This window comes from Echeneis naucrates, chromosome 24, assembly GCF_900963305.1.
Source record: "Echeneis naucrates chromosome 24, fEcheNa1.1, whole genome shotgun sequence".
Taxonomy (NCBI): Eukaryota; Metazoa; Chordata; class Actinopteri; order Carangiformes; family Echeneidae; genus Echeneis; species Echeneis naucrates.
The window spans coordinates 3,476,801-3,598,696 of NC_042534.1; the positions used below are offsets into that span (position 1 = coordinate 3,476,801).

The 121,896-nt window shown below is 43.3% G+C and overlaps 6 protein-coding genes across 8 annotated transcripts; 2 read left to right on the forward strand and 4 right to left on the reverse strand.

Annotated features, from left to right (window-relative positions):
- Window positions 1–20,715: 20,715 nt before the first annotated feature.
- On the reverse strand, window positions 20,716–27,135 carry hadhb (hydroxyacyl-CoA dehydrogenase trifunctional multienzyme complex subunit beta). Its single transcript, XM_029496528.1, has 16 exons — window positions 27,050–27,135; window positions 26,083–26,155; window positions 25,684–25,725; window positions 25,384–25,480; window positions 25,247–25,291; window positions 24,571–24,670; window positions 24,355–24,442; window positions 24,047–24,234; window positions 23,749–23,929; window positions 23,254–23,375; window positions 22,751–22,830; window positions 22,607–22,654; window positions 22,220–22,307; window positions 21,857–21,931; window positions 21,228–21,392; window positions 20,716–21,139 (listed from the first exon to the last, which is right to left on the reverse strand). Exons 2-16 carry the CDS (start codon window positions 26,147–26,149, stop codon window positions 21,104–21,106), a joined length of 1,422 nt encoding a protein of 473 aa, XP_029352388.1. The 5' UTR covers window positions 26,150–26,155; window positions 27,050–27,135; the 3' UTR covers window positions 20,716–21,103.
- A 232-nt stretch (window positions 27,136–27,367) lies between these two features.
- On the forward strand, window positions 27,368–30,188 carry fhit (fragile histidine triad diadenosine triphosphatase). Of its 2 annotated transcripts, XM_029497093.1 has the most exons (2): window positions 27,368–27,800; window positions 27,867–30,188. In XM_029497093.1, the coding sequence occupies exons 1-2, from the start codon at window positions 27,516–27,518 to the stop codon at window positions 27,972–27,974; spliced, it is 393 nt and encodes a 130-aa protein (XP_029352953.1). In that variant the 5' UTR covers window positions 27,368–27,515; the 3' UTR covers window positions 27,975–30,188. The 2 variants fall into 2 exon arrangements, with proteins under 2 accessions (XP_029352953.1, XP_029352952.1); XM_029497092.1 differs by having other exon boundaries at window positions 27,368–30,188.
- Window positions 29,503–41,553, reverse strand: gareml (GRB2 associated, regulator of MAPK1-like). Its single transcript, XM_029496223.1, has 7 exons — window positions 41,231–41,553; window positions 38,643–38,783; window positions 35,011–35,141; window positions 34,692–34,857; window positions 33,654–34,504; window positions 32,054–32,223; window positions 29,503–31,606 (listed from the first exon to the last, which is right to left on the reverse strand). The coding sequence occupies exons 1-7, from the start codon at window positions 41,340–41,342 to the stop codon at window positions 31,006–31,008; spliced, it is 2,172 nt and encodes a 723-aa protein (XP_029352083.1). The 5' UTR covers window positions 41,343–41,553; the 3' UTR covers window positions 29,503–31,005.
- Window positions 41,554–43,147: 1,594 nt separating this feature from the next.
- On the reverse strand, window positions 43,148–45,247 carry atp5mj (ATP synthase membrane subunit j). The gene is made up of 4 exons (XM_029496764.1): window positions 45,131–45,247; window positions 44,108–44,231; window positions 43,687–43,710; window positions 43,148–43,283 (listed from the first exon to the last, which is right to left on the reverse strand). The coding sequence occupies exons 2-4, from the start codon at window positions 44,229–44,231 to the stop codon at window positions 43,270–43,272; spliced, it is 162 nt and encodes a 53-aa protein (XP_029352624.1). The 5' UTR covers window positions 45,131–45,247; the 3' UTR covers window positions 43,148–43,269.
- A 987-nt stretch (window positions 45,248–46,234) lies between these two features.
- Window positions 46,235–105,896, forward strand: syne2a (spectrin repeat containing, nuclear envelope 2a). Of its 2 annotated transcripts, XM_029495805.1 has the most exons (112): window positions 46,235–46,264; window positions 46,476–46,611; window positions 46,842–46,984; window positions 48,756–48,817; window positions 50,151–50,246; window positions 50,377–50,454; window positions 50,551–50,643; window positions 50,823–51,019; window positions 51,112–51,311; window positions 51,771–51,871; window positions 52,468–52,581; window positions 52,666–52,803; window positions 53,064–53,228; window positions 53,401–53,513; window positions 53,598–53,766; window positions 53,961–54,057; window positions 54,166–54,353; window positions 54,454–54,597; window positions 54,803–54,940; window positions 55,043–55,144; window positions 55,257–55,424; window positions 55,606–55,764; window positions 55,847–56,545; window positions 56,890–57,024; window positions 57,294–57,449; window positions 57,567–57,727; window positions 58,119–58,446; window positions 59,082–59,197; window positions 59,503–59,623; window positions 59,735–59,901; window positions 59,975–60,149; window positions 60,233–61,092; window positions 61,276–61,428; window positions 61,533–61,683; window positions 61,765–61,923; window positions 62,039–62,206; window positions 62,307–62,408; window positions 62,486–62,689; window positions 62,957–63,162; window positions 63,795–63,875; window positions 64,109–64,406; window positions 64,722–64,900; window positions 65,002–65,314; window positions 65,451–65,615; window positions 65,780–66,109; window positions 66,219–66,355; window positions 66,704–66,833; window positions 67,713–67,883; window positions 67,974–69,008; window positions 71,456–71,620; window positions 72,195–72,350; window positions 72,468–72,709; window positions 72,831–74,868; window positions 74,948–75,282; window positions 75,408–75,552; window positions 75,642–75,842; window positions 75,942–76,201; window positions 76,279–76,438; window positions 76,590–76,733; window positions 76,862–76,993; window positions 77,306–77,488; window positions 77,608–77,745; window positions 78,015–78,200; window positions 78,343–78,465; window positions 78,610–78,792; window positions 79,070–79,174; window positions 79,926–80,027; window positions 80,468–80,545; window positions 80,659–81,150; window positions 81,559–81,645; window positions 81,921–82,079; window positions 82,198–82,377; window positions 82,543–82,629; window positions 83,015–83,200; window positions 83,441–83,611; window positions 83,719–83,856; window positions 84,583–84,782; window positions 85,345–85,477; window positions 85,660–85,842; window positions 86,421–86,570; window positions 86,814–86,990; window positions 87,327–87,482; window positions 87,580–87,729; window positions 88,255–88,428; window positions 88,750–88,883; window positions 89,205–89,400; window positions 89,943–90,125; window positions 90,208–90,321; window positions 90,411–90,565; window positions 90,716–90,863; window positions 91,149–91,243; window positions 92,072–92,303; window positions 92,817–93,014; window positions 93,662–93,769; window positions 94,179–94,334; window positions 96,438–96,599; window positions 97,262–97,428; window positions 99,821–99,983; window positions 100,304–100,494; window positions 100,670–100,820; window positions 101,079–101,261; window positions 101,658–101,795; window positions 101,899–102,090; window positions 102,307–102,580; window positions 103,344–103,459; window positions 103,548–103,674; window positions 104,032–104,225; window positions 104,313–104,489; window positions 104,585–104,713; window positions 104,815–105,006; window positions 105,085–105,146; window positions 105,226–105,896. In XM_029495805.1, exons 3-112 carry the CDS (start codon window positions 46,909–46,911, stop codon window positions 105,434–105,436), a joined length of 21,945 nt encoding a protein of 7,314 aa, XP_029351665.1. In that variant the 5' UTR covers window positions 46,235–46,264; window positions 46,476–46,611; window positions 46,842–46,908; the 3' UTR covers window positions 105,437–105,896. The 2 variants fall into 2 exon arrangements, with proteins under 2 accessions (XP_029351665.1, XP_029351666.1); XM_029495806.1 differs by lacking the exons at window positions 46,235–46,264; window positions 46,476–46,611; window positions 46,842–46,984 and adding an exon at window positions 48,228–48,256.
- A 99-nt stretch (window positions 105,897–105,995) lies between these two features.
- esr2a (estrogen receptor 2a) lies at window positions 105,996–119,150 on the reverse strand. The gene is made up of 9 exons (XM_029495807.1): window positions 119,037–119,150; window positions 113,363–114,153; window positions 113,042–113,208; window positions 112,702–112,818; window positions 112,079–112,387; window positions 111,120–111,258; window positions 110,067–110,200; window positions 108,618–108,801; window positions 105,996–108,534 (listed from the first exon to the last, which is right to left on the reverse strand). Exons 2-9 carry the CDS (start codon window positions 113,824–113,826, stop codon window positions 108,336–108,338), a joined length of 1,713 nt encoding a protein of 570 aa, XP_029351667.1. The 5' UTR covers window positions 113,827–114,153; window positions 119,037–119,150; the 3' UTR covers window positions 105,996–108,335.
- Between the last annotated feature and the right edge of the window lie 2,746 nt (window positions 119,151–121,896).

The following is a 121,896-nucleotide window of genomic DNA, read 5'->3' on the forward strand; positions in this document are numbered from 1 at the left end:
CACTCTTCCTATGATAAATTGTGAAACTGTGACTCTTTAATCACAATCTTATTGCGCGATTAACTCCCACTGACAAGTAATCCCCCATCACCGACACAAGGCTCTACACTCCTTCGCAGATTTTCTCCTACAAGAATAAGGCGTGCTTCAACGCTGAAAAACTTTTCAGCTCACTCAACTAATCAAATCAGTGAAGAGGAAAAACTAAAACCTATTGCTGCTTTCGCACACTGCATAAATATACATTATATTTTTCTACAAACAAATGCCACAACATGCTATTGTGATGAAGCCGCGGGTGGAGTGTGAATGAGAGACAGTGTGAACTTGGTTCAGACTCAAATGACCCCCCGTGTACTGTTTATTTTATTATGCAAAACAAAGCAAGAGATAAATATGAATGTGTGCGCTCTTCAGCAGCTGGGTTTCAAACAGCATGTGTGCCCCAGAAAAATTTAAGCCTTTTGGAAAAAAAAAAAAGCACATTAAACATGTATGTATATATGTTGAAAGTTTCATTCGGGGTGTGATTTTACAGATCTGATTCTCAAGCAAAGTTAAACCAATTTCACACAAATAAGACCAGTCTAATTGTGTTGTTAAGACTTTTCATAATAAATGTGCTGTTAGTAATTACAATATTCTGAGCTGTTGTGTCTCATTACTGTTTAAATGCTGTTTGAAATTCACGTGACTGGACGAGTTAAACTAACGTAATGTTTCTCTAAAGCTCGGACCAGCCCGTTTGTAATGTCTCCAGCACTACCCTTGTACAAATACACAAAATAAACAAAAGAGCCAAAGGAAATTAGCATAAACCCCAATGACAATCTGATCCCCCTTAAAAAGGTTACTATTCTGTGCAAATATTCAGCAAGTTTTTGATCATTTTGAAAATAGCTGCACTCTTCTCCTGGTGCATGCCTCATCAAAAATACTGTGTGTAGCTGGATAAAAATGGTCATAACACACTATATCTGCAGATTAAACCAAAAAATAATTAGGAGCAGTGCAGTGAGATGTGAAACGCTGTCTAACCCCCGAACCCCCCACCGTCCCCCGGATCAGCACAGGGGGCTGGTGTGTAAACAAAATCCAAATCGACCATCGACCCCAGTCACCGCCGCTGCAGAAAGGAAATGAAAGAGATGATCGGTCAAAGTGGCGGAACGTGATGTGTCGCCGGTAGGATGTGGAGTCGGGGGCTGAGCTGAGTGCGGTGTTATTGGTGCAGTTGCCAATGAGGTCTGACACATGGCTTCAGGACAGGAAACGCCAGGGGTTATGGGTAAAATGGGTGTTAGCGAGAGTGTGCAGGAAACCAGAAAGCACACCCACACCTATGCACATCGCTCGCACGCAAAGTCATAAGATGAGGCAGGAATGTGAGAGAGCACAGACCCGCACACACACACACACACACACACACTTTCCATATATTCTGTGGGCATCTCGGCCTCATTAAGGGAAAGTGAAGGGCTCCCTGCTCATCTTTTAAAGATAAAACAAAGTGCTGTGATGTCATACCTCATCAGCCTTCGCCAAGGAGACGAGGAGCACTTTAGCAGAAAGAGCAGAGTGTGTGATCGCCTGAACGCACAGACCTCCCTCTGACACTCAGCCTCTTGCTTTCTTTCTCACACACACTCAATTGTAGTGGCAGTGGATGGTGGATGAGGGATGCATGTTGGTTTGGGGCTAAACATGATATCTCCTTTCCCCAGGGTCAGCCAATCAGAACAGCCTGCCAGGGAAAAACAGCAAAAGCACTCAAGACCAGCCAGGAGGAAACACACTTAAACACACACATAAACATGGACGTGCACACGCTCCATCATGCACCCAAAACTGCCCCCCCCCCCCCCCCCCGAACCACACAAAGAAATGCTTCGGCACACATGCACCTGAACGGCAGCTTCATCTTCGTCATGGAGGGGTTCAGCAGCTACCATTGGAACATCTAAGCCAAACCCCAACGTCACCGCCGCCGATGTTCTTAGAGTTGCACCAGCGCCTGCAGGAGGTGGCACCTTAGGGTGGATGCTAGGGGGAATGGGGCACAGGAAGGAGGTACCTGGGGGGCAGCAGTCAGGGGAAGTGCCTTGAGGTCCAGGGCTCAGGAAAGACGGAGTCACCGCTGTCGGCTCCAGTAAGGAGGGAAGGATCGGGGCTAAGTGTTTCCAGGGGAAGTGAAACAGCACAGCAAACGCTGTTAGGAGGGGGGTACAAGAAGAAGGAAGGGTGATACTGAGCCTCCGATGTTTTTTCACCGTTGATCTGAAACAAATGATCTGAGCATAGAAACAGACCGATAAATGCTGAAGCACAACACTGAAGATTAACATTCAAAGGTGTTGTATATTTCCCGTTACATTACAGTGCCATCTTCCATCTTCATAGTTCTCATCAAAGTTCAAAAGAAAATATTTGGATATTTGTTATAAACTGTATGTTTAAACATGTAATATACGCATCAGTAAAATAATATTCAACGATAAAATTCACTTTAGTTATTAAGGATTTTTTTTTTTTTTTTTTTACACTACTTCTTTTTTTGTTTTTTGTCAGTATTTATAGTTCAGCCGTCCACTCGTGAGCATAAACAATGTTCGGAGAACTGTCTAAATACAGATAAAAGAGCATCAGTCATATAAAGTCTGGCAGCAACAAGTCCAACCAAGAGCTGCAGCCTTTGCTCTCGGTTGTGTGACTTTTATTTGAACCTGTCTGCCTGTGTTGTAAACTCTCAAAACTGTCCTGTGATGAAACCTCAGCTGTCACAGACACACAGAGAGAAGACCAGCTTTCTTTCATTTAGCCTTGTAATGCAACACCAGGGCCACAGCTACTGTGCGCTTAGCTCCAGCTACTTGCTGGGAAAAATGATCAGATTGTGACTATGGCAGTCTGGGAAACTGCAGATTTGTGAATCTGCGAGCGCCGTCCGAGTCAAATCATCAAACTGCAGCTCAGGTGCAGCTCGCCGACGGAGGATTAGAGCGAGGAGACTCCCGGGTTTGTTTGAGAAGTCAACTTCATTGCTCCTCGGTTTGCCTGTGGGTCTCGCTTGGTTGTTGATCCCTCATAGAGCTTGACACGACTTTTCTCTCACTTTCTATTACATCATGTGAGCACACCAACAAGCGAATAAATAAGTGAATGGTGCGGGTCGTTGGCGGAGATATTCTCCCTGCTTTTCTTTTTTCTGCGCAGAATCCTCTCAAGACAATCACACCATAATTAGTCCCCACATCAAAAAAACAAAAAAGAAGATGAATTAAGCAGAAGTGACCCAGGAGAGCGCACAGACATGGGGTGAGGAACTGGGGTGTGTGGCTGAGGTGGGGTGGGGTTAGGGGTATTTGGCGGTGGCAGGGTCATTATAGGGTGTAGAACAGTGTGGAAGAGGGGGCATCGGGGGCAGGGAGGACGGACGGTGGGGGTGACAGTTGAGGGGATTTGCGTAGGTCGAAGGCTGGGTGTGATGAGGGGAGGGGAGGGGGGGGGGCAGCTTGGAGGCTGGTGTGCGGTGGGGAAGGAGGGGGGTATCAGTGGGGAATGGTGTCAGCTGCAGAGGCAGCAGGGAAAGCCGACATCTTAATAAAACAGCCTCGGGCTAAATCCCATTAAAGGCCTCAGAGCCTGTTACCACTGCTGGCCAGGTAGCGCACACACGTAACACACAAAACACACTCCACACATACACACACATCATATAGTTGTGCCTGCACGTACACACAATCACACACACGAATATATTATATATGGATCCATGTGTCCGTCTCTCTGTCTGTTCATGTCTGTCCATGTGTGGGGGTCTTTCTTTGTGCTTGTTTGTGTGTGTGTGTGTGTGTGTGTGTGTGTGTGTAAGGTTTCACCATCTGACCGTTGTGCAATTATACCCTCTGGATTGCACTATACTGCACATACACACCAGTGAGCACACCTACTCCTGCCTATTGTTGATGAGGGTGTCCAGCCAGCGGGCTCCGTCGTTCTCCGTCGTTCTGCCTCCATCTTTCCTGTTCTTCTTACAAATCAGGACCTACCTGTCGCGAGCGCTCTGAGGACGACGTTATTGTGTCGTCCCCTGAACTCACGTTGTTGTAGTTTCCCACCTCACCGCTGTACGTCTGAGGTCAGCAGGCCCAGATGTGGCACACAGCCTCACAAACAGGAAGTTGACGTGCGGCTCATATGTAGACATCCTGTCCTCTGCCGCTGAACTTATTGCACGACGTGCATGCTTTAAATCATTTCTACAGGTGGTTGGTCGTAGTTGGGCAGTCTCATGGTAATTACAAACACTGTCCATGAACGCCCTTGAGCTCCTTCCAGTTCACTCACAGTAACTGTAACTGGGAAGCGTCATCGGTGCTTAAAACGTCAGCGGAGGAACGAGGCCACCGGGCCACTTCCTCAAAATCAACTAATGAACATGCCTGAGAGCTTCTGCTGGGCTTTACTGTTTTCAGTTTCTTTTGAACCAGGCTGAGGGGTGTTTACTAAGGGGGGGTGGGGGACCCTCTGCTCCTGTGCACCCCGCCCTGTGGCGCCCCCTGGTGGCTGCACACAGGCCTGGCCTGTCTGAGGTTGAACCAGCATCGGCTCCAATAGTTCAAAATATCTGTACTGTCCTTTACAGAGCCAGGCTCCACGAAAATCACCCTGCATGTCTTGTTTATGAATATTAAAGTGATTTTGGCCCTCTATTACATCACACTGAAGCAGCTCTCGGTTGTGATATACACACAAATTGAACTGCACAAATAAAAAGCTTCCGAGCGATCACAACACAATTACATGCAGGAAAAAAGGAGAAAGAAAGAGTACCACATGGTGCATTAAAACAAGAACAAAAACACTGATGAAAAATAAATGTAACATCTACACATTTATCTCCCAAATTTATTGTTTTGCAGTCCAGATTTCTCTGTAATCAACAATCCAAGCTGGTGGAAAATATTCAGTCTGGGATGAGGGCGTAACAAGTGGAATTGTTTACTGTTTTTTCAGGGAAGCGGTGCTCTCCTCCACACACCTACATACAGGTACCTTCAGCTGCACCACAGGGTATAACGCAGAAATGGGAAGTCATATCTTTTTAAAAGCCTGACAGGAAACGGCAGAGAGATCTTCAGCAGAGAAGATGAGCTCTGGAGGAGATTTGTCAACGATGGCAATTCCTCCCTGGAGCACTACAGACGCTCGTATGATGAACAGCATCTAAACTGTCCTCTGAGTTTTTATCTGCACACACACCCTCTGATTCTGGGCTGGGCTCCAAGTATGCTGGCCCAAATGAAACACATCCTCGCACATACACACACGGGGGTGGGGGGACATGGGAGGGAGGAGGAGGAGGAGGAGGGGGGGGGGGGGGGATCAATATGAAAAGGAGAATCTATATGTCCCAAAGTTGAAGTTCAGCCTCTGTCTGACAGAACACACAAGTTCCTGTTGTAGTAAACTATTGTTTTGACAGGATGTCACTTCAGTTCTGCAGAGTGTGTGTGAGTGCGCCGAGCGCCGCGCGCCTCCTCTTTATCTCAGGCCTAAGGCTACTGTCACTGAGCCGGGGGGAGAGTGGGAGACCGAGGCAGACAGACAGAGGAGGAGAGAGAGAGAGAGAGGGAGACAGGGAGGAAAAAGGGAGAGATAATTCACTTGTCAGCTGCCTGATGAAATGCCATTTTAACTGAAGCTGCTAATAGGAGCATTACGGGGGTTCAGCAAGCCGGAGACAACTTGCTGATAGGGAACTCTGTGTGTGTGTGTGTGTGTGTGTGTGTGTGTGTGTGTGTGGTATTGCTAATACCGGCCTACTTTTTTTTTTTTTTTTTTTTTTTTTTTTTTTCCCCCCCTTCCTTTTTATAAAATCTCTTGCTGCCAGCCGTCATCACATCAGCTCTGTGCCTCCACGCTGCCTGGGTCAATGCAGATTTTTGTTTTCCTTCATCACCCCCGTCACCAAACCTGCTGCATCCAGCTCACTGTCTGATGACTGCCAGTCAGCCCCTCATGTGAGGAGATGTTAAAGGAGCTTAAATGGCATTTGAACCACGATGCGCGGTGGTCTAAGGGTGTTTTAATATTTCACATTTTCGATGTTTTAGAGGACGTTCTGCTCAAGGTTAAAAGCATTAGAACTTACCAGCTGCAGTTTAAATATGCAGTTTATAGACAGAGGAGCAAAGTTACAGCATTTACAATAACAGTCATGGTGTAAAGGAACAATGATGAAATGAGTATAAACTACACACCTGTTTTCAGATAATATTTTAAATTGAAGTGATTGAGCAGCCTGGCAGTTTGTGTAGGTATTGAATTAGTGAGACTCCCTGTAAAGACTCCCACACTGTTGGAGAATCTCTGTGTAGCAGGTTATTTATAATAGTGAATATGATGAACTCATATGAACGCGAAACATAAGTGAAACTTCCACATGAAGCTTAAATGGTAAATTTAATTTCAGAAGAATATTGTGTTGATAAAAACTCAGATATTCCTTCCTTTGTGTTTATTATATATATATATATATATATTTTTTTTTTTTTTTTTTTTTTTTTTTTGTGCATATAATTTTTAAATTCAATCCTTTGTTAAACCTGCATCACTTTGATTATACATCTGCTCAGGAAACTGCTCACTCTGTAGCTCTCCGATACGATTTTAGCTCTTTGTTTGGGAGTTTTGCACTGCATGCTTTTCATTTGTACTTTTAGTTACTGATGACGTCCAGCTGTTCTTCCTCATGAGCTGCTTGTGTGATACTTCAATCTTAAAGATCTTAAAGATTTCTAAGATGAAAAATACTCATATTGGATTGCTAGTAAAAGATATATATACACTTCACTAAAATCAAAATTATTTATATTAAGATGATATTGAGTTTTGCTGCTGAAAACTAACGTCCCTCTGATGTTTTAGTTTTTTTTTTTCATGTGTGTATTGAATACTGTTGATGGTTCATTAGATTTCACGCAGACACAGAAGGAGCGTATATGCAGCATCATCACAGCAACCAGTTATACTGTCCACCAGCATTAGTGTTTTCAAAGGGACATCTAACACACACACACACACACACACACACACACACACACACACACACACACTCTCACTCACTCACATAGAGAAAGGGTTAAGAGAGCCCTGAGGCCAAGTGATTTACGCAAGAATGGGCTGAATAGTTTCTGTCTCTCTCTCTCTCTGTCTGCATGCATGAATGTCTGTGCAAATGTGTGTCTGTAAGTCTGTGTGCGTGTGCGTGTGCATGTGTGTGTGTGTGTGGGCACTCAAGTAAGCACTGTATTTAAATCTATGCTCCACTTCAGAATTGCAACACCCCTCCCCTGCTGTGGAATATAACGGGTAGGTTGATGTCTTTCTTATTCATCTTCTCTTTCTCATACTGGACTACGCACACACACACACACACACACACACACACACACACACACACACACACAGACACACGTAGTGAGAGTCAGGCCTATTGACATAAATAATGACAGTCAAGCATATAATCTGAAATTCACACTACAAGATGGCTTCATTTTGACCTTCAGGTAACATACCTCCCTTTTAAAAATGACAGTCAACAGAGAATTAAATGCAATTTATTGACATGCATCACGTACGAATGCCTGAACTATCCAATGCCAGCCATAAGAGGAATCAGCCATGTTCTCCCGATGATAACAAATTAGTGTCACCATTGGAAAGTATTATTTACAATGTAGGGCTCAAAAAGGTTGCCTGACCTAAAGTCTGCAGCCACTGAAGGCCGGAGTGTCAGCAAGAGGTGAACTGAGTCTGTGGCTGCTGCTGATCAATTAAAACAACAATATCCCAAACAGAGAAAACAGCCAGCCAGTCTGTGAAGAGCCTGAATGCCATCTAGTGGCTGCGGCAGTACGCCATGCTGGAGCGGAGCATCCAGCAGCAGGATCAGAGGTCACAGGCGGAGCCACTTCAATGTCAACAGCACCCCCTGCAGGGCCAGAGCGGCTCCGTCCTCCTCTCATCACACACCGGATCAGGTGCAGTGCTTGTGCTGTCAGTTTGACAGAAGCAGAGAAGAGCTCGGTTAAATATTGTGGAGCTGCAGTCGGCTGAGATTTGAACTTCTGCGAGAGCTGTGCGAGGAATATGTGACGAGCCCTCCCAATTCCTGCACAAACTTCTTAAAAAAAGAAAGGAAAAACCCAACACACTCAGGTTTCATGTCTCCATTCAGGCTGCAGAAAATGATGCATCATCTGCCGATCTATTTCTATTTGACCGATCAAGTATTTCCCACCTTTGAACATGTCCATCCATAGTCGGTGTCACCCTGAGAGGATAAATAGCTCTTCTTTTTATTCAACATGAAAAACTCAGCAGACTGAGAGCTTCTCTTTTTGCATATAGCCGAGTTTTACTGAAATCCTAAATAGTAAATTGTGTTTCCATGTACAGCGTGTAAAGCCGTCAGCCAAATGCACACACAGCTAGGCCGGTCCCGTATTTTGGTCTGGTTTGGTGGAAGTAACATTCAGAGTGTAAGGGGACGTAATTAAAATGCAGCCAAGCGTCGAGGGTGGTCTTTCTGCTGTAGATGTGCAGTTTCCCCTCCACATTTAATGTCCCAGTGGCCATCAACATTCAGCTGGTGAGGGGAAAACAGGGACGCTGGATCGGCCTTCAGTCTGCAGAGACTAGGAGGACATGTATGCACACACACTCACACACATGTTCATACAAGCATGCGCTGTCTGTGCACGCACCTTCCAAAAGTGTGAGGATGTGTATTCTCTCAGGTGTTTTCAGTGTGTGTGTGAGGAGCTGTGGATCTCCTAATTTAGCCACTAGAGAGCTGAGACGTTGGGGTGTCAATCTCACCGTGCTGGTTTTTTTCCCCACTTAACTTTTTAACTGAGTTTCCTCCTCTTTGCAATCCTCAGTATTTATAGCTGCCAAGCCTGGAGCAGCCACAAATATGTGTGTGTGTGTGTGTGTGTGTGTGTTTGTGCGTGCGGTATTTACCAACATTAAACTCTTTGTGCTGTGTGTGTGTCTATAGCTGCACAGCTGTTGATATTGTGGGGTTAGGGGTTTGGTATTTCAGTCAATTTCCACCGAGACGAAAGATGAAGCGCAACGTTAGAGAGACAGAGGAAGTGTGGAAATCGCTGGAGGAAAAAGAGAGAGCAGAGGAAGAAAGAGAAGGAGGTGAAAGGGATAAGGAGGGAGGGATGGTGGTGGTGGAGGGGTTCTGGGGGGGTAGAGGGAGGGATGGATGGAGGGATGAGGCAGACTTCTGGCCGTGCGAGCTGCTCTGAGACTAATTAAGGTGAGGGCAGTGGCAGAGACAAGGTAATGATGAAGAAAAGGATTTGCTCCCTCCGTCTAAGACTCACAGCACCACCACCTCTCCATCCGTCACTCAGGCCTCCCCTCCCCTTCTGCTCCTCCCTCACCCCCTGTCCACCTCCTCGTCATGTGTTCCAGTGTCCAAGCACACAGCAGAGATTTGGCAGCAAATAACTAATCCGAATGAAGTCGGATATCTAGTTTGCACCCAGTCGGCTTATCGGTTAGGAGGCAAACTGCGGAGTGCGATAATTTAAAGACAAAAGGTCAGAAAACGGAAGCTCACAATGCTCGATGTTGGGCAGCTTTTAGAGAAAAATAACAGGAAGCCTCCATCTGCACGCTACGTTGAATACACCACGTTCCCATCACCACTTCAGGGTTTGCTGTCTGAACTTACTTGTGGAAATTTTCAGCTCCTCTGATTTTACAAAAATCATCCTTGTCTGCAATTGATTTGATTGATTGGCTCCAAATCTGATAAGATAAAAAAAAAAAAAAAGATGATTTAAGTAGAATATTTCCTGGTACACTCATGTTGTGTTCATCGCCTGTACAGCAGGGAATTCAACATTTTCACCGTCTCAATTTTGATTCAAAAATGTCACACTAGATGGCAGTTATTAAATTATCTCTATTTCTAAACGCTCCAACTCTTCTGACCCCACAAAAACATGCAGCACATGGAAGAAGACACACAAAAGCATCAGCACAGAGTAAAATACTTAATACACAGTTTGCACTGAAAAGTTAATACTGAACATTTTATTTCTTTATTGTTACAAAAATATGTTTGATGATTTATTATATGTAAAGAAAGCTGCTGGTGTCCAACTCGTATTGTCCATCCCTCCCTCTTCAGTTGTTTTGCCCCCTCCTCCTCCTCCTCTTCTCTTTCTTATGCAGGAGTTTGTCTGCTCTCTCGCTCCAGCTGTGACTCTTCCATTCCCCCCCACCTCCTCGCTCTTGCTCCTTAGGCATCATCTGTGGGCAAACAGGAAGTCACGGCGGCTTGTCATGAGGCCTCCTGTTCCAACCCCGCCAACTGTGTTCCTGTCAACCGACGGCAATACACACCTTTTGCAAACATTCACTTCCACCCACACGTATCCTACATCTGCTTCTCGCCGTGTTTTGGCGTCTTCTTGTTGCACATTTGCATACAGTTTGCAGAAACAGTCATATCCTCTCCTGTTGTCTGCGCCTGTCACTCCCTGGCTGGAGCAGGGAACGGTGAGGGGAAGTGTCTCCTCTGTTGAGTTTGAACAAACGCACGACAAAATGATTCACACCACAAACGTGTCGTGGGTGTTTTTGTCTTCACCTTCGCTACATGTGTGACCTGCACTAAAATTTCAGAACGAGGTGATTGGAATATCTACAGTCTAAACAAAAACAACCCAGAAATATCTGACAAAAAACTGTAAGAAGGATGAAAGATGGAAAGAGCTACTGAGTCCCTGAAAGTCTGGGCTGAGGAGTTAACGGAGAAGACGGTGATGATGGAGGAAATCAAATTGTCAAACTTTTTCCCCACTCAGCTTTTCGTTGGGACGTTACTGGTCAGTGGGTTAGGGTTCTGAACCGGGAGCCTTTCTGCGGGGACTCCTTTCAGGTTCTCCATCTTTCTCCTGTAGTCCATAAATATAACTATGCGTCGTATTAAGTTAAAAGGTGATTCTGAAGTGGTCATAGGTGGTTGTTTGTCCATGCGATGGAGCGGCGTCCCTTTGAGGACAAGCCAGTGTGGCTGGTCTTTTCGATCTTTTTTTCCCGTTCTCTGGAGACTAACCGATGGATTTCTACTTAAGGTTGATTCCTCTGCTTTTTCAAGATGAATCATTGAACATTTTATTTGGGGCGAACGTATTTTCACCTCAGTTTGCAGCGCCTAGAGCGAGGATGCATCTGTCTCCTTGAGTTTACTTCCCTCTTTAGACATTGCTTGCGCTCATTTTCCCCCTTCTCTTCATTTATTATTTTTGTTTTGAGCCTGATGCTGATGGTAGAAGTACTGAGCTGCAGAAAGACACTGGTGAGCAGGACGCCATGGGTCCAAATACCCAGAGTGGCAGAGAAAATCTGTGCAAATTAAATATTATAATAACTGTCAAAGAGGGCTTTGTGGACTTTGAGTCTTTAACAATTCTTGATGAAATAAATGTAATTTTGGATTCTTTCCTTATTTTTATTTTATTTTTTATGAATTTCAGATTTCTCTCCATTTTACAAGCTGTTTGCAGCCTATATGTCGGGGATAACTCATCTTTCTGCATAAACATTTAAAACAAAGGGATTAAAAAAACATGCCAGACAAACGCCACTGTGGTAGCTGGTACATGTGTCATGTTAGCACTTGGTGTCGCAGCACAAGGACAGAAGAACAAGCTCACAGGGAGGGAGAGGGAAGATGAAAAGGAGCTGGGTGGTGATTTTAATGGCGCAATTAATGTTTCAAGTATGATGTCACTTTAACACTTTAACACCAGGCAGTTAACTAATACGCAGCATTTATGATTGTGAGCACATGATGCTTCCTAAAGTACACACAGCACATACAGAGACTCACAATCTCACACTTCGCCCCTGATAAACACTTATGATGAAGATAAATGTAGGCTCACATGCAGAATATATAGATAGACAGATAATTGCAAAAGTACAAAACAGTCAGTTTGGAGAGCGATGAAGCTTTAATATGTCATTTATCTGAAAACTCAAGAGCAAATTCAAACAGTTGTTGTTTAAAGACTTCCTGAGCAATGTCAGATTTTAATGAGGCTGCAAAGTGCACATAGAGCATGAAGAGCGCTGTTAAAAAGCAATCCTACTCTTTGTTTTCCCGCATTTGTGCCCCTTTTTGTAGATTGTCTTTTAATCAGATCTTTTGGGCTGAGAGAAAGGGGGGAAAAAAGACATTAAAGTTAGTTGTCTTGCTTGTGCAAACATGCGATCCACTTTTAAGATAGTTAAGTTGGCCAGAATTCAGGCTAATTTCTGATGAATATCCTGGAAAATCGCTTCAAATCTATTCGTTTCTGTCAAGAAGCTCATCCTACAGCGCAGCTGGTCTCAGCAAGATGATGGGAAGTGTGATGTCTTGTGCCTCCCAATGAGAAAAACCATCACTAATGGATGACTTTTAATTTCTGGGCTTTCCATGAAAATATACATTCCTCTTGCTTTAGCAGAGCTGATAGTATTTTCTTCACAGTTTTTTTTTTTTTTTTTTTTTTTTTCTTTTGCCAAGAAAGCCGACGAAATAATTAGACAAAAGAAAGCAGCTTCTACAAAGCGCACCCTCTGTAGTTTCACATGCAATGACGGGAGGAAGCAGCATGGAGATAGCATGTTTGATCACGGCACACATCACGCGAAGAAGAAAAGCAACACAGAGCAACTTTGGCACCAGTTTATCTCACACACACACACGCACTGTAAAGTACAACAATACAACAGAATCAATAGGAAAAAATGTGCAAATGGTAATAATAACACTGTGCACTACAAGAGCACAGATAATAGACTAAACTTATGGGATTTTTTTTTTTTTAAGGTCTCTTATCTAAGTGGTTCATTCAGTATTTTAGCTCCACAATCAGCGAGAAAGGATTCTAGTATTCACACAAAAAGGGCTTTTTGTTTTGATGGCACAGAAAAATTTTAAGTTATCCAACTCAAAATGGCTCATATGCAATAACAACTGGAGCACGAGTTAAGTAGGAAACAAGATCATGTCGAGGGGTGAAAAGTAGCTGCTTCATTCATCGTTTCAGCAGGCTGCAGTAACCCTGCCAATGAGCCAGTGGGATCGCTGCACAGCTACACAACTTTACCTTAAACCCCAGTTCAAATCCCAAACTTTCCAGCAATGCCAATAAATAAAGAAAGGAATAGAATAAACCAAAAACCTGGTTGAATTTTGTAAAAATTTTCCACCAGGTATAACTTTTGCTGCCACAAAAACATTGTGTCCTTTATCACAACACCGAGAAGAGCTGGAGATTAAAAAAAAAAAAATCACAATTTTCAACATTAAACGTATTCAATGGAGATCTGTAAGAAGAGTTTAAGTGCTCTTTTGGCATTTTATCTCTTGAACCTTTTGGCTTGTAGACTTAAAGATGATCTAAATTTGAGAACTTTTTTCCTTTTGCTGTTTATCTTTTGTTTGATGAGCTGAATAGGAAACACGTTTCACGGTGCTACAGATTTTATTCAGGCTCAATATCTGAACTAGAAGACCATAAAAAAAACTCAACCTGAAACAATAAAAAGAGCTAGTGTGCGATATGTGTAAACTGTGGAGTTGCTGAGATATTAATCTCATCAACTGTCACGCTAATAAACTTTTCTACTTAAGTAATAAGTAAACTTTCTTGTCCATCTAACCTGAGCAGACTGAACTCAGCAGTAAGATATGAATGAAGGAGTGAGTCAATTGACTCCGTAGCAATCTGGCCTCTGATTCTGGTGGACAGTGTTGTATGAGTGTATCACTTTGTGTTGTTGTGCAGTATTTTTTGTGTCTGTACACATTTTAAATGGGGTTCTACACAAAAACCTCCAGTATTCCTGAAGGACCTTGATGATTTGTGCGTTGGTCAGCAATCTGTCACGCCAACTCCTTCCCGCCTCCCGCCTCTTTCTACACAGCGGTGGTGCTGTGTTGATGCCCATTTGGAGCAGTCACTCTTCGCTGTGTTTGACCTGATAATGGAATTGAAATGACTGTCGACACAGGCGAAGCTGCAGGTGCAATGCCAATCCTTCAACGCGTAAAGGAACGGTTGGATGCAGACTTTAAAATCGGTCACATTCATCAGCTAACCTTCACCTACGTCCTAGCTTTTAATGTAACTGGTCCTGATTCTAAAATTAACTCTTGTAAGAGCTTGAAAAGAACAGAGCAGACAAAAAAAGGCCTCCCTGTCCAAAGAAAATCCTCATTCCAAACATCAAAAACACAAAGAGGATAGAAGCACAAGGACACACTGAGGAAGTAGCGATGAAGTCCTCATTTCAGCTACGTCAAACACCGTTTTTTGTGAAAGGAGGGGCAAAAACAAACCCTTGACAAACTGAGTTTTTGTCATCAAAATGGCAGGACGACAACCCTTGACCCCCTCTGGATTCCGGCGCCTAAGAGGCGGGGCCCGCAGCCCAGCAGGTGCTCTCATTGGACAAGGTCGTTGGACATTTGAGCCCTGTGGGGGGACGTGATTGGAGCACAAGCCTTATGCAGAGCGCAGGATGCAGGCGAGAACAAGAGACACCAACACAGCATGAGACACGTACAGAGAGAGGAGGCTGAGACGAGAGAGAGATGGATGGATGGGGAGGAAGGTGTGTGTGCGTGTGTGTGTGTGTGTGTGTGTGTAACAGAAAAGCCCAGATAGCAGTGTGTCAAGAGTGCTGTCAGTCACTCATCCATCCAGCTGGCTAATTGGCTCCTTACCCTCTCTCTCCCTCTTTCTGTCTCCCTCTATTTCCCTTACTCTCTCTCTCTCTCTCTCACTCTCTCTCTACCTCCCTCCATCCCTCCCTCCCTCGCTTGCCCTCTCTCTCCCTCCATCAGGCGTTGCTCCTAACTGCGCGCCGGAGGCCAAAATGCAGATGAGCTCTGCCTCGCGTCAGGGGGAGCTTCTGCTCTGCTTAATTATCTGTGTGTGTGTGTGTGTGTGTGTGTGTGTGTGTGTGAGAGAGAGAGAGAAAGTGAGTAAGAGAGAGAGCAAGCAAGAGAGTTAGCTTATCAGCTTACCAGCCCACACACACACACACACACACACACACACACACACACACACACGCACACACACTGTTCATGCTGCTGCTGTTGCTGCTATGCTAAACAGCAAGGCATCCTGGGAATTGCAGTGACAGCTCATTTTGGTTTTTTCACAGTCTATGTATGAAAGCTACTGAGAGACAACCTTTCCCTCCCCCTTGCCTCCCCCCATACCTCTCCCCTTTACACCACACACACACACACACACATACTGACACATGCGAACACACACTGACATATACACGCAGTCACTCACACAAACCCTCTCTTTCCCTGGTGCTCATGGGAATGAGTCCAGGGCCTGTCACTAACCCACCCTCACTCTCTCACTCCCTCCTACCTGCCCCCCCCTCCCCTCTGCCACTCCACCCACCCCTCATCGCAGCAGTGACAGGGCTTGTTGACAAACGCCAGCAGTCATCAGGGCACCATGGGAAATCTTCTGCCACCATTTTGTCAGCAGAATGACAGAAGTTGTTAATGTCTCGCCTCTCGCCCTGACACGAGACGCCGGGGCTGACAGACTCTGACACGAGCCATACACACTCTCACGCGCACACGCCCGTGCACGCTCTCACACAAGCGCACTCCTGGAGATACACACAGCCCCACGCTGACACAAATGTCACGCTCGACGCAGACACAAACACGCACGACCGTACACACTGACGTGCTGTACACACAACAACTCGTGTCCACATTTCATGCCCTCCATCCTTCACTCTGCCCCATCTCACTCAACTAAATCACTTAGTGTGTGTTTGTGTGTGTTGTCTGACAACTAGATGTGTATGGATGTTTAGTGTGTACGACCAGGAAGTGTTAACGAGGATATATCTATGATTGTGTTCGGCCCCTAATGAGTCTCACTCTAGTGTGTGTGTGTGTGAAAATACTGTGTCTCAGCTCTCATTATGGATGCTGCGTATGCGTCTGATCAATACTATTTACAATCCCAACAGGAGTTTGAGCCTGGCGGACAACCCTAACTGACCGTTATGAGAACATGATGAACTGTGGACAGAGCCACATGCACAAACTCACACATTCACACACAGACACACACAAACATACAAACAAATAGGTATGGGCAGCTTCTCTGGACAGCCAATTACCGTTCCTCATAATCCACTTGCTGCACACACACCCCATAATCCCCTTTCCTGTGTGCAGTTGGTGTACAACTGACAGACGTCCAGATGTATTTGTGCGTATGTGTGAAATTGCAGAGGATGCCAAAGATCCCTCCAGAATCAACAAGCATTCACCATCTTCAGGCACGCAGGCGCCTGATCACATCAACACGGTTAGTTTAGTACGTTTCGCTGCACTGACTGCACCTGATAGGAGGTGAAGCAACTATGTGATGTCTCTGGATCTCAGCGAGTCGTTCCTGCAGGGACAGACTCTTCACAACCTGCCGAGGGAAGGGGAAAGGTCTGTTTGTTCTCCGTTTCAAAGAGGGAAGCTTGGTTGTTTCCAGAGGCAGCACATGGTTCTGTGGCTGAACTGAGCATACGGACATGCCTCCGAATTCACCGGACAACAAACACGCAGTTCGTTTTGGGTGTCAGTGTTTGTGAGGTACCGACGGCAGCCGAGGCACCCGGCTCTTAACCCCATCGGTTCAAATTCAATTCAACACAACTTTATTGACCATTACAAACACAGCAACTCGCCGCCCTGATCAGCAAATATACCTGCAATTATTTCGTCATTGTGAATCACAAACTCATTTATTAGTAATGAAGTTCTCCAAAGCTTTTGAGGCAGTGCGTACTGTACACAAATCTCTTTATCAATTCAAACATCTTTTGTTTTTATTCCTCTAAAATCATATTAAAACAAAAGACACTGGAAGCATTTATTTTATACATGTTGACATGACAAAATCTGTTAACCCAGAGTGAAAAACCGTGAAAGCTGAAAGGTCACTCCCCGGAGTATGAGGCACCAGTAGCCTTAGGGTCACCTTTCTTACATCTAAGAAATACCGATGTTTTACCTCAAATATGAATATTAATTGTGAACGGGCTTTAGACCAGCATGTCGAGTCAAAGAGGATTCCCTGCTCTCCTCAGTTTTGTGTCATTGTGAAGTGAATTTCTTTATCCATGTCCATATGTAGGTGTGTCACAGCAACTATGATGCCTCTGAAATCTCGTGCACTGTCACTACGTGAACTAGTGATTAGTGATTTCATTGCCTTTTTTGTGTGGCTTGGTATTTCACTTGTTCTCTGCTGCACATCAATGTCTATAAAAAGTCAAATGATGTAAAGGGCTAAATTTCTCCACGTCTTTGTGCAGGTCCACTGTTCCTCGTCCTCCAGTCTGCAGGACTCACAGTCACCAAAAAAGTAAGTATTGTGTTTGCATGTTTGTGCTACACACACCAATGATGGTCATTTCTTTTGTAAGTTGTAGCTGTGTTGACTTTTGTCATCTACACAGACTTGAATTCCTTACTTGTAGACTTACCAGCCTGGTTTAGTAATACAACGCACACACACACACGCACAAAAGTTGTGCACGCACACTAGCAGAGTTCTGTCACTTATATCGTAGCCACCAAAACTTTTAATATCACCTACACCCACTCACACAGTAAGTAGGCTATATTCTGTTTCAGTGACATTTTGAATTATTACACGTTCACTATGAAGCGTCTACAAATTACTCTGGTGATGGTAATAAGTGTAGTCATGCCAGCAAAGCATGTGAAAAAGTACCAACTTAAGAAAAAACTGAACTCTGCAGATGAACAACATGTCATCCTAAACTAGAGATGGGCCAATCAATGTACTTAATGTAACCAATGAAATGGTGTAAAACTACCATTCTTAACAAAACACAGGCCAAACGCATTCTGAGGACAAAGACTCTCTGCCAAAGCTGAACTTTTAGGAACTTCTCCCAGCCAAAATCACGTTCACCGCCTTACACCCTCGTTTAAAAACTTACTTGAGCAAAAGTAAAAAGTAAAGTGTCCCTCGAAGTCGTCATTGTGCAGAATGCCCCTTCTCAAAGTAATGTACAGTTGAATTGACCTTCTGACTTTAACACCTAATACCTGCGTGACTTCAATGCTGCAGCACAAACTGAAATAGTTCACCTCTGTAGAATACAGCAGGTGGAGTCGTTGTTTCTTTAAAAAAATAAAAAGTAAACGTGACAAAGTTGGAGAAAGTTAACAGGATTGCCGTTGATCCTGGCTGTCTCAGGATAATTCTGTGTGATTTATATGTTCTTTCTGTTCAGCGATTTCAATGAGTTTAATAAATAATAAATAATGAGTTTAATAAATAAATGGATTAATAATCGCGTATCAATTAAGATAAACACACACACACACACACTTACAATTCGCGCACGCGCGCACAAACTAAAGTCGCACACCGGCCGGGTGCGCGCGGAGAGAGAAGGCGGAGGAAGCTCTCAGCAGGTGCCGCCCCGCGTGAGCCGGAGAGGACGAGATGAAAGACGCCGACTCCCCCCTCCTCTCTCTCTCCCGTTCCCTCACCCTTCCTCCCCCTTCCTCCCTCTCTCTCTCTCTCTCTCTCTCTCTCTCTCTCCTCCCCGCGCGCTCGCTGAGGCAGATTTGTAGTGACAGCAGCGGGTGCACGCGCCAGTCATCCCCCATAAAAGCTTCCGCCTGATCAAAGGCCCGCTGCGGCGGGGAGAGGCCCGCCATGTCGGTGTGTGTCGTCGTGTCTCCGGTGTCTCGCAGTGCTGAGTCGGGTTTGAAGCTTTAAAAACACACACACACACACACACACACACACACACACACACACACACATTTAAAAAAAAAAAAAAACCTTCTGTGTCTCTCTCCCATCTATTTACATTTGAGCTCCGTTTTGCCGCGGCAGTAAAACATTGGTTTATATTCCTGCCGCCTGCAGCCGTGACAGGCTCCGCTGCATTAATCAGCTCCTTCCGCTCACACTCAAACATTTCTTAACCTGGAAGAATTAAATCTTTAAATACATTTTAAACGCGACTGACTGACTGAGGTTGTGTTAACAAGCCCCGCAAACCCGAGGTGTGTGTGTGTGTGTGTGTGTGTGTCAGGCTCCCCAGTGATCGCTGAGGGGATTGTGTACACACACACACACACACACACACACACACACACACACACACACACACACACACACAGTAAAAGCAGGAAAAGAGGCAAATGTGTTGATATAAATTTACCAACCCGCCATCAATTAGACAAACACTTTAGCAGGTGTAAAACTTGAACACCCAAATATCAGGAAGCGACTGAACTTCTCCATCACCTGCCACTCACACTCCCAATCTTCCATATTCATGTTGTTTAAAATCACCGGGAAGCCCGAGCATCCCTCTTTACCTTCCTCATTACCATCCGGAGCCTCTTCAGAGGCAGACAGCATTTTTCACCATCAATTAGGAGCAGGCGAATCCAAAGATAGACTGCTGACACATCTTAGTCTAAGGCCAGGATGCAAATGGAATTTTTTTTATTTATTTTTTATTTTATTAGGGGGGGAGGGGGGTAATGCAAATTTGTCAATCTGTTAAAAAGCAGACCCCCACCAAGTCTCCACTATCTCCAAATTCACTGTTGTTGTCTGCAACACAAAGCTTTCTATACATTGATGCATTTTTTGTTTTTTGTTTTTTGCAGTCCCTGCTGAATTAAACATGGCCTATCAACAGTACTTCAAGTTGTTGTCCGCACATCAAGGACTTCTATCAACACAGACACGCAGAGAAGCTGCAATAAACAACAAAAAGAAACCAAAAGCTGGTAAGGAGTTATTTTATATACTCTAATATTTAAATTCTGTGAATGCTTTGGTGTAATTTTATTTATTGGTATTGGATAATGGTCAATCTAACTACGTATGTCAAATACTTGGATTTGTTAAAATGAAAACATGCGACTTTAGATATTAATATACAAATTTTGAAGCCAGTGAAAGATTCTTTATGAGGGTTTTGCAGTTTGACGTGTGTTGGGATCAACTAGAGTAACAGCACCAGTAACGATTTACCAACAGAATCTGTGGCAGTTATGTTGTTGTTGCTGTTGTCTTGCCAGGCCAGTAATTTAACAACAAACCTTTCAAACTTTATTAACTTCCAACCTGACACAGTTTGGACCTGAGGCGTCGTAGCGCTTAATGTTGCTTCTGTCCCACTTCCTCACAAAAGTGTCTGCAAAATGACAAATGTTAATTCACCTTTTGTGGGTTGCATGTTTTGTCTGATAAGCTCAAAGCGCCAAAATGTCCCCCTTACTTTCATGAAAGGACAAAGAAAACTAGAAAATATTCACATTTTCAAGGTAGAAAAAAAACCCCCTACAATTTAGAGGATTATTAGAATTGCACAAATGATAAAGGCAGCAATTAAAAATACTGAGTTAAATTGCTCCAAATAATCCTTGTGCATATACAGCTAACAGGACATTTTAATGAATGATGGCTAGATCCCATTTAGCTGCCTCAGTTTCAGGGTACAGTTACAATATGTGCTGGCCATAAACAGAACGCTATTTCAGAGGTAGGAAAGAAGAAGAAACACAGAAAGTGCCAGTGTGGTTATCATCAGATCGTTTAATTTCCACAGTTTATAAGAAAAAAAAAATATCACAACGTATATAAACCTTAGCATTGTAGCTCCTCTGAGTGCTTAAACTTCGCTATGTTACATTCCACCCAGCGACAATTCTGCAATGATGCGTCTCAAAGTCTACAAAATCAAAAGGCAGAAGATCCTCGGCTCCATCCTGCTATAATTTAACAGCCTTTAAACAACGTTTAATTTACATGAGCTTCTTTTCGCACATTCACATACAGTTTTAGACTCCTCTCCGATCAAGGCAAAGTGGTGCTAGTTAGTACACTGATGACTGCATGTTAGTGTGTGTGTGTAGCCGTCGTGATGAGATCACGTTACAGATGGTGCTTTAATTGCTTTACTGGGGGTAGGCCTCGATCACCATGGCGTGACCCTGGAAAACACACAAATTGAACGGAGAGATTAGTTGCGTGAGTCAGTGTCATTTTGCTGCTCGGATGAATGTCTCTGCGTTGGTTTACCTGTCCTCCGGCAGCACAAGCCGCCACCAGTCCGTACTGTCCTCCCTCTTTCTTGAGCCGATGTGCCACCGTGGTTACCAGCCTGCAGCCTGTGGCGCCGAACGGATGACCCAAAGACAGAGAGCCTCCCCACAGGTTGAACTTCTCCATGGGGGGAGTGCCCACCTAGAAAGGAAAAAAAAAAAAAAAAAAAAAAAAAGACAAATTTGGTCAGGATCGATATTTGCTCAGAGAAGGAGGGAACACACCAGCTGCCATGGTTAAAGCTCAGGTAAGGGCTTTTCCATTTTATTGAGGAGACGAAATAGTGATTCTTGTGCCATAAACGATCTCAGTGTAATTTTAATCAAAAAAAAAAAAAAAAAAAAGGAATCTCACTTTATATTAAATAAAAATACTTATGTCTGCTTCATCACTTTTTATTATTTAGTCACAGTACTTTTTAAAACATTATGTATCCAAAAATAAACAAAAGCTTCTCATTTTGAAACCATTTTCACTGAGACCAAAGTGAAGTTTTCCAATTTTTGTATTACACTACAAATGTTTACCCATACCAAAATCCAATGTAAAATCGTTTCCTCAGTAGATCTGTTCTAATCTATTGATCCAACATTAGCCATCTTTACCTTTGATTTCCTTCCCATGTATGTCTGGGCAAACCAATCTGAGTCCATAGCCTTCAGATTTGCCATAATCTGGCCCTGGAAAAACACAGAAATATAGATCCAGAGCGTTAGCACACATACAAGGCTGAAATAACTGATTTTTGATGATTCAAAGTGTGAGCTATGAAAAAGGCCAATCAAATCTTTCTCCAACATTGATGTCCATGAATAACACACACTACAGCTGGCTTCATAGATTCGAGTTCAGTTATGTAGAAAATACACCACCTACCTAAGACTTAAAACACCTAGGAGACTGGCATTAATGAAGTAAAGCAACGAAAACCTGTACATCAGCTCACGGTGCTTTTTGTGATCACTTACTGCAAATGCCTCGTGGAACTCGAAGACATCGATGTCACTCATTGATAAGCCGGCCCGTTCGAGGACTTTGGGCGAAGCGTATGTTGGCCTGCAAGTGTCAAACAGAAAGCAGAATAACTTGTTCAGACTAACTTTGTTGTTCTGAATTTTTTGGATTCAAATGAGCAAAACACCTCAAAATGAGATTTCTCTTAACCTACAAAACACACACGGTTAGGTATCACAGTGCAATTAGAGAAAACAGCTCCTTGTTTTTGCAAATGTTTAAGATGTTCTCATTAAACCTGTGATAAATATAAAAACTTTAAACTCACTTAAGTTAAAACTCCATCAGGAGACTTTTTAAACTGCAAATCAGTGAAAACTTAAGAACACAGTGAGCCTCACCCCAAAAGCAGCTGATCTTTGGGGTCCTGGGACACGTAGACAAAGTCTCTGCCAGGATAAAAACATAACATGATTAGCACGTCATCTGAAATAGCAGCACCGGGGAAATTGAGGCTGTCATAGCTAATGGAGAGGGTGAGATACCTGAGGTAGGCTTTAGGCTTGTAACCCATAGCCAAAGCTTTCTCTTCAGACATGATAAGCACAGCAGAGGCACCGTCAGTCTGATGACACACACACACACACACAAACAACAGTTCACTTACAGCCAGGGCAGGTTGTTTCTGCTTGTTGGAAGAAATCTGGGGAGATCGTTTGGGCTGGGGCAATACATGTTATTTTACTGTTGTCAGAAAGCATGACCGTAAAGCCCAAAAGAGTGCTTCAGCTGACTGTAAACACAAAGCCAAAGTGTGGCTGTCTGAACTGAAGAGACTCACCATCCTCAGCCAAATTTTAACAGTATCTTGCTTCAGGTAAATTGCAGCTTTGTTTTTGTGGCTTGAAGTGTGCATAGCTTTGTGTGTTTCTTTTACACACAGAGACAGATGCTGATGTCTATGCTGAAGGCGGTTTTGAAGCAGGAAGGAGGAATTAACAACACTGAGATTATGTGTGTGTGTGTGTGTGTGTGTGTGTTCATTTACCAAGAAAGAAGAGTTAGCGGCGGTGACTGTGCCGTGAGGTTTAATGAAGGCAGGCTTTAGTTTGGCCATTTGCTGCATGGAGGATGGACGGATGCCGTTGTCCTTGAAAACAATGTCGCGACCTTGGAGACAAAAATCTCAATTAAAAAACTCAAGAGCATCTTTGACATGCTAGAGTTTGTTTCATTCCTGTCATGTATATTTTTTCAAGGTCAGAAAAAAATTGACTGAATTAAATGTTTGCTGCGTAAATGTAATTATTGGTTATTTTAAAATACCCCAATAGCCTCTGTTGTAACAGCTGCCAATCTTTCTAAGGTAGACACACAAAAAAAAGTAAATTATATAGATATATTTTTTTAGTATCCCCCACGACCCGAATATGGATAAGCGGTACAAGATGAATGGATGAATTATTTCAGCTATACACAGCTGTTTCCCCAGGCCTTTAATTGTTCTCATACGTTTCGGTTAAAATGGTGAGGCAGTGTTCACCTGGAACTTTAAAGGCGATGACGTCCTGCAGCAGAGAATCATCCTGGGCCTTTTTGGCGAGTGAGTGTGATCGCAGGGCGAACTCATCCTGCTCCAGTCTGGAGACCCCAAAGGCAGCAGCCAGACGATCAGCACTGTGGCCCATGGTTTCAGCCGTGGAAAACTCAGCCACGGCAGGAAGCTACACACACATTATACAGGACATTACAGGGGGAAACGCTTTATTGCATGCTGAAGATGAAAAAGAAAAGACCTCGGAAACTGTTTTAACAAAGTGAAGTCAAGAGACCCCGCCAACCTCTGGGGAGAGGTGTGCCAGTCGGATGCTGCCAATCAGACTCAGCCTCTGACCGAGGGTCTTTGCTTTGTTGAGGGACAGCATGGTCTTCCTCATCTTACGGCTGTGACGGATGGGAACATCAGACATGAACTCCACCCCTCCTGCAACCACGGCGTCACACTGGCCTGCTGCAATCAGACCAACGGCTGGAAAGAGGGAGAAAGAACAAAAAGCCAAACAGGTCAAACAACATACCAAAACACCCAAAAAGCATACATACAGTGAAATGGAAGAGGCCCGGTGTGAAGTCTGTACCCCTGATGTACCTGAGGTCATCGCCTGGTTGGAAGAGATGCAGGCCATGGTGACGGTGTGAGCTGGGATCTTGTCAGAGAAGCCCGCACCCAGTGCTGCCTGAAATCACAGTAAAATATGAAGGTGGTGCACAACAGTGCACACAAATGTGAAACATTTGATGCAAAAACCAAAATGCTTCTTTTGTGGATATTATGCGTGTGTGATTATGCTTTGTGGCAGTCTACCTCTCTTGCCACGTTGCTGGTCTTGACCTCCTGGATGACTGTTCCATAGATAATGTAGTCTACAGCATCTTTTGGTAGACCCGTCTTGTGCAGCAGACCCCTACAGAAGCCCAGATGGAATTATTTTTAATCCCTGTAGCACCAACAAAACAATATCTTACATGATAAATTACCAAACTAAACACATCGCCCTAAAACACACAGCTCAGTCACATTGTTGCTCTTTTGCAATTGCAGTTGTTTTATTCATAACTGATTCAAGCCTGTATAAACTAAAACATGACTCACTGTTACATCTGAAGGTCAGCCATAAGACCTTTGTTACCCATCATGTACCCAGGGCCATGAATTTTAATACACCTTTGGGATTTTACAAGACAAAAATACAGGATTTTTTTGGAGAGAAGAGAAATTACTTTTGATCTAATGGATCAATTCAGAAAGTAATTAAGTTACTGTAATTGAAATTAGCATTTAATCAAACAAAAAAATAAGTGGACATAGGCTAGTCTCTATTGCCAATGGTGCTTGGTGGCCAGCATTTAAAAAACTGAGGTTCCAATAGGGAGTTAATGGGATCAACTGCACAGCAGATTTGACCTCAATCTAATGTGTTGGAAAAACTGCTCATGATGGACTTGCTTGCCTTATGATAGAGGTAACAGAACACACTTACTGCAGGGCTGCTCTGGCCAGGTCATGTGGCATTAGATCAGCATATCTATAAATACAAACAAGAGCAGGTTTAACTCTCAGGCCTTTGAGAGGTTTTCTTTGACTATTTAATAAAATAAATTAAATAAAAAGACGTACGTGGTTCCAGACATCAGGAAAGGGGTTCGAACTCCCTCCACCAGTACTATGTTCTTCACACCAGGCCGAGCTAGTGTCTTCTTGCTTTTTGTCTGAACTGAAAGGAAGAAAAAATAAGGAGACACAATAAGGCTCTGACAATTGTGAGTTGCGGAATCAATTTCCACCCATTTACATTCCACCAACAAGTTCGGTCCAGACAGATAAATTATTCAAAAAATAGAAACTTGAAATGTTTGTGAAAAGTTTGATTTCCACAAGATTATAACACATATTTATGCCATTTTAGTACTGACTTACCCTGAGCCTGAAGCTGGGGTGTCGTACTGACAGAACGTGCCCCTGAGACACACAGAAAAATATTCCTCATCATCTTCAGTTTAAAATACTTCAAACATCTCCCGTAACGAACAGTGCACGCTAGAAAATAACACAAGCCGTGTTTGTGCAACTTGGATCTGCACAGTCTAAGGTCTGTCAGTCAAACGTTTACATTTTAGATTGGATCTTCAATTATCATTGATCATTATAGAGCCTGAATACGCAAAAGTGTCAGTGACTAAAGATCATATAGCAACACGCTGAAGTAAAAAAAAAAAAAAAAAAAAAGCAGTGATAACTGTATTCTCTTGTTTCCTGTTGCTTTGACATAGTTTAGAATCTGTTAAACTTGTAAAAAGAACGATGCATACGACTTACCAAGCCTCACTGCCCAGGATGGGCTGACGGAGCAGGTCCGCATCGATTTCAGCAACATAGAAGCCATGTTGTTCTGCATGGAAAAAAATAATATGGCAAATTTGTCACAAGAATTATGGCCCATTAATACCTGGTCATGCATGTTCATGCTTCAGTGTGTACCTCTCTAAACAGTTTTCACAAAAACAGAAATAGGATTATAGAGGGCCTGTTGTATCACACTAGTTTGTAAAGCTAAAACTTCCACACCATCAGACCAAGATTTACTTACAACCAGGTATTTCCACGCTGTGCTATTGCTACTTTTACTTCATCTGACACTGTGTACAACCAGTGTGGGCTGTACAGTATGTGCAACCATTGTGACATACGCTGGCACCTCTGTGGGTAAAAGGTCAGCTTGGTGAGAAACTGTGAGCTGCCGGTCTGAATCCCAGAGTACCAAGGCTGTGACTGTGCAGACCCTCATGGGTCATTTCTATTTTATTTTTTTGCTTTTAGCTTGATATACATAACTAATATATTTTTTTTCATGAATTTCGAAATATATCAATTGAGTTGGGATACTGATGTAGGCTTGAAACTGGGTTTTATTATGTTGCATGGACTGACATATTAATGTCGGTCACCCAGCCCAGCTGTGACCCTTCACCTAGATTCATATTCTGCACCGTAACAGGTCGGAGATGCACAATTAGGGCAGTCAGTGAGTTTACAGATCAACTGAGCCTTTGTTTCCAAAAAAACTAAAAAGTGCTACTCTACTGAAAAACATCATTACATCTGCTAAAACAACACGCACAACGGAACTGGAAGCTAAAGCTAGCTGCTTGTTAGCAAAAGTTTCCATTCAACTGTGACCTAATTCGTTTTGTTTTTTATGTGGAGACTCGTATTTGCAGCAAAGACACCTCGTCATTTTTTTTTCTTTCTTAACGTCAGTTTTAACAGAAAGGTTGGAACTTACCTCTGCGTGTGTCACGTCTTTTCCTCCCAGTCAAAACGATCAGGAGCTTCAGCAGAGCTACCGGACTACAATCCCTGCTAACCGCTCCCAAGGACCCGGCCGCGTGTTGGTGCCCAAGTCAATGCCTGAAGAAAAAAAATACACCGGTAACTATTTTATTATTTAAATACCTGCTTGTGATTAGTAGTAAATATTATGAGAAAATATTAGAAAACAATAATAATAAACCATTTTTATTTTTATTGAATAAAAAGCCAAACGGAGAAACGTAAAGGCAATAGTTCGTTAGGCTTCGACGCGACTTCCGCATATTGCGCTGCCACCGGTGAGGATGAGAGGTGGCCATGGGGCCGGAGTAAACGCTTCACCCCGCTTACATTGAAGCTTCGGGTTCATCTTAGCTGCAGGACGACGTTGCCGTTGCTCATTTATCAGGACAGAAATCTCCAGAGATTGTCAGTGCGACATGTCGACCCTGCGGTTTGGACAGCATCTCATCAAGGCCTCGGCCGTGTTCCTGCAGACCGACCTGTCATTCGCTCTGGTCAACAGGAAGCCGGTGGTGCCCGGACATGTGTTGGTGTGCCCGCTGAGGCCGGTGGAGCGATTTCGGGATCTACAGCCGGACGAGCTGGCGGATTTATTCAGCGCCACCCAGAGAGTCGCCAACCTGGTGGAGAAACATTTTAACGCCACCTCGCTGACCGTCGCCATCCAGGACGGCCCCGAAGCCGGACAGACCGTGAGGCACGTCCACGTCCATGTGCTGCCCAGGAGGAAGGGCGACTTTGAGCGGAATGACAGCATCTACGATGAGCTGCAGAAGCATGATGGAGAGACTGAGGACTGCCCCTCCATGTGGAGGTCAGAGGAGGAGATGGCAGCAGAGGCCGCAGAGCTGAGGACACAGCTCCAGACTCCCTGAATGGACAGATAAATGCAACTGATAATGATTTGGAACAACACTTAATAAATTAATAAATCTTCCCTAAGCTTTTTTTACAAACACCAGCTTCAACAAGTCAATACCCCAAAAGGGTCCGGTACCATTACTGCACATATCAGAGGATAGATCACCCAAACTGTGAGGTCTTATATGATTATCTTGTAATACCATCAGTATGCATGGACTTTGTACCAAAGCCCCAAAAATCTGCCCAGTGGTTTATAAATTAGGCCTCTTTGCTTTCATAAGTCACTTATCATCCATCCATAGATCCTGCCATGGATGGGGGCTCCAAAATCTAAAGGGTGTTTGTGTGTTTCTGCACCAAGTCCCACTTTTGTGTCTTTCCTGGAGTTCGTGAGTTCACGATTGCCTGCTACTGCTGCATCCTCACAAAAGCAAAATATAAAAAGATCACCAGAGGTCGTGCTGGGACTGCTGCCTGGAGCAGGCGGCACTCAGAGACGGCCTAAAATGGTATAGATGCACACTCTCATATTAATCAGTTCTCAGCCGGTGGCTTGAAAGCGCTGCCACAATCTTGTGCTAGTGGCTACTGAGGTCCACTGGAATATATTAAGGTCAAGAGCATCACTTGGGGGAATATCAGCTCATAATGTCTGCAACCTGCTCGTCTGCACATGTGAGTATCTGTGTGTAGGTGGGTCTCCCCAGAGTGTGTGACATGGTGCTGACAGGCAGGAACATCAGAACTGATAAAGAAGATGGGTCTGGTGCATCAGCTCGTGGACCCTCTGGGTGTGTTCTACGTGCGCCATCACCCCATTGCTGTGCTTCATAAATAACAATGGCACTTCTGAACCCTTCTGTGATTTGCTTCCCCAGGTAAAAGTCTATAAGGGTGCATTGTAAAAGATTTTTTGCTTCCTCTGTCCTTTCTGGTATGTAGCCTGCGGAGGAGAGGACTATCAGAACTGTGGCTATCCACTAATCAGAAGGTCACTTGTTTGATCCCAGACTCCTCCAGTCCTTATGTCAAAAGTGTCTTTGGGGAAGATACTGACCCCGTATTTTCCCTGTGATGGCTGTTCAGTCTATCAGCGTGGTTATATAAGGTGGAGGTGCACAAACTGGAGAAAGTCACATACTAACCTAGAAAGAAAAACAAACAGGCTAGCTAGCGGTTATTTAACAACATTAGGAAATGAAGATGAACAGGAGCTCCTGGGTGAGGAGGTCAAAGTTGACACCTGAGGTGTGTTTGGCAGTGGCTATCTCTGAGCTTGGAAGAAGCTTAATCCTCATCAATCAGGTGTCGCCATGTAATCTGTCCTTCGTATTCATAGTGTTGTATTATTTTTCATCACTGAAATAATTGTAGTTCATCTGGCCTTATCCTCAACAAGCCTCACTGTCTCCTGTCAGTGTGTTGTCATTAGCTCGGCTTTGGACAAACACCAGAGCAAACAAGAGAATAACTTTGATTTTCAGAGGTCTTTAAGTTTCTATTCATCTTATGTTTCTCATTTATTTCTTCATTGCACTTCTTACAGTGGCCTTGCAGTTACATGATCACAGAGGGTACATCAACATTATGTAGGTGTTGTGGATCAAGGAGCAGATGTGTGTGTGTGTGTGTGTGTGTGTGTATGTTGGGGGAGCATTTATGGAGTTTCAGAGATGTCGTGAGAGACAGTTTTAGGAAGGTTGGTACATGGCCTTTGGAGATTTTTGGAATATGGAATTTAAAGAGGATTTTTTCAGACATCATGAGAGAACAGCAGCTTATATGGCAGCAAGAGAATCACAAGAATGAATAAACAAGTTGTCTTTACATTTATAGCAACATACATTTCATTTTCACAGTAACCAGGCTAACCTTTTCTTAGCTGTATAACATATCTATCATCAGTCTGGATGATGGTAACACCAGTGATGCAGAACATATGTAGAATTCACTGAGCAGGCCTCATTTAGATGGGAATAACTGGAAGAAAGTATCTGTCCCTTAATCAGCTGATGCCTGAATTCATTCACCATAAACCATTTTTAGTCTTGGCAGTTGTCTTGTTGCTCATTCAGAAAAGAGATCTGACTTATCTGACAAATCTGTACCCCTTTTTTTCCCCACATAACTTGGTTATTTTGGCCAGGATATGAAGGAATTAATACTACTATTAATTCGTCGTCTGATTAATTTTACAAATCATGAATTTATCAATAAAATTTGAGAAATTAGTGAAAAACTGCCTCTTTTGTTGAAATTTTCTTCAAATTTCTTCGAAAGGTAAACTTTAAAATTTTTGTTCCAATGAAATTATTCCTTTTTATTATTCAATATCATTACCACTACAACCATTGTTATGTTTAATGCATTATTATTCATCATTCAACAATATAATTGTTTTGTCTTTCATAGGGCTAGGAATTTTCTTACACTGGTTTTTTGTATTCAAACAATTTCTTTCACGCAATCAGGGACACTTGGTCACTGTTATAGCTGTAATGTTATATCTCATACTAGTCAGTAAAAGAGGCCATATATATATACTTCCAATCCCTCTGTGGTGTAACCCATAAAATGTGAAGTAATTATTTTTATTCAACATTTTTTCTTTTTTAATACTAAACCAGAGGCATGTTTTTCCTTCTTGTCAGATTTTATATGGACTGCAGCATTAAGGCCACACAAATTTAAGTAGTGTTCAAAACCTTTCTGTTGTCTTGTAGTATGAAATATTGTGGTTGACCATCTGCCTCCAAACATAAATTGCTACAGCGCAATTTCATCATGTAGCTCTCTGTTGTAGCCATTTGTTAGTAAACTAGTCCCAGTCTGTGATTCAGACAGGAATTATGCAGTCAGTCAGACTTGTGGCATAAGAGCTAGTCAAGTGTCAGTTCTGCAGTTTGATCACAGGGTGGCGTGGTTTCCTTCACCAAAGTCTCAGCTTCAGTCAGTGGGGGCTTAGCAGCCAGTCGGTCACAGTGGAAGGCACATTCAGGAAGGCTCAGGAGCCAACAGGCACATTGTCAGGACAGTGCGTGTTTAGATTTTGGGCCGCCAGCCCTGTATGAACTGTGTGATCTTGGTGACATGAAGTCGGCTCAGGTGGAAGTCATGTGACAGGATGTCCTCAGTCAGCTGCACTAGGAGGCTGCCGTCAATTCGTTCCCTCTGGAACACAGCCACCGCGGCCTCTGATAGGCCGATGAACCGCAGGCACGCAGACACCTCCTCCAATGACAGAGCAGACAGATCGGCAGGAGGCCGCCAGGTGGGGTCAGGGAGCTGGGACAACCCATCAGTCACCCCTGTGGACGTCCCACCACCCTCTGCACCTCTAGAGGAATCAGCCGTAGAATTGGCACCGGGCTCAGGCGAAGGGCACGGGGACTGTCGGTTGAAGGGGTTCAACGCCCCAAAAGGAGCAAATCGACTCTGTGAAGGTGGCGGCCTGAGTCGGGGTCCAGAGGAAGTGAAGGAATCCACCCACGGCTCTGCCCAGGTGGCCTGTGCTGGCTGCGGATTGGCTGTGTTGTCTGTGGAGATGGCGGGGGCTGGCTCAGGACTGGCAGGGTTAGGGGCAGGACAGTCCGCCCAGGAGCATGGGTAACAGTAGAGTGAGGCATCTGGAGAGGGTGAGCAGCTGAGACAGAGCACGAGAAAATAATCTCAGTTTCCAAAAAAGGCTTTCCTGAGTAAACACAATAAATCCCATGTTAAAATTTTAAACCACACATGTAAAACCAGATTTGGTTCCATCCTTTGATTAGGAAACGCTGATTAGTTAATGTTGATCATTGAGCCGAAACTGCAACAAGCACTTACCACTTACCCATATAGAGCACTGACCTGCTCTATATGTGAAGTGCCCTGATGTAACTTTGTTATAATTTGGCGCTATACAAATAAATCTGATTTGACTTCCATTTGTACCATAAAACAGGAAAACAGGTCCAAAGTAAAACCGTTGAAGCCAGAGAAGCAGGTACAGTAATAATTATGAAATATATTAATGTGATAATGACTTTCTGGCATTGTAAAGGCTGATTCTTTGCATGTTATCACTCACAACAAAACTTTCACACTGTACCTGTCCTGAAGTCCAGAGGAGTAGAAAGAGAGGTTGGGTCTCGGGGAAGTGGAGGTTTTGGGGAAGCGAGGTGGAACGGGTGGGCTCGGAGCTGGACTGGAGATGGAGCCACCTTTTGAGCAGCGAGGGGGGACCGGAGGGGCAATCAAGTAGCGGCACTCCTCTCTCACCTACACACAAACACACACACAGACAGGAAATGAGAACTACTTCTGTAACTCCTAAAACTTGACCTCTCAGGAGGCATTCATTTGTGTGTGTCTGTGTGTTCCTGCGCTGACTTGTCTCAATGTTTTGCTTGGTAAATGTCAAACTTGGTGACCTTTACACCTCAAACAAATTCTCACACCCAGTAGGAAGCTCTTCGCGCACACACACAGACATATGCACACTCTGTTGTCGTGTCTTGGCAGGCTAAATATCAGGGAATGAAGAACATTATGTGTGACAGGGTATAATCCAGCTGCATAGCAGGCATCAGCACCCACACACTGTCTGCGCCGCTCCTTGCTGCCATCACTTTAAAAGAAAAATGTTCATTGGACAAAACAGACAAGATAATGTCTCCCTTAAAAACACAGATGCCGTATTCACAACATATGAACACTAACAGTGCAGAACAGCAACAAAAACCGTTATTCAAACATGATGCCCTGCTTTCTGCTTTTAAAACATTTGTTAAGGAACTCTACATATGCAAGCCCAGACTTAGTAAAGTGAAAATAGAATAATAGATATGAAAATTAATAAGCAGTTTGATAAAGTCAAACAGCAGACACAACTACCCTACACAGATATGTAGTTACATATATTCATGTATTACAAGCTCCTTGTATGTTAAATGAATTTGATGTCCTCCTTTTATCCCAAAGTGATTCCAGAACAAAAGGCTGCACAGAGAGTGATGGAAAGCTTCATAGGAGCAAAGCGTAACACATAAAAATAATTAGGGAAAGGTTTCAAATTACTGCATTGCTGCTAAAACTTGCTTGCTTGATCAACAGAAACAAAGTCCATTCATCAAAAGATGAATTTTAAAGTTGTGAAATTAGTAATCAACAAGGCTGGGCAGGTAAAAAACGAAAACTTCATAGAGTTTAATCTGTTTGAATGACAATTAATTTTTGGCAAGCACAATCATTATACTGAGCAGTGTAAACAAAGTCTCTGCATTAGCCTTTTCACAACAACAGTCCAAGAAATGTGGTGTATTATGTTCTCTGTCGTGATCATCACCAAGACTGCTGCTTAGTTGTCATCATTTTATTGTACAGTCAATAATTTAGTAGTTGTTAAGACCAAAGGCTCCATTGATATTATGCCCTATCATTCCCCATAACACAGCAATGATACATACGCCTGAAACTCTGGTGGTGGCGTATTTATTCATGTGCTGTGAGCGTATGACATTCTTTCCAGGAAATCTTTTTGTGTATGTATGTGTGTGTGTTTGTCTCTGTGTGTCTGTGTGTGGTCAGTAAGATTTAAAAGCTGTAATGTATGAATAATTCAAGCCAGGCATCCTGACTTTTAAGAGCCGGATGCTGCTGTGGACAGATAAGAGGAAAAAAACAGAAGACAGGTGAAGACTGAAACTCACAGCATCAGATTTTGGAGGTACAGGTGGTGGTGTAGACATTCTTGTCACCACAGTACCAAGTGAACCGTCCAGTGAGGAAGACGAATGGAAGGAGATGAGGTTTGGCTCCTTCCCCAAGCCCTCAGCGTTCTGATTGGTCCAGAGTTCCTCGTAAGGGATTTCCTCACTGGTCCTCATTTCAGCCTCAGTCCACTCAGGAGTCACATACTCCCTCTCCTCACCTGGTCCCTCCCCCAGTCTCTCTCCAAGAGAGTCCCTACAGCGCTGCGATAGGCTGTCTGAAACCCCACCCCCATACCCGCACAGTGAGAGGCGCTGCAGTGCCGGTGCCAACGAGTCCTGACCCGACACACACATGCGAGAGCGCCGGGGGCTCACACACTCCTCAGTCATACACTCCAGCTCAGGCCGGGTTTCTCTGACTGCCCGAGAGTAGGCATCTGGGTCGAATGCGTGTCGCAATAGGAGGCTCTCCAGCGCCGCTGTGTGAACAGAGGCCTCAGCCACATTAAACCTAGGCATGCATCGCAGCAGCAGGAAATGGGAGGGAGAGACTTCCTGTCGGCGAAGTACCATGCAGAGTACCACCGTCTTGCTGACGATGTTGAGCAGCTTGTAGCGGTGGCCCTCTCTGACCGCATGGCGGTCATAGGGGTTCCGTGGTGGTCTCGAAGGTACAGACACATTGACAGGGAGGCGCACTCTCTCGATTATGCTGCGTACCGTGTGCTCTCCTCCCAGCATGCCTTGTTCCAGAGGCGAGCGTGTGCAAAAGCGTCCACGGCAGCCAAAGGGCAAGCTGACACTCTGATTGGTGCGATGGTTCATACAGACCAGGCAGGGAGTTTTACCTGAAGAGACAGAGACAGAAAGGTGGAGTGGCCATCAATCCAAAGAGAAATATGAACCCCTCATTAGGAGGTTCCAAGAACAGACCACTCGTGTCCTTTTTCATGACGAATGTTTCATCCCATACAAATAAATCTCTCTTTCTTATTGTTACATACAAACAGCATGCTGACTTTGGTGTTAACTTACTTCTGGGAGTCTTTCCCAGGCGTCTCAGGAGCGCACTCAATCCTGTCTTTTCCTTCGACGGTGTGGCACAGAGAAGCTCTGCTTTCCCCATGAGTGACAGCTCATCTCCAGCCTGCAGAGTGAAGCTGTAGGGCTCACTGTCCTCGCTGAACTCCCCCGAAACCACCTACAGCATACACATGCACAGACAAGTGGACAAGTTGATAATATATAATAATATATTGATAATATATTGCTCCAAGGCTGTGTTCACCTGAATGCAACATTCCCTGTCTACTAAATGGTAAAATAAAGTAAGGCCTGTGGAAGAAGTGCTAACCTTCACACTAAAGGTGATCGTCTCCATGACAAAGACCCGGTCAGGGAAGACTCCAGCAACTTCCTCCACACTGGAGAAATACTGTACTGGATCTCTGATGTCCCGGTCCTCATCCAACAGCTTGAACTTGCCTACAAAGAGAGGATGATGAGATTTGGAAAGGGAAGATGTTGGTGAAGGGAGAGAAGGAAAAGATATAAGAATAGTGGAGAGAGGCCAGAGGAAAGCGGGGTAAAGAGGAAAGGATGGGATGAAAGGAAAGAGGGGAAACAGGGGAAGAAATTGGGTAGCAAAGAAAAGAAAAAGGAAAAGAAAGGGTGCAAGTTATTTGTTCTCTTTCTTTTTTATTTGACTTCCTGCAGTCTCACTTCAAACATACACACACACACTCGCACTGTTTGAACGAGAAGAATACAAAGACACCTCAATGACCTATGACCTGGCACCAGTTCTTGGCCAATCAACAGCCAACAGGGTTGGCATAGCAACCAGTAAAGGACCCCCATTCTCACGCAGAGCAGAGACACATCACCATGGAGACACTCACACACACAACTCTCTCTCTCTTTCACCCCTCTTTCCGTTGCTCATCCCCTCCTCCGTTTGTAAATCTTCACACTTAGTGTGAGTTTTTGTGTTCTTTAAACTGTAAGTTTGTTTTGGTTCTTACTACTTGGAGATGTTGTAAAGAACCATTTACAGAGTACACAATGTGCTCCAAGTCAGCTGCATTGAAAGACTATTTTTAATGGCACTCGCATTATTCTCACAGTGAAACACGATAACCTCGGAGGATGCTCTTTTTCGCCTCATAGATCTAAGTGTTGTTTGTGTGTGAGGGAAAGAGAAAAAGTTGGAGGGTTTTTTTTTGTCTGGAAGGCAGAGCAGAATACCAAACTGCACCATGCTCCTCGCCACCACCTCCCTCCTCTCTCGCCCCCTTTCTCCTCCACCCCCTGCCTTCCAATTCAAACACTGCCCCAAGGATAAGGCGCTTCCACCCATGAACAATACCAGCAAGTGCTACAAACCCAGCAACCCAGTTCCCTTAAAAATGACAGGTTAAGGAGGGGTGTGAAATGAAACTGAGTTTACAGCTATACAAAACAAAACTCTAGCTCCTTTTAGGAAACTCTTAGACGATGATTATTTCACTATAAGCAAGACTCAGAACAACACAAAGAAATGTCACCGGTAAAAATCTGCGGCTGAGAACTGATCCCTTCACCCAAGGGTTTGGCAACTATGTCCACATTACCAGAGCGGATATGGTGACACTTGCTTCCCTGAAACTGATTCATGACAAGGGATCATTCAGCTGCTCTGTCCTCCACACTTCAGTCATCCCTGCCACTCACTGACGGACAGAGGAGGATGCAGACAGACATGGCGAGGCTAAAAAGGAGGGAGCATCCTGTTGGTCGTCCCCAGGGGGAATCCTATATTGCTCTCCTCCTAAGCTTATTTAGACTTCCTGTATGAAGTCATCATACAGACATTAGCTCATCACTGGCAGTGGCCTCTGATTCAACAGCAACTCACATGTTATAGTTAGACAGGAATAAAGGTGGTCTGAAAAGTTATTACCCAGCCAGAACCAAGTTGATGGGAAGAAATGAGCAGCAATGGAAGCAAAGCATTTCAAGAAAGCCAATGAAGATTTAAAACCCAAAGTCATGACAATGCTGCTGTTTTGCACCTTTTAAATATACTCAATAATTGTCCAAGATGATTGCAGTTTCCTCATCACTATTCTCTTAAAAGCTTCAGTTTTGGTTAATGTGGCAGCATTTAGTCATATACTGCAATGTGTGAAGGTGTGATTTTACCAGCACAACCAATATTCATCACTTCTCTTGCATATGCATGAGATGTGAATCCAGCAAGCCCACGAACTACTGAATAGAGAGATGCGTTATGACCATCGCTTCTCATAAATGCTCGTATCAAAACAAAAATCTCTGTACAATTTTACTTATTTATCGTTTATGTCTTAGTCCTTGAACGTTGCTCTTTGAGCTGTTAATAATCCCCCTGCAGTGCTACACATACTTCCGATGTGAAATGGTAAAAGGTCTAAAATGACAATGATCTCAGCATGCCCCCCCTCCCACCCAAATGTTCTTTCATTCTTACAAAAAGGAGTATGAGAGGCGGCGGTAGTGTGAGGTAACATCTGTGCTCCATCAGTGGAGGAAGCAATGAAGAGGAGGCATTAAGATCCAGTTACACAGCAAATAATGTGACTGGATGGAGACTTCGAAGAATGGGATTGCGGGGATGAGCTCCGGTGAGGTCATTCTGACTAGACTCATTCAGCAGGAATACAAGAAGTGAATGGACAGGAGGAGTCAGGGAAAGTCACCTCTACAGTAAATGTTTTCTTGAGTGTGAATATGGACTGTGTGTGTATGAGTTTATGTGGATAGGGTTTAATTTTAGGGTTTGATTGTATGGCAATTCTCTAAATGCGAGTATTCATATGCTTTCTATCGTGACTTCAAATCACAGTGGTTTGCTTTTAATGTGGTATTCGTTGAATAGCGGTGTTGTCATATTGGTCACCCATTACACAATGTTCCCTTTTGTACACCCTTGAAGCTTTAAAACATCAGGCCAACTATTAGGTGAAGAAACTTATTGGCTTTCTTGGATAACATAAAGGCTGGAAAAGACAAGGAGAAATCGAGTGTGAAAATCTGCCAGCATGGACTTCTAAAGCTCATTTATGAATGTTTTATATTTTTTTGTTTTGTAACAAAAGAAGTGGTAAAACGAAAAATTTTCTCTTTTACGTAAGAGTTTTTGACAGGGCCAGCTAATGGCTGAAAGCTTAGGTGGAAAACCTAAGTTCACTCTACTGAAATGTGCTGGACTATACAGAGTCTGGTAAACAATTAGATTTATTTGCCACTTGGAGAACTTTTGGATATTCGCAAGATTTTAAACTACAATGTGGAAATGAACAATGTTCAGCTGCCCAGCGTGAGTTTGTACTGGCTGGTCCATCAGCAAACCACTGCCTGTTAGAGTTTCATTCATTGTCTGAGTCTGACTCATTCTAAATATTTAGGAACCATTGGCATTGACTGAGCTTCCACATTTCTTGTAGAGTCTAGTTGTGAGCTCAATGCTTTCATCAGAGGTCACAAGCAGGAGTACTCCCACTTCTTGACATGTGGGCTTTTAGGGTACATTCAGTTTATGATCATACAATGAAGAAAAGAACTAATTCTTACAAAAAAGTAAGTGGGAACCACCAGATGTTTGGAATTCTTCAAAAAACTACTGACATTATTAAATGATTGATCAAAATGATCGATTGATAACCCCATTCCTGCATTTAATTGAATGCTGTTGCGTGGTTTAAAGAAGATCTCAACACAGAAGATAGTATGTTTGTTTGCGTTCCCCCCTAAAGACGTGAATTCCTCACCAAATATAGAACAAGTGGAAAATGCTGACCGTGTGACAGAAGCGTGTATTTATTACTACCCCCTGTGAGAAAGTGGACATTTATGGAAGAACATGTATTTTTAGGGTGAGGATAATTTTGAGCTAAAAAGGTTGTCCGTGCTGGTGCAGAAAAGATGTGTGTGTGTGTGTGTACGTGCATGTGTGCGCCTGCTCACCCTGGTATTGCAAAGGGATGTCTATCTTGGGTCCAATGACGTAGTGCCCCTCTTCTAAACTGTGGGCCGTCACTGTGGTCCACTGTCGACAGGAATGTAACAGCACCACATCCTCCTCTGACAGACCCTCCACACATTCACCTAGAGGACACACAGAGACACACACAAATCAACATAGAAATGGATTAGGGATAAAGAAAGAGTCTGCTGAACTAAGGTCACAGTAGGTGGCTCGGAAATGGAAAACACCTTCCCACATGCACACAAACACGCACATGCATTCAGGATTCAGTGTCAATAATTACCACCATCAGTGACGGTTCACCACCCCTTACCAACTCATCAGGAACCCGCTATGCAACTGGCAACCCACTATTACACAGCCCCCATACATACACACATAAACTCAGACTCACACACATCCACACAGCTCGCCTGCTTTCACAAGAGCCATCATGTAGCACAACAGCATTGATTTCTGCTGATAGCACAGTGGTACAATTCAATCACACAACACACACTTTCTCCATCACACACACACACACACACACACACACGCTCTCTCTCCCACAGATCACATGGATGCACTTTTTTTTTGTTGCTCTTGTTACTGAGGGATTGCTGTTACTTTCAAACCTTTTAGTCTACCAATCGCGTTGATGGATGACTGAATGGAGAAGACGGGGGACTGGATGTAGAAACACAACAGGTCCACTGCTGAAAAGATAATCACAATCAGAGGAGCTATTTATTTTCTTTTGGTAGTTAACCTAGGCTGTCTGGGGAGCTTATCACAAGTCAGACATACTATCTCAGTGGTGTCAAACTGCATATCAGTGAAATAAAAAACACACATATTTGTCCAGTCTGTGGTCTGTTATAATTTACTATCATGACACGGCAGTCAGGAAGCATTGGAGAGGCCACACACACACACAACACTGAACAGTCTCTCCATTCACATAAAACACTGATGTTGTTGTTTGCATTATTAAAGTTGATCTGACTTCATTCTGCAAGTGACTGGCCGCCATCTGTGGCTGTCTGTCTGCGCAAACAAACGAACATCTGTGCGCTAACTTTAGTGCAGTTAATAAACACCTACGGAGCTCACAGGCGCACAGGCGGTGGGAATAAGATGCGTAATTCCCGAGGACACTGCTCGGGTGCGCGCTTTTGCAGACCAGGGAAAGTTGGGAGTGTTCCCCCCCCCCCCCCCCCCCTCCTCCACACACACACACCCATCCACCCCCACTCCTGGTCGTCGCTGCTCGTTAGTATTCGCCACATTCACCGACAGATTACAGCATTTACATATGAAAAGGATTGAGCAGCACTTCAGCAGCACAACAGACACTTTGTGGCTTCCTGGGCCTCCCTGGGCTGGAACAACTTTGGCCATGACACCCATCGCCAGTTCCCAAAGTAAAGCCACCAAATCTGGTTCAGTGGAGAATCACGTTGGCGTGAAAACACGAGATGGATGAATAGAAAGCTGAGAAGAAATTTAAAAAATTAGACCCTTCTCCATGCCACCGGGTTAGTGTGAACTGTTAAAGTTGCTGCAGCTGCATCAAGGTAACCTGATTTAACCAAAGTAAAAACGGAAATAAGGCCATATGGGTTTCAAAATAATAGCACCAAGTCAGGAAAACTTCAAAGTACTGCACCCCCAAAAAGTAACCGTGGACAGCGATAATGCCCAGAATATTGCTCATGAAGAGCAGAACAAGCTGAAAAATCCCTTTGTTCAGAAACCCTCTATAAAAGTGTCTGTCATATCTGTATCTCACTAGTTAATGAATTATTAAGGATCTATGAATTATCTCCGTAAGTGGTAAACATAATGATGTGTGCAGATTATGACTGGAAGAAGTAGGCTTAGTTATGAAACTCTAGTCACTGAGAGACCATGAAACATAATTCTTGATTGTAAAGTCACACTTTACAAGCAATTTTTTATAAAGTATTCTGCAGATTATTCTTTTGCTGGGATGAGTTGATTTGTCAAATAATTCGAACAAATTCAGTTTACACGAAAACAAGCCGAAGTCGGAGATCAACTGCTTGAAAATTACTTCGACAATCAGCCCATTTCTGATTTAGTTGTTAATTAATATATATTAGTTATGTTAATTAAAAAAAAAACACTGCTGGGTTAAGGATTTATTTTGACAGTTTCGACCGGAAGCGGAAACTTTCCCCGCCAGCCTTGACACCACCGAAGAGCTGCACAGATTGTCGAGTTTTGTTTTGTTTTGTTTTGTTTTTTGTTTTATGACGGATTTGTTCTCGTGTCCCGCCGCAGTTACATCCACAAAAACCGTGTAAGCAAACAAACAAACAAACAAAAGTTTCTAAAGCTTTTCCACTTCAGTCCATCTCCGTAGTTGCACCGTCGGTGAGCCGACGGGGGGAGTTAGCTAACAGTTTGGCAAAAAGACTCCACAATGGCCCCCTTAAAACTTTCCTTTTCTCCTTTTCTTTCTTTAAGACGGCCGAGCTGGAGGTCGAATCTCCCCCCACCACCCCGTACCCTTCCTTCCTTCCTTCCTCCCTCCCTCCCCAGGTGAAGGCTGTCAACTCACCGTGGGCCAGCCGGACCAGGGTGGGCAGACGGAACTTGCTGACCACCGCGTCCAACGGCAGCGCCAACGGGCTCCAGGAGATCTCCGACAGGCTCGCCGACAACTTCTCCATCCTCCCGGGTCATCACGGTACCGGAGATAACGGTGACGACGACGACGATGATGATGATGATGATAGAGAAGGTGGCGATGAAGAGGAGGAGGAGAAGGATGGTGGTGGTGAAGGTGGAGTGGAAGAGGATGAGGGTGATGGTGGTGGTATAATGGAAAAGAGTTTCGCCATGTTTGAATGTAGGGGAGAGCGCGAGCGCAGTCAGTGTCGGTGCGCACGGACGGTGGGAGGGAGCGCGAGCCCTCTCTCGTCCCTCGTCCTCCCCCCAACACACACACACACACACACACACACACACACACACACACACACACACACGTGAACGAAATAACAAAACAAAAACTTCATTTTCAGATTTGTTGCTTATTTATATGTTTAATAAACAAACACTCCCCCCTCCTCTTTCCTTTCTGTATTTCCATGATCGAGGCCGCCTTGTGTCTTCATGTTTTCCCGTTAATTATTACACCACTCTGTCCACACACGTTAATAGTGTCAGTACGTGCGTAGGTGGAAAACGATAGCTGGAGGGACTTTTTTTTTTTTTTTTGGGCTTTCACTCTAAGATGGTGTGCAAGCATGGATGGATTATTGAGGAGCCCAAGCAGACGCAGATCTCAAGCCACCCATTAATCGATTTATAATATATGTGATGTTTAAAAGTCACAGAGACTTTAAGGCACAGGTTTTAAAATACAAAAAATACCTAAAGATGTGCACAGTAAACAAAATGAGACAGTCTGACCACAAGGATGCAAAATGATTCTAATGATAGAATGAGACACAAAATGACAAAACAATGACCCAAAATCTCATTTATACAATAAAACAAAGTCCTAACTTGCATCATGTTTGGTGTTTCCCTTTGCTACAGGAGAGCCCTTTACTGGCAGTGGAAAAGAAGAAGACAAAGCAGGACGATTGGGCGCCTGGAATTGACACAATGACCTGCAACAACAACCCAGTCGACATCTCTGTGGATGTTTTTGTCCACCAGTAAAGTAAACACACACACACAGACTACCAGAGAATTAGATGTCACACACATCAGTAAAGTAGAATGTCCAAAAAGAGGATTTGATTAGTTTTATCGTCCCACTTCTTCTTAACACTCACAGGACCCCCTCCTAGATTTAAACACCTATACTCAACAGCCCTATTGCCAGCTCAGGTTGACAGCAGCAATGTGCTGCAGAAGTGGAATCAGTTTATCCACGTCCTCACCCACCACTAAACCTCCAGCCCCAGGCAGGACTCTGGTCAACTCACTGTCGATGAACCAAACTGTAAACAGAAACTGATTCATTTGCTATTGATTTTTGCCTGCAAAGTGATGCAATTGTCCTTTGTGTAAAAACTAAAGAGAGAAGTTCCAAAGAATTATATAACTGATATTAAATCTATCACTGTAACTTACAGCACTATTCAAACTGTGTATTGTTTGAAGGTTATGTCAGTGCAGACCCCCAGCTGTGAAATAGGATCATGTCATAAATATTTATTTGAATTAGTGGTTTGTCTACCTAAACAGACCAACCACCCCAACAACCAAAGACAAAATTTAGCAGTGTTGGGGCTGATTCTGTCTGTTCAATTAGTTAAAAAGTAAACCCAAACTGAAAAACTGCCTATTAATGGCTCACTCATTCTGCGTTTCTCTCAACAGGGTATGGAAACACATTTTGATTTAAAAATGCATTTTGTTGAAAAAGTTTTTTCCACCTGTCTACATTTGCAGCTGCATACTAACAGTGTCATGTAACATTAGTTTGGCTTTTGACTTAGAAAATATGAATGACACGATGAAAGATTTGGACAACAACTTTATTTGTTGCATATTAACAAAAATTCAAATACGCAGATGGACTTCTGGACTAGTGACAGGATTATTTCACAGGAGGAGAAGGGGGTTGTCAGCATGGTGAACTCAGTGAGCAGGCTCTGGAAAAAAAAAAGACAAGGAAAAAACTACAATTAGCAAGCACAATTAATGAAAATTCAATAAATAAGACATGGTCCAACTGAGCTGACAACTTTGAAAATGTATACCACAAAAATACCAGCTACTGACATCTAGAGGAAAAGGTTTGATATTGCACATCTTACATGATTCTTTGACACCTCTTCACTAGCTTGATAAAATAACCTGTTTCCACTGAGCTAACCCAAAAATGATTAGACTGCAAAAAGAAAACACATCCTGCTCTGTTGCTGCTGTATTAGTTCATAGCAGCTATTGCACTTAGATATCAGGGTAAATAGGAATATTTGCCACCATGATATAACATTTGGTGATGGATAATAATCATATTGCCAAACCTCAAATATGTTTTTAACTACTTACTGTTTGTTACCGCCTTCTTGCTTCCTAGAGTAGAAGGAAAAAACACAACACTGTATTAGTCATATAGAGAATCACATTTCTTCAGTAACAGTAACTGCATATTGAGTTTAATGTGGCATGACTGTAGTAATTTTTTTCAACACCATGACAACCTCTTATTTCACATCCACTTATGCAATATGCTGTGCAGACCGAGGAGAGTTGTGTGTTGTGCTGCACTTTGGTTTACAACTGAATCCATCTCATCCTGCTCAGTTAAGTGCAAAGTTTGACCTTCCAATCAATTAAAAACCACAAACCAATTTATATTAAACACATCCTCATGAAGATACAGGCACAATTTGAAGCAGATACATCTTGCAAAGCAGGAAGAACTACACTATGTGACGTACTGTACAAATCAGTTTATTTGTAAACTCACCCCCGTAGGAAACCTTGTAGTACAGGTATGTCATAATGCCGATACCAACCCACATCTCTTGGTATGCTTTTGTGTAGTAAGGGGACATCTTGGACCACCAATTTGCAAACATACGTCCAGCCATCTGGGGGAGAAAATGATGATGTTCATGAACATTGCTCATGTGCCCAATCTAGATAGTAACAAAGTCTCAAAAAGCATTTTTCTTCAACAAAGATAAGACTGGAACATCAGAGGAGCTGGCTCAAAGTGTTTTTTCTCCTAACCAAACTCAATTCATAATCCTCCTGTGTCTTTGATGTAATGCTTTAAAGCTTGCCATTCAGAAGTGCAAACACTACTCATGTATTTTATACTTTAGATGTATTAAATACCTTTGGCTACACTTAGATTGACCAATTCTCTACGAGCTGGTTCATTCATTCAGACAATGTTATTTAGGACTTGACATACCTTGACCCTCAGCTGTCAGGCCAAGCTAATGACATTTGCTAGCTGAGCAATCGGTATCAAAAGAAAGTGTAAAAGTATCACTTATTTCCTCTGTTTTAGTAACTTTCTTTCTGCAAAATATGTTACCTTTTAACCGGATAGTCACGACAACTATTTTTTATTAACGCTAAGTTAAGCTAGCAAGCTAATGCTAATGCTAACATTACAGCTACCTCAGTCAGCGTTAGCATTAGTGGGATGCTCGTCGGTCGCATTAACAGGAATAACCCCGTTTAGAGGCGGACACGTTGTTTATATCTACGTAATGATGATTTGACTCGAAGAAAAACAACTACTCAAACAACTAAAATCAATAAATAGGCCTCATATTATCACCTTCTCTTCTGCAGCACCAAGAAACAGCGCTAATTAGCATTAGCGAGAAGCTAGGCTACTAAGCTAAGGCACAGCAGACGCCGAGAACGGATAATAGCTTCGTTTTATATCGCTGCTCTGGAGAAAATGGCAGTTTTGTTCCTGATATGATTCAAGTTATTCCCGTTGTTAAATGTACATAATCTCTCCTGTTACCTTTCAGTTTGTCACGCTGCTGTGAGGGAAGGTCAAGACAGCCGCTGCTGCTAAACGTCAAAGTCGTGAGCGGAGACTTCTTCGGCTCTCAGCTGAGCGATATTTCCTCCACCTGTCGTCCTGCAGCGCCATCTAACGGAGGTCCTGTCTGACCCCGACTCATCACCTTTTGGCTCCACCTTCAGGACTTCATTATTTAAAAAAAAAAACAAAACAAAAATCATTATTGATACCATGCATCCATGTATCTGCTCTATAAAACGCGGTGGACTGGAATTAATCCCACTTGACATTGGGCAAGGGTGAGATACACCCTAAATTTAGCAATTTAGAAGTCCGAGTTAACCCAACATGCATGTCTTTGGAACGTGGGAGGAAGCTGGAATACCTGGAGGGAACCCACACAGGACCCAGGCTCAAGGTTCGAAGCCAGCATCTCCTTGCAACACTTTGATTGGTGCTTTTACAAAAAGTGAGTGTGTGTTTCACTTTTGATTTCAACAACTTGTACTTTGCTTGCTTTTAACCTGATGACATATTACACAATTTTAAATACTCCAGGGGAAATGATTGTCTTACAGTGATTTACAATCTGCTTTTATACAGTACCTCTTTCTGCAGCTGCCATAACAGTGGCTGGAAATTTGAGGTGAGGGTGCAGCTGCTGTGTGGCAAAAAGACTTTTCCATCAGCTCTGGCTCCTCACCATAGTGAGACAATAAATAAAAACACTGGCGTTACCCTCAAGGGTAAATGTGGCATTGTGCAACAAGTTCCATTTCATACACCCACTTTCTCTTCAGGTAAAAATAAATTCATAACAATGGGTAGAGGTATTTCATGGTCTCAACTCAATTCTGGGCACTTACTTTGAACACGAATTATAATAAAACAGGCTTTTATGATTAGAAGTCTCAACGGATTTTTTGTGACTAAACATGAAACCTACCATGAAAACTAAAAGCACAATGAATTATTCCTTAAACTGGTGAATTGCTCTGGAATTACCCCTGATATGAAACTGAAAGTCTCAGTATCACATCAAAAGCTCTTTCCCAGTATCCCAGTAGTGTGTCTGCACTCTACAGCAGTGGCACACAAGAAAACCAAGGAAAACAAGAGAAGATAAAAGAGGTGAGTACAGGGTTTTATTGTGTTTTTCTTTCCTGAAACAACATGCTCTGCCTTAGCTGTCAAAGTGGTCATCTCTGGGATTTGACAGGATATGATTACTTTGTAGGTAAATGGTACTAAGTTTGTATGAGAGCCTGCAGGAGTGATCTTTTAGCCTGGCAGTCAGCATGGGCGGGACTTTCCACTCTTTTTTGTCCTCACGCTCTGATAGGCAAGAGGCACCTTGTTTCATATATGAGCACCCAAAGGCCAAGTCCTATTTGAAGGGAGTCAACACAGAGTTGTGCCAGTATGAAAGGACACAGCTGAGGAGAGTTTCCAAACAGTTGACTCCAGGCCTTCTACAGGTATGTTGATTTAATGAATTATTCCATAGATAGTGTGTTGCAGGCACTTTCCATACAGCATGATCATTCCTTTTCCTTGAGAGTGTTGTATGAATGTTTGCATGTGTGTACTTGCTTCTCTGCTAATGTGTGTGTGTGTGTGTCTGGGTAATGTAAGGGTGTGGATGGGCGTGTTCTAAATGACTAATCACTTTTTTTCACTGCTGGTGTAATGAATTTATCTTGAATAGATCTTTTACTACTCCCATGTTACCTGAATTCATCTGAGGTGGTTTTGGTGCCGTGGCCGAAGACTGCATGGCTTCAGGTGGTGCAGAGGAAGGCGATGGAAGCATTCCATTGGACATTGACAATGTGCACATGCTCCTCCAAGGTCAGTCTATTCCTGTAATCTTTCATAGTTGTTGTGACATGTGAATTGAGAATCACAGCAGTGGCCAACTCTCTTGGAACAACTGCACATCAAATACTGGTTTATATTTGTACAAACCTTCCAGGAAAATAGAAGGAAATAAAATCTTGATTTTATTTATGTAATGCATTTTGCATCTCTAACTCATAAATTACTTGGATATTACGTGGATGAATTCATTTTTCTAACCAAAATCAAAAAATAAAGCAACTCTCTGGAGTTAAAGTATTCTTGATTCAGTATGCCATTAAAGGACAATTTTTGCAGCTTCTTTTCACAAATGAGTTTGAGATGACTCATGCCCTTTGTCTAAAATCTAAATCAACCTCTAAAGTGCAGCCAGTGTCATCAGGGAATTGCTGAATTGCCTAACTAAGAGGGAAAAGTAATGCACGTGGTGATTTAAGATTAATATGTTAAATCGTCTTCTTGTTATGATTAATTCATTGCAATCCCATGTAGAAGCACCATGATTGTGTTTTGACCTGAGAAGAAAAACGCATTTAAGCAGTGCCATCATAAACTGGCCTGAGTGTTTTTACTGATTTCCTTTTACCGGGTATGTCAGGTGAACTGGGTGGAGTCCTGTGATCAAAATACCCAGGAGATTCCTGTCTTAGCAGTCTTACACAAACAGTAGTCGATGAGTCAGATTTGTGGCCAAGGCCTTTTATCAGCAAGTGTGTCCATGAAACTCAAAGTGGTTTTCGGACCACATCAGACAAAACATTGAAGTCTGTCAAGGTTAAGGCTGAAATGATTCCTCTGCTCCCGTTTCATCATTGGTTCTGTTTGCCTTGTCAAGTTCGCTGTCATTTTGCACGATTGCATCAAAGAAAATCTTCATATTATTCTACATAATCATGGGCTCATGTTCTGTCAACAGAGGCTCAAGATCTGGTCTCATACTTCGTAAAATTAAGTCCCCTCACTGTGTGTGTGTGTGCCTGAGGGTTCGTCATGGCACTGAGTGTGTCTGTATATTTTCTGTGTGTGTGGGAGAGAGAGAGAGCCTCAGTATCCATGTCTGTCAGGGTCTTGGAAGGCGTCCCATTGCCAGATCCAAGCTTCACTTCAGCTTAAAGAGGAAACCTTTCACTCCAGGGGCAGCAGGAGGTTTATGTATTTGATGAGGATGGCCTCCTTAGCGCTTTTACATGGCTCTGACTGTTGCTTATTGACTTTTGTTTATAAGAATGGCGACTCAAAAAGTCCTTCAGTTTTCTGATGTTGGTGAGTAGCTGAAATCCTTGTCTCACGGGCTTTACGGCAGCACGCTCCACAAAGAGGAATCAGGCGAAACAGGACATTTGTGAGGAATGCAGCATAACGTATTTGTATTTGGGTTTAGGTACCACCATTTTCTATAATGATGTAAATCAGTGTCCCTGGGCTTTAATATGCTTTATTTCAGCACATCCATTGTTTGGAGAAGACTGAACCAAACCGACGTTTTGTTTCTTGCTGTCTTAGTCTAAAGTGTTCATTTTCAGTTCATATTTTCAGTTCTGCTTTGATTGCTTTTGCTGTGTCTGCTTGTGTGTGCGTGCGTGCGTGCCTATGTCATACTGTGATTGATGCATAAACAGCATGTTGTAAACTATGCTATCATTTTAATTTTTATTATCATCATTATTATTCTAAATTACAGCTAATTTTAACGACAGCTACATTGCTAGCGTGATAGTGCAGAAAATATAAATGCATCTTGTCCTTTCTCTTTGTCCCACAGTGGAGCATGAGCAGATACAGAAAAGAACTTTCACCAACTGGATAAATGCTCAACTCGCTAAGGTAAGGCAAGGTTTGCAGGTACCGGTGCTCAAGGGATAAATGACTTTTAAGATTTAACCGCTTGACAATGATGGTTTATAAAAATGTATCTATATGTTTCTGAAAATCTTCTACTGGAGCAGCGGTAAGTGTTTTTGTGTATCTTAGCACTTTTTGAACTTGAATAGCAACATTAGTTTTTTTTGCTTTCCCAAAGATGGTGCTGTGCTATAATTAACAGTCAGATGTCAAAAGTTTTTTTCCACAACATTTGCAGTTTAATAAATTAGAGAAGTGCTGGAGAAAATAATCAAGGGAGTGTCTGAGTCAGGTGTAATTTATATCATCTGACTTTGGTATGAATTTTGAATATAGTTTATCTTTGCAATAGTCAGTAATGGATGGATTTAATGGATTTAACATAGTGTGATATTTTAGCTTCCTGTGTAATAATATTCAGTGACAAATATAACAGCTCAAAGACCCTAGAGATTACTGAAACGTGGCCTGACTTCATGCTGCGATTTGGCTGTAAATCATATGAAGTTGGCCGTAGCGTGTCGCGTGCTGACTCACTGGTGCAGTGAAGCGGCCTGTCCTGGTTCTCCGGTGGAAAAAGACCTTGAGCTGCTTGTGACATTCGTCTGGAGTATAAATAGTGCTTCAGTGGAGCAGAGCAACACGAAATCTGAACCCCACCACCATCTCCTCATAACCTCATGTCCATATGACTGCACTCTAACGCCAGAATCTCTCGTCACAACTTTCCTTTGCATACTGTTGTGACTCTCCCTAACCGTTGGCTCAGACACTGGACTCAAATGGTGTCAATTACAGTTTCTGTTTGTTGCATATTTTTAAAAGTGAAATATGAAGCATTTTAAAAACCATCTTATTCTAAGTATCTATGGTCCAGTATGTAAATGTTTCCATCACAATAAAAACATACAACCAGGTCACACCACCTGAAAACCCATTGCATTAAATAAGTGGCTAACTTTCCACTTTACTTAAGAATAAATGTTTGATTTTCCCATGAACCTTTTAGCATACGACCTGAGGAGGCACTGAACAACTTCCTGTTTTGCAGAAAATCATCCTAATGTAACACTGTGCCCGAGGATTACTTACATAGCTGCAATTTGTCATCTGGTTAATATTTTGACTCTGTCCCAAATGATTGTAGTGTGATTGCTTTCGTGTTATTGGATGTTTGACAACATTTTTATTTCGGATAAAATTTTATAAACCACTTTCTGCTTTTAGAGTTTAATGCAAATTAAAGAGAGCAGTTTTCTTTTTTGCTTTTTCTTTATATATTAAGCAGTCGGTGAATTGTCTGTATTTGTTACAGAGATGCCCTCCCACATTTGTGTCAGACCTGTTCTCGGACCTCAGAGATGGATCACAGCTGCTCAACCTGTTGGAGGTGACGAGCGGTCAGTCTATGGTGAGTTATGCCAATATGTTCCTGATATCACAGACTTGAAATTCATAGTTCAGAAAAAGCAAAAACTACACAAAAACAACTTTAGTATTATTCATGCAATAAAGGTGATACTTAATTTTAATCTACGCAGAAAAGACAAAAGGGCCGTGGGGTTTTTCAGCAGAGGACCAACATTGAGACGGCGCTAAGCTTCCTTAAGAAAAAATCTGTAAGTTTGAAAAACATGAAAAAAAAACAAAAAACCCACACCATCTGAATTTTTTATGTACTTATCGTTATCATTTGTTTTGGTTTTATGGTTTAGATCAAATTGGTGAACATTAACATCTCAGACATCATAGATGGACGGCCATCAATCATTCTCGGCCTCGTGTGGACCATCATTCTCCGCTGTCAGGTGAGTACAAATAGTAAAAACAACTGAAGTTGCCGTATATAACTCCAGTACTGCTGCTGCGATTGTTCCAAAGACATAGGAGGAGGAGAAACAGCAGCAACAACATTTTCTTTTGAAGTCTTATTAATTCTTATATGGTCATATTGATATACAGTATTGTTTCACGATCTCTATCGTAGATTGAGGAGCTGGCCAACGCTCTCTCCTTCAGCTCTCGTCATTCCTCTCTGGACTCTCTGGCCAGCTTGGACTCCTGGTCTGGCAGCCCAATCCCGTCTAGTCCAGTCCCTGCAGGTCGGACCTCTCCGCTGCACAGACGCTTCAGAATATCTGCCAAGAAGGCCCTCCTCATGTGGGTCAGAGAGCAATGCCAAAGGTGGGTTTTTAAACATAAATTGAAGATTTAAAAAGTTTTTCTCCCATTTTAATCTTTTATTACTTACATTCTTTTTGTGTCTTTGTCTCCAGGGTTGGAAGCTCTGTCAGTGTGAAGGACTTTAAGTCGAGCTGGAGAAGCGGGGAGGCCTTCTTGGCCATCCTGTGTTCTCTCAGACCACATCTGGTTGAGCTCTCCCTGGCTCAGTCTCGAAGCAACCAGGAGAACCTGGAGGAAGCTTTTCATCTGGCCGAGAGGGAGCTCCACATCCCCCGCCTGCTGGAGCCGCAGGGTGAGGCTGCTCGGATTTCACACGCTGCAGCACAGGAGTGTTTTATATAATTCTTACTAAAAATCAGAGTAACGGTAAAACACCAGATAATTAAACTCTGAATTCTTGTGGATCTAATGGTTCGTGCTCATAGCATGTCCCTCCCACTCTCCTGTCCAAAACATCCAGCTTAGGTTGAGTTGCCTCCACATCGTGCAGATAAGCAGCATAGTTAATGGAAATTCCTCTGGATGCAGTTAAAGTTAACGTTACATTGAGTTTTATGATGACAAAAGAAAATTTATAATAAACTTTTCAAGAAAACAGAGTGAGTGAACCTGTTTTATTGTTTACTTGCATATTTAGCTCTTGAGATGAATAACTGAAGCTGGTTTTACTACATTCATTTCAGATGCCCTCTTTCTTAATTGCAGTGGGGCTGAGTTTCAGCCACACTGAAAACATTTTCTTTCCCTCCAGATGTTGATGTGAAAGACCCCGATGAGAAGTCTATTATGACGTATGTGGCACAGTTTCTGCAGTACTCCAACGACATGCCGGCCCCTGATGACCATCTGCAGGTTGGCGATCATATTTGTAATTGAGAAAAATAGATTGCACCAGCTACTCTACAGTATTTGGATCCTCTGAATTAAACTGCAAGTCTAGTATTTCTATTTTAGTCTGGTCTTCCACTTTTGGCCTCTGCTGCTTCTATTCCCCATCTTTTCTTTGAATCCTAAATCTCCCTGCCTCAAACTGGATGGTCTTAACTTCCCTGGTCTTTCGATCTCTTTTTTCATTCTCTATTCTGGTGTTGGTGTAGCTGTTTCCTCTGGATCAGCCGTCCAGCTTCTCGCCTGTGAATTTACCTGCTCACTTCAATCCAGCGATGGCTGTTTCGCCGTTACGCCAGGTAGTCACATGAAAAGTGAAAAATCCTCTTTTTCCTCTTTCCCTAGCTCAATGGTGCATTTTTGTGCATACTATTGCCACACAGTGCAAACATTTTCCATTTTCTTCAGGTCTAAAATCAGTGACCTAACAAAGCTGAATAACAGCTAGTTAATAATAAAGGATGACTGTATGACATGTTTTTATTCAATCATTGTTCAGTTCCAACACTGTTTTTCTACTGGCTGTTTTATTTCATCAAAATGCAATTGGAAAAATGTAGGTCTCTCCAAGTGAGCGAGCTCAAGAGGCGACATGCTGGCTGCAGCAGGCCTTTCAGGAGCTGTTAGAAGCACGTACGGCCACAGAGAATATGAGCTATGCAGAAAAATATCAAGTAAGGCAAAGCACAAGATCCCAAAGGAAGAAAACAGTGTTTTGTACTGTTGCAGAGCAATTAGAGCTGCGTTTGCTTCATCAGGTACTCCAGAGTCTCGCTGGCTCCTTCACAGAGCAAAGGAGACCTGTAATGACCCTCCTCGCTACCATCAGACGCTTCCCCGAGCTGAGTCGAGAGCAGCAAGCTCTCAGGGCAGCGTGGGATCGTCTGGAAGAGGAGGTGAGGAGGCCCATTGTGGATATTAAAGGGGGCCGCTCCGCTCTTACTGCATACTGTGTTGAAATGTTGTTTATGAATTTGTGAGGGCATCATTTATCATAATGCAAAATAGCCTGACTGAGTAACATTCACTCCTCAGAGTGCTCTTCTTGTTTCAACCCCCTCCTAAGGGAGAAATGTTAACAAATCACTTTTCAAACAACACAAGCACAATTTGAGCTTATAGCAGGTTGTGTTTGTTTGCTTGTTTCATTCTTCAGCTGCAGAGAAGTAAAGCAGACCTGGACCTGAGTCTTCCTCCTCCTGTGGACTCGGTGGTGGTGTGGCTGCAGGGTGCAGAGGCGGCGCTAAAAGATGAGGGAGGAAGCGGGAAAGATCATGCAGGCACTGCTAAAGAAGCAAGAGCTCGACAAGATACCCTAAAGGTTATTTTTTTATTTTGAAGCCGTGGAACAATTTTGATTAGTCCTGTTTCCTCAAAAATTTTAGATGTCAATTGATAAGCCAGGGGACGAGAATGAAGCATGTTGTAAATGTGGCACAAATTTTCTTTATTTAGTTCATGTACTTATAATATTCTTTTCTGGTTTTCTTTAGGGTTTAGTTAAAGAGATGAGCCACCATGTCCAAATCCTTGACAACTACAGCAACATGGATGAATCAGGGAGCGTGGTAGTGCCCCTTGAACAGTTTGAAGAAATAAAAAGACGGTAGGAATCTGAGAAAAATCTAATCCACAGTAGCTTTTCTTGTACCAATAAGCTCAGTGGATAATTTTTTTAATTTGAAAACAGTCTAACACATATCAGAGTAGCAGCCAAATACCAAGGGATCAAATTGGAATACCAAGAACATTGGCTCACCGTGCTGGACCTCCTGAAACGTATCAAGGCTAAGATCCAGACCTGGAAATCTCCCTACACGTCACAGGAGGCAGTGCATGTGCTGCTGCAGGACTGGCATGTGAGTGTGTATCTGAAATCAAAAAGAATTAGACTGGTTATAAAACATTAACCTCTTTGCTGTCACCTGAAGCTGGCAGTGGATTGGAATAAACTGCAGATTGCAATTTTTGATTTGATTTAGAGAAAGTATTACACCATCAACTTTATTTGGCTTTAATGTCTCCTGAAAACTTTTGCTGCTTTGTTAATTAGGAAACAGTGGAACGCCAGGGCACGCTTTTGATTCTGATGGACGATCTCCAAAACCTTAAGGAGAAGGCAAATGCCTGCACCAGCAAGGCAGCACTGGGTATGAACTATCTGTATAATAAACATAGAATCCTCACTTAATCTTTGATCGATCGTAATCTTAAAAGGTAAGACCGGACTTAGAATAATTACAGTTTTCACTGCCCAGGTGAAGACTCCCAGCTGGTTAATCGCCAGGTGAAAGAAGCAGAACGCGAAGTGGAGCTGGTCACACAAGCTGTGCCGGCTGTGAGAGGGATGATGGAGCGAGTGGTGTCTGCATGGGAGATTTACAGCAAGTGCTTCACCTCTCTACAGACGTGGCTCGCACAGTCACAGACTGCTGCAGGGACACAGGTAATATTGTGCACAACTCTCACTGTGAATTTTCACTGCTTGGCTGTTAAAAAAAACAACTCTGTTAGCTTTTATCTATCTTTTCTTTTGATGGCTGCAGGATATGAATGAGTGTCAAGCTAAATTAAACGAGGTGGGAAATTTTCTTATTGAAGTGACTAAACCTTCAACCAGCCGCTCTCTTGCCAATCAGCTCAGCAAAGTCAACATGCAGTGGGCCGAGTGCATGAAGAGGACCAAGTTTGTAAGTCATCATTTCTTTACAGACTTTTAAAAAAGGGACAGATAGGGTTAAATGATAGCCTCGCAGTTTTTTTTAGCTGTATTGTTTACACACTTTTTATTTATTGTGATGAAATGAAATGTGACGATGACCTAAACAGACATGGGAGCGTCAGATCGTGCAGTTGAAGTTTATAGACCACAGAATGAAGGATGCCTTTTTCTAGGGAGTGTCATCTGAGTCCTGTGCCAGTCTCCCGTGTCTTCACATGGTGCATTCACTGACCCAGGAGGCCAGCTGGCTACTGAGACAACCTCTGGATGTGGCCACTGTCCCCCTGAAGGCTCACAGGCAGAAATTACAGGTTTGGCAAACTTTGACATTTAACAAATTTATAGATATATAAAACTCTTTTTGGTCTGTTTTTTGCCTCTACTTTTTATGTCTCCTCTTTTGTTTTTATCAGCTTCTGAGTAAAAAGATGGCAGGAGTAGACGTGTCATCTCTCAGTTCATCCCCAGAGTTTCAAACAAGTCACATAGAAAACTTCCACCAAAATCTGCCACAGGTACTGTCCTGTAAAAAGTCACTGACTCTTTGTGATGCTGTCTACTAGGTCAAAGTCTGGCTAAACTTACTCTGAAGCCAGACTAACTTAATTGGCTTTGTACCTATGACAGGTCCTGGCTGAAGCAGAGAGGACCTGCGGGGAGCTGCAGCGGGCTGCATCCAGGCTGGAGGGCCGTCTGGCTGAGTTGGACCGCTGGAGCACAGATGCTCTGGACTGTTACCAGCACCTAAAGCAGAAAGAGCACAGAGGACACGCTTCACTGGACACCACAGCCAAAGTCAGCAACCCAAAACTTCCTCCACATTGTTTAGATACACCAGCATCAAAGTTCTCTGCAGTAGTTTTACAATTCACACATGAACGTACCTTGCAAATTACAGATAAATGTGAGTAAAGTCAGACAAATATTCAAAAATATTGTACAGATAATCCGATAAAAGTACTGTAATCCTTCCTAGGTGCTGATATCTCGAGGCTCACAGTTGGAGAACCAGGCTCTGACTGAGGGACGGGACCTGCAGGACTTTGTTGCACAAGTACAGGAAACCTCTCCTCTGCAGCACCTCAGCACTTCTGGGATGCAGGCGAAGATCTCAGAAGCAGTTTCCCACTGCCAGGTGAGTTGGACTAATAAGCAGTAAGTTTTTTCACTTCCTGAGTTATTCAGATTTATATCATTTGCACATTTTCAATTTTTAGGAGATCCTGGGAATGTTTAGTTCCCTTGGATTCAGGATACCTGTTCATCAGATGCAAATACAGCCAGAAACGGGACTATTTGTTGTGTCCAGAACCATACAAGTAGACCAGACTGGGCGTGTTAAACTGCAAATACAGGACCAGAGTCAAGTCTCACCCCAGCTTCCACAAAGGACGAAGGAAAAACAGCACATGGACCGACAGGATGAGACAACTATTGTCATACCCCATGTCAAACTCCAAATGCTGGAACCAGTGCTACATTTTCACTCTTCTCTCATCCAAAGTGTTAAAGAAGCTGAATCCAAACCCACAATGCAGCCTCAGACATTTTCAGAAACCACTGCTCAAACTTTCAGCACAGCTGATCGGCCTTCTTTGACCCACGCTGCTGTTGGACCACCATCTCAGAAAAATCAACACGACAGGAGCACGGCAGCAAAGGGAGAGGAAAGCTCACCCTCCACACAAAGTCACAAATCTAAACCCAGAACGAGAGGGCAGCCAAAATCTCTGCAGGGCGATCAAACATCTCCACAGCCACCGGTTATGGTCCGCAGTGAAGTCCACTCTAAAGCCCGATCGATGGCAAGAAGTAGGCTGGAGAAGGCCAGAGTTCGTCTGCATGGACGCATCCAGCAAGCCATCAAGTTATTTAGTCGCATAGAGATTTCAGAGTCACAAGCCAAGAAGAAACAGGTACATTGTCAAACATGAAGGTGTAAGAGAAAATTCTCCAAACAAAGATTTTTCAAACCAACATTTCAAAATTTTAAATTTTAACTAAAAGTTTCGCACAAATGGACTTTTCCACTCTGATACATGCGACTCAAATTGGCTTTAAAATCAGCTTTGTACTTATTTGTTGCTCATTAAAACAAAAGCTTGGCTTTGTTTAAGATCTGCTTTAAATGCACAGACACACAGACCCTCCAAATTCCAAAATCAGGACTTGTTATTTAAAGGTCTGCAGTGTTTTGTGCTTTGTGTTGCTGCCAGTTTTGTTTGTTTGTGTTGGTCTAGCATTTTGTCTTCCTGTGCAGCGGGCTTTAAAGATGCTGCAGCCTGTCGTCCTTGACGAGTTCCTGCATGCAGTGGATGGTTATGGGGCCTTCTGCTCGGGGGCCCAACTCCAGGATTTGATGCTCCTCTCTGACTCAGTCCGGGCTCAGTGGGAGGTATGACAGAGTCTGTAAAAGACCAATTTGTCCACAAATAAGGAAAAGATACGAAATTACGTCTGAAGCTTCCTTTGTTTTTATCAACTCTAAATAGAGCTTAGATTTCCAAATGTTCCTCTTGAAATTGTGGAAATTTGAAAAAGACTTCTTTTAACACAGATTTTACTTCTTGTGTTGTGTTGGATTAATCTAATATAAATATAACCAAACTATATTTCCCTCAACTGTGATTAAAGTGAGTGTCTGCCTGTGTGTGTCAAACTCAGGATGTACGTATGGAAATGGCTGCGTTCATTCCCATCTTAAGCTCTAAGATCAGAGAAGGAAAGCCGCCATTTTCCGTTGTGCAATGTGAAAAGCATACTAACGCTCGTCATGAAGCTACTGACCAGACTGACCATGACTCTTTACAACAACTCCAGGTATTTGCATAAACCAGTAACATTAACAAGACTTATATCTGAGTCTGGGCCAGATCGCCAGAAGGAAAGATACTTGACTTCAGTTTCTCGGCGGTTAACACCGACTCGCCCTCACAGGCCGCCGTGGATGGAGCTGCCTCTGTTGAGCAGTGGGCTGAATCGGTCCGAGAGCTGTCTGAAACAGTGACACCAGAGAAATCACCTTGCCTGGGGACAGAGCAGCTGAAGGAGTCAGACGAAGCTCGGGATGACAGTGACACAGTGCTCTCAGCTGACGGGTGAGACTGTGCTAATGCTCAAAAGGAAATGCACTTTAAATACGTATTTCAAATACCTGTCTGCATCATGTTTACAAATTCCTTCATCTTGTGTCATTTTTTAACCTTCATTCAATCCCTTCATACAAATGTGAAGCCAGATCAAAATTAATTCTTATCCCAGACTTTATTCACTGTGGAAGAGGACGCCTCTAACCTTTATATTCATGTGATGCCTCCTTGACTTTTCTTCAGTTTAGCCGTCATATAGAGTCAAGTGAACTGAACATTTGACTGAAGCAGATGGATTATATATAACAATTGTCACTCTGTTATCATTCAAGTCTCTTTATCTTAATGAGACGCCTGTTGTACTGACACCCCTCCTCCCTGTTAACATTTCTTAACTCAGCAGGGGAAGGCAGCCTGGGGGAGACACCCTGCTGAGGGCGGCTGGCGTGTTGGCCAACACGGAGCCGAGCAGGAGTCTGCCACAGAAAAAGGGCATGGACAGGCCACAACAAGACGTCTCACCTGTGGGAGGCTCAGTGCCACGTCACGGTAACATCACACCTCTGTGGCCAGAGGACGCCCCAACAGAAAGACAGGATCAGACGATGCAGCATGGAAGCTCGAGGCAGGAGGAAAATCTGAAGTCTTCACTTAAAGCTCAAGAGCAGCGACTGAAGGCTCGTCTGCTGCAGACAGAGATCAACCAGCAAGGCCAGACTCATGTACAGGTACGAGCAGATCGCAAGACTGCTTCTCCCTCCTCCAGACATCTTCAGTCATCATCATCAGTTTGAATAATTTCAAAATAATGTAGTGACAGTTAAGATTTATTTAATTAGCCCATTAAATGTGTGAGTTTAGTTCTAGTTGAGGTTATAATAGCCGCTCACTGTGATTTAATTAATGTTTCCTGTTAAACTTCACTTCAACCTTTATTTATGTTTATTTTTTTTAACTTTGGTTTTCATAAGTCGTTACTTGGTTTCAGTTTTGTTTGTTTTTTTTTTTTTAATTCCCAAAAATGTTATATTTCTGCTCCAGTTGAGGTTTACCTGCAAGCCAGAGCCTCGCTAGAAGAAATATGTGCTTTCCTGCCGTTTTTCACGTTGACCTTACCAAGAATTGTTGCCTCTGGAGTTTCGAAACATGTCCAAAACAAGACACATGTTAATTAGCTTTAAATTAATCCTATTTACTCTATATGTTGCATTAAGGAGGCCTTTCCTCTTCAGTAGTGTCAGTGGTTGTGGCTGACACTTGCACAGCACCAGCTGTAGCGCTCTAATCCTCAGTAATTGGATTGGGCCGTCACTCCATCTTCTCTGCTGTTCTTCTGTCGCTATGTAACTCTCCCATCTCCCAGGCGGTTGTCAGGGGCGACACCATGGAGACCAGGCAGGAGGCAGAGCTGACCATCATCCCAGAAACAGAAACTCTGTCCCACATGGAGCACCTATCCAGACAGGAAGTACTGCAAAGGTATGGGTTCATATCTCAGTCAGACTTTACAGAACCCTACGTGTTTTTTAACTGATAGCATGTAAAATAAAGTTTAAACTACAAGATAAATAATTAATCTAAAATTTAAATCATAGCATCTTTGGTTGCATCCAGTGACAGGCCCAGTTTTATACAATATTTCTGATAATTTATTTATTCATTCATTATCTCAGTATAAGTTTCTACCCGTTTTTACTACATGTCACACATTTGGCCGCAGCTCCTTTCCTGTGTGATCTGTCTCTGAAATATTTTTGAAAAAGTGTCTAAATTCTTCGCTGTAGGTACAGAGAGTCCTGCTTAGAGTTTCAGTCTCAACTCCAAAAGAACCAGCAGCATCTGGAGCAGCTTATCCCAGATCCAGTCAACATCTCAACCCTGCAGAACCAAAGGAAGCAACTACAGGCAAGTTGAAGCGTCACTTTTCTTTCTTCTGTTACTATCAATTACTTTCCACGTCAGTCACATTGTGCTGACTTTCCAGTTTGTTGCTGTAAACTTTTGTCTTTTTAACAGACATCAAAGGAAGAAACAGAGGCATTATGGTTAGAGTTTGAGCTCCAGTATGCCCTCCTCTCCCAGTCGCCCCATCTGATGACCAGGGAGGACCTGAGTGAAGTGGAAAGAGACTGGGAGCAGCTGAGGCAGGAGTGGAGAGGCCAACAAATGTGCCTACAGGACAGGTATTTTCATTGTTGCTGATCTTCATTTACCAGAAAAAAATCTAATAATAACAACATACTATGATAAGTGAAGATGCTTTACTTTGGATTGTGCAAGGATGAGGTCTCTTGAAAACGCTGGTGACATCATGGAGTCGGCAGATGACACGATGACTGTCATTACACGAAAACTGGACAGCATTGTCAGACAGCCTGTGGATATCTCTTCCTTTAACTTCGCTGACCATAGTCTGCAAACTGAGTTAAAGGTAAATCTTTGCTCTGTTCAAACTTTTTAATTCTGAGGAGGAAATATGCAAACACTGGTATTAATCTCCAATGTGGTACCCAGGAGATGGACGACAGGCTTCAGTCTGAACTATCAAAACAAAGCAATGAGGAGGAAAGACAACACCCAGAAGCCACATCCCTCCACCAGGCTGTGCACAAGAGTGTCAGTCATCTGAACCCGCTCAGACAGCAGCTGGAGAAGGTTCAGTTAGCTGCCCAGGCTGTGGATCACTTCCTGGCCACAGTGAGGGAAGTGAAGGCCGAGATCCCAGCCCAGCTGACAAACCGGGATGCCAGCAGGCACCAAAATGAGGCGGACTGGGAGCAGGAGAGGCATTCTTGGCAGGTAGAAATGCAGCAGAGGTTGCAGACAGCTGTGGAACAATGTGATAGAGTTGACAGCAATTTAAAGGCAGCGGGGATGACACTGACCGTGGATGGTGCAACTGTGACGTGCCAGGATGTGGTGGCATCACTGTCTGAGCACGTTGCAGACGTGGCAAAAAATCTGATGAGAGCCACACAAAGGGAGAACAGAGATGAGATAAATCCAGTGAGAAAGGAGCAAATGCACAGTGTTGTGAAGTTGAATCTTATGGCCGCATGCCAGACAAAGACGGAGGATGAATCACCACAGCAGGGTGGCAAGTCGGAGCAGAAGCAGGAGCACCCGCCTCTACTTGGGAAGGCAGGATTCGAGGCCAAATGGAGGAGGCTGGAGGGAGAGAATGGCTCAACTCAAAGGGAGGAAGAGCACCCAGAAGTCCAAAGAGGAAGAAGCAACCAGATTAAAGAAGAGGGAGACCGGAAAGAGAACTCAGTCCAGAGGACAGCCGCCTTGTTAGAGGCACTGAGGGAAATAAAGAAAGCAGCCGAGCATCTGGGACTGGATGAGCCATCCCTGCCTGCTCTGCACCAAAGGTACAACACTGATCTGGAGCCAAAATTTATTGTGCCCTCTATTTTCTCACTGCAGGTGGAGTAACAGACTGCAAAACAGAAAACATATGTGTGTAGCAAATATAGACATCAAAACCCAAAAAGGAAATAATACAAAAATTCAGCCTTCACCCATCACATTAATTATTGTTTCATTTTCTTCAGGACACGAGCTTTGACAGAACTGGAAAGTCGCCTTGCTTGCCTTTTCCCTGAGCTTCAGCTCATACAAGGTGCGTCTTCATCAGGACTCAGTGATGCGACTCTGACTGAGGTGGAAGATGCCTGGGAGGAGACGACAAAATCCATGACTGAGTGGTAAAGACAATATTAGCAGTCACTCTCCACTGTCATCAATACAGCTACTACTTCTATATGCTGAGTTTTGTCCGTGTATATGTTCTGCTATGGTCTCCGTGCAGGCTGCAGCAGTGTCGTGTCCTAACCGAGCTGCTGAAGAGGTTTCAGAGCGTCCGAGGGGAACTGACTGGGATGCTGCAGAGAGCAGAAAGCACCATCAATGAGCGAGCCCCCTGCATGGGGAGAGACAACCTGCAGAAACTCCACACTAAGGTGTGACATCAGGATTTTGACCTGTAAGTGCGGTGTAGAAAAGAAATGTAAATGTTTGTAAATGTATGTGTGCTTTTTCAGGTTCAGGAAAGAAAGGCAGAGCTGACCAGCCTCACGGACGGCGTAGAGGAGGTCCGCAATGTCTGCAGGCAGCTTCACTCTCACCTCCGTCAGATACCAGGGTGCACCATCGCTCCATTTGAGAGGGAAGCTGATGCACTGATGGACAGCTGGCTGGATGTGAGCTTAGCTGCTTTATACTTAAACCTAAAATAATGAAAGTCAGACAGTTTCATTGTAATTCACTGAGCAGATGTTTCCACCAAAGATGTGTGCATGACCCGCATCTTTGCAGATATCAGAAAGAACTGATTCCCACCTTGAAAACCTGGACCTCGGCCTGAGTCTGTGGGACGGAGTCCTCCAGCTGGGAGCAGAGGTGAAGAACTGGACTACGAGTAAACTAGCAGTGTTTGCTCAGACTCCATCCTTTCAGTCAGAGGATGACATCACAACACTGCAGGTGAAACTGACTTCTCTGGTGTGTTTTATGGGACGTTAAATGATCTCCAGCTCTCTAGAGTTGCTTGGAATAATGATAATCACCCTTTCACTGTCTCCAGAGAGAGATTGTGGCCCAGGAGAAGAGTGTGGCGCTTTTCCACCAGAGAGCCACTGAAATTCAGTCCCTGCTTCAAAGCACAGACCCCCCGCTAGAGCTGCAGGTACAGCATGTAGTAATCTTACATGCTTTTCAGAGACACGTCTTCTCAGGTCACTCATTTAATTTTATTTTGTGCAGGTGGCAGAAACCCAGATGAGGAAGAAGATAGAGCAGCTGAAGGAGCTTGGCTCCGAAGCTGAGGATGTTTACAGGCAGGTGGTGGCTGCTAAGGGACAAATTTCTGCCAGGATGGCCGAGTGTCTCAGCTCTATCCAGAAGACTGAGGAGTCCCTCCTTGCTCTCAGTGGTTCAGATGTCTCAGCAGTCCTCGCAAAACTTAAAGTAAGTAAACTTGTGTGTAAGATTAGCCATAATTGGCTCAGTTTGTCTGTGGATTGAACCCACTTTAACAAAGATATTTTCATTCTTGCCCATTAGGGTGAAAGTCAATCCACCTTTTACCCTGAACTGATGGCTCCTATTTCTTATTTATGCAAACTCTGCAGAATGGTTTAAAAGATGCTATGATCAATTACAATCCGACACATAGTAGCTTTAACATCTGGACGCTCTTATGTATCATGAACACTAGCTTTATTTCTTCTACAGGATCTATGTCGGGAACTCCAGACCCAGGATGAGCAGACGGAGAGGTTGCTGGAGGATCTGAGTGTTCTGGCTTCTGTAGCCAGTCCAGACAGCCTCAAGAGTCTGTGTGCGGACGGGACGCAACTGCAGGAGAAAGTCAGAAATGCCCATCAAGTCTTCTCTGAGGTGGAGGAAAAGATGCAGAGTGACATCCAGGACCTGGACAGGTAGGTTTAAAGAAAATTCTTCACTTCAGCTTCTCATATGATGTAGATAGATGATATACTGAAATTTATCTTCTTGACTATTTGTCATGCACACAAATTATTCAGTGCAACACTAACTGGGGTAAGATTAAATTTTGGTGTGAATTTGTTATCTGAAATAGCAATAACAGAATTACCATCTGAATTATCTGCAAAATTTAGAATTTAGTTCACAATTGTGCTGACTCTAAACTATATACAAACAATCCCATCATTTGAATGTATCAAATGAGGGAGAACACACGTTGTCCGAAGACGTTTAAGTTTGTTTTATTCATGTAAAAAATAAAAACACTTAGGTGCATGAATCAAAAAACAGAAATAAGGATGGCCAGGTGGGAAGAGAAAGAGAGAAAGAGACTTGCAGGGCCATTTTTAAGCCTCCTCAGCTCTATCAGCTCAGGTGTGCTGGCAATAGCTCCGCCCAGCAATTACCTGCACAGACAAGACAAACACCAGAACAGCACACCTTCAAGTAAGGCCAAGATAAATACGCTCAAATCCTACAACAAGTTTAACATAATGGTCCTGTGTTCTGTGAAACAAACGCATTGTGCACATGCCTTCATTCCTGCTCCATCTGTGTGTTGTAGGCTACAGAGGGAAGGGGAGCATTTGCAACAGTGGCTGCAGGCAGAGGAAAAAGCAGGAAAGCAGGAAGGCCTTAATCAAAGGTAAAGCTCTGGGTGTAATGTATAACATTTTTCAGATGTTGTAGAACCTGTAAAATTTCACATCCATGGGGCAGACTCCCTTCATACTTAAGCATGTTTCAGTTTGAACCTTTGTCAGTTGAATGTAGGTGAATTTGTTTATTCCTCTTACAGATGTTAAAGGTTGTGACAGATTTGTTCACTTGATAATTGAAAACTATATCTGAACTTTTTTTATTTCCCCTTTTCTGCAGCGTGAGAATGGAGCTCCTCGGTCAGCTGGTGTCATCCTTACAAAGCAGCAGTCTCCGGCAGTCAGTGCAGCTGGAAGAAATCAGCAAACTGCTTGAGCGTTACCGCAACTTCAACACAGACACGCTACACGGTGCCAAGGAGAAGCAGAGCTCTCAAAGCGGAGACTGTGAGGTGTTTCGGGCTTCGTTGAAGTCCACAGAATCAGGGCTCATCGATCTGAGACGACTTGTTGGCACTCCACTTGATGAAAGTCCCAGCATCTGTAGCCCTGTAGAGCAGAGACTTCATCATGCTCAAGTAAGAACATTTCACTCACATTTAGCAGCAAATCTGAACAAAGATGGTTTTTAAAAGTATATGAGCTTTAGTCTGAACAACTGGTCATCTAATCTCTATTTTAAGATAAACAAGTTGAACTTGTTTCATGTACTTGTTAAAGGAAGTACTGACAATAGTGTCATGTTGCAAGAGAGTGTAGCCACACATCTGTTTGTCTACATTTGTTCTTACTTGATTCAAAATTAGGACTGTCTAGTCCGTATCTAAAATGTACAATAAAGGAGGCATTTGTCACTTTTCGGTGATCCATCTATCTGTGAAAATATATTTCAGGCTGTGGTAAGTGCAACTGCAGTTGGAGAGGCTTGCCTCCAACAGCTCAGACTCACTGGAAATAGTCTGAGCTGCAGACTGTGTGATGGAGATGACCTGAAACAGGAAATTGAAGAAAGCATCCAGAAAACAGAGGAGCAGTGGAGGCAGCTTCAGCAGTCAGCTGAGCCTTATTACAGGTGAGTGGAATATGTGAATGGCTTTTAATCAGTGAGGAGATTTTAATCAGTGCTTAATTAAGAGTTCATCATTTTGTCATTTGTGTCTCGTGGTATTTCAGGATTCTGCAGACTGAGCCAGAGCTCACATCTTACCTGGCGAAGAGAAAGGAAGTCCGCTGCAGGGTGGAAGAGCTGCAGCGCCAAATCACTCAAATACCAGCTTCATTCCCCTGGCCTGGCACAGCTGAACGCAGACAAGCCTGCCTGCTAGCCCGTCAACTTTTTGTTGAATCTGAATCCCTGCAATTAACTCTTACCAGCCTGGCCGAACAGGCGAGGGATCTGGCTGAGCGAACTGGCAACAAAATCTGGAAAGACTCCTCCTGGGCTGAGCTGGATACCTGCTGCTTCTCTCTGATGACAGAGCTGAAGGTAAAACTTTTCACATTAAAGTGATGGTCATCTTTTACTATAGTGATTCCTAACATGTTATGATCACAATAATTTCGTGCTCTTAAACATAAGCCCCCTCTGATTTTTGTGCTTGGTATCACCCAAATTTTAACAGGCTATGTGTTCCCGCCTTGAGGACGGTGTGAGTAATGAGGAACACCTGAGCGACGTAGTGCAGCACTGCCAGCATAACTTGGCATTGCTGCAAGAAACGATGTCAGCTTGTCAAGTCCAGAAAGAAAGCTCAGCTCAGCTGGTCACTGATGTACCAGCAGTGGAGGTGAGTCCCATTAAGTAAACTGAGTGAATCATGTACATGTCTTCACATTGTTTCTATAGTCAAACTGTTGAAAAGTATATATATTTGTATGAATGTGATGGAGAATTGTTTGTATTTCTGTCAGTGACATTAAACACATTTATCTCACTCTCTAAACTTCTCAGGCTTTGATACAAGAAATGGACAAACACATTTTGCAACTTGTAACCCTGAAGGACACTATCACAGACAGTTTGACTGTGGAGGCCCAAGCCAGCCTCTCTCAGGAAGTCAGCAACCTCCAAAGCCACAAGAGGGCGCTAGACAGCAGCCTGAGAGAAAACCAGGCAGCACTCACAAAAAACAGCAACCAGAGACTTCAACAGGTGAAGGAAGAGGTTTCCTGTGTGCAGACGGCTGTGAATGACCTGGCAGCTAATGTTGGAAATCTGCTGGAGAGTCTGGAAGTGTTACCTGACATCGGTCAGCTCAAACAGCAGTGGTCGATTATACAGGTGACATCAAACGATCCTTTAAAACGTTGCTTTATCCCAGATGAACATATTAAAGAATGTGAACATGTGAAGTATCTCAGTCACAGAAGCGTCTGTTCTTCTCGCCCAGGACTCTGATACCAGTTTGACAGAGTTGGTTGCAAGAATCAACATCCTGCAGAAAGCCGGAGAATCCAGCGTCACACCAGAAAGGCTTCCTGCAGATGTCACTTTGACTGTTGATGGAGCTGCTAAAGACCTTGATAGGTGATTTCAAAACAGACCTGATAAAACCTCCCTCTTCAAATGTGAACTCCCAATAGTATAATTATTCATTTCTTTCTTATTCTTTTTACTTCAGTCTTGTTTATTTTGGAGCTAAGGACTCAAGAGTTCATATAGGGACTGCACAACTAATAGGCTCATAGTCATTTTAAATATAAAGACAAAATCCATTCAAAGTTATGCAAAAACAAGTTTGAGAGGCTAGTAACGCTCTATTTCCAAAATAAGGTCAAGTTTCAGAAAGACCTTGAGCGTCGATACCACCAATTTAAAATATCATATGAACTAATTTCCTGCATGTTTGTTCTCTCTCCCGTGACTTGCCTTTAGCCTCAGGACCACTTTCCTACAAAAGAAGCAGCAGTGTGCAGAAAACACTGAAAACAGGGTGATTCAGGTCATCAGGCAGATGCAGCAGTGGAGCCAAACAGTGCAAGCTGAACCATCATCACCCGACCAGGTAATGCATACAGTTCTGTTTTACATAAAACGCGACAGTGTGTCTTCCCAAGTCAGCTTTAGCCAACGCACATTAAATATATACAACATAAGTTCATGACAAAAAGTAGTTCCAGTAAATGCAGAAAGCTCAACCATCAATCATATCTGAGCCTTCACATTGTGTTGGCCTTTGACAAAAACCCGGATTTTAAAGCCCAGCAGGGCTTTGATGACTCGGCTTTTCTTAAAATGCCAGAAGTCCATTCTTAATTCATAAGAAATACTGGACGAGAATCTTGTACCCCGCTGAACATAATGGACAGTCATCCCAGGGAGCCTCTGGGTAATTTCTGGAAAGGTCTGATCTTTGGCATTACTAAAGATTATCGAAGTGTGATGACAATTTTTTTTTTTTTTTTTCCCCCATCAGCCTGACAACCTGCCACTGCCACACACTCTTAGCTTCAGTCCAGCTCTGCTGTTCCCGTTTTCATGGTCTCACCAGAGGTTCAGCGAATAAACTTGTCTTTGACTTAACCTGACTTCTTTACTGGTTGTCTAATGCAAAATTATCTGTCGTTCACAATTTGCAGTTTGGAAATCTAAGCACAACATCCACTTGAAAAGATTTAAGGTCTTTCTGCTAGAAATGTGGCTCTATTTCTGTGTTTTTATATTGTCATTGGGTCCACACTGAAATAATTAAACAGCTTCAAAAAGTAAAACTCAGAGATGCAATGAATTATAATAATAATAATAATAATTATTATTATTATTATTATTATTATTATTAGAGAGCTGCTTGTTGCAACATTACAAGGACATGGTGTTTCTTTTGATCAAAAAAAAAAAAAACTATCTGTGGAAATGTTTGGAATATGTGTTTGTGCCTTGGTAGGGAGTGCTGGATGACGGTGTGCAGCTTCAACAATCTCTCCATGAAGTACTCTCAGAAAAAGACTTTCTACAAAACTGTTTGGAAACCAAAGTCTCAAAGGAAGTTGAGAAAATGGCTTCAGATGCTCTCATTGAAAGCACAGCAGCTCTTCAAGCTCTCTCAGAATGCCTGGTGAGATTCTCATTCAGCACAAATATATGCTGGGAACATTATTTGACATTTGTTTTAATGCTTTGTGTCCAAATTTCCTTTGTTTTATAGTTGAAACAAAGTCACAGTGAATTGCAATTAATCACATCACATTCAGCATCTTCTGCTGAGAAGATTATGTGTCCTTCAGCTTCTCCTTCCCCTTCTGACACAGAGGAGGGAAATTCAGACAGTGGTCAGCACAACAAAATGACAATCAGGGACAATTTTTTCACTTTAGAGAAACATTATCTATCCACTGAGCTGGTCACAAACGCCTCAAGAGCATGTAATGTGGCGGCCAAACCTGTAGAAACTTGTGCTTCTACACAACAAGGGGACATTTCAGTCTTGTGTGCTGCAGATAGCTTCTTACAGACAGCAGCAACAGATGCCTTAGTACCCAATCAAGCACCAAGTGGGAACATCCCAGATGTTTTCAAATCGAAACCCCAACGGTTAACATCTTCTCCAACAAAGATGGACACGAAACCCGACCTTGGCCCAAAAGATGATCCTGACAATGTTGACATGGATGGCGGTCCTCAACGTACTGGACACAGGACATTTTCTGGAAATGAGACAGCGCCTGTAATGTCAGGTATGTTTCATTCTCTCGCCAAGACGTCAGCCCTGGACTCAAAACAGTCAACCACTGGCACAGACGACACCAGATCTCAGCAGTTGGTTGCATCCCTGGCAGCCAAGGTTCATGACGTCCCAGATTCTGACATCTGTAATGTGACTGGACACTCAGCAACACAATTAAAGGCATTTAATGCAATTCCTGATGCTGAAGAACCAGACACACCCCGTCTGAATTTGGGTGGCACCGCAAAGAAAATATTTCACGTTGTGTTGGACTTGCAGGAAAAGCAAAAGATTTCAGTCCCCAGTCCAGATGTGCCTGAAAATCCAGAGGGAGCAGAGCTGAGTGACGAGGTTTCAAACGCTGGATCGCCTGGAAAGAAATATATCCTGCATACAACATTAATCAGTGTGGATTCAGACGTAGTACACCCAGAAAGCCTTCATTTAGCAGCATCATCACAGGCATCAAAGCCCATCGCTGACACGCAACAAACTGAAGATTTCTGCGAGGTTAAAGTGAGTCCAAAGAAAGTATTTACAATTGTGTTGGACATGGAGTCGTGCAGCTAAGGGGAAATGTTGGCCGCAGCAGTCCAGATGTGCTCAGATGTTCACAATGAACAGATTCATGTGGTGTAAAAATCAGAGCAACCTCCTGAGGAAAAGAAAAAAAAAAAATCAGGACTTCTTTCATCATTAATCAGTTCTGAAGCAGATGACGCAGACTTGAAAGGTCATAGTTTTAAATGAAATGGGTCTGAAGTGAGAGACTCGTTATCCGAGAAGCCCTGGAAAGTTGGGCGGGTTATAAATCATGCTGTGAATTAATGTACAATGTTGAGTTGGATTCCTCCAAATCATGTCATCTCACCGTCTCTCCTGCAGCAGAAACGTTATTTCTCAATGTCAAACGAGGAGCAGAAAACAGGGAACACAGTCTTAACTGTGAGTGAGTAACCAGAAACTCCCAAACCTGCTGGTGATGATGGACAGCACGGGCAATCTTCTCTTTTATCTGTTCAGTTTAAATTGAAATTGCTTGATGATTTTTATCCATCATGTGATGAAGCAATCATCAGTACTGCAACCAACTTTGAATGAAATCATACTAACAGAGAAAAAAAAAATAGCTGTTCAATTAAACTTAAAAAAATGTTCATTATGGGATAAAAGCTCCATTAAAAATAACAGCGAGGCGGCGTGGAAAGACATGCAGCAATGGTTAGATGGAGGATGTCGCCATTACGTGATCAGCATGATGAGCAGCCGTTAGATCATCCCATAAGAGTTTTAAATCATTTTCTACTTGATGTTTAAAACCAAACAAATGCAACACATCTTTCACTCGTTGAGGAAATCTGAGAAGTGGGAAGGTGTGTTTCATCGCTGGAAGCAAAAGATCCAAATGTCAGAGTTCAGATCACAGTATTAATTCCAACTTCATTTCTCTTTCGGAACTGACATTTACAATCTATTCTCGTTTCCACGTCTGCTCTTCTGGTTAGTGTGTCTCTGTGTGCGTGTGTTAAGTGAAACGTCTGACATTTTGATTCTGTTATTTCATCCTGAATTTGTCCGCATTTTAGCTGTAACTTATTTGTTCTTAGTCCATTTATTGCTCTCAACATTTGGCATTTGAATTTCACTCTTTCAACACTTTCACTGTTTGCAGTTTTCACTTGTTTGGGGTTTTTTCTTGATAGATGAATGAATCCCATGCCACATATGGCCTTTTGTGTAGCACAAAATGTTGCAATTCCTTTTACCAAAACAGACACCACTATAATAAAACAACAATATAATCCAATGTAATATGACAGAACAACCAGCTACACATGGAAAATCTGGGTGGGCTATTTCACACTGTCTTAGGCACCAGATTGTGTGGTTTTTTTGTTTGATTTTTTTTTTCCTTTTTTCCGTTCCGTGTGTAGCTCCAAAAAACAGCTTTAAATAAGGTTTGAAAGGAAGAAATGCAAAAATTAAGATGTTGAGGAGGAAATAATGTTGCAGAGGACCAGAGAAGTACACATATCCAGTACAGCATGAGGCAGAAATCCACTCACTCTCTACGTGTTCATCACTCTCAGTTGTTATTCACTGCAAGTGCAGAAATTGTCAGACAACATAATGCCCTGCCCTCATTTTGGAGGCCTTTGCTTTGTAGCCACACTCCTCAACAACACTTTGGATTTTGAGGTATTTCTCAAAACTGTTATTATTAAGGGCAATAGCAGGTTGCCTGTTCTCTCCAAAAAGGTTCCCCCAAAATACCAGAACATTCATTTTTAAGAAGCAGCTGAATGTTTTTCTGACATGTTGGAGGTTATACCATTCAATAAAACCAAATTCACTCGTTCCATTTTTTTTAAATGACATTTATTAAAGCATGCACTAAAGTAGTGGTATTGAAGTGAAGGCATGCGTGCTCTATAGTAAGGAATGCTCATTTCAGCGCTGATGAAGGAATAACTGTTCCCTCAGCTGTCTCTTAAGGTTTCTGCATTGCTCCAATGCACCTAAATGTTTGCAGTTTGTGTGACACGTTTAATTCCATTCTTCAATCTACCTACAACCTGCTGCAACACACATCTTGGTCATGCCCAACATATTTTTAAAAGGCGCCTTCCCTGTTTGTAATCTAGTTACCAAAGTGGTGTTACCGCATTTCCCCCACTGTCTAGCCAAGTTAGAACAGATCAGTTATTTCTGTAAGGAAATATGGGAGGCAGCATTTGGAGATGAAGAGACGGAGTCCTTCTCCCTGGAGGCAAACTGCTCCCTATGTTCAGGCACATTCTTGTGTTAACTGTACTGACTCGCCGGGCCACTGTCAACACAGTGATATTTACCACGGTGGAGCAGGGAAAGAACAGGAAGCTCTCTTATTATCTGAGCAAACACAAGGAGAGAGAAGGCTAAAATGTGACACCACCCCTGTTTTCTGGCCCCGGCTGCTTCAGATGCGGGAGGACATGGAGGCCAAAAGGACTGTGCCGGGTTTGCCAGCTGATCCAGGATCTGGGGAGACGACAGGTGGATCGCCAGAGTCCTGCAAACCGAGGTCCACCATGCAGGATATTTTTTCTGAGATACGGAGCCTGGTGGAAAACAGCAACATAATAAATGTGAGTATTAACTGGTCTTAATGTAATTATGTTATAAAGCATAGTGATGTCTTTATACTAAAACTATTTTAAAGTTAAATTCTGGCTTCATTAAAGTAGATAAGAGGGTATTTGGTCAGGTTGTATTGTGTAATTGTGGATAATAACTGAAACAAAGACAACATTTTTAAATATCAACTCCAAAAGGGCAAGCAGTCACTTGTCTATAAGAGGGACTAATTAGGAGGAGCAGTGTTTTGTTTGTTTATTTCCATGATGCTTCTGACAGGAAGGTCTACCGGAAGGACTCAGGAGATGCAAAGATTTCCTGCTGCGTCTTTAGTTTGTCTCATTACCCACAGAATAAATGACGTGACGTTGATTTTTGGCTATTTTTGTAAACAAAGAAATGAATTATTCCACAGAAAAAGAAAACATTCTGACCCCAATTATCATTCTTTCCTTGGCTGTTTTGTTTCATTATCTTTATTATCGGCTGCAGAAACCTGTGCCTGCAGTGGGCTTTATCATTTCTGGCCCTTAATAATGGTTTCCCAACACTTTTGATCCGCTTTTTGTTGTTTTTGTGTTGTAGAGGACGCCACACATTGATCTGAACTGGTATCTGAAGTCCTCTCCTGGTGAGCCAGAGATTCGACTCTTGCGAACCGTCCAGCAGGTTCTGGAATGTCGATATCAACCAGCACAGCTTGACGTCGTTGCTATGGCCAAACAGCTGCAGGAAGCAGAGGTATGTGTAGCAATTCTGTCAGTTTTTAACTAGAGCTTCATTTTCGTTTCACATTCTCAACAAATGAAACAAAACAAGCTGTCTCATCTGCTCTAAAGCCAGTCCTGTTTACTGTAGGAGTACAGATGCTGTGTGCAGGAGCAGGTGGCCTCCATGAAAAACACCAGCGCTGCCAGGGACTGTGACCCTAATGCCTTGAAAAGAGCCGAGGGCCAATGGAGTGCCGCACTGCTGGATGCCTCTGCCACGGTGCAGGTGAAAGCGGCGCAGCTCGACCAGGTCAAACGCTATCACAAACAGATGAAGATGACCAGAGCGTTTTTGGAGGTCTTAGCAGCTGAGAAGGAAAAAATGAATTTGTGAGTAAACCTTTGATCAGAAAGCGAACCTTTACTGTAGCTCACACCTTCGTCGTTGGCGTTGGTGTGTCTGCGTTTTGACATATGGCACACTCGTGTTTTTCTGCTGTCACTTTGTCAGAAATGCTCTGGGAAGTAGTGCTGTCCAAGCTGACAAACTCCACGCCCTGCTGCAAACCATGGAGCAGAAGAAAAGCATCATGGAGGATCTGTTTCACCTCAGCAGCCAGCTGTCGGTCCACTTGAGTGACGCGGAAAGTTCAGGAGCTCTTCTTGCCCAGCTTGGAGACGTCCAAGAGGAATGGAGGCTTTTGAAAGGAAGCATCAAGAGAGCGTTACGGCACGCCGCCAACTCCACCTCTCAATCCGCCTTTCTCACAAAAGAGGCTCATCAGCTCAAAGCCAAGGTTGAAGCTCTTCAGGAATCCAACTTTCAAAGCAGTGAGAGCACAAGCGCTTTAGAACTGGTTTGTCTGACCACAGATCTAAAACTATTCACCCAGCTTTATCTACATTTACAATCCCAAGCGGACGCGCTGGTCCATTTCTCTTTGGGTCAGAAGGAGAAGGATGAAATCCGATGTAATCTCCAAGAATTGGGGTTTCTGCTTAATGACTTCAAGATAAAGCTCGACACTTCCACAAATAGCCGTGGAGGCATTTCCTCAACTAAGATCAACAAACAATTACAAGATTTAATCACATGGGCCAAGCAGGCGGAAAACCACATCTCCATCGGGAAAAAAATGGCTCTGTTCCCCGAGGAGGCCCGTGTGCAGATTGTTGACATGAAGAAATTTCAGACTGATATTTTATTCCAACGGTCAAAGATGCAAGCGCACATAGAGGAGATGAAAGATATAGCCTCTGACATGGAAAAGGAGGAAAGTGACCAAGTGTTGAAGACGGTAGAGGACCTCTATGAAGCCATTGGTGACAGCTTGGGCCATGTTCTTGACACCATGAAGAAAGACCTACATGAGAGGGAGAAATTGCTGTCCCAGATAGTTAGCACAGATGCCTGGCTAACAGCAACACAGGCTACCAGAGACCCCTGTGCACATGTTGAGAATGTCTCCAAATCTGACACCCAAGTGCTGGAGAGCAAGCTGGAGAGTCACAAATTAGCTACCGCAGAGATACAAAGGCGGCTAACTCTGGTGGAGGCGATGGAAGAAAGCTGCAAGGACGTAACGGCAGGTTTGAGTCCAGGAGAAAGTCGCTACCTTGTCAACAGACTTTCAGGACTTTGGACAGAATTAGATGGACTTCTAGCTCATGAGAAAGCAACCAGCTGGGAATTAGAGGAGCTGATTAATGAGCGAATATCTTCAAACGAGGAGTTATCAACTATTGAGGATAGCTTAAAGCAAATTTATGCTGATTTGGAGCAGCAAAGATTCCCTTCAACACAGGAAACCCTCTCAGCAGTTGTACACTTGAAGCACATGCTCACGGAGAATCAATGTCAAGTACAGGAGCTTCAGCACTGCCATGAGGCCAAACGTAGTGCCCTGCTGTACACCATTGGAGAACTGCAAGACAAGTGCAAAGCTCTTGGTCTTAACGCCCTTGAGCAAGACAAATATCTGCACCTGAGGAGACTGATGGAGGAATCTAGGGACATCGCCAATGAACAAATCCAGCGTGCCAAAGACAAAACAATCAGTGTGGGCGAGAGGTTCAGACTGTGTCAAGCAATCCTGGTTGAGCTTCCTTTGGTAAAAACACAGTGTCAAGAAGCTGGAGATCAGCTGGAGGCCATAGCTCAGGAGTTGTCCCCTTCTGAGCTGAACTCAGAGAAGCAGCGGATTCACAACAATGTGAGCACTTTGGTCTCCTGGGAGCACTCTGTCACAGATGATATCAAAAACCTAGAGACCGAACTTCTGTTGGATCTGCGCTTCTCCTCTGAGCTTCCTGCCTTAATGGAGCTTTTCCAAAAAACTAGAGAGGAGCTGTTGGCGGCCCGGCCAGTCAATCCGGATGAGAAAGAAATTGACAGTGCATTACGGAGACACTGGGTGGTTTGGAGAAATATGGAGTCTGGAATGAGGGTGGTTGAAGCTCTGGGACGGAAAGAAAACGTTAACCTGAAGAACCACGTGGAGCTGTACTCTCTGAGAGACGCAGTCCTGCAAGAATGCCATTTACGAATGGTAAGATTAACCATTAATGTACAGTAAATTTCCTTCTTTGTTTTTGTTTCCTTAAACTATCCTGCTGTTTGTTCAACAGGAGTGTATATCCCAGGCTCGAGAATCCTTGAAAGATTTCCAGTGGGCGGCTCAAGGAGCGATAGCCTTTCTTCATAATGCGGAAGCCACCTTCCTGTCAGCCCCTGGAGGGTTTTTGGACTGCACAGAGGAACAGAGACAGACCCAGCAGGCTCTAGAAGCCCTAGAAGATGGATTTCAAGCTCATATCCAGCACCTTGTGGAGCTGGTCCCGCAGCAGCCCTGTCTGTCCCGTCCAGATATGGAGCAACTCCACATCAGGATTCTCAGCCAGTTGTTGGTGGGAAGAGCTGTGCTGGAGGCCCAGGCCCAGCTCAGGCTGGAGTCCTTGCAGAGGTACTAGGCTGTTTCCAATTTCTAACTCCAATTCTGTGCATAATGTGCTAGTGTTATTACTTGTTACACGTCATGTTCTTCTAATTCAAGAACGTAAAATCAGCTGAAAGACAAATTTCTTACAGATGTGCAGTCAGAGAAAAAGGCCACACGTTCTCTCATGAAGATATTCGGCAGCGTCTCTCCAAGTCTGAAGCTGCACTTTCCCAATGTGCTGCAGCACAAGTCACATCTTATGACAAATGTGTTGCCCACCAAAAGAGAGCTAAGGTAAACATTTAAACACACAACTTTCTGTGTACTTCAGACAGTACTTGCAGTACTGTGACGAGCATTTGACCAGTTTAATCTCCATGAAGCTACTGATGGAGGATCTGCACCACCTTGCTGGGACGATAGAGGAACTGAGGGCTGGATGCCCCATGCAGGGCTGTGGAGTGGGTAAAGACGGTGAGCTGGCTGCCCTCTGGCGCAGATGGGTGTCATTACGACGAGGTGTCGGTGTCCTGATAGCGCATGCAGAGCAAGGACAAGAGGAATGGAAGGACATCACTATCAGTGTGAGTTCACCAACCACAGATAGTTTCATAGAGCTTTGTTTGGCCGGCTTCTTTTAAGGAGAAATGGGTTGTAGCGAGATTAAATTCTATTCCTTTTAGATGGAGCAGTGTTGCAGCTTTTTGGCCAATCTTCAGGCTGAGGTGCCTGACTCCTCCAGCGTGAGCTTCACTCAAGAGAAACCCCAGGAGGTTCTCGCCCAGGCCGAGGTGCTCCAAGCTGGTCTGGAGCAAGAGCAGCAGGCCTTAGCCTCTCTGGAGCATCGACTGGAGCACGCCCTGAGCCTGTCAAGTTCCCAGGATCCCATGAGTCCAGGGCCTGTTGGCAAAACGCTGGTGAAGATCCAGGAGAATGTCAGGAGGTGGGATTTGTTTCACATGCTCATGGGGGAAAGTCTTGTTTATTTCAGAGATGCTGAGAGAATACTGTTCCCCGCAGTCTGAAAGAGAGAAACCAGCTAGTTGTAGCTGCTGCTCAGGCTGAGGAGAAAGAGAGACTGCAAGTCCAAGAGGAGATGGCAGAGGTGGAGAAACACATCGTCACCCTTCTTCCTGCACTGGAGGCCTGTTCGAACCCCAGTGAACGAGAGGTCAGAAAGGTCAGACATAAAACTTGGGTGACTGTGAGAGATCTTTTCAACTGGTCAGCCATCTAAGCTTGTTTGTAAAAAGTCGGCAGCCGGAGAGCATATTTAGCTGCTGCTTCTGTCACCTGATTCCCATTTTTGTCTTGCTTGTTCACGCTGACAGGAGCTCAGAGAGAATCTGTCCAAGCAGAAGGAGAAACTGAAGCACGTCACTGATGGTATACAAAGCCGGTATGAAGAGATTCCTGTCGATATCAGAAAACGGTTACAAGAGCTTCAACTAACCATACAGAGAGCAGAGGAGAAGGTGACAGTGTCGATTTATTTTTTTTTTTTTAAATCCTCAATGGGATGCAAGCTATCTTCCTACCCCCTACCCAAAAAAAAAAAAAAAAAAAAACTTTTTTAATGAGTGTGATTGTGTCTGCTGTGCAGCTCATGGAGGAGAGCAACCCGGTTCGGACGCTTGCTGGTCGTGTGATGGAGCTTTGCTCTGGCCTTGAGAAAGTGAAAGCCTCACTGGACCAGAAAAGTCCATCAGTCACTGAAGCTCAATATACTCTCAAGGTGACTACAGGATACAGAGTGTGGTGTCCAAACCTGAGCGGAAAGTTGAGGGATAATTAGTCACGTTAACAATATAGTGTAGAATATCCCTTTTTAAAAATTAAAAAATTTTACATATTTAACTTTGTAATTGATCAGACCTTCCTATATTCTGAGAGTTGTCTATGAACCACTCGAAATTTAACATGCAAATAATCAGTGCTGATTTTGTGGAAGAAAAATGAATGTCTTCTCTTAGCAAGAGAAGGCTGGATGACTGTTCAGTGATGCATCACCTGAAAGCCCGACATGCTGTTCTGTCCTGTTCCCCAGCGTGTTTGGGACCAGCTGGACGGATGGCGCAGCCGCTTGATGCTCCTGGAGAGCGAGGTGCAGGATGTTGCAGAGGAGCAGCCGGATCACGCCCATCTCCTCATGGACCAGCTCACGCAGCCGCTGCAGCTCCACCAAAACGTTTCCCAGTTGGCTGAGCAACGCACCTCCTTCCTCAGCAAGGTCGGCCAAACTGCCTCCTGCAATGATTATCTTGTGTTGTACTTAACTGAATGTGAGATATAACTACTATTTTGCCTCTGTGCTTTTTTTTCTTTTCTCTCCTCGTCCTCTTTCTTCAGATCCCTGCCTGCCTTCAGGAGTTAGAGGACGTTTCTTACAGCGCCACCTGTTGGTTAGATGAGGCCCAGTCATGGCTCAGTGCTCCTTGCTCATTCACAACAGCCAGAAGCCTCCAGAATCATGCAAACTCTCTGCAGGTCGGTGACAGTCCAACACACTCTTCTGCAGCTTTTGAAGATCTATAATATTTTAACAGCCTGGAAGGAATATACTTTCAATGTTATAAATTTGTTTCATACATCTTAGCATATCTTTCAGTGAAGCTCCGTCATTGTAGCATGAATAAAGAGTATTTTGCCCCCCCCTCCCCCCCCCCCCCCCCAATGCTTACAGCTTTAGCTAGATTGATGTTTTTGATGGACATAATCCAATAATTGATTTTGTTTTTAATCCTGGACTACTGCAGCTGGTCCTGGATGAGTCTGAGAGGATAAGGGACACCCTGCAGGGCTTCAGGCCGGTGCTGGCTGAGATCTCTGCTGTGTGTGACATCAAAATGCAGGAAAACCAACTGGAGCAAAATTACCAACAAATGCACAAAATGCAACGCAACCTCCTTGAGCCACTGGAGCAGCTCCTGCAGGCTGCTGCGGTAAAATAAATAAAAGAATTAAGGATTAATGTATTTACTGTAGACTTTCATATTTGAGTGAACCAAAAGGACATGTGGATTTAACTAAGAAAACACTAATAGAAGTCAGATCTTAAAAAGTTGGTGGCGATCTTCTTTTCAGGTGGTGGAGGTGATGGAAGCTGAACTCAAGATGATGGAGAAGAATGTTCCTAAAATCAGAACGATCTTATCCTCCATGGACGACCTCAGCATAACTCCAGTCGAGCATCTTCACAACCGTCAGGTGAATCTACACAGTTCTGATTGTGATGATAAATTTCTTGCGATGTTTATACATAACATCCAAATATTAATATTGTTTCTTCATAGAAACTTTTTCCAAAATGTACGCACTTTTTCACTCTGCTCCCGGTTTCGCCTTCTCCAGGTGATCCTGGCCAATGTGCAGTCGATGCGAAGGACGCTGGTGGAGCTGGACAGATGCAGAGCCGAACTTCAGCTCCCCCAGGGAGCAGGGAAGAGCCTGCTGGCCTTCTCTCAAGCCAGACTGCTGCTGCAGCAGCTCGAGGAGCTGGAACAACTCACGCAGCAACAAGCCTCGCTGCTGGAGGTACAGTACCAAGTCTGAACGTCACCACACTTCAGGATTAGGCCGAAAGTATTTCTGATTCTGAATACTGTGTTGTTTTGCTGGCATAACATCACGTGAAACTGTGATTTTAAATAAAGCTGACAAACTAGTTCATGGATAAGAAAATGGACCTAATTCTAAAGTGTGTTATGTTGTAAGTAATTATTCTTAACGAAACACACTCAGAACCACAATAATGTAGAAGCATGAATGTTTTCCATCACTTATCACCTTCTTTCTCTCTTTGTGAATAAAGGAGGGGAAAGAAACCAGTAAGGATCTTGGCATTGCCAAAGTCCAGACCAGTATTCCTCAAGAGAGTGAGCAGCTTAACAGATCCCCATCAAGACTTTTAGCCAAGGTAATAAGAATAATATTCACAATCATAACAAAGGAGAAGTATCTGGTCAAAACAAAACCCGCAGCATAATGTTTGACTTTGAATTTGCATCTTTGAATTAAGCCAATCAAACTGAAACTCTTTATTATAAATCATGAACATAAAATAAAAATGGTTTATTCCTCCAGGAGGTCAGGCTTGGTGTCTGTCACTGGTTGAACCTGCCTGATTCAGGCCTGTCTCTAAAAACATCACCCTGGAAATTCATACCTAACTGTGAGGCATGCTCAAGCAAAACATTTGTTTATTTCTTGGGGAATTATCATCATTGTTTTGTTATTATTGTCCAAGTGTATATACACAATTACTTTCATACTGCAAATGCCCCCCATTGGATAAACTCTAAGTCTTCAGCTAATAAAAGAAAAAGGGATTGTCCCCAAAAAATGAACAGTAGTTTTAAGCAAATACGTGTTTGCTAAATCAGTATGCCTCTCTCCATTAGACCTCATGAGTCAGCAGATATATTGGAAAGTGTTTTTCTAATTACAGAATAGTTTAAAGCAGTGAAGTAGCTTGTAGTCACATTTGTTGGGTTTCCACTGACTGTAAATAGATCCGAGTTGGTGAATATGGCAACAACGAAAAAACCAACGAAACACAAAAACACCTGGAAAAGGACATATGATATTAATTAATATTTCAGAAATATACTTGATTGTTCCATGTAAGTCACAGTTTTGATCACATTATTCACCCTTATCACTAAAAGCAGGAGGCTTTTGAAGTGTCTAATTCAGAGGAAGAGGAGGAGGGCGATGACGAGAGTTGTCACTCATCGTCCTCCGACACACTAACATGCAGTATTCCCGAGGTAAATCTGAAATATAATCACGTTTCTGGGTGCCTCTTTCTTTGGCTTTCACTCCAAAATGTTGCTTTAAACAAAGTAAACACCGTTGTTTTTTTTTGGGGATGATACAAAAGCTAATTCTAAAAGTTTTGGAGTGAAACTCGAAATTTCTTCAGCTCCTTTTTCCTGGATTCTTTGCCTCCTATATTAATGTTTCGAATGCTTCTTCTTCCTGTCGTGTGGAGGACCGATGTGGGTTTTGCATGTTAATATGAAACTGTGTGAGTCAGGCTGTGCTGTCCACTGATAAACACACTTGATCCCTGTCAGATGCAGCTGCTGGAAATGTGCTGCTCCTTAGGAAGCTTTCCTTTATGTGTGTGTGTGTGTGTGTGTGTTTTAATTTGTGTGTCTGCTTGGATTTCTGATGCATTGATATATTTATACTACACATGTATTAGGACCTGGTGGAGGTGCTCAGTGTTTCAGATGTGACCAGTGAGGATATTGCTGAAATGAAGCCACTGTCAAAAGTTAAGGTAAACTACCGAATAAGGTTTTCTTTCTTTGTGAAACGTTCAGTAATTTTCTTTTTTCTTTTTTTCCCCCATAATGTTTTTGATCGCAGTTCGATGGTTCGATTGTCTTTCAGGAACTGAAGAGTTCAGCTCATCAGTTTTCCTCTCAAGTGGGGATGAGCTCCAAAGGTGCTGAATCTGAGTCTGGCCTTTCATCTGCAAAGTCCGGGTGTGATACCGAAGACTTTAGCTCTACGGATGTTGAAACTGGATTAGGAACAATGGATCACAGATCTGCCTTTGGCAAATCGCCTCATCCCAAAACTCTGACAGCCGAAGCCCTGGTACCTCTGGTCCCTCCGGCAGCTAAAGACCAGTTTACTGCTTCGTCAAAGTCCCCTCAGGCTCCAGTTGCCACTGAAGGCACACGACTGATTCCTACAAGACCCAAAGCTCCATTCACGCCCACGAGAGAGTCAGTGGCCACTGAGTCAGGAGGACATGAGGAGGATGAGAAGGGGCGGCAGAGATGGTGCCGGCTTTTTTCCCAGATCTCCCAAAGACTGACCAGTTTGAAAAAACTTCAGCAGGAGCATCAAACTTCGATCAAAGGGACCCGTGAGGAGGTAGGAAAGCAGGACAGTAGCAAAACAGTTTCAACGCCGGTTGGTTCAGATTTATAAAAATAGATGAGAGGTGAGATGAGACCATTGTAGATGGAAGAAAAATTATCCATCGCATTGGTTACCAGGGCAACAGTGGACTAAACTTTATGATTTAATATCCGTATGTACCTCCCTTGGGAAGGGAGACAGAAGACAGAAAAATGTAAGATGATATAATTAGTCTGCTTGTTCTCACTGAAACATCAGACCCACTCACACATACAGATGAAATGTCTTTTCCTTGAACTGATTGAGAATGCAGGTTTTGTCGGAACTCCTTCCTCTCTGTCCAGTTTTAGTTCTGCCAATCCATTCTTCTTTCTATCACTCACTGTGAAACTTAGACTTCTGCTGTCTGATTTCATTCAGGTTCCCAAAAAGGAGCCCATGTCCACTGGATCTGTTTCTGCCGTCCTCCAGCGGACGCACGAGTCCATCACCATGCTGAGACAGACGGTGTGTGTTGTAGAAATGTGTGGGTTCCTCCTTAAAAGAACAGAGATAGTTGGCCCTTCAATAAACTTCAAATAAGTACTTTTGATTTGGTTGTTAAACTACAGAGATCCCCTTTTTGTGGGATAGTTTCACAGCTGTTTTCTTTGAGACTTAAAGATATATGAACCAAATTACTGAATGTAATGGAAGTCATACATTCTGAAAAAAAATAATTACCCTTAACCCTTAAGCCTGTGATGACTGATAGAGATAATCATGTATTTGATATTTCTCAGATGAAGTCTGCAGATGGCTCTCATCCAGGTGTTAAAGAGGAGCTGTACGAGGCTCTTCGGCGCGTCGTCCTCTGTTTGGACACTTGGACTGACCTTCTGCTGGCTCCTGGCGGTGCTGCTGGTGAAGGTGACCCCCTGCTGAGGCTGCTCCATCAGGAGGTTACTGACCCAAAAAGCACATATATGTACAGTGTAGCTGCATTTGTGTGCGCAGGCAGGCTGACTCCGAATTTAGATCTGGTCTGACTAAACTCTCCACTTTCTACTTCCTGTGCAGTGCGTATCAACTGAGCTGATGACTCTAGCTGAGCTGTTGAACAAAGTGGAGTCAGAGACCAGGCCCGCACTTTCTGAAGGGGAACCAGGCGCTTACCGCTGTGTGACCTGCCTCCAAGACTGTCTTTCCACCGCCCAGTTGATCTCCACCGCTTCCAACAGTCCGCTCACTGAACATCAGGTTTAAAATTTAACGAAAAATCATCATCCTCTGACCAAATAACTTCAGAGACATCAGATTTTGTCAGACAGTAGTGTCACTAAAATGTCAAATAGATAGTAGCCAGGAAAAAGTCAACATTCTTAATACTTTCTTCACCACTTTACCTCCCTCTTTCTCACATAGATCTTCAAGCAGTTTTGTATTTTGGACGAGTTTGAAGCGGGACAGAGAGAAACCTTCCAGAGCCTGAAGCATGCTCCAAGTTTGGAGGTAATGACTGCTACATATATGTGTCTAAAGAATTATCATTCCCTACATTAAACAAGCTAACTGGGATGCTTTTTATTGTAAAAACCTTTCAGGCTATCACTCATATTAATGACTCATTCACAATGAGGAATATGGCAATAATGTTGTGGTGCTGAGTCATAATGAATTAGCATTTCAGTTAGAAAAGGCTGCAGAAGAAAAAAAAGGGTAAATAATACCAACTCAATCTTCACCCAGAGACTTTCTCTGGTTCTACTTAAATTACTGTCAATTTATGGTTGTAGAAATGGGCTTTTAATTTCTGTTGTAGTTGGACGAGAGGCAGGATGCAGGATCGGTTTCCAAAGTTTCACGGTGTTCTCTGTGCTCCTCCTGTATCTCTCAGCTGTGTGTCCTGGGCAGACATCTGAAGGGGAGTCCACAGGAAAAAGCCATGCTACAGCAGGCATCCTGCTCCTCGCTTCAGGGGATAGCTCACATCCTGGAACTTGGCGAAGACTCCTTAGAAGAGAGGCAGATGAGCCAGGGTCACATCCACAGCCAACTTCAAGCCCTTCTCCGCAGACATGAGGTATCTCTCTGTGCTTTCAGCAGGTTGTCCAGCAGACGGACAAAGCCCAGATTTAAATTTAAGGCCCTTTCCCAAGAGCGCACACAAGCCTCTTGATGGTTTTCAAAGACATTGCCATTGCTAAAACAACCTCTACCAACTAAAGGTTTTAGACTTTAATCGCATCCTTTGCCTTTTTTTTTTTCTCTCTCTGTTACAATTATTTCACTTCTCTCATAAATCTGGTGTTTGGTGATCCAGAAGCTCCCGAAGGTCCTCGGATCTCACTTGGCTTGTGTGCAGTATCTATTCCAACGTGAGCCAGACGTTCTTAAGTGTCAAGAGTATGAGCTAGCACAGCTGAAAGTCAGGGCCGAAGTTTTGCAGCAGCAGAGTCTGGAGGAGGAAGTGGCTTCTCGGAGGAGGCTGCAGGTTTGTCGTGCACGCTTTGCTGAAGGCCATAAGAATCCACACATACGTTGATGTGAATGTTTGGAATATTTGAAAAACATCATCACTCACATGTGGGTTTCTGTTAGGAGTGGACCTCGTGGCAGGACAAATGTGATCGCCTTGGTCAGGTGCTGGATGAGTTTGAAGCCGTCATCAGCAATGGGGAACCAGAGGGAGACGAGGAGGAGGAGTCTGTAGTCCAGCACAGATTAGACGCCTGCCAGGTGAACCTGATCACATCCTTCTCATCAAACATTTCTTCACCTATTCCCTTCAGCTCCTGGCTTCATAGATCTATTGTCTTTTTACTAGAATTGTGTTTCACTCATTCGTCAAGCTTAGTTTCACAAATGTGCATAAATTGAGATGAACATTTTATTTATGTCTGAGTTACATTCATTGCAGCAGCATTATCTGTGTTATCGTTTTTGGCTGATTACTCTCTTGAGGTAAAAGAAAGGACCTTCAACACCAACATGGCATCAGAGTTAAACGGTCCACTGCCACTAATGAGTTTTTTGTGTGAAAGGTATTTGGTGTGGATTTCTTCCTGGAAAGAGTAAAAAGAGCAGATGAGGTGTGTTCGCAGTAATGAAGGACAATCTGAGGCTGGTGTGTGTTTCGGCTCAGCTGTCAGATGTTGGCAGATTAATAAAGACCGGGTCCACCCAGTCTCTGGACACAAAATATGGGAGTAGCTTTTGTTCTTTTATACCGTTTTGCCTCCTTGTAGAGATTAAAATTTTTGATAGCATGAATAGATTGATGGATTTGATAAAGCAAAGGTCAACAATGAGGCAACAATGAGGCAGGTTGATAGTTCGGTTCTGTTCTTTATTACTTACTGTAGCTATTTTCTTTTTATAGAGTCCCATATTTTTCACACTTTATCCAAATTTCTGTGCCGTGGACGGTGTTTAACGGCAGCCCTGATTCTTTGTGTTACTCAGAAAACACTGGCCCAGTTGAATGATAGCAGAGCTGATTTAGGACTGCTCATGGATCAGTGCAAGGCGCTGCAGACCGAGCCAGTGTTTGCTGCCTCAGTCGGCCGGGGTGGAGGTGCTCTGGAGCTGCGATGGAGAAATGCCCTCAGGCGGACAGAGCAAGAGATTCAGCGCTGCAAAAGCATCCAGGACATCCAGCCCAGGTGGGACAGGCTCAGAAATACTGATGTGAAGCTCCCTCTTTCAGAAGTAAAACCAAATTACTGCCCCCTAAATGTCCAAGTTATCACCGTTCAAGTGGAAGCCAGGCTGGTTGGACCTGATTTATGAATATCATTTCTGCAACAACCTTGTTAACCATTTTTCAGGGATACTAAATAAACATATCAAACCAAAGACTTTGTTCCAGCGCCAAAGCTATTTAATATCAGTACTAAATGTGACTTCAGAATTTTCCAAGGCCAAGAATGTGTCTTGGTTTGCAACATGAAGACATGCAGTCCTCTCATTATTTAGTAATATGAATAGAGCATAAACTAAAGTCACATTTGAATGACTAAACTTTACTTTGAAGGTCTGAGATACCTAAAATGAAATGTACCAATATGATGTCGACAATCTGATGTTCACATATTCTAATTCAGTTATAACTGCTGTGCAGCTGATCCATAGGAGCAAACAAGCTCCCGTACCACGGGTCGGTTTATTTCACTGGGTAGGAAGAAACTCGTTGGATGAGCTGTGTGTCTCTCATCCTCCCCGCAGATTCCATGCAGACTTTACCTCCGTCAGTAATTGGCTCGTTGGTGCCAACAAACGTCTGAAGACTTGGTCAGTCCTGGCAAACACCTCAGAGCTGGACTGGGAAAATTTCCACAACAATGTAATCAAGCTGCTGGTGAGGCTCGTGTGTCTGCTCATCACCTCTTTATGTGACTGAAACATAAGGTTGTCTTTTAAGGCCTTTAAGAGTGAAGGGAGTGTGACGTTTTGAATTTTATGTTTTAACTTTTTTTTTTTTATTTATTTATTTATATTGAAATAATGCTTGTTAACCTTCAACTCTGGCTTTGGCCCCAGGACTTCACAATGGAGGTTGAAGCCATGTCGGTGCAGAAGACATTTGCTGCCAAGCGAGCCACACAGCTGCTCCACCTGAGGGAGGCCGATTGTCCCGGCCTGAGAGCTCAGATGACCCAGCTGCAGGTCAGCTGGAGCCAGCTCACCTCACATCTCTCCAAGATCCAAGACCAACTCCACCAGGTGCAGCTCAAACACCAGAAATGAGAGTTTTAAACATGTTGCAGTATTATTAACTTAAATAAATTATTCAGCGGTCAGGAGGATCTTGAACCTGTATCCCGGTCCGGTCCATTGTCTGTGGTTTGTCTTTTTTTTTTCCAAATGTCCATCACACACCCCATAAACTCCCAGAGCATTACAACTTTCCAGTTCTTCATGAATTAAAATTTAATGGTCCAAACTGACTGGAAGTGCTGGTGGTTTTCAAAAATAATTAGGCATTGAGAAATGCTTTCTGATAAAGGGAGTGGAAAACTTTCTTGCAAACTTCTTTGAAATCGTTTTTGAGATGATTAAAGAGAAGGAGGAAACTTAAGAAAGGAGGAGATGGATGTTTTAACATTTTCTTCTCCATTTATCACCAATGAATGGAACCAGATATTCTATGTGGTCAAGATGGGTGTTGGCCAAGTTGGTTGAGGGTTTGTTTTAATGTCTTACACTTTGGTAAATAGGTTTATTTCAGGTTACTGCCAAAGAAAGCGGCTGTATGAATCAAACTGATGTATTTTAATTCCCCCACACCTTGTGTCTGTCAGCGGCTGCTGGCTGAGTGGCCTCCGGTGGACTTGCTGTCTGACGTGGAGGAGCAGCTGATGAAGCTGGATGCTCGACTGAGCCAAGAGAAAGAAGGACTCCTCAAGGCCAAAGATGCTGCTCAGATCGCTGAAGTCCTTCAGCACTACAAGGTAGATCTGCACACGTTTTGTGTGAAGTTGCTGCTCCTCTTTTTTATTGAGAATACAATTCATGTCGAGATAATTATCTGGGCAATGGGGAGAGAAGTTTTGTGGATACATGATCGCTCGCTTAAATAAATAAATAAATAAATCCTGCGAAGTTAAAATATAAAGCAAAGATCTTTTCTTACTGTTGTGATCTAGAAAATATACATTCATATCAATAACTGACTTCTATTGAATTGTCTGCAGGAATTAAAGGCAGGTGTTGTCAGCGGGCAGCTCCTCCTCGACTTCCTGTGCCAGTCTGGGCCTCAGGCGGTGACAGCAGATGTCCTCGCTGCTCGGTCTGAACGGACAAAGTTTGCAGAGACACTTGGGGCCATTAGATTCCAGTGGCTGAACCTCCAGACGCAGCTGGAGAGCCAGGTTAGTGGTTCACCGCTCAACAGGCAATGAAACACAACTCCCTGTGGAATCCAAGATTTAACAAGCCAAACTCCGCTCAACTTTTTAAGTACAAAGAGATATGTTTGTTTCCAACATGTAGGAAATGCTAACTGGGAAATGGGTGAAATATACGTGTGAAATATTGCAACAGAAAACTGTTGGCTCATACCTTGTACCAGGATGCTGGCTGATTCTTCATATTGTTACTGGAACCGAGTAGTCAGACCATCATCATAAATCCACTTATGCCTCATTTAACAACAAATGGACTAAAAGAAATGTACTTTTCCACCTCTAACTGTTATTTCCCCGCAGATTCATGGAGCTGAGCAGATGCATCACACTTGTGCAGCCAGGGAGAGGCGGTTACAGCATCTTCATGGTTGGACAGAGCAGCAGAAAAAGAAGCTGAGTCAGTGTGAACAGCCCATCAGTCAAACTCTGGCTCAGCAGACTCTGCAAGAGTGGGAGGTACAGGAACAGGAAGCAAACAGGTGGACAGGTCTGCGCTGCTGCTGTTATTGTCATCTCACCAGATGTGATTTTTGCGCTCTCTTTTTATTTTCAGGCTGTTGCGGCCAGAGTTAAGGAGGTGGCTGCCTCTCTGCAGGAGATGATGCAAGTGCGTGATGAAAAGGGACAGAACTGCCCTTGTGATATCGCTTTCTGGAACCAGGCCGAGAGCGTTAGTCATTCCTGTGAGGATCTAACTCAACAGGTAACAAACAGGGAAACTACTGGAGACAGAGTTGTTCTAAGCTGTGGATCCAGAGAACTGCAGAGAACATCCAAATGTGCCTCCTTTAGTACATTGTCACATCCGTCTTGTTGCTGCAGCAACAAAGCGTATAATTTTAGCTCTACTTGTCAGCATCAGAATTTTTCCTTTGCAGAGAGTTATCACCTGACTCTGAGAAGTGAGAGCTTCTCTGGTTTAGTTCCTTGATGATGAAAAACTTTTAGAAAATTCCACCCGGCCCCAGAGCAGCACACAAGGTGACAAAGTTAACCGGTGGCTGGTGAACATAGCAAAATAACAAACTGAAGACTGAGGACGGAACTAAACACAAACATTAACGTTTCTCTGTATCTGCTGGGTTCTTAAAACTACAGCTGTCGTCATGTTGCTGATCAAATGGACAAATGAGAGACGTTTTTCACCGTTGCGTCTTTTTGACTGTGAAACCTGCTCCCTAAAAGTGTTGAACAAATCTTCCTGCTGGTTCTCACTGTTAATTTGCAGATGGAAGCTCTGAGGCCAGCCCTTCAGCACACTGTTTCAGACTGGAGCTGTTTTGACAGAACTCTGAGGGAGGTTACTCTGCACACCAGCAGGGTGCGATGTGCTCTGCAGCAGCAGCGGCAAGTTCCTCTGTTCTCAGTGAAGCAGGCAGGGGGATACATGGCCTTCCTCCAGGTGAGCCAAAGTGTGGACCGCATTTCGCACGTGTACACAAAATCTTCATATCTGGTGTGTTTTTTTTAATGAAAGTAAATGTTGCCTCCAAAAGGCTTGTGGGCTTTTAAGCTTCAAAAAGTGGCCTTTTCTGGGATCTGAAATAGCCACCTGCACCAGTCAGACATTAAAAGCTCCTCCAGAAAGTTGTGACACATTAAGTGAAGATGTGGGAGGACTTAAATGTCAAGCTCTCAGGTCTTTACAGTCCCCAAATATAGGTTTTGGGGGAGTGCATCTCTCAAGAAGCAGGATGAAAGAATTGTGTTTTTAATTTCCAAGGAATTACAGAGGAAGGCTGGAAAAGCAGAGGAACTTTGGGCAGCTGTGGAAAAATCTCTGCAGAGTCTCCAGAAGCAGATTCATGGTGGAACAGCGCAGGCAGTCGGAAACCAAGTGGAAGGAGAGAAAAAACGGTCAGTAGCCAAATGCATTGTATATTCAACAACAGTCCACACAATGTGTTTTTACTGCACATCGCCAAATGTGGCAAAACGACTATCACAGAACCAAAAACACTGAAAGGATTTCATGACAGATATGAATTATAAATGTTCATATAATCCAAATATAAAATCTGTCAACATCGACTGTAAGGAGAAGAAAACATCAGAGTGACAAGAGTAAAATGACCTTTTGTTGTGTGTCCTTGTCAGTCAGATGTGTGTATAAAATATACCAGCCTCAAAATTAGTAGAGCAACATGACAGTGAACTAACACACGGTGACCACGTCAGGTGGAGCGACACTGTGCAGGAGCTGAAGGACGAGCACCTGAAGACTGCGGAGACCATTTCGCTCTGGCAGGAGTACAACCGTCTGTCGGATGGCTGCTCCCTTCACCTGCAGCGGCTGTGGCTCCAGTGGGAGGAGCTGTCAGGTTCATCCCCGTCACGTGAACAGGACGCACAGACGACGGTTGACTCAGTGGCGGTGAGTTTAGAAGCTTTCAGCACTGATAAGATGGCAGAAGGTGGTCTGATGTGATCGGATGTTGGCAGGGTGAGGAAAGATAAACACCACTTGATGTGCGACATGTTTATTTAGGGCTCACACACATCTACATCTGTTCCTGCTGCTGAGTCAGAGTCTCTATGCATTACATTCACATTTTAATGAAATGTTTTTCTCATTAACCGCTCTCTGTTTCATGGAAAGGAACAGACGGCGGCTCTGAGGCAGAAAAATCAGCAGCAGCCTCTGCTGTGTTTGTACAGCTAATCCGTTGTACTTATGCTTAGTCAAGATGCTGCAAAAAAAAAAAAACAAGCAGGTTAATGGGTTTTTTTTTTCACTACACAGGATTTAAAGCATTTCTATTTTTGAAGAAGGAAAAAAGTTAAGAGAGTTTGTATGTCCGCCATCAGAGAGATGATGGCAATCCAGAAATGGTGTTTGACAAATTATTTGTTGAAAATTTTTTTTTTTTAAATTTAGATTATTTACTAAATTTCTTTCATTTCATTTCACATCAGAAGCTGCAAGTTGGTGTTGATGTCTTGCAAAGCAGTGTGGGAGATGTGCTGGAGGCCTCCAAGCCTCTTACTGAGCGGCAACGACCACCAACCGCAAATTTAATCCAATCAGAGACCAGGCTGCTGTCACGTGACGTCTTGCTGCTCTGCCAGGCGATATCGGGGAAAAAGAAAAGTCTTCAGGTCCGAGCATCTGTCCAAGTATCACCAGAATCTTTGCAACTTTAACATGAGGAATATTGTTTCACATTGATTGTGTGTGCAGGATGATTTGGAGGAGCAGAAACAGTTTCACATTTGTCTGCAGAGCCTTGAAAAGCAGATAAAGAACATAGAACATAAAATTAAAGCTGGAATAAGTGACAGCGACTCTGTGAAGGTTGGTGTGACTCAATTTAATGAACTTTTTGTCTGTGATGTCTCAAACTAAAAGCACACTTTGTGTTTTAACATTTCTTGGATGTGTAGCAGGTTCTCGTGGAGCTCAGTGATCTGTTTCCATCACTGCTTCACGTCAGGGAGACGGGCCACCGTTTGACCCTGAACGACCAGGAGAGGGAGAAACTGAACACGCTCTGCAGTGCGTGGGCCGAAAGCACAGCTCGCACATCCAGCATGAACAGGTGACGAAATGTAGATCTAACATGACTTAAACGATGTGAGCCGAATTTTGTATTTGTTGTTGTTTTGGAAGCCTCAGAAAACATTTCGAGGCTCTATCGAAATCACAGAGCTGTGTCTCAGTAGGTTTTGTTTGTCATGCTGTTCTCCAGAGAGCGGCAGGCTGAGAATCAGTGTTACCAGACCTTTCAGGAGAAGTGTAAGGACCTGACGTTTATAAAGGAGAAAATCGTCGAGGAATCGTCGCCCAAAATACCTCAAAGTATCTCCTCTGTCCAAGAGATGCTGACGGCCCATCAGGTGCAGTAGACTCTGTTTCTGCTTTGTATCTGGAAAAACAGGAACCTGACTCTTTATATTTATATTTCTGTAAGTTGGGAATAATTGGCAGTAACAGTCATTTAATTCAACACTCATGTTGCGACCTGCCCATGTGTTAGTCAGAGACAAGCTTCTTGACAAGGAAATATTTGGTAATTAAGAGAAAGCTAAATGAATGACCCCATCAGCACAAATGGTTGTTTAATATAGCATAGAGGTCTGACTCCCATCATGCCTCTCTCCTGCTGCTGCTTATTCCCTCAGAGGCTTCAGGCTGAAATGATCTCTGGACACCAGATCCTGCAGAGTCTCCTCTGTGATGCAGTGAAGTCCATGGAAAAAGAAACAGGAGAGAAAAGGTACATGGGAAGTCTCAGATTCATTTATTTTCTAAACGTATATGGGAAACAAGCTTGTTAAAAACTTTAGTTTGAGAATATAACTTAATTCAAAATTATTTTATTTTAATTATTTAAGCCCTGATTTTCTGTGGTTCTGTCGTCCCTCCAAAAAAAATACTAACTTCAAAATAGGTTTTGAATGAAAGGGTTAAGAGGTGAGGTGACGTTTTTGTGTGCGCCCTTTGACTTTCGTTGACCAGCAATGTGAGCATGACAGCTGTCTGAAAGAAGCACTTCAAGGGAAATACGGAGCTAAGACTGAGAGATAGTTTACAGGAAAGATGTTATTTTCATTGAATGTATAAATCATGTGATGTGTTGTAAATCCAGCTGCAGGGTGGCGTCAGTACTTTGTGTATCCACCATTTGTGGTTTAATGAAATGTTTTACTCATCAGCTCTCTCTTGGTATTTGTATTAAACTGTCATATTGGCAGCAGTATTTAAAATAAGTTGGGTTTTCTTTTTTTAGCTAAATTAACATCTTCTCATGTACTGGCTGCCTTTGTGGACTGTGTACAGATGTTTCCTGCTTGATGCTTCCATAAATTAGTTTTACAGTTTTTGGAGAGCTTTTCAACAAGAAAGCCACCACTGTGCTTCCCTGCTGCTCCTGAAGATTTCTTCAGCCTTCAAATTTTTTGTTGTTAAAGCAATTTCCTGTAAATGACAAATTGATGTATCTCCTCTTATTTTTAGGGTTAGGGTAAGTTTGTGCGTCACAACAAGAACAACATTGGCCAAATAGATGTGTATAAGCTGATGGTCTTATTTTGCTCTTCTTCAGATCTGAGCTCATGGATCAAGTGGCCGGACTGAGGGAGGGCTGGTTCAGCGCCGTGGCTCTGGTTGGCCAGCGCAGGTCTTTGGTGAAAGAGGAGCTCAGACAGCAGAGAATCTACCATCGTGGCTTGAAGCGTCTGTGGAGGCTGCTGGGGGTCGTTGACCTTTTGCTGCCCCCTGCTGGTCCGGCTCTCTGCTCAGTGCTGCAATCGCGAAACTGTGCAGATGATTACCAGGTTAGCCTGGATGCCAACAAGTGCTCTTTTTTTTTTTTTTTTTGTGTTTTTGTCTCAGAACTTTTCTGTCAGTGGAGGGAAATCAGCAAAAGATGATAAAGTGAATCTGATGTTAGTGGCAGAAACAGACACACACACACAAAATTTTGTAACATATTCAGCAAGGAATCGGTTGAAAACCAAATATTCAAGCTATGTTTTTGAAAAAATTTGGCAAAAAAATTGGTATATCCAACCAGTACCAGGCTGGTGTGTGTAATGCATTTAATGCACTTACACACCTTCCTCTGTCACTGATCCCGTGTGATCTGGATCTGAACAGTCTAATCTTAATGGTTCTTGTGCTCCTTGCGCTCCTAGATATGTTTTCTGAATCGATTTATTGATATCTGCCACCCAAAAAAAGAGCTTGACCGTTTCAGCGTGTTCTCAGATAAAGAGATGCTTCCGATGAATTGTACCAAACTACAAATCAAACATGTAAATGTGTGTCTCTCCCTGTGTTTGTCCAAGTGTGTCGAACAGGCTCTGAGTCAGCACTCCACCGTTTACAACCAGACGCTGGAGGCTGGCAAACATCTGTGTGAGACCATGACGGAGTCCGAGTGTCAGAGCGGACTTCGGTCGGAGTGCCGGGCCCTGGAGGAGGCCTGGGATCGCACCAGCTCCCAGCTGGAAAAGAGAAGAGACCTGGTTAACACCACTGTGCAGGTAATAGAAACAGTTTGAATATAAATCAATCAGACAAATAAGTGAAAGTGCAATAAACCTAAAGCGTAAAGCTTTGACCTGATCCCTTCTGAGTGCAAACACACAGAGGAGCTGGTGTGTCGCCCCGCCGAGGGGGATCAGAGTGTGGATCAAATCCGTCCATGATCCACATCCAGACACGGCTCCTTAGTCTGATGATGCTCCGTGTACAATAACAACCAGTAACACTGTCAACAACAGGGCTGGTATTTTGGTTAGATAGTCGTGGATGCATTTTCCTGCTTCATGAGCTGTTTTAATTACAGCACAAAGTCTGAATGTTTGAGGTCCAGGGAGGTCAGGGAAAGTTGTTAACCCCCTTCAGCTAAACAGGATCTACCCGGGGGAAAGGAAAATCCCTGGCAAAGCTCCCTCAGCCAGTTGCATCAAAGTGCAAACTACAACTGGCAGCAGGAGCCCGACTGGGATATTTAGTATGTGAGGACTTTTAGGAGATGTATGAGTTTATGCCTTGTGTTTTATTTTTTATTTGTGTTATTGCAGATATAAACTAAGTCATCTTAAAAAAAAAAAAAAAGAAAAGAAAAAGGAAAATGAATTTTTAATAGCACGCATTTAAAGCTGTGTGTGTCCTGCTGTGTGTTTAGAAGTGGTCTCGGTGTCAGGACGGGATGGCCAGCATCAAGTCCGACCTGGATGAGGTGAAGACCAGGATGAAGCAGGAGCTGCGTGAAAGACCAGATGAGCTCGTGCAGGTGATGAGAAGACGGCTGGTGTTTTTCTGAATGAATGAAAAATGAGAAATATGAAGTGATTTTGATTACAAAGGAAAGTTGACCCGGTGAGAATCAGCAACAGTGTGTTCTCTAATAGCCTGAAAGTTTCCCCTCAACTCGGTCAGTAGCTACCCCCATCCCACCAGCCAGCTTTCTATTCCCCCCCCCCCCCCTTCCCTTATTTATACACCCCCATTCTTTCGCTCCCCTCCCCCTCCCTACCCCTGCTACCCTCCCCCTGTCCCGTCCACAGCGCTTTAATCTGGATGGTCAGAGTGAACCAGAGCAAGCGAGAGGGAGAGGGAGAGGGAGAGAAACGTGGACACGCAGTTTGTATATGGCTGTCTGACCGCGGGTCTGAGTGTGTGTGTGTGTGTGTGTTATGCAGGAGACAGAACTCTCTCTGCAGCGTTTGGCCAGTAGATTGGACGAACTGGGCACCATGAAGACGGACCTGTCCCAGTACATCACAGCCGGTGACTCAGCTCTGCTGGAGCAGCAGCTGGAACAACTCCACACTCAATGGGAAGAGCTGTGTATGAAGGTGAGAGCACACAGACACACACACACACACACACACATTATGTAGAGATAGAGGGGGCGGTAAAATGAGTCAGGCAAAGTTAGAGATTGTAGACTGTGCAGGTGGACGAGGAGTAATGGGAGAGAGGGAGGGAAAAGTTGCTGCCAGCGGTTTCTTGGCAGTGAGGCAGCAGCAGCACAAAGCCTTTTCACCACTGGGGCTGAACACACACACACACACACTCATTTGTTTGAGAAACAAGCCAGCATGTGCAAGTTCATGGAGGGAAATCTACATCGTGCTCTCTTGTTGAGGTTTGAATAATTTGCCTCTTTTCAGGTGAAATGACGTTGTTCTCTCAACACTTTAGAACACATCCAGTTTTTTCTGCTGATGGCCTTTGTAGGTTATTCATTTATGTGAAAAGCAGCTTCAGAGCTTTTAATATTTATAATCAGCTCCTGACTCACATGCGCTCACTGGAAACTCTCAAACAGAACAAGACTTAACTCTGTAACGGCATCGCTGGTGAAAGCTGCTCCGCTGTATACACGCAGGCTCAAATTCCTTCAGTTAAGTCTTTTGGCTTAAACATAAATGCTCTCTTGTTCTCTGTAAATGAGGGGTTATGGCATACTTGGGACGTTTTCTGCTGTTATTGGGGTTATAGAGGGATGATATGCAGTAATTGGGTCCCTGGTCTGCCTGGCTGCTTCCACCTGCCTCCTATCTTGGCATGATTCACAGATGCAGCAGCAGGATGCCAAAGATACCGAAGCACTGGTTTTCTTTCAGTCTTTTCACACACAGGGCTCATCCAGCCCACGAGTGTCAGAACAGACTATGAAATGTTTCATTTTGTCTTTGAGGTCTAATAACACCAAGCCGTGTGGATGTAAGTTAAACGCAGGCTAATTTCTGCTATTTGATCCCACATAAGATTTTTCATCCCCATTCATTCCTGAGCTGGCCGGGGGGCATGGATCTGCGCCACAGCAGTTTTCCTCTTCACAGTTAACAGGTTGTAGGTGGGGGGAAGCCGCTGGAATGGGTCCGCCGAGCAGATGGCCCGGCTGGTCTAAAGGGATTCAGGGGAACTGGCTCTATTGTTCCTGGGGAAGCACAAAGTCCTCACAGGATGACTGCAGCTCACAATACTCCCTAAATTCTCCAGAGTCTACAAAGCTGAGCAGTGTTAGTACATTAAACACTAAAGATGAGCTCATTTAAATCAAATAAATCCCACCGGGCAGTGAAATATAGCCGGCTCAGACGTGCCCCGTGGGCCTGATACACCCTTTAACCTCAGCCCATTCCTCAGCTGTGTAATGAGGGAGGAGGGGCATTAAACTGTCATTTGGAAAATGGACTTTGTTAATTTCATCACATAGCCAGATTTTCTATCACAGATTTGGATTAAACGATCCTGTTGCTTCAGTGCAGTAAGACAAAACTCATGATATCCACGATGTTCGACCTCATTTATTCTCTCTTTTTTTAAATGCACATAGTTTTGTTTTGTTTTTGTTTTTTTCCTCATGAAGCTGAAGTCTTCAAATTGCTTTGTTGTGTAATAGATTTGGCTCACAGTCTCTCCTGGACATCATAACAGAATGACCCTCTTTCACACTGGACAGACATTCATCAGGATCTTTGGCACCGCTCATCTCAACATTTTGGTTCATGTTAAACAGGTTTTTTTTTTTTTTTTGCCTTCAGTTGTTCCCAAACAGCTACATGTAGTAAATTTGCCAAAAGCAGGACCCAACTCTTGTCAGCAAGGCAACTTCATTGTGCTGTTGTGAAGATCGTCAGTTTCATTGTTGATTTAGAAGCTATAAATCGTGTTTAATGCTCAGTGTGGACGATGCCTAGGAGCTCTCCTTTGTCTTATATCTGGAGCTGACGGCCACTTAGAAGGCAGCACGTGTGTCGAACCAGCACTACAATTCAACTCCCCTCGATTCATTTCAATCCACTTTTTATTGCCAAGTATTGCACAAGTTGCTGGAAAGATCAAATTCATTATTTTGGTTCTTGTCGTCTTGCCAACAGAAATTTTATTAAAATGTGTGCAAACCTTCCCAAGTCCACATTTTCCACCTCGACTCTCGTCTTTCCCAGGTATCTCTGCACAGGCAAGAAATCGCAGACCGCCTCAACGCCTGGACCATCTTCAACGACAAGAACAAAGAGTTCTGTGACTGGCTGACTCAGATGGAGAACAAGGTGTGCCACCACAGTGGAGATCTGAGCATAGAAGAAATGGTGGAAAAGCTGAAGAAGGTACAAGAGCCAGGCATTTCTTCACGCAGTTAGTTTTATTTAGATGCATTTGCATGGCAGAAGCTAACATAAATTCACTTTTAGGATTGTCCTCCTCCACTGTAACACTAAAAATGACATCTTATTATCGTATTGCAGGTCTGGTTTCGCTTGTATCCTGCAGAATGCACATTATAAAACATGCACACAATTACTGACCCGTGGATAGCACTCAAGTGGGCAGTAGACTAAAATCCATACAGGAGCAACATGCATTATGCTGTTTATAACAGATGGTGGCCTGGAATAGATCGGCAGTAAGGCCTTTGTTCACGCACAACAGTTGTCCTTCCAGTGACTGAAAGCCTTTTGTACTTTCCCCATCTCATAATGAAGCCTGCTCATTCAGTAAACAAGATGATAATTGTTTTGAATTTTGCAGCATCACTGTTTCTGGAGCGTTAGATGAGAGGAGAAAATGAGCGGCTGAATGAAAGTTGAAGTAGAACTTCTCAACTGAGAACACACTTTTGTGTTGAGATAAATTCAAAAATAACATTCTAACACCTCATTCATGTTTTTAAATCGATATACAAACTTACAGTTTTCTAATTCTTTGGGGATTAATGATGCTCATGTCAGCTGAAGTTTACTGTTATACCGTTACCGTTGTGTCTCTGCAGGACTGCATGGAAGAAATCAACCTGTTCAGTGAGAATAAGAGCCACCTGAAGCAGCTGGGCGAGCAGCTGCTGTCAGCCAGCGACGAGGCCAAGCAGACGCAGGTCCGCGGCTCGCTGCAGGAAGTCAACCAGCGCTGGCACAGCCTCTTCCACCACATCGAAGCAAGGTGAGAGCGGCGACGGCTGCCGCAGAGGCCTCACAGAGGAGAGACCCCCCCCAACCCCCCCCAACCCCCCACCAACCCCCCAGCACAGGCACCTTCCACAGCTACTCTAAAAAGCATAATTAAAGACTGATGCTTTAATTAAACAATAGCTCTAATGCAGAACCATCCACCTGCTGTTCTGCAGCCCTGCAGCTGTCAGGAATACACAGATTTTGATATTACAGACTGGGGAGGTCAAACCCTTGTGATGATAAACAGTCCCCCCCCCCCACCACCACCACCACCAACCGACCCTCCCCAAGCAGATGGACAGCCCTGAGGAAGAGCATGGCTTCTCTCCCACCACCCCCCACCACCAGTCAAGAAAAAAAGCTGAGCTTAAGCCTCAGACAGTCCCATATGTCCACGTTGACGGACCCTCCCTCTTCATAGTCCGTCAGCGTAGGATGCTGTGGGGGGGGGGGGGGGGGGGGTTAGTCTGTCGGCATCCATTAATCACCAGTTCTCAAAGTGAAGTCACCTTATGAGCTCATATTTCAGGGACCGTGTTCCTTCCAACATTTTGGGTCCAATCTTGACTTTTTCCTTTCAGCTCTGGTTTGGGCTCCACCAACTCCGGACAAAACAGCTGGCCACTGATTTTGTCTGTTTGCTGTTTTCTTTTTTCTTGATACTCTTTAAAAATCCGACAGAATAAACAAGTTTGGAAAACGACAGTATGAAGGAAGGAGTCACATCTTCACAGTGATAAGAGTAAATGTCAGAGTTTAGTCTGTGAATAACTTGGAGCTCCCGCCGCGATCAGCTGCTCTTTAACTTCATCCGCCTCAACCTCCAGCCATTTTCCTTCACTTTTCCTCCTGCTCTTTGCTGCTCTGTTTTCTCTGCCGACCCTCCTCTTGTGCTTTTTCCTCAGCGAGGACCCCTGACTGGGTTTTGTGTCTTTGTTTGGCCTCGGCGTGAAGCTGCTGGCCTTTGTCGGGCTGTCAGAGGTAGAGCGGGAGTGAAAGGGAGACGGAGACAATTTAGCTGGCGGTAATGGTTGTATCTGCAGAGTGGAAGTGGACGAGCTGGACAGAATTTACAGTGACTGTATTATGTCTTCATTACATGGTCTTAAACATGAGGCCACATCTACTGTCTCCCACTGATCCACCCTGCACAGCTTCCCTGAACTTAGTTAAGGCATCTTTTGATTTTATTATTATTTATATATTTAATAATTATTATTTATTTATATAAATATAAAAACACAGACACACACATGACCGAGCCGTCATTACGATTTCAATGCTGATGGCAACATTCACTAAAGGATTTTGAATATTCTAAAAATAATAAAAATTTCTGAACGCTTTCTGAATAAAATTCAAAGAAATTTGATTTGGAGTTAAAATAGAAACCAGACAAGTATCAACAGATTCAACATTTAGTTTAAAGGATGAATTTTGAATAATAAAAAAAGAAAAAGAAATCTGATCTGATCTCTAACTCTAAAATCTCTAAAATCTGATCTCTAACCAGTGATGTTAACGTTCCAAAAAGGTGCATGAACTGAAACGTCATCATAGTCTGACTGTGAATTCTCTAAAAGACATAAGAGCCATCCAGGATCATCTCCCAAAGTGTCCATCTGTCGGACCCTTTCATGCCTCCTTCACAGCTGTGTAGTTCTTTTGTTTTTTGTTTTTTGGAGAGCTCGTCTCCCGCTCAGCTCTGACAGGCTCTGCTGGACCTCAACTGGACAGGAAGGATCAACTGGGGAAATTAACTCAAACTCCCAAATGGGGCACACTTTCTGAGGCTTTTAAGCCTCTGAAAGAGCTTTTATTGTCCTGAGCGTTGCCATGGCACCAGTCAGTGTGGCGCGGTGTGTGTTGGTAAGTGGTCAGTTGTCATGGAGACTACTTTGTGGTGACCTCTTGTGTTCGATACCTGAGATGTGAATGAATAGCTCAGGTTAGTTTGTTTTTATTGTATTTTTTTTTTTTTTACTTTTCAAAATTTGTATTTATTGTCTTTTCACGTCTTTGCCTTTCTTTCACCATTTATTTCTTTGATTTTTCTGTCTTCAATTTCATTTCGGTATAAATGATCTAATATCTGGTAACTGGCTATAATATGCAGCTGTGGTCCGGGTCGCCACTGACTTCTGTTTATTTCTTATTTAGTTTCTATTTTTGTTTTTCACGTTTTTATTGGATGCATTTGTCTGAGAATGCAGAAAAATCCACGACTCTTCAAGAGAATTGAAGTACTTGCTGTTATTTTGTTCTTGTTGGTTTGGGACCCCAAATCATGAGGCAATTAACAATGTAGAGAAGGCTGCACGGCGAAGAGTGGTGGAATGCAGATTTCTAAATATGGCTTTTGGATTATACGACTGTTTCAGGGTGAAGAAGCTGAAGGAGACGCTGGTAACGGTGCAGCAGCTGGATAAAAACATGAGTAACCTCCGTTCATGGCTGTCTCGGATCGAGGCCGAGCTGTCCAGGCCGATCACGTACAGCGTGTGTCACCACCAGGAGATCCAGAGGAGGCTGGCCGAGCAGCAGGTGGACACACACACACACACACACACACACCCGAATCCACAACACACAATGACACTTCAGCTTGGTCCTGTTCTCACACGTACAGCTTTTACAGGGTTTGATTTGTGCGTGTCCACTCATCATTAATGACTCTTCCTACGATTTCAGTTTGTTTCCCCAGCTCTACTTTTACTGTATTTTTCTGTCACTCCCCCTCTTTGTCTGTTTATATTTAATAATTTATCACCATCCTTTGTGTAATTTTGGGAGCGGTGGTCTCACACACTGCCCTCCGTCTGTGGGCTGATGTTTGACACCTGACCTCTTTCATGTCCGTCCAGGAGCTGCAGAGGGACATCGAGCAGCACACGGAGGGCGTAGCGTCGGTGCTCAGTCTGTGTGACGTTTTGCTGCGGGACGAAGATGCTGCTGGTGGCACTGAGGCGGAGAACGACTCCCTGCAGGAAACCAGCCGCAGCCTGGACCATCGCTGGAGGACCATCTGTGCCCTGGCTCTGGACCGCAGGCTCAGGTAGGCTGTAAAACACACCCAAATCTCTGCAGAACTTTCCTGCTACTTCTGCTGAGAGAAGAGGCTTTGTCCGTTCGTTTGTTCAAGTCCAGTTTAAATTGAAAGAAAAAAATTCACTTACCAATAACAGCATCCGTCGGTGTCGCTGTAACTCCAGCACGATGTGTCCCTGCAGGATCGAGGAAACCTGGAGACTCTGGTGTAAGTTCCTGGAGGATTACTCGGGGTTTGAGGATTGGCTGAAGATGGCCGAGCGCACCGCGGCCAGCCCCAACTCTGCCGACGTCCTTTATACTGTCGCCAAAGAGGAGCTCAAGAAGTTTGAGGTCAGTCGGCTGAAAAATCCTACAAGCATTTGGACTAATGGACAAATACTACTTCTACTATAACTTTATATTTCCTGATGAATTCATCAGCATCAACAATCAAAACCCAAAGATGACGAGGTGTATTTTTTTTAGAGAAAACCAGCAAATAAGCAAAAAATAGACAAATTTATGTTTCGGTTTTTCTGTTTGTTTGTTTTTCTAATCACATCACCTCTGTTTAGCAGTATGGATAACGTAAACCTTTGTTCTGTTCAGGGTTTCCAACGACGGGTTCACGAGCGACTGACCCAGCTGGAGCTGGTCAACAACCAGTACCGCCGTCTGGCCCGGGAGAACCGCACTGACCGGGCCAGCCAGCTCAAAGCCATGGTCCACGAGGGGAACCGGCGCTGGGACGCCCTGCACCGCAGAGTGGCCGCCATAATCCGCAGGCTCAAGGTACGGCGCAGGAGGCTTTTTCCGGCAACATCTGGAACATTTAGGAACAATCACGTGAAGTTATTTCACTTCAGTCTTTTGAGGATTTGACCTTTTTTTTTTTTTCCACTTTATAATTAAAGGGCCAAAAATTTCACTTTTTTTTCTGAATTGTCGCAAGAATAGAATTTTAAACTGGTCGTTTAACAGATTGGAAAGAATCTATTTGTAAGTTTTGCTAGAAAGAAATCACATTTCAGAGAAAACATATATACCCGTTTAATTTTCAGTCTTCCGATTTGACTATTCATCAGACTTTCCTTAAAATTAAAGCTGGAACACAAACGGTGAATTCTGTCTTAATTAGAAAATGAAATGAAAAATCTGTCACCTCTCTCTTCTGTCCATCTGTCTCAGTATTTCACCAGCCAGAGGGAGGACTTTGAAGGCACCAGGGAGAGCATGCTGATGTGGCTGACCGAGCTGGACCTGCAGCTCACCAACGTGGAGCACTTTTCAGAGAGCGACGTTCACCACAAGATACAGCAGCTCAATGTGAGGACACCAGTTTTAGTTTGGTCATCGTTATCAAACACACGTCTCAGAGTTGAGCTGCAAAGTGTGTTCACAGTTATGGTGCTTTCCTTCTTCGCTGCAGAGCTTCCAGAAGGAGATCACGCTGAACACGGAGCGCATCGACGGGCTAATAGTGTTCGGAGAGAGTCTGATCCAGAAGAGCTCGCCGCAGGACGCAGCGCTGATAGAGGACGAGCTGGAGGAGCTGCACACTTACTGCCAGGAGGTTTTCAGCAGACTGGTCCGCTTCCACCAGCGCCTCAGCCAGCCGCCGGTCAGCTGGAGCCCACACACACACACACATTCCTCTGATTTCCATTTCACTAGTTTAATTCAGATAGTTTGTATTTGTCTCATGAGTGCTTCTGCGTTGATGATACAGATGATTATTTCACAAATAACGTGGGACGATGATGAATAGGAAAAGGGAAACGACATCAGCTCACACATGCTGGGACACGTTTGGTGAAAAATCGTTTCTTTCCTTCAGATGATCACAGAAGAGCCTGAGCTCTCTACCTTCTCCTTGGAGTCGAGCTTGGAGCTGATTGGCCGGCCGTGGCTGGGGCGGAGCCAGGGGAGCTTCCCGGCCACGCCCATCCACCTGCTGACCTCTCCCCTGGAGCGCTCAGGGACCCCGGTGAGCGTGAACTCGCTGCCTCTGGAGTGGGACCACACTGGAGACGTAGGAGGTTCGTCAACACACGAGGATGACGACGACGAGGACGAGGAGGAGGAGGGACCGTACTTCAGTGTCCTGTCCTGTACGTACGAGTCTGATCACAACAGAAGCTTTACAGATTCATTTCAAGCCGTGAAAATCGTCCAAATCAACCAACCACTCTGTGCATCACATTAGTTCACAAAAATATAAAAAAGAAAGCATCAAGTAAAAGCCCCAACACTGAAATGAGAGAAACATCTGCTTTCGTAAGATTTTCTACATAAAAGCTAAAAGAAACAAATGAAACGTTTCCAGCCTCCTCGCTGGGTGGGAACGTCATCATCATCATCATCATCGTCTTCACTCACTCTCAATCTTTCCAGCTGGAGCATCACTTGCATTTAAATCCTCATCGTGCTGCTGCATCGATATTTTCTTTCCTGTAGCTGTCTCCTTTGGTTGGGAAAGCCCAAAACAACAAACCTTTTCTGCCCTTTTCTGTAACAGTTTCTTTAATTTACACTGACAGGAGTCTGACATTTAAAGAAGTCAGAGTGGGATACGTTTAAAGGGCAACCTCAAAATTTTCACCTTCAGAGTTTTCGTATAGTAACCAGTAATCTTTTTTAAAGGCCCAGTTTATTCATTTAATGCTGATCTGAAGTGGAACAAGAAAAGCTTTGTCATTTTTAAAGCTTTTCTTCTCTGTGTGCATCAGGATTTGATTTTTGAGTCGAGCGATTGTTTCACCATCTGTCCTTCCTCCAGGCGACACTTCTCTAATCCGAACACAGCCTGGTCACCTGCAGCTGATGAAATCAGAGTGAGGGCTGAAATGTCCTTCTGCTTTGTTTGTGTCTCAGCTTCAAGCAGGTCTCTGGTCGGACATGATCCAGAATGGGGGTCGCCGGCGGACACACAACCTCAGCTCTCAGAGGCCACGCCCACGCTGACCAGCACGCCCATAAAACAGGGATACGTACGTGCTCAAACTAACCATCAGACACAAGATCAAAAGAAAGTTGCGGCCCCTTTGTCACTGACGGTGTCCGTTGTCTCTTGTCCAGCTGGGTCTGATGTCTCAGTGCAGCGGCAGCATCGAAGACATTAAACGAGTCTCACTGATCCTGGATGACGAGGAGCCGCCGAAGGAGCTCGGTCTGACGGGACTCAGCGCCTCAGACAAACAGTCAGGTGAGAGATGCTCAGAAATATTCTGTTAACTGAAGAGTTTCAACAGATTCAGATTTAGAAAAACTGTATTCCCAATACCTAAAAAAGTTTAAAAAAAAAAAAAACAAACAAGTTTTTGAGTTCATATTTCTTTTAAATAATATAAATACAGATTGGATTTAATATTTTCCGTTTCCTGACATTAGTTCGTGGCAGCAGCAGTTTGTACTAGTCCCTGAATATTAGCTCAGTCTGAGCCCATAATGATATTTAAACCACAACAGTGTTAAAAAATAAATAATCTGACAGTAAAATCAGGAACTTTCTGCTCTGAGGTGAACTGGAGAGTTCATGTGTGGACGTTTGTCTTCCGCTCAGGTGTGATTGAGCGCTGGGAGCTTCTCCAGGCTCAGTCCAGGACCAGAGAACATCCGGCCGGACCTCAGGAGCCCGCTGACCTCGACGACATCAGCTCCTGGCTAGAAAACGTGATCCCGGAGCTGGGCCGCCTCCAGCTGTCCAACCCAGCGGCGAATATGGAGGACATGGAAGCCAGGGCCACAGAGCTGAAGGTGAACCCCGTTCACTCAGACACAACAGCTCTGATCATGGATATCCAGATTCTGCTAACATGCTCCAACATGGATCTTCCCTCGCAGGAGATGCAGAAGAAGTTTATCCACTACAAGCCCATCATGCTTTCCCTCAACCTGAGAGCTCAGGAGGCCCCGGAGCAGCAGGAGAGACTGGCGAGAATGAACAGAGACTGGAGCAGAGCGTGTACGGGCCTCCAGCAGTGGGACGCCAGTCTGAGGAGCACTCTGATTCGCTGCCAGGTGAGAAGTGATTGTGTGATCGTGTGCGAGCCTTTTCAGGATTTACAAGTCAGCCCCATCCTTTTGGAAACCACCTTTAACCTTTCTCCATGCAGGAGTTTCATGAAACCCTCCACTCCCTGCTGCTGTGGCTGGCCCACGCAGAGAGCAGACGCTACGTGGCGGACATCAGAGACCCCGACACACCAGTCAGGGTCCTACAACAGCAACACAACACCCTCACTGTAAGCACACGGCCTGAGCAGCTTTAACGCAGCTCATTTAATCTACCTGAGTAAAAGTTTAAAAAATGTGGTCGTCACCATCGGTGTTGCGTGGACTGCAGGAACTGCGGGAGGATCTGCGGGGCAGGCAGACTCAGCAGGCCTCGCTCCAGGCTCTGTGGTCTCAGCTGCGGCCGGAGGACGGAGCCGAGGACGTCGGCGAGACACAGGAGAAGCTCCACGTCACGGCTAGCAAGCTGAGGCTGCTCCTGAGGAACGTGGACCAGGACCTGAGCGTGCTGCAGCAGCGGCTGGTAAATATAAATGATGTCGTTTGGCTCAGACGCAGTTCTCATGTCGAACCAGAGTGACTCTTGTTTTCTTTGCTTCAGGACGGTGAAACTGCGTCAGGCGATGCAGCTGCATGCTCAAAGAAAAGCTCCCCGACTCAAAGGTACAAAGACAGACAGCAATACTTTGCTCTTTTACTGATAACGGTTCAAATCCTATTTCTGAACGTGTCCTGTGTCCAGCAGAGGGAGGAGGGACGCGTCCCCGCCTCGGTCCTTCTTCTACCGCGTCCTCCGTGCCGCCTTCCCCCTCCACCTCCTGCTGCTGCTGCTGCTGCTGCTGCCCTGTCTGATCCCTCTGTCGGAGAGCGACTCCAGCTGCACGGTGACCAACAACTTCGCCAGATCGTTCTACCCCATGTTACGTTACACCAACGGGCCCCCGCCCACCTGAGAAATCACCAACATCTAATTTGGCAAAAATAGACTTTTTATTTTTAGAATATTTTATGTATACAGAGAAATAACTTCTTTTTTTTTTTTTAACCAAACTGCCTCACACAAATCACAATGAGGAATCTATGGTTTCCCAAAGCTCTAAATTTTATGGTCTATTTTTTACTGACTTGAACTTTATTTATTATAAGAATTGCATTTCAATCAGGGCAAACATGAACAAGAACACATTTCAGTAGAATAATGAAAAGATTTTAACACTGTCCAAGAAAATCAATCAGTGCAGCGTCTGGGAGGACCCCCCCACAGTAAGAGAAAAGAAAATCACATTTCTCTGAAAGCTTCAGTCAAAGAATAATCCCCAACAGCCACTGCACTGAAGGATTTTCACTGAACTAGCTGAGTCTTCTCTTGTCAGATTTATATAAAAAAAAAAAAAAAAAAAAACTAACAACCACTGAGTTCAGTCTTCTCGTTTTTTATATGTTTTAATTCTCATATCAATATAATCATGTTCACTTTTACAATATTATCCTTCCTATCAGACTGAACTCTACAAAAAAAGAAAGGGCTTTTTTTTTTTTTTTTTTTAAAGATGCTGGTTATAGTTTAATTGATTCTATAAAAGGCCAACAGTACAAAATTATAGTGGTTTTTATACATTTACTTGTGCATCCATATTTTCTGTGCCGTTTGTCTGGAGTAGATTGGGGGCGCACGTCTGACACTGTAGCTTTAGCGGGATGTCATTTATGTACAGATTCTGAATAATATAATGTATATTTATAACATGAAAAGGTAGATTTTTCTGGTCATAAACACTGATTGTCTTAACTCCATCGGCTTTTTTCCCCCTCATTTCAAGTCTCGATCATGAGAAAGATTCACCTTAAAACTATTAACAAACATGTTCAGTGACAAATGGTACATCTTCAGGAGATGAAACTGAAAAGTGGACAAAAGCTCAGTTTTAAAAACACTTACCAAGCATCGTTTTTGTGTACAAGCACGACAGTATTACAGCAAAAAAAAAAAAAAAAAAAAAAAAATCACTTTAACATCTAACACTGGTCTCTGTGACATTACACAGTGACACAAAGTCACACAGGCACAAAAGTGTTTTTTCTGTCTTGTGTGTTTCTTTGTTTCTGACCTATTGTAATACATTTTAGTGTGGAAAACATCCGAACGAGTTCACCAGTGAAGTAACCAATGTACTAAAGAAAAAAGCTAGCTGAATCTGACGGTGATCCATCTGCATCACAACAAAACCTTTTTTTCTTCAAGCAAAAACCTGACAGTACAAAGTTAAGATCAACGCAGTGATGATTCCTCACAGGAAACCAAGGAGTCATCTTTGACAAAGCTGAGCTGAAAGCAGTGACAGTAAAACGCCCCCTAGTGGTCAAGGAAAGGCCTGTCGTGATAGAACAGCTGGAAAAGGCCAAACAAATAATTACAACCAAGCTAACGTTCCTTTCTGAAGATTTGGTTTCTGACTGTAAAGATACTGATTCATTTACTCAGAATTGGACTGTGATGGCTAAATTAACCAATTTATCTTTTTGGTTGATAGCCGCAATGAATGTTGCAGCCATATGGTTGTTATACAACCTTATTGTAACACAACAGCAGCTCCCGGATTGTTGCTGCTAATGAACTAAAGTTCTTGACACTTCCTGTTCAAGGAAAGGTTTGTCAACACGGGAAATAAGTGTGACACAACAGCCAGCAGCTACTTAGCTTAGCATAAATATTGGAAACAGGCCAATCTCGCAGGGAATTTGGTTGAATTTCAAAAAATTTTTATTTACTATTGAGTGATGGCGAACTGTAACCTTTGACCCAAAAACACAATTAGTTCATAGTTTGGGAAATTATCTTGCAGCATATTACAGCTGTGACCCTGTTTCCAGTCCACAAGCTAAGATAACTGGCTGCTGGTTGTATTCACTGTCAGAACAATATAAATATTATCATCAGCTCTCTGCGAGAATAAAAAAAACAAAAAAAACAAATAAAACTGCAGAGCCGCTCCGTCAAGATACAATGACATCATGTGATAAAGTATTTTCTAATATTTGGATTTTACAGATAAAATAACACCTGGAAAGTATTTTTTCCCCAGTTGCCACGTTATTAGGTACGACTAATATTAATACAGTCTAATACAATTATTATTTCCAAGATTCTGAGCATTAAAGTATTTGTAAAGAAGTATCTAATTGGCCAGGATATGAAAAATTTAAGAACTGGAACTTGGAGAGCAACATCGTACACACTTACACAAACAGGAGCCTTTCAGGGGAAATCCAGCAGCTCCACTCATTGAAGTGCTTTCCTATGTGTTTGGGGGACTGTAACAATATAATGAGTGATCTGTATACGAGGGTAAAGATTAATCCAACATAAATGAAGAGAGGGGCAATCTAGTGTAGAGTCACAGTAAATTCAAATTAAAGTGACCTTGATTTCTGCTCCTGTTTTCATTAAACCTGCCTTCAGGAACAGAAGGCGACAAGAAGTTAAACAAATGCATGCACTTTAATTTAAAGCCACCTAGTTGTTGTTTTTTTTTTTTTAAATCTCATCTCAGCACAAGAAGTTCTTTATCTGGAATGTTTCGAGAAGCCTTGGTGCTACCAGCCACACTACAACAATTTGTTGTTCTTTTTCCACTCTGGCTTTTCAGAAAAGGCAGTGTCTACACAGGAAATCTGCTAAAGCTTGAGCTCATGAGAAATAGTGCACAGCGTGTCAAAGGTTCACAGATGACAGATCAGAGGATCCTCCCACAAAAACATCTCCCAGCCCTGGAAACTAGTTTTGTGCAAAGCAGACTCCACTGCGTGTGAATTCTACTGGGGTTCACCTCCACATCCGTTGCTGCGGGGGTGCTAGGTGTTGGAGGGGCCACTTCCAGAGTCAGGGGCCCAGGTGGGAACCTCCTTCTGGTCTGGGGCCTCCTCCTGGGGACACCGGTGAGGATGGCGGGAGCTGTGCATGATGTGGGCATCCAGCATCTCCAGCAACAAGTCGTACAAAGGCACCATGTTCTTCATCTTCATGCAGTGCAGGTGATCCATGCCTTTGTTACTGCGCAATCAAAAGAAAATATCAGAAACTGAAAATACAACACAGGGGCAGAGTTTGTTTAACCATCCTGACTGTGTTTTCACCTGACATGGCGAATGTGCGAGAGTAGCATGAGCAGGTGTGCGAGGCGGGTGTACTGTTGGCGGAAGGTGAGGCCGGTTTTGGCGATGGCCCACACCAGAGCGTCCGTTACGGCGTCCAGAAGACACAGCACCTTGGAGCGACTCTGCAGCTCGTCGCTGCTGTCCGACGAGCTGAGGCACATGTCTGAGAACACAAGGACACAAACACTTCGCAGTGTGGACTTTCACACTCCACTTTTTCATAGTTTGCTTTTTTCTTCATTCAAAAAGTAAAACTTAAGACACGAAACTGATCTTTCTATTGGATTTCTATCATATATGGTGATTTGATTTGTTTAAAGACTTTTTTTTTTCTGTGTAATTCTCACAATTACCTAGATGAGATATCTGAGAAAAACGTTAGTGTCAAAATAATTTAGTATTTCATGAGATCAAATGAAAATAAACAAATTAAAAGTATGTCCATTAATAAAGTCTATACCGGGCTCCTTTAGCAAATGGCTGCTGCTCTGCTGCTTTATCTGTAAAAGCAGATAAATAAATTCTTAATGTCACATGAGCCTTTTAGTAAAAACAAAATAGTCAGATAGGGTCTGTTTTTAACAATGCCTTTAAGTTAAATCATGATGCTTGGCTCTAATGACACGAGGAGCTAGTAAAAGCAAGTATAAATCAGTATAAATCCAGGTTCTCTGAGATCTGGTCTTACTTTCTGGAGTGGCTGTAATGCTTCAATGAAAATTTGCCCCCTGCATCAATCCCTCTGGAGTAAACGAGCAAATCTGATCAGCATGAAGGAGCTCATAAATATTCCACGCAATCTGACTCAGCTGCAATCTAATTTATTCCCCAAAACACAAGCAAGTGTGTAAAGTGGCAAAGCTTAGAAATAGGGGGAAAAAAAAAATTGTATATTTACAGTATATTTATTTTTTTTACAGATGGATTTGATAAAATTGATTGCTGTCACTGTACCGATGATGATGCCCTTAAATTCACAAGCTGCTCTAAACGCAACTACGGCCAAAAGGAATGGCTGAATTTCATTCAAAAGAAAACCTGTCAACATTTATAATGCATTTAAGGGTAACACATTAAAAAGCTCCAACTCATCGTGAAGTCAACCTTTCAAACAAATGCTATAAATTGGGGAGAAAAAAAAAAAAGAAACATGACCCCTGTCCTACTGCCTCGGGGGAGGCAATTCAAACAAAGATGTTAGTCATACATTTGTGCTCCTTGTTACTCATTCAGCTGAACGGGACACTGTGTTCCCATTAGGGGTTCTCACTGCTAAATTATTTAGACGGTTCCCTTGCCAACTCTGTGCAGACTCACATTTGAAATTACATGCCGAGATACCAATTAAACAATCCACTGTGTTTTCACAAACTGCACAGACTCACACAGAGCGTACAAGATGCCCACGTAAAACATACGCACACTCACTGGAGTTCAGGAGGATCATTGTCTTCAGGCAAACATACTCCTCCCTCTGCACCTTGAGCTCTCTCACTCTGGAAGTGGCGGCTAAGAGCATATCAAAGATCTCCACGAAGCCCTGGACGCAGCTCCCCTCTTCCCTGCCACACAAAGACACAAACAACAAAAAAAAATTCAACTGGGGGAAACACAAAGATGTGTTCAACTCCACAAGCAACTGCAGGAAGGAGAAAGTCTGAAGCAATTTCTCAGTGTTACGCTTCGCTTCTGCTATATTTGAGGAAATTATTTAGTTTAGAAATTCTAAGGGCAAAGATAAGCATGTGCTGGCAGTCACTAATTCACTTAAGTACCTAATAAAAGTTAAATATTAATCCAGTTCAGATCATAAGAACTGAAGAAACTTCTCAGCTGAGGTGAAACATCTTAGTATCTGGACTTTACTTGACTATTTTTAGAAGGTTTGGTGATTTTTTTTCTCCTCTGCACTTAAAAAGATTCAAATGTAAATATCTATCACTAAAAGATTCCTCCTCAGACAAGTCATGCCCTGCAGTGTGCACTGCATTGACTGATGTGACACGATGATGGAGGTGACAGCAAAGGAAGTGCCATCTCATAAAGAAAACCTCAGCGACAGAGCTGATAAGCAGTTCTTTCTATGTAAGTATGAAAACATGAATTGAACAAGACCAATACTATATATCATCTTTTTTTTTTTTTTTTCATTAAACCAAACAAAGACTTCTGAGGATCACTTCCATTCCTAAATAGAAATAGAAGTATTATTTAACTTTTACATTACTTTTCAGACTGAATAAAAATTCCAAGAGTGATGGAGAAGTTTCTGAAAGCTTAATTTTGGTTTATTACGACTCAGTTCTTAGTTTAGACCACGATTCATTGCCGAGGCCAGAGGAGACAGTGACAGTAAAAGAAGAAACTCAAGCTGTCCCCTGATGACCTCATGCTGGATTATTGACAGGCTCATTTACAGGAGGATCTTGAATAGAAAGGATTCTATGTTGCTGACAAGACGTGAGATTGTGCTGCTGGTACCTGCTCAGGCTGAGGTCAGGGGAGAAGATGAGTTTCCCTGGATGCTCCACAGACCTCCACATCAGGCCCATCATCAGTACCTCCAGCCAGCAGCACTCCAGCAGGTGGACCTGGTCCAAGAGACTGAGCTCCACGAACCCTGAGAGGGACCACGGCCCGTCGAAAAACAAGATACAGGAGCACTTTAATGCTCCATTCCGTCTAATATCACCTACTCTGTCTGCATGATATCATGTCTATATCTGACATTTATGTATAATAATGCCTGCAAAGTGCACCATGGTGATCAGCAGATGACATCACACGGGCGCAGCAGCCATTTATTTCAGATACAACTGGTGAAGGATTTGTTTCTCTACGACTGCAGGAACATTATGAGGGTAATTTGTGATAAAGTGTTTACAGACTCTGCATCACTGCGCTCCCCGAGTCTTAATACCTGAAGCCTGCGTACAGAAATGGCGTCTGAATCAATTAGCATTTCCACAAAACAGACAAAATAATTATACCTAGGTCATTTTTCAGACAAATGAGGTCATTAATGTTACAGCAGATCAGTTAGAAGAAAAATGGACAGTGGTAAAGTCAGAAGCCGCAGGAAATAAAGAAGTTAAATAATAATGGCAGCATGAAGGCTGACCGATAAACTGCTGCAGGCTCCTCTGATTAGTTTAATCTACCAGCTGCTTATATGCACATGAACCAACACGTATATTACTGCCTATGAAAGAAGGACCTCCTGTTATTCTCAGAAACAATCGAGCTGGTTCTGACTGAATGTCCTGTTATCTTTTTTCCCCTCAATGTCTGAATGCACCGTAACAACCAGACTGCATTAATAGAAATGCAAATAACAATGTAAAATCTTCTGGGACAGAATTTAAAGAAACTTAAAGACTTTAAATAGAGTCAATTTCTTTCCAGCTTTTACAAAGACCTTTAAATGCCCCGACACAAACCTGGAATCTTCTTGGCCCAGCTGATCATGTGGACCAGCTCCTTATCGGCCAAGTTAGTGAGTGACATCATGATGTTGGCTTCGGTCAGCGGCCTGCTCATGTCCTTCAGGAGGTAGATCTCCGGCGGCTCTGCCTCCAGTATTCGCTTGATCAGCTGCTCGGATGACAGCGCAGGCTGCCGCAGCTCGTTCGCCACGCCGTCCGCTGGTCCAGTTAAAACCTTTGGCCCCTTACTTGTGGTCTGAGAGGACGGGTGGGCCAGTCGCTTCGCCTTGGGGTTCCTGCAGTTTCCCTGCTCCTTTCGCATTCCTGAGGAAAGGAAATGACCACAGGTTTACTCTTCTGATCGGACAGACACTTTCCTCTGAAGGCTGTACGTTCATCATCCTTTTCGACTTAAAAACTGTCAGTATTTGACCTGGTCAATGGTCATGTCTATGTAATATCATATTTAAGATAATTCCAACAACTATGGGGAAATTAGCCCCATAAAAGCGACAAACACCCATACTGACTAAAGAGAGGAGAGGCTGTCTGGTTTGTTTGTTGGGGATAGAGCCTCAACCTCAGCAGGGAACAGAAGACCAAAACTCAGACATATTAAAGGATGAAATGACACTAACCACACTTTGTCATGCCAACTTCGTAGCACTTGCGAAGGCGACACGCCTGGCAGCTCTTCCTACGGTTTTTGTCTATGGTGCATTGATTGGTCGCTGGGCAGATGTAGTCATTATGTCCTGAAGCAGGAGAAGAAGATGACAGAAGAACAGCTAATCATTGCCAACCCACAGGGTGTATGGTGATAGATACACTCCTGCTCCAAGAGTAATGTCTGCTTCATTGTGACATCACAAAGTTGCAGAGCTTTTGATGGCTCACTTTAAGGCTGAATAGACTTTAAATGAATCATCACTCACTGGACTTTGTCAAACTAGTACTTGGGTCTTTTTTGTGTCTCACCTTGGATGCTTCTCTTGAAGAAGGCTTTACACCCCTCGCATGACCAGACTCCATAGTGGTAACCTGAGGCATAGTCGTGGCACACAGCGCAGTAGTGGAGGTCCGCCTTCCCGCCTGACGACACCACGCTCTCCTCAGTTTCCTGGTAACGGCTCCTTGCACCCTTGCTAACAGATAAGGAAAGTGATCACCTCTTGCAAAGTTAAATTAAATAGATTTACTGATCTGCTACCTAACCACAGAATGAAAGTCACAACCAACCAAAGAAAATAGCTTAGTTTGAATGGTTGATTGTAAAGCAACGTAAGAGAGACAGCCTACCTGGTTGCTAAGACGCTGTCCCGCGGCGTCAACTCCACCCATGGACTCTGAATTGGCTCACCATGCTGAGCTTGGGCCTGGGAACAGTGCACGGGAATGGGCGGACCCATGTGGCCATGGCCTGGCCAGAATAAGGGGGAGCTTAGTGATGGATGGACAGTGGGACAGTCTGAAATGCTGGGAGTAGCATAACTGAAGATAGTTGGACTGTAGAAGGGTATGGTGCTGTAGTCGTGGCTCAGGTCAGTGTAAGGGGAAGGGATGCAGATGGGCTGGCTGGTCTCAAGCGACAGACTGGGAGAGCAGGAGCTGAGGACCGGGGAAAAGGCACCACCTCTAACACGACTGGAGTCAACCTCCGGCAGCTGCAGCAGGTGCGGGTCCTTCTCTGGAGAGGTGGCAGCCATCATAACTACACACAGGCTCAGGATCACAAGATTTTCTACATCGTCAAAAAAGACCATGGGCCAAGGATGGAGTCGTTTTCTCTGCTGCTGTGAACTTCACTGCGACATCGCAAGTGTCCACAGGTACTGGATTGTTACAGCTCTCATAGTCGAGTCCCAGACTGATTAATATGTCTTGACACACTTTGCCACAATTTGTTATGAGTGTGCTTAGTATGAGAAGTCAGTGCTGGGGCAGGTTACATCATTATCATAAAGCTGATCCTTAGGAATAAAAAAGGTCTTGGACACCGGACAGGAGGCGGTCTGAGCCAGAGCCAGGAAGGTGCTGCCATGAGTCACGTCTCATTAAGTGGCAGCACTCAAAGATGTGTGGGTGGTCTGCTGGAAGGACAAGGAGAAAATGCTCAATTAACAAGCGCTCTCTTTTAAAAATAAAGTTTTGTGTACAGCCACCTCATGCTTGTTCTCCATTTTGTACTCTGCACAAAAACATTTGAGCAAGTTGCCTCTCCGAATTGAGAATATTTCCAATCACACGTCAGGTAAATCACCAGATTTTAGCTGTTATCTTTTTTATTGATAAAATTAACATTGTTTAATAATTGCAAAACTATTTTTTTGTACTAAACAATATAATGATTACTTTAAAACACTCCATCTGAAAGACTGGAGTTTCACATTCAACAGCCCCACATGTGCAAATCTGAAGAACATGTCTTGCAAAGTAAATCATTCCTCAGTGGCAGGAGGTTCTCTTTGGTTGTAGTGTCTTTCTGGCATTGAGATCATTTCTGGAAATCATTATTTCAAATGGACCATTGACCTTGCCAAATAGCTGAGGAAAACCTTGGTTTGGCCAGCCAGCAACAGTCAATAATTGGTAGTAGGACCTGGAGTCCTTTGCTGTGTCAATAAGTACATTTGAAAATTCGCAAAGACGGAACCAAAACTAGTACTGTGAAAAGCACAGAAAATGTCCATCTTCCACACATCCTGAACATGACCTTACTGAAATTTTATCAAAAGTCAAACTTAAAACTGCAATATTACATTTTAGACCAAACTTATACAGCTGTTCTGTATTTTTGTATCCTGAGTAAAAGACCTAGAAGACTGTTCAAGAAACCAAAAGATACTTCATCTAAGATTCTACTATTGTTCCAATATCCTGATTTATTTCTGGGGGGGCATTTAAATCAAAAAGGATTGTCTACTTTGTCCTCAGCTGACTGGAGAAACCTATGTTAAATGAAACATGCAGCCTCTATGGAGCCATTTAACATCCTCAACATCCAGATAGCAGTTTGTAAGGAAAAGGCTCAACCTGTCTTGCTGTGCACTGAGAAATCTGAGAAAGGTTATAATGTGTAAACTACAACAAAAGTAAAACCTTTCAGCCAATCTAATAAAACTCTGAGAATACTATTCTATCCTTTTGGCTCCTCATCATGTGTGCGGTGTAACAATGGATAAAAAGTCCAAACGGACTGTAACTGAGGTTACATTTTAATAATGGTGAGCACTGAGCAGTTGATTACTCTGTTGTGAGAGCAGAGTGTATCTCCTTTTTAATAACATATCCTCTGAAAAACGATGTACATCTGGGTTTTAACACCGAGTGTGCTTTGGCAGCGGAAGAATGGCTTTAGCGGTGACATATAGAAAATATTACTTTTACTTTCACATTCTGGCACCTGCGCTGATAAAGTACACCAAAATGTTTGGGCAAACCTCTGAAATGCAATTAAGGTGCTCATCCGATTCAGCTTAAATCATGGTCAATTATTGTTGTTAAAAATACATTGACTGGTTCGCAGTAACAAGAGTTGCAACGTATGCAGCTCTGGTAAGCCAATTTGGTGACACTTTTTCACACAATCTATATCATACATGCCTTAGAAAACAATAAAAAAAATTACTGTAGCACAAATCGCTTCCTCGAGTTTAGTTTCACCAAATTTCAAGTGACCTGTAGCAAATGAGCTGACTTTAGAAAGAGATGAGTCACTTAAATAAAGGAGATTGTAGTAAGATTTTGGGATAAAAACAGATGTGCAAGAGTTTTTGTTTCCTTTGAAGTGTTGACCTTGCCATCGAACCTCCTCACTGTCACACCCTCCAGCAGCTGGCAGCTCATTGTGGGAGAAAACCTCCCAGATCCTCCACAACGCTGCTCATCCTACCTCTAGCTCACACAGACAGAAAACACTAGATAGGAAACCCAAAATCTTTTAAAGAAATAAGAGCTTCCAAAGGGCAAAGACACCGCAGCAGTTATTAAATGTTACCTGAGGACATGAACAGGCAGTTCCAGTCACTGTTTCATTGAACTGTCACAAAAAATGCACAAGTTCAACCACTGTGTTCAATGACCAAATCCATAGCACCTGGTCACAGGTCACACAGCCGGAGATAAAGAGCGAGAGAAAGAGGAGAGGAAAAAGAAAAAAAAAAAAAAAAACACAATCGAACTGAACTTTGATTCCAAATACACCAACATCCACACCATGTGCCAGATGGGAGTCTGAAGGGAAGCGATATCATCAAGTTTGAATCTAGATTTTTAAACCCTAGCTATGATTTAATGTTCAAAAATTGTAATCATAAAGGAGATAAGAAATTAGAAAAAAAAAAAAAAAAAAATTGCATTCATTCATATTTCATAGTTTTTCCAACACAGTTTGAGAGTGACTGCTTAAATCTCTCCACTTTACACTAAGAGACTGAGAAAGGTGTTTGGCTTTGAAAATCAGTTAAAGGAGTGGCATAGTATTTAATGTTGTTGCCCCACAACGAGAACCCAGGTTTCCTCCCATCGCCCAAAGACATCATGTTTGGGTTGCCCATAAGTGTGAGTCTGATTGGTTTTGTGTATTTTCAGGGTAATTACATCGATCATTGAGCTTCAGACACTGCTGCCAATGTCTAGACAGCCATATTGGGGAAATATCATTTAAAAAAGCTCAGTACATTTGAAATTGTAAGATGTAATCACATTAACTGCCATGACTTCTACTGGAGTCAGAGGAGAGTTAGCCATTGGCCTACGATGTGTTAATTTTTTCTCCATTATGATTATCATTTAGCTATGGCCTTATGTATTGTGAAATGAAATCATAAGAGCATTAAAATTTTGATTTCAAATGACAGGAAAACTGCATAAATTAACTAGTAGTTGTAGCTGCATGGAGCCAGCCTACACAATGAATTTAGAGGCTGTCATTTTACCCCAAATCTCAAATTGGCATTTTCCAAAGTGCATGTAAACATCCATGCAGTTTGCAGGGTATAGCATGTGCACACTAACCCATTCCCACAAATCCCAAAAGTTACGAACAAAGATTAAAGCTAAATAAAGCAAAATCTTAAGTGACAGAAATGTTCCCGGCCATTAGCCAGAACTGCATGCCTTACACAAAAGCTCAAGGCCATGTCGTTTTCCCATCCTTAATACTCGCTGCCTCCCTACAAATCAGACGGAAACAGATATAAAACAGCTCAGCCAAAAGAAGCTGTACTTACTAAATACAGCAAGGGAGTACGAGTCGGGACGTGAGTGCTGGTTAGTGTCAGAGAATGTGAAAATCCCACTGAATTGTTCGCCCCGATGTGAAAAAAATACACAATTACATAAAGATGCTTTAATTCACTTCACATTAATTCTATGCTTTTTAGTAACTAGCTGCCTAATTACATCTAAATTCAAAAGATCCACTTTATTTTGTACCTTCTCGACAAGACAAAATGCAGCTCTGCATAAAAGCTGCAGGTTTTTTGCACACTGTGGCTAAAAGGTTAATCCAAATCATTTTAGATTCAGTAGTCATCGTACTGTTCGATACTGTATTTGGATAAATGAAGTTTATTTCTCTTTTCCATCCTAATTCACAGACATGTACCAAGGCGTCTGAATCTGTAAGGCAAACAACAACCAACTGCAGTTTAAAAATGTTATTTGCCTCTCTGATACAAAAGATGAAGCATTAACAGCTGCTATAATAAATGAGACCTGATGTTAAAACTCTAATCTGAGGAAGAGCATTGGTCTGGAATTTGGCTGCAGAGTAAAAAAAAAAAAAAAACGGTCAGGGTGCTTAAAAGATTTACCTTTTCCTCCTTTTTAAAAGACAACAATGTGTATGCGAGCAGCAGAAGTATTTAGAAGTATTAACACTGCCCAACTATTGAAACCGCCAAAAAACTAGAAAATCCATTTGTTAAAAATAAATAAATAAATAAAAAACCTCAAATGATAAATAGAAAAGATAACGGTTCTGGTCACTGTGCAGACAGTCTCTCTGTAGTAGCCTTGTTTCTGGTTCCCATCGTCACTCTGGGCCGCCATTTCTGCTTCTCTCAGGAGTGAAGGCAGATGGGATACATTTTAAAGTTGAACGTGGTTTTTCTTTCCTCCTTTTTACAACTCTAATTTTATACCAACAAATTCAAGAATTGAGGCATCCTGAGAGAATAACCTTGGACTACGTAACTCATACAAAGACTTCCTTAATCAGTGCAAAAAGAGCTGTTTTTCAAAAGCAGTTATAATTTCCATTCATTTTCTAATCTATAGCTCCGCACAGTATGAGGTGAAATGTCTAAATTACTACTTACTATTAAAAAATATATATATAATTTTTGCAATAATAAATAAATAGATAAATGCAGAGCCATCTAAATCAGCCGTTTACTCTCCAAAAGACTGAATCAAAGCCCAAGCAGGGAAATCTTACAGTTGACCAACAAGGGGCAGATCAAATTTTTCCTAAGAGCTTGTCTGCGCAGCAGCTGGCTTATAACAAATGCTTGTTTACAAAACTATGAATGTTTTCTGAAGTGGGCTAATATTCACATTAGACTTGTTTTCAATTTAAACGCCCCTTAAGAATCAGTGATATGAGAGCCTGTAATGGCTCCAGTGATCCATGTGTGGTGCACTCATATTCCCCCTGAGCTCCTGTCAACTAAAATCCCTTTCAGGCTGTTTTAAAAGCTGGTTGTGTGCAGATGTTTCCCCAGAAATGATCATCTGGAATTCCCCTTATTATAAAAACTAAATTACAACGATTTCCCTGAAGTTGGATCTGACACCTGCTGACCAGACTCAGTCCTGGTCCACGCAGTTACAGGCCTACAACTTGTTGCTTGCTGATTTAATATTTCACCTCCTGTCATTAAATCACTTCAGTCAGAGGGGACTTCAGCCCCGAGTCCTCGTCTCAAGCTTCAACACAAACACGAATCGATGCAGGAAATGTTCTTACCGGAGACAGTTAGCAGACAGCCTGCGTGGCTCTTCTGACTTTGACGGCATGAGACGTTTGGAGGCGAAGCGCCGTCCGCCGGCATTAATATAAGTCCCGTCTGCTGCCCCGCATCAGACCAGCAGCTGCGTTTATGGAAATAAAGTCAGACACAGCACGACCTGCACACAAGCCTTCACAATAAAACCCTTCCTCCTGAGCGAGACAGAAGTCTTTTTTTATTATTATTCTTTATGATCATTTTGGTTGATGAACAAAACGACAAAAAGGGGCCAACTTGATGACGCGCAAATAGGCGGTGTAATAAAATACAACACAACAAACCCTCTGCCCACATGAACTTGCAGTTTAAATCAGGTAAGTTGTAAGATCACAATAGTTTGAATCAGAGCAGTACAGATTTAGGAGTAACAGAGGAAATGCCCCTAACACCCCAGAAGTTAACTTCAATTTGTCACAGCAGCCCGAAGATGTGCCCTTAATATTAAATGTGTTACATCCAAAGATACTTGGTTATAAGGTTAAAAGTATAAAACAGATGGCTGTGTACATGTGCAATGATTGTGTGTTACAAACTGTATTTTAACTGAATTCTTGGCGGTTTTCTACAATTTCGTGTGCAAGGCAGCCAGTTAGAAATGAATCAGGAGATTGTGCTTTTATTACGAAGGGCTATCCTTACTTCCGCTTCAGGATTGTAAAGTTAACTTGAAGCTGTTCACGGAAAGTTGGCCAAAGAAACAAACCACACCTTCCTATTTTTCTGTCACAGTTCACTCAAAATGATCACACCTGGAATAATTTAGATCACACTGTTACGGTGAATCTGGCCAAACCAGATCATCTGGTAAAATGAGCTTTTCATAAGCATTTCAATCCACAGTCCTGGGGAAAGTTATAAATATGACTTTTAAAGGTGGATTTCCATGAAAAGATGGTTAACCAGAATAACATTAGATCATTTATCACTATTAACCACCAAAAAAAAAAAAAAAGAAGAAAACCCTCAACCTCAAACCTCAAAATTGTAAGAGCAGCCTCAGTCTGTGCACATAGATCCCAGAAAATGTAACTTTTAAGGGTGTATTTCTTCCTCAAATTGCAGCAGGTGAGGTGAAACCTGGGTCAAAAACAAACAAACAAACACACTTAGCTCACCCAGTAGTTCTATTCAGATGCAAATCTTGTTACATCAACCTGAAAGAAAAAAGAAGACTTTTATCTTAGATTCTGGGAGGCTGGCATCTCACATTGATCAGTAATGAACCAAAATAAGATCAATCACGAAATGATAAATTAATCATTTGTATACTTTATAGAAGCCACTGAATATTTAAAATATATTAATGTGCACCAGTGATGTTTTCAAGGCACGTTTCATGCACCAATGCAAGTTTGGCCCAACAGTAAAAACGGAAATTTGACTTCTGCTTTCCTAATTAGCAAAGACTCCAGGGAGGAAATGGCTAATGATTCTGCTACAAGCAGGTTACAGAGAGCAGCATTCCACAAACAATGCCATACACACTTTGTTTCACTTCTGAATGCTGCGAAGTCTGCGTTCAACTGCAGGATAAATCCATCCAAGCTCAACTTCTCTGTCACATTTTTCATCCTGAATAAATCAAATCAAGTTGCTGTAATCTAACACAACTATGACAAGTTATAAGATTTCACTGCTAAAATTTAAAACATTTATTAATTTGCTTTGCTCCTCAGTAATCAAACACCCATCTGGGATTTGTGTTATGCTTTGGTCTCAAGGTGAATGTGTGTACCTAAACACAAACTGCCCTGTGTCTGTCTTCCAAGAGCAAAAGATTACATTCATTTGGCAGGAGCTTTTGCCAAAAAGGGACCAAGGAAGCACTGATTGATAATTCTCCTCTTAACTGGGATAACAGCTTTGTGAAAAACTGTCACTTTGCAAACTCTGCCAATCATGTCAATTTGGTTTTGCTGACGAGCCTCCCTTCTAATTATAGTTTTAAAATCGTTCACGTACCAGGTCCCCACGAGCTCAGACCACAAGAAAAGCAGGTTGCTGGTCAGATAAGACAAAATTATGCTCTCTGCTGCAAATTAGACAAGTAAAATACAAACATTTATATGTGCCCGTACCAGATATACTTTCTCAATCTTCCCTCTACACCTGCTCTCCCAGGAGTTCCAGGGTCTCTGTCCAAAAGAAGAATTTCCTCCCCCATGCAATTTTCTCTGAAGTAGAAGAGGAAAGGAAAAAAACCTTTTCCCTGCCATGGCCCACTGTCACACCTGCGGAGATAATCAGTCAGAATTATGAGGCACTCATTTCTTGCCTCTTGAAATCCAATTTATGTGATTACATTTCTGCGGCTGTGCAGTCTATCAGTTCTTCAGAAGCTCATTTGACATCACCAGGTAATGGACTACAGTCTTTACATTCTGACCAAACCCAAGTAAGTGCACGGTGGGTTGCAAGGTGCAAATTGTGCCAGAAGATGTGACTATGGCTTCTGCTGCCTTTCTGTTATTTGGTATATGGACACCTGAAAAAGCAATTTGCCCTTAAAATTGAGCTTTTAACCTTCAAGTGTCATGATGGCACATAACTAATGAACATTACTGAAATTTGGTCCCTGTCATTTCTAAAGCCTGCTACTCCAGCCAGCCAGCCGTCGGCAGAATATGTTTTAAGTACTTTTGTCCCCAAGCTGTACCATCTCTGCTCATGTTGCTCCACAACGGCACTGTATGTGCTATAGAGGGTGTGGAGCCATCAGTTTCTTTTATTTGCAGACATCAACCAACCTGAAAAAAAAAAAAAAATTGAAATAACATGACAGTCTTCATGTGTCTAAAAACAACAGATCAGTTATTA

Bases quoted from the DNA above. Each gene is read 5' to 3' on its own strand.
- gareml (XM_029496223.1), bottom strand. From the start codon at position 41,342: ATGGAGAAGTTGTCGGCGAGCCTGTCGGAGATCTCCTGGAGCCCGTTG. The intron at 35,142-38,642 runs GTGAGCAGGCGC...CTCTCTTTGTAG, and splicing joins CATCCCTTTGCAATACCAGG to GCAAGTTCAAGCTGTTGGAT. The intron at 34,505-34,691 runs GTAAGTTAACAC...CTGTCTCTTCAG, and splicing joins CCTGGGAAAGACTCCCAGAA to GTAAAACTCCCTGCCTGGTC.
- atp5mj (XM_029496764.1), bottom strand. From the start codon at position 44,231: ATGGCTGGACGTATGTTTGCAAATTGGTGGTCCAAGATGTCCCCTTAC. The intron at 43,711-44,107 runs GTGAGTTTACAA...CTTCTACTCTAG, and splicing joins CTACAAGGTTTCCTACGGGG to GAAGCAAGAAGGCGGTAACA.
- fhit (XM_029497092.1), top strand. From the start codon at position 27,516: ATGTCGACCCTGCGGTTTGGACAGCATCTCATCAAGGCCTCGGCCGTG.
- hadhb (XM_029496528.1), bottom strand. From the start codon at position 26,149: ATGGCTTCTATGTTGCTGAAATCGATGCGGACCTGCTCCGTCAGCCCA. The intron at 25,292-25,383 runs GTACGTCTTTTT...TTGTATTTATAG, and splicing joins TTCCTGATGTCTGGAACCAC to ATATGCTGATCTAATGCCAC. The intron at 23,930-24,046 runs GTTGGCGGGGTC...ATGTGTGTGTAG, and splicing joins TGGCACACCTCTCCCCAGAG to CTTCCTGCCGTGGCTGAGTT.
- syne2a (XM_029495805.1), top strand. From the start codon at position 46,909: ATGGCTTCAGGTGGTGCAGAGGAAGGCGATGGAAGCATTCCATTGGAC. The intron at 59,198-59,502 runs GTATGGGTTCAT...TCTTCGCTGTAG, and splicing joins AGACAGGAAGTACTGCAAAG to GTACAGAGAGTCCTGCTTAG. The intron at 72,351-72,467 runs GTATGTGTAGCA...TGTTTACTGTAG, and splicing joins AACAGCTGCAGGAAGCAGAG to GAGTACAGATGCTGTGTGCA.
- esr2a (XM_029495807.1), bottom strand. From the start codon at position 113,826: ATGGTCTTTTTTGACGATGTAGAAAATCTTGTGATCCTGAGCCTGTGT. The intron at 112,388-112,701 runs GTTAGTGTCATT...TCCTTTCCTCAG, and splicing joins AGTTGGCATGACAAAGTGTG to GAATGCGAAAGGAGCAGGGA. The intron at 111,259-112,078 runs GTTTGTGTCGGG...GGTCCCTCTCAG, and splicing joins CTGGGCCAAGAAGATTCCAG to GGTTCGTGGAGCTCAGTCTC.